At 43.3% G+C, this 144,179-nt stretch overlaps 5 protein-coding genes and 1 pseudogene across 6 annotated transcripts; 1 reads left to right on the forward strand and 5 right to left on the reverse strand.

The window, feature by feature from the left end:
• Positions 1-3,474: 3,474 nt before the first annotated feature.
• ambp (alpha-1-microglobulin/bikunin precursor) lies at positions 3,475-10,063 on the reverse strand. Its single transcript, XM_029708566.1, has 10 exons — positions 9,872-10,063; positions 9,177-9,319; positions 8,966-9,042; positions 8,573-8,689; positions 6,154-6,255; positions 5,928-5,989; positions 5,590-5,677; positions 5,073-5,240; positions 4,263-4,436; positions 3,475-3,669 (listed from the first exon to the last, which is right to left on the reverse strand). Exons 1-10 carry the CDS (start codon positions 9,983-9,985, stop codon positions 3,641-3,643), a joined length of 1,074 nt encoding a protein of 357 aa, XP_029564426.1. The 5' UTR covers positions 9,986-10,063; the 3' UTR covers positions 3,475-3,640.
• Positions 10,064-10,955: 892 nt separating this feature from the next.
• ptgdsa (prostaglandin D2 synthase a) lies at positions 10,956-16,107 on the reverse strand. 2 transcript variants are annotated; one of them, XM_029708567.1, is made up of 7 exons: positions 15,906-16,107; positions 13,106-13,248; positions 12,874-12,950; positions 12,529-12,639; positions 11,590-11,703; positions 11,450-11,475; positions 10,956-11,338 (listed from the first exon to the last, which is right to left on the reverse strand). In XM_029708567.1, the coding sequence occupies exons 1-6, from the start codon at positions 15,999-16,001 to the stop codon at positions 11,450-11,452; spliced, it is 567 nt and encodes a 188-aa protein (XP_029564427.1). In that variant the 5' UTR covers positions 16,002-16,107; the 3' UTR covers positions 10,956-11,338. The 2 variants fall into 2 exon arrangements, with proteins under 2 accessions (XP_029564427.1, XP_029564428.1); XM_029708568.1 differs by having other exon boundaries at positions 11,602-11,703; positions 15,906-16,105.
• Positions 16,108-29,895: 13,788 nt separating this feature from the next.
• LOC115159134 (long-chain fatty acid transport protein 4-like) lies at positions 29,896-61,515 on the reverse strand. The gene is made up of 13 exons (XM_029708570.1): positions 61,085-61,515; positions 58,075-58,236; positions 51,019-51,413; positions 46,465-46,623; positions 46,084-46,153; positions 44,191-44,282; positions 43,625-43,734; positions 38,642-38,851; positions 37,971-38,097; positions 37,493-37,630; positions 37,046-37,210; positions 34,247-34,393; positions 29,896-33,974 (listed from the first exon to the last, which is right to left on the reverse strand). The coding sequence occupies exons 2-13, from the start codon at positions 58,233-58,235 to the stop codon at positions 33,817-33,819; spliced, it is 1,932 nt and encodes a 643-aa protein (XP_029564430.1). The 5' UTR covers position 58,236; positions 61,085-61,515; the 3' UTR covers positions 29,896-33,816.
• Positions 61,516-63,476: 1,961 nt separating this feature from the next.
• Positions 63,477-66,273, reverse strand: swi5 (SWI5 homologous recombination repair protein). Its single transcript, XM_029708571.1, has 5 exons — positions 65,997-66,273; positions 65,289-65,337; positions 65,098-65,201; positions 64,742-64,836; positions 63,477-64,269 (listed from the first exon to the last, which is right to left on the reverse strand). The coding sequence occupies exons 1-5, from the start codon at positions 66,098-66,100 to the stop codon at positions 64,205-64,207; spliced, it is 417 nt and encodes a 138-aa protein (XP_029564431.1). The 5' UTR covers positions 66,101-66,273; the 3' UTR covers positions 63,477-64,204.
• A 24,495-nt stretch (positions 66,274-90,768) lies between these two features.
• On the reverse strand, positions 90,769-130,712 carry LOC115159136 (protein FAM163B). The gene is made up of 3 exons (XM_029708572.1): positions 129,958-130,712; positions 93,848-93,963; positions 90,769-92,428 (listed from the first exon to the last, which is right to left on the reverse strand). Exons 2-3 carry the CDS (start codon positions 93,938-93,940, stop codon positions 92,027-92,029), a joined length of 495 nt encoding a protein of 164 aa, XP_029564432.1. The 5' UTR covers positions 93,941-93,963; positions 129,958-130,712; the 3' UTR covers positions 90,769-92,026.
• A 1,477-nt stretch (positions 130,713-132,189) lies between these two features.
• The window catches only part of LOC115160247 (dopamine beta-hydroxylase-like), a 19,547-nt pseudogene continuing 7,557 nt past the window's right edge, over positions 132,190-144,179 (forward strand).

Below are 144,179 nucleotides of genomic sequence, written 5' to 3' on the forward strand. Positions count from 1 at the left end.
GTCAAACGGGGCGCAGCCCGGCAACCCTAATGCCTATCCAACACGTACTAAAAATCAACTACGTACATAAATTCTAACCCCTATCACACGTAACATAAAACAATCCCGCACGAATCCTAACTAAACACAGACAAACTAAATACCCCCCCACTAATGACAAACAAGAAACAGGTGCAAACTAAAACAGACATAACTAACAGACACTGAAACATGGATCGGTGGCAGCTAGTAGGCCGGCGACGACGACCGCCGAGCACCGCCCGACCGGGGAGAGGCGCCACCTTCTGTGGACGTTGTTACAATTTGAGCCAGTAAAGGGGGCTTTATTGTCACGCCCTGATCTGTTTCACCTGTCCTTGTTATTGTCTCTACCCCCTCCAGGTGTCGCTTATTTTCCCCAGTGTATTTATCCCTGTGTTTCCTGTCTCTCTGTGCCAGTTTGTCTTGTATGTTAGTCAAGTTTTGACCACTGCCTGACTCTGGACTACTTTCCCGCCTGCCTGATCATCCTGCCTGCCCTGAACTTGGTTCTGCCTGCCCTTCGGTACCGTTTGGACTCTGAACTGGTTTTGACCGTTTTGCCTGTCCATGATTATTCTCTTGCCTTACGCTATTGGATTAATAAATATTGTAAGACTCCAACCATCTGCCTCCTGTGTCTGCAGCTGGGTCTCGTCTTGTGTCATGATATTTACTGTTATTGGGTAGCGGAATGACTTTAGCTTCTCTCCAGGCCTGAGGACACACATTCTCTCGTAGGCTTAAATTGAAGATATGGCAATATCGTCTGCTATTATCCTCAGTAATTTTCCATCCAGATTGTCAGACGCCGGTGGCTTGTCATTGTTGATAGACAACAATTTTTTTCACCTCTTCCACACTGACTTTACGGAATTCAAAAGTACAATTCTTGTCTTTCATAATTTGGTCCGATATACTTGGATGTGTAGTGTCAGCATTTGTTGCTGGCATGTCATGCCTAAGTTTGCTTATCTTGCCAACAAAAAAGTCATTAAAGTAGTTTGCATTATCAGTGGGCTTTGTGATGAATGAGCCACCTGATTCAATTAATGAAGGAGCCGAGTTGTCTTTTTTAACCGAAATTTAATTTAAGGTGCCCCAAAGCTTTTACCTATCATTCTTTATATAATTTATCTTTGTTTCATAGTGTAGTTTATTTTTACTTAGTTTAGTCACATTTCTTAATTTGCAGCACGTTTGCCAATCAGTTGGGCTGACAGACTTAATTTCCATACCCTTAACCTCATCCCTCTCAACCATACAATTTTTCAATTCCTCATCAATCCAAGGGGATTTAACAGTTTTTACAGTCATATTCTTAATGAGTCTGTGCTTATTAGTAACTGGAATAAGTAGTTTCATAAATGTGTCAAGTGCAGTGTCTGGTTGCTCATTACACACCACAGACCAGCAAATATTCCTTACATCAACATATGAATCACTATCTTATACACTATATTAGGCCCAGCCTCTGGAACTTTGGTTTTCATAGATATGGCTATTACAGTATATTGTGATCACTACATCCTATGGATTTGGATACGGCTTTAAAGCAAATATTTGCAGCGTTAGTAAAGATGTGATCGATACATGTTGATGATTTAATTCCTGTGCTGTTTGTAACTACCCTGGTAGGTTGACCGACAATCTGATCCAGGTTGCAGGCACTGGTTACAGTTTGACGTTTTTTCCAGAGTGGGCAGCTTGATGATAGCCAGTCAATATTTAAATCACCCAGAAAATATACTTCTCTGTTGATATCACATAGATTATCAAGCATTTCACACATATTATCCAGATACTGACTGTTAGCACTTGGTGGTCTATAGCAGCTTCCCACCAGAATGGGCTTTAGATGAGGCAGATGAACCTGTAGCCATTTTACTTCAACAGTATTTAACATTAGATCGTCTCTAAACTTTACAGGAATGTGGTTCTTTATATAGACCGCAACACCGCCTCCGTTGGCGTTTCTGTGTTTTCAGTAGATGTTATAACCATGTATTGCTACCACTGTATCATCAACGGTATTATCTAAGTGAGTTTCAGAGATAGTCAGAATATGAATGTCATCTGTTACAAGCAAGTTATTGACTTCATGGACCTCGTTTCTTAGGCTACATATGTTACAGTACGCGTAGGTGTTTTGTAGCACATGTCTCTTTCCATTCATCAAATTGCTGGTGCACAGTGCACTGTTGGGGTTTGGATGCTGAAATGATTTTGTGAGTGGACGAATGTGCGACAGGAGCGCCTTTGTTAAGTGATTGTTTGGTTGTGTTTATGCCACATTAAAAGGCATAGGCGGCGTGTCCATAAGGCTAGCGGAAGCTTTTGAATCAAATATTCCAAAACTATATAGCCTAATTAGCTTACTCATGTCTATACAGAAATAAATATAACTATTCATAATAGGCTACAACACCAGAACGCAAAATTTGGCCACAGAGGATCGTTAGCTTTTTTTTTTTAAAAGCTGTGGAATGTTTTACATCTCATCGCCTACAGTCGGAAGGGCCCCCCATTTGGGTAGCGAGTGCTGCAAATACCAAATAGATGATTGTTGAGTTGCGACTGTCAGGGATAAGCAGAGAGACCCAGCCAGGCATATCGCAATCATTTTAAAATGCAATCACGGAAAAACTGTTAGGAAAGCAAAGGGCTATTGCTGCAAAGAGATGACAGTGAAAAGACTCCAATCTGTCATTTAGTTATCAAAATTCTTAACTCAATTGAGCGAACAGTAGCCTTATCGGCACCAGCGTAGAACATCGGCCATATCCCTGGTGAGTGTGCATATTCACTGTCTTTGTCATTGGATCAGTACCACGTCTGTTTGTTTTTGGACAACATTTCCTCCTTCTAGGTAGATAGACATCATATTGTATTTGTGTTTCCCCTTTCGTAATAAGAAAACATCGTTTTTATTGATCTGTTTGTCAGTGTCAGCAGAGTAGCCTACCCTGTCATTTTTGTTCTATATAAAAACATTGTGTGCGCCCATTTGGGTGTCCTGTACCTGTAAGAAATTAAATCTATTTGCACCCCTGGATGTAATATACACCTCAATTAGGCTTCTAGAAATCCTCATTATTTAGTTTAATGATTTTATATTTGAGCATCATTATTTCTATGTAGCATACACTTTCTCGCTCGGAACGTCTAATGCGAGTGGGATGGGTGTGGCTTCGTGACAATGATCACAAGAGCAGCCAGCTGATCACTGATTTGACAGCTCTAGTGCAATTCCACCACAGACACAGCCAAAACATCAGCCATGCAGCGCTTCAGTGCTACAGATTGAATTGAGCACTTGGCGTTCCAAGCAAGAGAAGCAAAATGTTGGTTAACCACATATAAACTCAATCAAATGTATTCATGAAGACTTTGTTAATGTAAAGCACTTTATGACAACTATTGATGTAAAAAAGACAAAGCTCACATAAGACATGAAGCCAAGCAGCTTAATCCATCATTTTATTGCGTTGTGTTCTGTTCTGTATTGAATGATATAGGTAGTCTGTCAGACGGCTAACCCAGACAGTGATCTGTGCTGTGTGTTTGTGTTGTGTGTTAGGATGTGTTAGGATGTATTCTTCCTTATGACCTCTAATCTCCTTCAGTTTGCTTTCAGGAACTCAGTTTCTCCTGTAACACAAATACACAGTCATAAGATAAAATATATTGGCATATTTTAATGTTTACCTGTATATTTATTTTAAAATATTTTATTTAATCTTTATTTAACAAGGCAAATTCTTATTTACAATGACGGCCTACCAAAAGGCAAAAGGCCTCCTGCGGGGATGGGGGCTGGGATTAAAAATACAAATGTATTAAATAAAAATGTAGGACAAAACACACATCACGACAAGAGAGACAACACTACATAAAGAGAGACCTAAGACAACAACATAGCATGGCAGCAACACATGACAACACAGCATGGCAGCAACACATGACAACACAGCATGGTAGCAACAAAACATGACAACAACATGGTAGCAGCACAAAACAGGGTACAAACATTATTGGGCACAGACAACAGCACAAAGGGCAAGAAGGTAGAGACAATAATACATCACGCAAAGCAGCCCCAACTGTTAGTACGAGCGTCCATGAATAAGTCTTTGAATGAAGAGATTGAGATAAAACTGTCCAGTTTGAGTGTTTGTTGCTGCTCGTTCCAGTCGCTAGCTGATGTATGTATGCGTGTGAGCATGTATATAGATCTCTCTTACCATCCTTCATCACCCCACAGTACTCCTCACACTCCCCCTTGGAGTAGAACTTGTTACTGTTGCCCTGGCAGTAGTCCTTTTTATATTCCAGACAGAGTCCAGAGTTGGGATCGAAGGCCCATATCTTGGGCTGCCCAGTGCAGGGTTGAGCGTCCATGGGCATTCTGCAGGCAGCTGTAGAGAGACACACCTCACCAGACAGGAGGATAACGCATGAGAGACCATCTAGTCTTACATATAGCCAATGGGATACTGTCACGAGCATCATAATGCATCTCAAAGTGGGTTGAGCGTTGCCACATTACCAACTAGGTTATCAAATCAAACTTTTTTTCCACATGCGCCGAATACAACAAGTGTACACTTTACCGTGAAATGCTTACTTACAAGCTCTGAACCAACAGGGCAGTTCAAGAAAAAGAAAATATTCACCAAGTAGACTAAAATAAAAAGTAATACTAAAAAGTAACACAATAAGAATAACAATACTGAGGCTATATACAGGGGGCACCGGTACCGAGTCAGTGTGCAGGGGTACAGGCTAGTTGAGGTAATCTATACATGTAGGTGGGGGCGAAGTGACTATGCATAGGTAACAAACAAACAGCGAGTAGTAAATTGTAAATTGTCCGGTGGAAGTCAAGCCTGCGTCTCCTACGCACCACAAGACTGTATTAGCCCACAGAGCTAAAGTCAAGGCATTAGCTCTGGGGAGCTAACGGAAGTCTTGAGGTCTTACACAAGATTACCCATCACATGAGTGTGGTTCACCTACAGAATAGCCACCTCTGTTACACTCTATTCCCTCACCCTCAGTGCGACAGCTCTGCAGACACTCCCTCTCAGTTACAAAGTTGTTCTGGTTGCCCATACAGCCTCCATAGGTGAACAGCTGACAGCCCATACTGGTGGAGTTGTAGAAGTAGCGCTGCACCATCCCGAAACAGGGACCTGCGTCTGGCTCCACCTTACAGGACTCTGAGGAGAGATGCACAGTAGCAGTGTGGCACTGTTAGTCAGACAGTCTGGTAAGTGCAGTGCATTGTTGGTGCTAACCATAGACACAGGAATGGACTGGGACAAGAAATCTGGAATTTCTAAAACACCGGATTATTTTCCCCCCCTGAGGACCCTGTTATTAATTATAATTTGCCAGAATTGCCCTATGGCCAGTCCATCCCTGCATAGACATACGTTATGTAAGTCACTGTATGCAATATCAATATCAGCTTCCAGGGATTCACTGACTAGACACACACAAAGCGTAGGCTAAACCTTAAATTTAGAGGTCAATGGCATAGCTAGCAGGCCCATCATGCACTCTCACCTGCACTCCGGAAGATCGTGGTGTCATCACCCATACCGGAGCCTTCCACAGGGGCAGGATCAGGGAGGACTATGTTCCTCTTAGCTCTCTGGAGACAGACAGGTGAGTAGTTAGCAGGGTTGGGGTCAATTCCCTTTCAATTCCAGTCAATTCAGGAAGTTTCCTGAAATTCCAAATCCAATTCAAATTATCGTCAATGCTTTTCAATGAAGAAAATGTGGAATTGGATTAACTTTCTTCAATGCCTTTAACCAAATCCACTTTTTAATGAAATCTCCGTCTCTGATGCGGGGTACAACCTCAACATTGAAACTTGAATTATTGAATATAGAAAGTACCGGTGCCGTAATCTCAGACTGAGACTCTGCTGCTACAGGCTCTGCTCCTGGTATACACTCGCCTGTGGAGAGAGACATCAGGGGTTCAAAGGTCAAAGAATGTTCAGACACATAGTGGATGTCACAGGTGTGTGTGTGTGTGTGTTTGAGCCTGTGTGCACACATGCCTGTGTGTGTACCTGCCTGTGTGTACGTGTGTGTTTTGCTCACGTTTGTGTGCCTGTACCTTTGTTCTGTTTGATGATGACTGTGTCATCAGCCATGCCCTGCTCCCTCACCAGCCTCTTGAAGTCGTCCAAGATAGTGGTCCGCAGTTCCATGGTGCGGCCTGAAGGAGGCAGCATTTTAATTTAGTTCTGCTACAGAATATACAGTACTAACCATAAAAATAAAATCTATTTCTACGATAATAACATTATAGCTATGTCATTGTAGCTGTGAATGGCCTGGTCCCAGATCTTTTTGTGGTCCTGCCAACTCCTATAGTCATTGTCATATTTCTGTTTGTGCTGCTTCAGGTTTGGACACACCTACTCATTCAAGGGTTTTTCTGTATTTTTACTATTTTCTAAATTGTAGAATAATAGCTGATACATATTATTTCTGGGGGTTGGGGGGGACCCCTGGAGGTCGGGGGCCCCCGAGATAGCATATGAACACGTCATAAGCAATGGCAAAATCTGTAGAATTGCAGGAAATTTGCTTTAACGGTCGATTTTGGGCACAAAAAAAAACATTCCTCTTTCTCAATTTTCTAATAGAAATGGGGTGTGCCTTTGGTGCTTCATTGATGTGTCTGTCTGGTCATGTGTCTTTCTGTAGCTACCCAGTAGCTCCTCCAATATTTGTTGACCTCATTTCACAGGATTTGTTTTTGTACGGAAGCTGTAGAGATCGGTAAGAAATGGCACTTCTGTATCCATATATGTTATTCATCACATGATTTTTTTAAGCATTAAGTTACCTGGTATGATGGTGCATTAACAGTTATACAGTTTAAAGCCGTTATCTGTGTGTTTTTGCCCAAAGTTGACCTGTATAGGAACTGTCCAGTGGTTCTAGATCTCTATGAAATATGACCTATAGTTAATTACAATACGAGTAAAAAGGTTTTCCATCCAAAAATTATAATTAAGTATGTTAAAAAGCAACTTTTCTGTTTTGGAATGGTGTGGGCGTACCCTAACAACCGATTGGTGTGGGCTAATACCAGTCATTAAAAATATTTATGCGAGTAGACCACTGATTGTCCAGCTCATCCTCCTCAGCAGGATGACATCAACCTCTATGAGGAAATAGCAAGCATTTTTTAAACGGTCTGCTTGAGGTGTTTTTTTTTTTAAGTGTTTCTATTTCTCCAGTGTATGCTTTGGCCAGAAATATGAGTTTAGGATGAGTCAACAACATTATTTGGGTTTGAGTTAACAGAATATGAACTTTTAAAAGTTGTATTATTACTGGACATTTACAACATTTTCTCTCATCCTCATGGCAAAATGTGAAGAATAGCATGAGATGAGCTATAAAACAGCACATTTTCTCTCTGCCCCATGGCAAAATGTGTAGAATTGCAGGAAAGTTGCGGTTTTCTCTCAGAATCATGACAAAATGTGTAGAATATCATTAAAAAACAGACCACTTTTCTCTCTGCCCCAAGGCAAAATGTGTTGTAATGCAGGAGTTGAAATATAAGAAGTTAGCTGCTCCCCCTCCCCCTCAAAATCTTTTTTTTTTGGGGGGGGGGGGCCTTCCACTTATACTTCCACTTTGTTTTCAAAATACCCCTCATAATAAGTCATGCCAAACTGTGTAGAATTGCAGGAAAGGCATTTTAAAATGTCAGAAAAAAAAACCTGGACCCACCGTCTACTGTTAGATTCATCCAATATCTACAACACAATTTCGCCCTTGCGCAAAACATGACAACGACCACCATAGCTGGAACCAGGCTAATAAAAGGCTTTGATTCATCTCACCCAGGCGCATGTGTAGGCGTGTCGGCTGAAAGTTGATTGCATTAGATTTTGAACCAGGCTACCTTCCCTGTTCAAAGGCCACGTTGAAGTTGGCTCAAAACAAAAGTATTGTAATTAACCATGTGTAGTAATTAGTAGGATTCTGTGATTTCACATGCAAAAGTGATTGCTTTTGATAAAAAACACTATCTGCCTCCCCAATGAAAAATTCTAACATTTACATAGGGAAAAGAGATGTTGCATATGTTTCTGGACAATGCTGGACGATGCCTTATTGAAAAAAAATGACATTGCAGCGCAGATTATGATTTGATTTGAGAAGGGAGCACCTCCCTCCCCGCTTTTGCTGGATGACGTGACAGGCCTTTGCCCGGGGCCCTGCGGCTCAGCATAATCAAATCCGCCCATTGTCTCAGTGGTGTTGTGTTATACAGGTGCATTAGTAAAATCCTTTTTTAAATAAAGGTTTTGTCAGAAACACCGGATAGATGCAGTTAATTGTGTCGTTTCACAGGGCCAACCATAGTAGCCCGTCACCCCTGGAGCAAGTTAGGGTTAGGTCAAGGGAACATCGATAGATTTGTACAAATATTTGTACCAGCAACCTTTCGGCTACTGGCCAAACACTAACCGCTAGGCTATCTGCTCCATATTAGTAGTGACACTCACTGTATAGCTTGGCGGACTTGGTCTTCTCGCCACCTGTCTTCTGTTTACTCATCATGACGATGGCATACTCGTCGTAGTTAGTGTGAACGACATAGGCGTCGACATCAGCCCCCCACTCTGCATGGAGGAGAACACAAACATACAGTACATACTGTCAATGACCTGCCATCTTTGACTTCATAAAGATGGTTGGTGAGACGGTGGCATACATTTGTTTTATCCCTGGCCCTTACCTCCCATTCTGAGAGTATTAGAACAGTGTAAGCCACATGGCTGCAATTCTATCTGGCCTATCAGAGGGGACACATTTTTTTTAAGATCTACAAGTGCCCAGGAGGTAAGGGATATGACTTGATTTGGGATTCAGGGTATGGACAGACATTAAAGACTCACTGGCAACGTGGTAGGTGAATCTCCCAGGTGTGTCTGTTAGCTCATAATCACCAGAGATCTGCTTACATGTCCCGTGCCTACACACACACACACACACGCACACGCACACGTACGCACATAATATATTTAGTTAAGCTATGGTGAATCCAGTAGCAATATTAGAGGCAGTTCAGAGACACACGCATATGTGTGTGTTTGTGTGTAACCTCACTTTTTCATGCTACGTTTCATGCTGACTTTGCCTTCAGTGTCCCCGGCCTGCAGCTCCAGTATGCCGATAGCTGCGTCTCCTCTGTGGCGCTGTATCCAGGGACAGGTGGAAGCTACCGCAATATCATGCCACTTCCCCATGAACTGACCCATGAAGAGAGAGAGAGAGAGAGAGAGAGAGAGAGAATTAAGACAGACAGAGAATATGTATGCACTACTAGGCTCACATGACCTGGATTTGAACCTTTATTTAAAGCTTTTTCATCAAACTGTCCCCATTTCTTGTTATCCTCAGACAAATTATTGCTTTCATTTTTGGTCTAATTCTCCTTTCTGGAAAAGGCTTAAAATAAAAGTTCAAATCCAGGTCATGTGGCATGATTAACCAAAACATAATTTGGTTCTGGGTTCCAAGATGGAGTTTTTTTTACAGACCAACAATGCAGTATTTACAGATGTTAACAGGCACCCATAGAAACACTTCAGACCGTACAAGCTGATCAAAAGACATTTTGACCTCTCAGCTGAATCAGACTATTACCCATCCAGTACACACCATTTTTAAACCCGCAACTGGTCATGGCTATGCAATTGAAGAATATTTGAGAGAAAGCAAGAGAGACAGAGCAAACTCCTTGGGAAGGCTCCGAGAAAGGGAGAAAGAGCAACCACGATGACTAAGAGACTAACTCTTACCTTGCTCAGGTCAAAGTTCTCCTGTGTGGGGAAGAGAGGTTCGGCAAGCACTGGCACCCCATGGAGGGGGTCCACCAGGACCAAAAGGACCACAAGTATGACACTCTGCTGCATTCTGTCTGTGTGTCTCTGATACGAACCTCCAACTGAGTTTCCTCTGAGGTCCTGGATCTGTTGGGAGAGCACACCCACCCCTCCAACCCTCCACCTCTAAACCCTCCATCCCTCCACTGGACTATTCTAGCAAACCAGAGAGCATTGACCCATATGTATTTACCCCTTTCTGTACCCCCTCAAACTCCAGCAGAAAACAAACAGCAAATAGAGCAAAGTTCTCCTTATCTGACTGTTTGTCCCTTTTTCTGAAACATTGGACATCAAAGTGGAATTTAACAGGGGGGAAAAAATCATTACCTTTCAGCACCACAGAGTTGTAGCATGTATAGCGAAATCAATTATTGCTCAAGGACTGAACCCTGTGGGACCCCGTAGTTACCTTAGTGTTCTGAAAGTTCTTCATCACAAAAACATGTCACCTGTTATGTATGTGGTATGAACATGAGTTGCTCAGATAAACATATGGAACTAAACCCACATCAAACACACCTACGCACACGCACTACCATACCAACGCACACACACACACACACACACACACACACACACACACACACACACACACACACGCACACACAATCTCCATGCGTAACAATATTGATGATTGGGTTCTGGATCCTGATTGGCCCGCTCTGATTGATCGATGTCCCAAGCAGCAGTAGAGCATGACAGAAATTTAAGTCAGGGTCTACTCTGTGTTGAACAATGCTCTAAATATATGTCGCCCAAACTTGAAAGAGACCGACGTTTCTTCTGTATTCCGTCTCTATCTCACATTCTCTCCAATTATATCTCTCTCTCTCAGTATCTCCTTTTCAATCAGTGTCGCTCTCCCCAATTTGATATTTGTCTGTCTCTCCAATTCTATCTCTCTCTCTCTCTGTCTTTAATCGCTCTAACACTCGTATGCGCTGAGGGCTGCGATCCAACAGGCAGGGAACAAGACAAAGAGGTCACAGACACCACGTAGCACGAGAGGAACACTAGCATTTATTCAGCCATAGCAGTGTTATACAAGACAATGACGTCCCTTGTTTTATCGGATTCAGAAAGGAAAAAAAGAATTCAACAGTCCGTTGTACTGAGGGGACGAGACAGACAAACATCAGAGAGGATGTTGGTAATAAAATAAGACGGGCTGTCTAAAAGTGCATCCGTCATTAGCAGTTATACTATTTCACCCTGGTGAGGTAAAACGTGTTGAGGTTCTGTTGTTGCCCAGTGAAACGTGTGGTGTAAAGGTGAAACCAATCCTGATGCTGTGCTCCAATGGAGAGACAAATGTCTAATAAGTGCTGGGAAACTGGTGCGGCGAAGCAAATCAATGAGTAATCATGATGTTGCTCTGATCTGAAGGAGGAGCACAAAAACAAAACCTGCAGTTTATTCAAATATCAAGTGTTCCAGTAGTCAGTCGACAACAACACAGACTGTCCGTAGAAAGGATGTCCAGTGACTCACCTAGCGTCCAGAGGGAGGGCAGTTCTCTGCAAACAACGAAGAGCACGACAATGTTGTGTTACACACTGTCTGCTTTCAGTCGTACAGCTTAGAGACGAGAAATGTAGGGACTGTGTGTGTGTCTGTGTGTGTGTCCATACTTAGGCTACTACCTGCAGGTGGTGGGGTCAGAATGGCATCCTTGGGAAATCCATGAGATGTGGCAAAGTCTCTAAATTTCTGAATCACTTCGGGCTTTACCTTCTGAGAACGACCTGCAGGCATACAGACGAATGGCAACGTTTAATGCAAGCTAATATGCATTTCAACAAATACAATGTACAGTCTCACTCCAGAATTAGACATTTATCCATGTTTTTCCAAATGTCAAATTTCAAAGTTGCTACAAACGTTACATCTCCATGTGTTTTTGACATTGAATTTACTCCTCGTGCTCAGCATTGTTTCATTTCTGCAAACGTCAAATTTTTAAGTTGCTCCAATTTTTGAGGTATAGGGTTAAGGTTAAGGGTTAAGGTTTTGGATAGGGTTAAAACAATATGTTTAGGCACTCATTCAGAATGATTAAGGTAAGGGTTAAGGTTTGGAATAGGAAACGTTTTGTAATAAATACGAGAGTCCACTACTGGAATTGAACACCTGACCTTCTGATCTGGAGCCATGAGACTACATCTATCTGAAGTTATGGGATTACGCTCGTCCACCACCCTGGTCCACAATGCCCTAGCAAAACCCAAGCCTACTTGATGGTAATAGCACTCACTGTTGCCAAAAGTTTTAAAGGTTTTAAAGGCATTCTCCTCAGGACATGGCTAGACGTCCAATTTCGAATGTGCCTGATTTATGAGCATATTGCCCCATTCTAAGCCTATGTAACAGAGATGGTTAGGTGAACCTTGCCCTCCAGTCTTTGCGATAAGCTAACAATAAGCTAACTTAAATTATCTTCAAACTTCACATAGAGACATACAAAAGAGTTCTTCTGACACTGGGTAAGTAGAATTTTTTTTTCTTTTGGCGCATGAGAGACCCTGGTTTAAACCTGGTCAGTTACACCTCTACCTGAAGAGCAGACTTACCATAGAGGGCCACCTGTGTGTACTCTCTGTCCATCTTCTTGTGCTTCAGGACCAGTGCATACTCATTATAGTTGGTCTCCACTACTGTGATGTCCTTTACTTTGTTATGGCCTTGAAAAACACAAATACATATTTCTCATTATTTTCAACAACAAAAAAAGAAGACTTTACAATGCCAACGCAAAGATCACCGACTCTGTACAGCAGGGGTCCCCAACTACATTCAGCCATGGGACGATTTTGTCTGGAGCGGATGGTCGGGGGGGGGGGGGGGGGGGGGGGGGGCATAATTACTGGTTTGTTATTGAGATGCACAGCATTAGTGCTGGCAGGCAGACGACTCACGGGTGCTGAAATAGGTGAAGGCGCCAGGTATCGCTGTCTTCTCATACGTGTAAAGCTTACTGCGGCAACCTGATGATCTTCACACAAGCAAAAGAGAACATGTGATATGAATGTGCATGCCCCTTTTTAGTACATCTTCAATGCCCTGACCAGGATGTCAGTCCTGTAGTTATTTTTGCCAGAATGCCAATGTCCATTCTAGTGTTGTATTTAATGATGTGTTCCTGCCCACCTCTGGGTCCACATGGTGAGGTTGACGTTGCCGTTGGTCTGTGGATTCAGGATGCCCATGGACACTCTCAGCTTGTCTCTGTATAGGGCAGTAAACCCTGGGGAGTCATACGCCAGGCCCACACGGTACCACTTCCCTGCAAACTGAACACACAGAGAGAGAGAGAGAGAGAGTAGAAACCATAGAGAAACCTAGATATAGAGATAATACAGACTGACAGAGAAGGTAGAACGGTTACTATATATGTAGGAAGTGAAGCCTGGGGAGTCATACGCCAGGCCCACACAGTACCACTTCCCTGCAAACTGAACACATAGACAGAGTCAAACCCACAAGTCAGCCTATCAGAGTGGCTGTACCAGAGCCCTACCTATGCCTGGGGAGTCATACACCAGGCCAACGCGCAGACAGTACTCTTTGTATTGTTTGCTGATTTTGTGATCAAGGGCTCCCTTACAAAAGAGACATCGGTCTCAATGGGACTTCCCTGCCTAAATACAGGTTCAATAGATAAAAAAACACACAGGGGGAGTCAAACCCACTGGAGTTGCTCTATCAGAGCTACTCTATAAGAGTAACCCTACCCAGTCATACGGCATTTAGTGCAAACTGAACATAACATACAGACAGTAGGCTACACATAGGGAGTCAAACCTGTCTGAAGAATACGTGGATGGAATAGTATATGTACAGCAGTAGTTGAATAGGATGGCCTTGACTAGAATACAGTATATAAATACGAAATGGGCAAAACAATATGTAAACATTCTTAAAGTGACCAGTATCGCATTATTAAAGTGACCAGTGTTCCATGTCTATGTATATAGGCCAGCAGCAATTTTACCTACTCTGCGTCTCACAAGACCATCGGACAGATCTCTACCGGTCTAATGTTTTAAAGTAATGATGGACTGTTGTTTCCCTTTGTTTATTTGAGCTGTTCTTGCCATAATATTGACTTGGTCTTTTACCAAATAGGGCTATAATCTGTATACCACCCCTACCTTGTCACAACACAACTGATTGGCTGGAATGCATTAAGAAGGAAAGAAATTCCACAAATTAACTTTTAACAAGGCACACCTGTTAATTGAAATGCATTCCAGGTGACTACCTCATGAAGCTGGTTGAGGGAATGCCAAGAGTGTGCAAAGCTGTCATCAAAGAAAAGGGTGGCTACTTTGAAGAATCTCAGATATAAAATCTATTTTGAGTTGTTTAACACTTTTTTGGTTACTACATTATTCCATATGTGTTAATATTTTAATTTTGATGTCTTCACTATTATTCTACAATGTAGAAAATAGTAAAAATAAAGAAAACCCCTTCAATGAGTAGGTGAGTCCAAACTTTTGACTAGTACTGTAGATAATTATCTAATAAGGAAGTTAGTTCTATATCTGTCTGTCCGTGGGCCATGGGCTGAGGGAACTTGGCGTGCATTGCTAGTCATTCTATCTATTTTGCAACCCTGCTGTCTGCCTGACCTTTGACCCTGGCACTGTTTGCTTTGGGTTCAGCCTCAGCCTCTGTCCTAATGCGGTCCCGTCCCGACCACACAGATATAACGTTCCGTTCCCTATCAGACAGCCAATGAGTACTGAACATGTGGGGTCGGGGAACATGTCTATGACTTATTTAAATAACAGACTCACGGACTAGAGGTCGAGGTTAAAGAGAAACTGCCCCTAAAAAACAACTTCTCATTTAGAAAACAGCCTATGTGGCATTGATATGAGTCAAACATTTATTCCACTGTCAAAATTGAGTATAACGTGTAAATAGGATAATTTTGGTCATAAATTCAGTGTTGTCAAAAACAGTTTTGTGAGATTTGTGGTCGGGGTTGAATCACAACATAAATGAAGGTTGGGTTTGTTTCAATCCTGCCCACAAGCCCACAGCTGGCAGCACACAAGTAATCATCAATTCGGAGTGCAGCTGCACACAACCAGACTGTAATGCCTGTGGAACAATATGTAAATAATCCAATAGCTCCAAATTTCAATGACTTAAAACCTCAAACCAATTATAAATTGTAGAAATTAATATACACATTTTGAAAGCATTTAATGAGAAAACTCAAAGCTGTGCATCATGAAAATATTGACACATTTATATTTTGTAATTTATTGACGGCACCTAACAAGCCCCGTATATAGGCTATCCAAAGTCAAACCAATTTTGCCACGCTCGCACACCAGCCGGCTGAAGCTAATTGGCTAAATAATTTGGAAAACTCTTCCCACCTGCGAACACACACGAGACACCACATCAAACCACACCCTGAAAGCAACTCATGTTTGAATTCAGTCATGACCGCTAGCATTTCTTAATGAACCAAATCTAAAACAATGCCAAATCAGGAAGTGCAGTTGCCCATTAAAGTTATGCGTCACCTTATGAAAAACCAATACAAGAGTATACCTAGACGGTTTACTATTGCCCTCTAAAAATGTGCTTAATTATTTCCCACAAAGATTAGATTACCCAGCTAGTGTGATGTGAAATGTCTTGCGGAAGCAGAGCAGGCCCTTCACTGATGCACCCTGGGTAATTAAAGCAAGCAGTTGAAAGAAGGAAGCAGCATGGACTCTGACATTGCTCCTTCTGATATTGCTCCTTCTGATATTTCTTGTTTCTTTTTGTTGCTGTTGATTATTTGTGTATTAGTATTGTACTGTTAGATATTTACTGCACTGCTGGAGATAGAAACACCGGTGTTTCGCTGCACCTGCTTTAACATTGTGCTCTGTGTATGCAATAAATAAACTTTGATTTGATTTGAGTCTGGTCTCACCCTCTGCAGGTCAAAGTCTCTCTGAGGCTGCACATCTCCATGGACACCCATCAAACACACCATCGCCGTGGCCATTGTCACAAAGGTGATCCTCATGGTTGGTTGCAGAGGAAGAGAAGGAAAGAGAGAGAGGAGGAGAGAAAGACAAGTACCCTGTTCTGGAACCAAACTGAACTGTAAATGTGTGAAAAGCTGGACTGGAGCTGGACTACAGTGGCAATGCCAATTTTTTTTCCTTAAGTCCGCCCATTATTTGCCCAGCCAATCATTGATCAGAAGCTGAAGACACTGCTCAGCTGCAGCAGGCAGAGAGGGAATGATGCCGCGTTCACGTGCTAGTCGGAACTAGACAACTCAGACATTTCAGACTTGCTAACCGGTTGTAGTTATAAACGTGTCGCATTCAACCAGTTAGCAAGTTGGACATTTATGAGTTGCCTAGTTCCGACTAGCACGTGAACGCGGAATGACAGACAAGTTGGCTCCTGAATCCTTGGTGAGCATTCCTGAAGGCCATTGAATTCCTGAATTCCTGGCAGGACAGAGGAGTGCTTCAAATACCATCCTTCAAATACATCAGTTAAAGTATTCAGACAAGGGGCATTTGTGCTTTTTTAAGCAATTATTCAATTCACTGTTTGTCCTTTTACCAACCAAGAAGCCTTTGTTTTTGACTCATACATTGAGTCATACATTGGGAAACACTCAGAAGAGCAAAATGTAATTTTATAATATTAAAGAAAAACAAAAAAGACAACAATTTAAAGGTCCAAAGCAACCATTTTTTATCTCAATATCAAATAATTTCTGGGTGACAATTAAGTACCTTACTGTGATTGTTTTCAAATAAAATGGTCACAAAGAAACAAAAGTAGCTTCTTAGCAAAGACACATTTCTCAAGCTAGGACTGTCTGGGGGTGTTCTGAGGGGGGATGAAAAAACTGAAAACTAGCTGCTATTGGCAGAGAGGTTTGGAACTCTCTTTTTTATTGGTCTATTAACTCATTTACCACCTGGTAATATCACCAGGCAGGTCAAAACTCCATCTCACCAAAACAGGCAGAAATCTTTTCAAACAGCTCTTACACTATCAGGGCATTATCCGAATTTTCACAATTTCACTGTATTATTCCAACCTCATAGTGTAGATATATACAGTATATAACACACAGGACAATCACTTTTTTGACTGCACTGGGCCTTTAAATAATTTGTATTATTATTGATTCACCATTGACAATGTTTTTGTTTGCATGCTTTACAGCCAGACAGTACTACATACAGTGGCAAGAAAAAGTATGTGAGCCCTTTGGAATTACCTGGATTTCTGCATTAATTGGTTATCAAATTTGATCTAATCTTCATCTAAGTCACAACAATAGACAAACACAGTCTGCTTAAACTAATAACACACAAACAATTATACCTTTTCATGTCTGTATTGAACACACCGTGTAAACATTTACAGTGTAGGGTGGAAAAGTATGTGGATTTAATTGGATTTAATAACTGGTTGACCCTCCTCTGGCAGCAATACACTCAACCAAACGTTTTCTGTAGTTGCGGATCAGACCTGCACAACGGTCAGGAGGAATTTTGGACCATTCATCTTTACAAAACTGTTTCAGTTAAGCAATATCCTTAGGATGTCTGGTGTGAACCGCTCCCGAGGTCATGCCACAGCATCTCAATCGGATTAAGTTCAGGACTCTGACTGGGCCACTCCAGAAGGCATATTTTCTTCTGTTGAAGCCATTCTGTTGTTGATTTACTTCTGTGTTTTGGGTCGTTGTCTTGTTGCATCACCCAACTTCTGTTGAGCTTCAATTGGCGGACATTCTCCAGCAAAATGTCTCGATAAACTTGGGAATTTTTCATTTTTCTGTCGATGACAGCAAAGCAGCCTCAAACCATGATGCTCCCTCCACCATACTTTACAGTTGGGATGAGGTTTTGATATTGGTGTGCTGTGCTTTTTTTTCTCCACACATAGTTCCTTCCAAACAACTTTAATCTGTCCACAGAATATTTTGCCAGAAGTTCTGTGGAACATCCAGGTGCTCTTTTGCGAACTTCAGACATTTAGCAATGTTTTTTTTAAATGTTTTTTCTTCTTCCGTGGTGTCCTCCCATGAACACCATTATTGTTTAGTGTTTTACGTATCGTAGACTCGTCAACAGAGATGTTAGCATGTTCCAGAGATTTCTGTAAGTCTTTAGCTGACACTTTAGGATTCCTCTTAAACTCCTTGAGCATTCTGCACTGTGCTCTTGCAGTCATCTTTGCAGGACGGCCATTCCTAGGTAGAGTAGCAACAGTGTTGAACTTTCTCTATTTATAGACAATTTGTCTTACTGTGGACTGATGAACATCAAGGCTTTTAGAGATATTTTGTAACCCTTTCTAGCTTTATGCAAGTCAACAATTCTTAATATTAGGTCTTCTGAGATCTCTTTTGTTTGAGGCATGGTTCACTTCAGGCAATGCTTCTTGTGAATAGCAAACTCAAAAACTTTGTGAGTGTTTTTTATAGGGCAAGGCACCTCTAACCAACATCTCCAATCTCATGTCATTGATTGGACTCCAGGTTAGCTGACTCCTGACTCCAATTATCTTTTGGAAAAGGCATTAGCCTAGGGGTTCACATACTTTTTCCAACCTACACTGTGAATGTTTAAATTATGTATTCAATATAGACAAGACAAATACAATAATTTGTGTGTTATTAGTTTAAGCACACTGTGTTTGTCTATTGTTGTGACTAAGATGAAGATCAGATCAAATTTGATGACCAATTTATGCAGAAATCCAGGTAATTTCAAAGGGTTCACATACTTTTTCTTGCCACTGTAAGTCGTTTTTTGGGGTATCTGTACTTTACTATTTATATTTTTGACCACTTTTACTTCACTACATTCCTAAAGAAAATATTGTACTTTTTACTCCATACATTTTCCCTGACAACCCAAAGTACTCCTTACATTTTGAATGCTTAGCAGGACAGGAAAATTGTTAAATTCACACACTTATCAAGAGAACACGTGGTCATCCCTACTGCCTATGCTCTGGGGGACTCACTAAACACAAAAGCATCTTTTGTAAATAATGTTGAAGTGTGCCCCTGGCTATCCGTACATTTTAAAAAGAAGAACATGGTGCCGTCCGCTTTGCTTAATATAAGGAATTTGTGATGATCGTCGAAAGGAGGAGACCAAGGTGCAGCGTGGTAAGTGCTCATGTTCAGTATTTATTATAACACAGAACACTAAATCAAAATAATAAACCACGGAAAACGAACGTCACGTTCTGCAGGCTTACTGAGCTGCACAAAAATAAGATCCCACACTGAAGGAGGGAAAAAGGGCTGCCAAAGTATGATTCCCAATCATAAACAACGATAGATTGGAAACCATACTCAGCCAAAACAAAGAAATACAACACATAGAATGCCCACCCCACACCCTGACCTAACAAAATAGAGAAATAAAATGCTCAGCTCAGGTCAGGGCGTGACAGTACCCCCCCAAAGGTGCAGACTCCCGGTCGCAAACCTGAACCTATAGGGGAGGGTCCGGGTGGGCATCTACCCATGGTGGCGGCTCCGGTTCGGGGCGTAGCCCCCGCTCCACCCACTGATCCCTCCGCTTTTGTGTCACCGGACCGTGGATCGTCGTCAGAGGAACCGGACGTGGATCGTCGTCAGAGGAACCGGACCGTAGATCATCGCTGGAGGCTCTGGACCGCTGGAGGCTCTGGACCGCAGGTCGCCGCTGGAGGCTCTGGACCGCAGGTCGCCACTGGAGGCTCTGGACCGCAAGTCGCCGCTGGAGGCTCTGGACCGCAGGCCACCGCTGGAGGCTCTGGACCGCAGGTCGCCGCTGGAGACTCTGGACCGCAGGCCACCGCTGGAGACTCTGGACCGCAGACTGTCGCTGGAGACTCTGGACCGCAGACCGTCGCTGAAGACTCTGGACTGCAGGCCGTCGATGAAGGTTCCGGACTGGGGAACGTCGTTGGAGGTTCCGGACTGTGGAACGTCTCAGGAGATTCCGGACTGTAGGCCGTCTCAGGAGGTTCCGGACTGGGGACCGTCGCTGCAGGCTCCATGCCATGGATCATCACTACAGGCTCCGCACCATGGATCACCAATGGAGGCTTTGTGCCATGGATCATCACTGGAGGCTCCGGGCCATGGATTATCACTGAAGGCTTCGTGCCATGGATCATCCCTACAGGCTCCGGGCCATGGATCATCCCTACAGGCTTCTTGCCATGGATTATCACTGGAGGCTTCGTGCCATGGATCATCACTACAGGCTCCGGGCCATGGATCATCACTGGAGGCTTCGTGCCATGGATTATCACTGGAGGCTTCGGACCATGGATCATCACTGGAGGCTTCTTATGTGGAGCCGGAACAGGTCTCACCGGACTGGGGAACGTCACTGGAGGCTCCGGACTGGGGGACGTCACCGGAAGCTCTGGACTGGGAACTGTCGTCGGAAGCTCTGGACTGGGAAGGCCCACTGGAGGACTGATGCGTGGGGCTGGCACAGGTGGCGCCAGACTGGTGACACACACCTCAGGGCAAGTGCGAGGGGCAGGCACAGGGCGTACCAGACTGGAGAGACTCACTGGAGGCCGGATGCGTGGAGAAGGCACAGGATATACTGGGCCGTGGAGGCGCACTGGTGACACAGTGCGCGGAGCCGACGCAGGATATCCTGGACCGAGGAGGCGAACTGGAGACTAGGAGCGCTGAGCTGGCACCACCCTTCCTGGCTGAATGCTAACTCTAGCCCTGCAAATGCGGGGCGCTGGCACAGAGCGCACCGGGCTGTGAATGCGCACTGGCGACACCATGCGCATCACCTCATAACACGGTGCTTGCTCAGTCACTCGCTTCCGTCGTTGCCGTGCTAGTTCCTCATCTCGTCGCCGCTCTGCTCTCGCTGCCTCCACCTGTTCCCATGGGAGGCGATGCCATCCAACCTGGATCTCCTCCCACGTCCAGGATCCCTTTCCGTCCAGGCTGCTTGGTCTTTTTGTGGTGGGATCTTCTGTGATGATCGTCGAAAGGAGGAGACCAAGGTGCAGCGTGGTAAGTGCTCATGTTCAGTATTTATTATAACACAGAACACTAAATCAAAATAATAAACCATGGAAAACTAACGTCACGTTCTGCAGGCTTACTGAGCTGCACAAAAACAAGATCCCACACTGAAGGAGGGAAAAAGGGCTGCCTAAGTATGATTCCCAATCAGAGACAACGATAGACAGCTGCCTCTGATTGGAAACCATACTCAGCCAAAACAAAGAAATACAACACATAGAATTCCCACCCCACACCCTGATCTAACAAAATAGAGAAATAAAACGTCTCGCTCAGGTCAGGGCATGACAGAATTTGAAATGACTTATACTTTTACTTTTACTTTTGATACTTAAGTATATTTTAGCAATTAAATGTACTTTTGATACTTAAGTATATTTAAAACCAAATACTTTTAGACTTTTACTCTAGTATTTTACTGGGTGACTTTCACTTTTCCTTGAGTAACTTTCTATTAAGGTATCTATACTTTTACTTAAGTGTGACAATTGGGGAGTTTTTTCACCACTGCTTCTCTGCCGCACCACCTTCTCTGCCACACCACCTTCTCTGCCATTGCTTAATGTTGTTCCTAAATGCCACAACAGAACAGAAAAACAGAAGACAAATAATCTAATCAAATGTTTTTTGTCACATGCTTCATACAGCGGCTTGCGAAAGTATTCACCCCCTTCGCATTTTTCCTATTTTGCTGCCTTACAACCTGGAATTAAAATTTATTTTTGGGGGTTTGTATCATTTGATTTACACAACATGCCTACCACTTTGAAGATGCAAAACATTTTTTATTGTGAAACAAACAAGAAATAACAAAAAAACGGAAAACTTGACCGTGCATAACTATTCCATCCCCCAAAGTCAATATTTTATAGAGCCAACTTTTGCAGCAATTACAGCTGCAAATCTCTTGGAGTATGTCTCTATAAGCTTGGCACATCTAGCCACTGGGATTTTTGCCCATTCTTCAAGGCAAAACTGCTCCAGCTCCTTCAAGTTGGATGGGTTCCGCTGGTCTACTGCAATCTTTAAGTCATACCACAGATTCTCAATTGGATTGAGGTCTGGGCTTTGACTAGGCCATTCCAAGAAATTTAAATGTTTCCCCTTAAACCACTCGAGTGTTGCTTTAGCAGTATCCTTAGGGTCATTGTCCTACTGGAAGGTGAACCTCCATCCCCATCTCAAATCTCTGGAAGACTGAAACAGGTTTCCCTCAAGAATTTCCCTGTATTTAGCGCCATCCACCATTCCTTCAATTCTTACCAGTTTCCCAGTCCCTGCCGATGAAATATATCCCCACAGCATGATGCTGCCACCACCATGCTTCACTGTGGGGATGCTGTTCTCGGGGTGATGAGAGGTGTTGGGTTTGCACCAGACAGCGTTTTCCCTGATGGCCAAAAAGCTATATTTTTGTCTCATCTGACCAGAGTACCTTCTTCCATATGTTTGGGGAGTCTCCCAAAAATGCCTTTTGGCAAACACCAAACGCGTTGGCTTATTTTTTTCTTTAAGCAATGGCTTTTTTTCTGGTCACTCTTCCGTAAAGCCCAGCTCTGTGGAGTGTATGGCTTAAAGTGGTCCTATGGACAGATACTCCAATCTCCGCTGTGGAGCTTTGCAGCTCCTTCAGGGTTATCTTGGGTCTCTTTGATTAATGCCCTCCTTACCTGGTCTGTGAGTTTTGGTGTATGTTCTCTCTTGGCGGGTTTGTTGTGGTGCCATATTCTTTCAATTTTTTTAATAATGGATTTAATGGTGCTCCGTGGGATGTTCAAAGTTTCTGATATTTTTTTTTAACCCAACCCTGATCTGTACTTCTCCACAACTTTGTCCCTGACCTGTTTGGAGAGCTCCTTGGTCTTCATGGTGCCGCTTGCTTGGTGGTGCCCCTTGCTTAGTGGTGTTGCAGACTCTGGGGCCTTTCAGAACAGGTGTATGTATACTGAGATCATGTGACAGATCATGTGACACTTAGATTGCACACAGGTGGACTTTATTTAACAAATGATGACTTCTGAAGGTAATTGGTTGCACCAAATCTTATTTAGGGGCTTCATAGCAAAGGGGTAAATACATATGTAAGCACCACTTTTCCGTTTTACATTTTTTGAGGATTTTTTTAAACAAGTTTTTTTCGTTACACTTCACCAATTTGGACTATTTTGTGTATGTCCATTACATGAAATAAAAATAAAAATATATTTAAATTACAGGTTGTAATGCAACAAAATAGGAAAAACGCCAAAGAGGATGAATACTTTTGCAAGTCACTGTAAACAACAGGTGTAGACTAACAGTGAAATGTTTATTTACAGGTCCTTTTCCAACAATGCAGAGTTAAAAAAGTAAAATAGAAACAGTGACACGAGGAATAAATGCACAGTAAATAACTAATAACAAAAACAAGTTTTAAAAAGCACAGCTCTATAAAGGGAGTACCAGTACCGAGTCGATGTGCAGAGGTACTAGGTATTTGAGGTAGCTATGTACATGTAGGTAAGGGTAAAGTAACTAGGCAACAGGATAGATAATAGACTGAGCAGTAGCAGCAGCGTTTGTGGTGAGTTTGAAAGTGTGTGTGTGTGGCATCAGTGTGAATGTGAGCGCATGTTATATGTGTGGGGCGTATGCAGTGTGTCTGTGTGTGTGTGTGTGTTGGTGTTTTAGTGTAAGTACAGTACCAGTCAAAAGTTTGAACACACCTACTCATTCAATTTTTACTATTTTCTACATTGTAGAATAATAGTGATTACATCAGAACTATGAAATAACCCACATGGAACCATGTAGTAACCAAAAAAGTGTTAAACCAATCAAAATATATTTTATATTTGAGATTCTTCAAAGTAGCCACCCTTTCCCTTGGTGACAGTTTGGCACATTCTTGGCATTCTCTCAACTAGCTTCACCTGGAATGCTTTTCCAACAGTCTTGAAGGAGTTCCCACATACAGAACCAGTCAAAAGACTGGACACACCTACTCATTCCAGGGTTTTTCTTTATTCTTACTATTTTCTACATTCTAGAATAATAGTGAAGACATCAAAACTATGAAATAGCAAATATGGAATCATGTAGTAATACAAAAAATATATTTGGGATTTGAGGTTCTTCAAAGTATCCACCTTTTGCCAGCTTTGCATACTCTTGGCAATCTCTCAACCAGCTTCATGAGGTAGTCACCTAGACTGCATTACAATTAACAGGTGTGCCTTGTTAAAAGTTAATTTGTGGAATTTCTTTCCTTCTTAATGCATTTGAGACAATCAGTTGTGTTGTGACAAGGTAGGGGTAGTATACAGAAGATAGCCCTATTTGGTAAAAGACCAAGTCAATATTATGGCAAGAACAGCTCAAATACGCAAAGAGAAACGACAGTGGAAAATGGCAAGAACTTTGAAAGTTCCTTCAAGTGCAGTCACAAAAACCATCAAGCACTATGATGAAACTGGCTCTCATGAGGACCGCCACAGGAAAGGAAGACCCAGAGGTACCTCTGCTCCAGAGGATAAGTTCATTAGAGTTACCAGCCTCAGAAATTGCACCCCAAATAAATGCTTCACAGAGTTCAAGTAACAGACACATTTCAACATCAACTGTTCAGAGGAGACTGTTTGAATCAGGCCTTCATGGTTAAATTACTGCAAAGAAACCACTACTAAAGGACACCAATAAGAAGAAGAGACTTGCTTGGACCAAGAAACATGAGCAATGGACATTAGACCGGTGGAAATCTGTCCTTTGGTCTGAAGAGTCCAAATTTGAGATTGTTGGTTCCAACCGCAGTGTGTGTTTGTGAGATGCAGAGTAGGTGAACGGATGATCTCCGCATGTGTGGTTCCCACCGTGAAGCATGGAGGAGGAGGTGTGATGGTGTGGGGGTGCTTTGCTTGTGACACTGCTTTGCTGGTGACACTTAACCAGCATGGCTATCACAGGATTCTGCAACGATACACCATCACGTATGGTTTGAGTTTAGTAAGACTATTATTTGTTTTTCAACAGGACAATGACTCAACACACATCCAGGCTGTGTAAGGGCTTTTTGACCAAGAAGGAGAGTGATGTAGTGCTGCATCAGATGACCTGGCCTCCACAATCACCCGACCTCAACCCAATTGAGATGGTTTGGGATGAGTTGGACCGCAGAGCGAAGGAAAAGCAGCCAACATTGTCCTGTTGAAAAACAAGTCTCAAACAAGTGTTTAACCTCTCTGGCGCATGTGGGACGAACTCGTCCCACCTACGTAACAGCCACTGAAATCCAGTGGTGCGATTTTTGAATCGTTAGAAATACTATTACTTAAATTTCTCAAACATATGACTATTTTACAGCTATTTAAAGACAAGAATCTCGTTAATCTAACCCCACTGTCCGATTTCAAAAAGGCTTTACAACGAAAGCAAAACATTAGATTATGTCAGCAGAGTGCCCAGCCAGAAATAATCAGACACCCATTTTTCAAGCTAGCATATCATGTCACATAAACCCAAACCACAGCTAAATGCAGCACTAACCTTTTATGATCTTCATCAGATGACACACCTAGGACATTGTGTTATACAATACATGCATGTCTGTTCAATCAAGTTCATATTTATATCAAAAAACAGCTTTTTACATTAGCATGTGACGTTCAGAAAAAGCATAACCCCCGCAAACTTCCGGGGAATTTACTAACAGTTTGCTAAATTACTCACGATAAACGTTCACAAAAAGCATAACAATTATTTTAAGAATTATAGATACATTACTCCTCTATGCACTCGATATGTCCGATTTTAAAATAGCTTTTCGGATGAAGCACATTTTGCAATAATCTAAGTACATAGCCCGGCATCACAGGGCTAGCTATTTAGACACCCACCCAGGTCAGCCTCCACCAAAATCACATTTCCTATAAGAAAAATGTTCTTACCTTGCTTGTTCTTCGTCAGAATACACTGCCAGGACTTCTACTTCAATAACAAATGTTGGTTTGGTCCCAAATAATCCATCGTTATATCCAAACAGCGACGTTTTGTTCGTGAGTTCTAGACACTATCAGAATGCTACATCACGGTCTCGCGCATGGCGCATTGGCGTGACAAAAAATGTCTAAATATTCCATTACCGTACTTCGAAGCATGTCAACCGCTGTTTAAAACCAATTTTTATGCCATTTATCTCGTAGAAAAGTGATAATATTCCGACCGGGAATATGCATTGAGCCTAAACAGCCGAATAAAATTTCTCCTCAGGAGCGAATCGTGCACGCGCCTCATTCAAAGGTCCTCTGAGCCGCCACTTACCAAAGGCGATAATGTGTTTCAGCCTGAGGCTGCCTCGTCACCCTTCAGGTATTTCCCGGGTTCTGAGAGCCTATCGGAGCCCTGGGAATTGTCACGTTACAGCTAAGATCCTTACTTTTCAATAAACAGATGCAAGACGCACGACTCCTTGTCAGACAGGGTACTTCCTGCTTGAAACCTTGTCAGGTTTTTGCCTGCCATAGGAGTTCTGTTATACTCACAGACACCATTCAAACAGTTTTAGAAAATTCAGAGTGTTTTCTATCCAAACCTGAACAATAATATGCATATTCTAGCTTCTGAGTTGGTGTAGGAGGCAGTTAAAAATGGGCACATATTTTTTCCAAAATTCTCAATACTGCCCCCTATCCCAAACAGGTTAACACTTTTTTGGTTACTACATGATTCCATATGTGTTATTTCCTAGTTTTGATGTCTTTACTATTATTCTACAATGTAGAAAATAGAAAAATTAAGAAAAACCCTTGAATGAGTAGGTTTGTCCAATCTTTTGACTGGTGCTGTATGTGTGGGTGTGTGGGTAGAGTCCAGTGTGTGTAAATAGAGTCAGTGCAAAAAAGGGTCAATGCAGGTACTCTGGGTAGCCATTTGACTAGCTATTTAACGGTCTTGTTTAGCAGTCTTGTGGCTTGTTCAGGGTCCTGTTGGTTCCAGACCTGGTGCACTGGTACCGCTTGCCGTGTGGTAGCAGAGAGAACAGTCAATGGCTTGGGTGGCTGCAGTCTTTGACAATCTTTTGTGCTTTCCTCTGACCCCTGGCATAGAGAGTCCTGGATAGCAGGGAGCTCGACCCCAGTGATGTACTGGGCCGTACTCACCACCCTCTGTAAGCGCCTTGCAATCGAGTGGTTTCAGTTTTAGTACCAAGCGATGATGCGAACAGTCAAGATGCGCTCAATGGTGCAGCTGTAGAACTTTTTGAAGATCTGAAGGCCCATGCCAAATCTTTTCAGCCCCCTGAGGGGGAAGAGGAGCTACTGTGCCCTCTTCACAACTGTGTGGGTGTGTGTGGTGGACCATGTTAATTCCTTGGTGATGTGGACACAGAGGAACTTGAAGCTCTCGACCTGCTACGCTGCAGCCCCATCGATGTGGATGGGGGCGTGCTCGCCCCTCCATTTCCTGTAGCCCACGACCAGCTCCTTTGTCTTGCTGACGTTGAGGAAGAGGTTGTTGTCCTGGCAACACACTGCCAGGTCTCTGAACTCCTCCCTGTAGGCTACCTCATCGTCGTTGGTAATCAGTCCTAACACCGTTGTGTCGTCAGCTAACTTGGATAATGATAAATAAAAAGTGCATCATGTGGCTAGGTCGGTGAGAAGAAGAAGGGGTTATTATTATTACTTATACCATGGCATTGTTGAATACTCGTTTCTGATTGGCTTGAAGGGAATTCTAGAGCATGCATTATTTCCCTATAACGCACAGTATATTTGCACAGTAGAATTCAGTGGCTATAGTTCTTGCATGTTCTATGTTTGAGCTGCAGTTGAAAGCAAAAGTCAAATTGAAAACATTATTGGCATTGTTGAATTTGATTTTCATAATAGCATGCTAGGACTGATGGTTTGGTTAGATTAACTAGCAAGTCTGTTTGTTTGGTTACTGTCACTATGCAGCAAGCTTGTTAGCTACTTCAGTGGATGTTTAACACATTTCTACCTACAAATGAACACATTTCTAGCTGTAAATTTGTTAAATTATAGCCATGGTATAAAAGGGACACTCAGCTCGGGGCTCTATGTGTTCCTTGGAAAATAATGCAACTCCGTGGAAGGTCAGTTCCACTCCAATAGCGCGTCGTGGAACAAATCTTCCACGTCGTTCATTATTTTCCAGAGAACGCATAGCCCCTCGTTGATTATCCCTTCCTAAACTGGAGTGATCCTTTCTGTGACCAGAGACATACAGAATTATGCCCCAATCAATCATCAGATTGGAGAGAGGTGTTTTGCTCTCCACACACAATACACATTACCCCATAATAGGTTTAGATGTCTGACGCAATTCTCTTGACAGATCAATGGCTAGAGTACATTGAGAAAACAAGGAGACATAGAGAGAATCTCAATTGCATACTCCTAGCATCCGCTCTCCTCGCCTCCTTCTCAAAACCCGTTGGATGAGAAAGCCAGAGGTTCCGCCCCTCTGACCTTCTCCTCCAATGGGTTTTGAGAATGAGGCAAGTAGAGAGGATGCGAGGAGTATGCAATTGAGATTCTCCCAGAAATCACAGCATATTCATTGCAGGTTTCTAGTTCTACATTCTACTTCCTTTTCTCGGTAGCATCGGGGTTTCATGATTGGCTTATGCATACCATATAACATGGTATAGACCATTATTTACTGGCTATTTGAGACTCTTCACTTCATTGAGCATACGCTGAGGACAGTGCTCAGCTGCAGCAGGTAGAGAAGGAACGATAGACAAGTTGGTTCCTGAATCCTTGTGGAGCATTCCTGAAGGACATGGAGTTCCTGAAAATTATTTATTACAATTCTGAGAGGAGAGCAAAGAAGACCAAACTTCAAATACATCAGTCGTAGGATTCAGACCGATAAAGGGACATTTGTGCTTTTTTAAACAATTATTCAATTCACTGTTTGTCCTTTTACCAACCAAGAAGCCTTTGTTTTTGACTGAGTCATACACTGGGCAACACTGTCAGAAGAGCAAAATGTAATTTTACAATATTAAAGAAAAACAAAAAAGACAATTTAATAGAGATGGGTGTAACATCAGTGGATGGATCAATAGAGATGGGTGTAACATCAGTGGATGGATCAATAGAGATGGGTGTAACATCAGTGGATGGATCAATAGAGATGGGTGTAACATCAGTGGATGGATCAATAGAGATGGGTGTAACATCAGTGGATGGATCAATAGAGATGGGTGTAACATCAGTGGATGGATCAATAGAGATGGGTGTAACATCAGTGGATGGATCAATAGAGATGGGTGTAACATCAGTGGATGGATCAATAGCGATGGGTGTAACATCAGCACTCCATTATTGGTTCGACCAGCCATAGCCAGGTGTACCGCGGGTCAGCTTACATTGCAGGTTAAGAGAACTAACGTAGCAGGTCAGGATAATGAGGTTAAGGTTAGGAAAAGGTTTAGGGTTAGCTAAAATGCATAGCAGGTTAGGATAATTAACGTGACCGGTTCGGAGAATTAACGTGTCAGGTTAGGAGAATGAGGTTAAGGTTAAGAAACGGATTAGGCTTAGCTAAAATGCTACAGTTGTCAACAATCGAGTCGTTGTGAGGCCAAATCAGCCCCGCAAAACAGCATTGAGTGGCAACAAACCTGCCCAATTAGCTGATTCACTTTCCATATACCCACTTCTGTTGATCCTCCCACTTCTGTTTACACGCCCATTTTCAGACACACTCCGTCTATGCAGTTACCCATGACTCCAAAAATCACCTAACCTATTCAATGCAGGCTTCTAGTTCTACATCCTACTTCCTGTTTGTCAGTATCATCGGGTCTCATGATTGGCTCAAGCATACCATACAACTGATATGAACCAATCATAAAAAAGCAAGGTATAGAGCATTATTTATTTACCATTTGAGACTCTTCACTTCAACACAATATACAACCATGGTAAACAAAGTAAGTTTCCATTCATCAATCTGTTTTATTCATTATCCATCATCCCAGTAACCCAGTACTATAGAAGAGCAATGCATTGATATTTCAACAATATATTTTATAAATAAATGAGACATTCTTTGATACAGTTTGTTAGTAGGACATAATAATAATGTTTACTCCTATGGAATGAGGGTTCACTGGTATGGTAGGTGGCAGCCAGGATGATTTTGCTGGGAAACAGCGCCTCCCTCTGGTTAAAGACCTGACCAACAACCCTGTTCCTCACACATTACAATACCTCCCATTGGTTTGTGACACATTTGCCCTGTCCAGAAACAACTCCAAGCCTCTTACCCCTCAGTGTGTAAGTTCTACACAACTTCCTAGGAGCTAGGGAGTTGTTGCTGGATATCACCAAACAGAGTAAACTGATAACCTCAGGTTATCAGTATGTCTCTCTATTCAGTGTGACAGGAATAAGATAGCAGTACTAAAGATAACACTGAAATTGGGATGCGTGGGTACTAGGTAGGCCTGTTCTCTGTACATGCCTGCCCACAAGGCTTTAGAAACAGCGGCATTAAAGCAACAGTATTGATGTAATGGCTTATAAAGTAAGCACGTGGCCATTATTCATACTAATCTCAAGTTTCCACATATTTTATTCTGCTGGGAACAGAGTAGTCTCGCTCGCCAGACTCAGGCAACTCTGCACAGTTGTGAGATGAGACTGCTTGCTGTTTGGGGTTTTAGGCTGGGTTTCTCTACATCACTTTGTGACATCTGCTGATGTAAGAAGGGCTTTATAAATACATTTGATTGATTGACTGGGGACAGATTGACAAGAGACATATTGGAATGGAATGTAGTTCTAGTGGAATGTAGGACTAAACCTGTATCTTAAGCGGTTGTACCGTAGCTATCCAAACAATGCACTCTGATATTGTCATACTCTCCTTCGACTTTCATCTCTGTGTGTGTGTCACATTGTGACCAATGCAGGACAGGTATAAAAACAGAGAGAGCCTCCGCACAGCAGACTGTATAGAAGGGCTGGAGTTTGGCGCCCTCTAGTGGTCAGGGGCTGTCATAGGCGTGGGTGCTGGTCAACGGTCTAACAGGCAGGCAGACAAACTCGCAGAGCCTATTCACTCACTTCCAGAATACTGATACATTAAAGCTTTGATTTCACACACAGAAAATAACAGACAAACAAAAGCAACGCATAGCTCTGACACAGTCAATGCACATTCAAATAAGGAATAATTCATACTTAAAAAAATGTCAATTTAAATTCCCCAAAAAAGGAATTGGGAAACACATGTGGGGCAGACAGGAGGTGCATCTCAATAGTCTAAAATAGATCCCGCTCCTTGTCTCCTCTCCTTTAACACAACAACACAACAGGTTAGGTGAAAGCAATACGGCTATGGCTGTTTTTCACTTGTCTCCACTCCTTTCATATCAGTGCAGATGAAGGAAAGAAGACAAGGAAGGAAACCACTTCAGACTATTGCCCAATGCACATCCAGATTCCTCTGGGGCTGCCCAGTCATGCGCCACCTTGTGGTCATACTATCCTATGACACCCCAGGATCAAAAACATCAAAGCAGCATTCTCATATATAACCCCCAAAATGTATATATTCCTCTTTACAATATAATTATTGGTCTAATTGTTTTCTTCTTCAAACATTTTTCCTCTTTAAACATTGTGAGCAACAAAACGATCATCACTAATAATAAATACACAAAATGATGGATAGAACTGGAGAGCAATGTCATCACTTCCTCATCATCCCGGTGTGCACGTGTAAGACGACAGAGACCCGCCAGACAGGAGACAAAGGGGAGGAACCTGGGATAGATAGCAAACTACGCTACCCATGATCCTCAGCTTTGTAGGAGAATCATTCTCCCCCCGGTCTCCACCGTCGATTTCACACAGACAGGATATTTGGCTTGCCAAACTGGCTCGTGATGTGTTTGCTTGTTTTGAGAGGACACGGAGACAGAGCGTACACCGACACTCGGAGTGGAGACAGTAGTAGTGCATTATGTGCGCTGAGAAAATAACAGCGTGACAGAAAACGTCATAGCCATAAGAGAAGCAAGGATCAAAACAGAAGTGTCTGGGTGGGGTGAGAGTGTGAGGTACTTGGTGGGAGACATGCCTGACGGGAGTGAGGGGCTGGGAATAACATGACGGAGAGTTGAATGAATAAGTAAGGATAGAGATTGAGGGAATAGGGTGCTACGGGACAGTAGGGAGAGAGGGAAGAGACTGAGGGGAGAGACTATGGGACAGAAGGGAGTAAGGGGTGAAGGAGTAGGGCGTTATGGGACAGGGCCTGTGAATCTGAGTTGGTAAACTCACAGTGAAGGCACAGTGCTCTGTTTGTGTTGATCATTCATGCTGCTAAGAAGATGAAACAAGAAAGAAGAAGAACAAGCAACGATGAGGACGAGAATGATCTTGACCTTTTCCTCTCAACTCTTTTCGATCGTTTGGTTCGCTGCACCAGAGTCTGAGAGAGCACCAGAATATTACACTGCTCATATTAAATCCTCAACAACACCTCAACAGAGACAGACAGAAGTTGGTGCTTTTCAATTCAGCTCTCTCTTTGTCCGGCTTTAAAATATCCACTATGCCATAGCATTTAGGCCCAACCTGCACAATACTGACAGAAACCCTGCCCATCTAATCAGAATCAGAACATTCAGAAACAGAATCTTCTACCCCAGAATCAGAACCTTTCAGAATCAGAATCTTCTACCCCAGAATCAGAACCTTTCAGAATCTTCTATCCCAGATTCAGAACTTTCAGAATCCTGTTTGAAACTGTGAGAGTTATGTGTTCTAGAGGCTGGTGGTTGGTTGAAGAAGGGGAGGAGAAGTGGGGGGAGGTCAGGAGAAAGCCGAGCGCAGCCGTGGACATAGCATAACATGATTAGCATTTTGATCCGCATTTTATTAGGAACTTGATGTTAAACATCATCGTTTATTTTTAAATATGTATAGACTACTCTACAAATTAAATATATTTGGTGTAATGCAGACATATTTCAATATTATAGACAGCTTCTTCTCAGATCACCTTATGGCTGGCTGATTATTGATCTGCCAATGCCGGATCCCAGTTTCAACCACATGTGAATCTCCCTCCACTGACATACAGCCTCTAGGCTTGCTGTACCGTATGTCTAACATGGATGGGTAGACCCCGCTCCACTAAAACCAATCTGTCATTTTGTGTCACAACAGAAGCCACTGGTCACTGACTGGGCATTGTGCAGGCTGGGCCTCAGATGGAGTGACCTCATCAACATTAGAAAGACAAACTGACAGACCAATAGGAGTGCTTCCTTTGTTCAATTCACGTTCCTTCATTGTGCCATGTTCCTCTAACTAGGTATTTTTTTTTCGATTTGGAGTAAGTTATTATGTTTTTGCATTCTGGAGACATGCCACATGCCCCTCTCAGCGAACAAGTTGTGTCCTTCCAGCGAGCGCTCCTCTTGGTCCAGGTCAGGTGAAGCTCTGGGGTGGGGGGGTGAAGGGTCGGGGGAAGTGCCTCAGGGGTCAAAGGGAAAAGATCGCTCTAGGTGTATCATGGGATATGGTGTCAGATTGGCTTGTCATGTGTTCCAGATGAGACCCAGCTGCCTCTTTCTGGTTGCTGAGGTAACGAGGGGCGTGGGCTTAGAGAGAGCAGAGAGGGGGGTTGTGGGAGTTAGAGTTTTTCTGGGGGGGAGGGAGAGTGACTTCAGGTATAGGGGTGTTTCTGTGTGTGGTGGGGCGGGGGGGGAATGGGGTGGTTTAGGGATATTAGCTGGGGGGTGGCAAAGAGTGACCAGATCTCACATTTACAGTTTCTGCTTCCCTGAGATGATGCTGCTGTAGAGCTCCTGGTGCAGCTCCACATAGCGCCCCCTGCTGGGGTTAAGGAAGTACAGTTTGTTTGACGTCATGCTTGGGTCAAAACCCTCCCGCCGCATCTCTGTCTTCTGGAACTTATAGGTGCCTGGAGGAGAAGAGTGAGGGAGAAGAGGAGAGATGGTAGTGCGGTAGAGAGGTGAATTAGAGACCAGTGGATGCTGCAGAAAGGAGGACGGCTCATCTCCTGAAGTGTGCACTCGTTCACTACGTCCCACAAATCTAAAAGCATTGGATTTCTGGAGGCATGGGCTAGTGGGAGTTTCCACCACATTTCTTATACCAGTAATTTCATTTCAAAGTGAACAAATGCACACTTTGGGAGGAAGGAGAGATCATTGGGACACAGACTGAACCCACCTGTCTTGTTGACCTCGTTGAGGAAGCGTAGGAAGACGGGTCGTGCGTATGGCGGCAGGGCTTTCTCCAGATCCTTCCCAAACTTTTCCAGGTCTGTAGACCTCTCTGGATCTGCTACGGCAGCCATCCCAGCCTTCCCCTCGGCTCCTGAGACAACGTAAAAACCCCAAAGCTTTTATTTTTTTATGGTACGGTCATTTAACTAACCTTGATTTAACCAGGAAAGACCACTGAGGTCATACAACTCTTTTGAAAGGGCGACCTGTACATACAATTAGTGAAAGATCAAGTCATTCACAGCTGTTGCAACAGCCAAGAGACAGCTGGAATTGCCTTAGAGGAAAACATGCTTTAGTGATGACATGGGTCAAACATTCCAAACCCCGTCTGCTGCTGCTCAGTGCTCACCGCCACCACATTACCGCCAGTAGGCTACACGGTCGGTCGGCGAAACTCACCCAAGCGGACAGACGTGACTAACAACATCCTTGAAAGCGCAAAGCAAAGCACACACCCTTGACCCGCCATTGGCAGCCACAGCACTGTAGTTCTTCCTCTTCTCCTCTCCTCCCGTCACCAGAACTGGGGAGAGTTTCACATAAGCTTTGAAGCTAACGCGGTGCTTTATTTCACATGACGACTCAGTCCGACGCCACTCGTGGAACAGCAAAGTGCTTCATTTGACACATTTTGTTTGGCCACATACAGAAGAAACATCGACTGGCTGTGTGGCTGGGTTGTCCACAGAAAGCAAAAAAGTGCCAGGGTAGCTACGAACCTTTCTGTGGGGAAACTATAATGCTCAAGAGGTGGGGGGAGGGTATGGGTTTTATGCAGTTGTACGATGGGTTTTGATAACATGGATTTAAAAAAGAGCTGTGTTGACCTAGGGTGGTCTAGCATCCTTAGGTCACATATAGTAGCGGGCTCAAGAGGGTGGGGTTTCCACGTCACCCAGTTCAATAGCCAAACACGCACACAAAGCACAACTAGAATACAAAATGGGGAATTTATTAGGGAGATTTGCATACTGTGGGAAAGTGGGGGAATTCAGCGACCAGTTCAGAGTCCACAATCCGTTCCGTTCTCCAGGGGTAATCCTAAATCTCGGGTCCTCAGCCAAACCGGTTCGGTACACAGTGGGGGGTAATCAGACAGTCCAGGTCACAACGGTAATATAGATCACACGCACACCTCTCCCTGTTTGTGCAGCCCGCTTCCTCTTTTATCCCCAAGCACTCCACGGCTTAATGATCCACAGGCTATACATTCCCCTCTCTCCCTGCCGCCTGCCACAGTATATATACTGTTTGGTTCTGAAAAAACGAAATATACTTATTCATGTCACTGAGGGATTTAGATTAGATTTTAGTCATTTAGCAGACACTCTTATCCAGGGCGACTTACAGTAGTGAATACATACATTTCATTTCATGCATTTCAAAAATGTATATATTTGTACTGGCCCCCCGTGGGAATCGAACCCACAACCCTGGCGTTGCACACACCATGCTGGCATTGCAAACACCATGCTCTACCAACTGAGCCACAGGGAAGACCGGAGGGAGAGAGGGGAATGTATAACGTTTACATTTTGTACGGATATGTTATTGTTAGCCATCAGGGATCCTATGGGCGGAGAAGAGACAGTCTGGTACAAGTCAACATGACAGCCCTGAATTGGGGAGGAGTGAGCACTTTGGGGTGAGAGGTCAGGTCAAATGAAGTGAGGAAGAACAGATATCGCTACGGTTCTGTCTAGCAACAGAGATGCATTGGCTGTTCAGATGTGTAGTAGGGGACTCAGCATAGGAGAAAGGGTTAAATATCAGCGCTTGTGTGAATATGTATTTTGTCTTATGCAGCTGTATCGACCCAATGTGTGAATAAACTTGGTTTGAGCTTTATTAAGCGTCCGTGTGTTTTAATAGGTTAATTTAGAACCTAACAATACTGAACAAAAATAGAAACGCAACATGTAAAGTGCTGGTCTCATGATTCATGAGCTGAAATAAAAGATCCCAGAAATGTTCCATAAACACAAAAAGCTAATTTCTCTCACAAATTTGTTTACATCCCTGTTAGTGAGCATTTTATCCTTTGTCAAGATAATCCATCGACCTGACAGGTGTGGCGTATCAAGAAGCTGATTAAACAGCATGATCATTACACAGGTGCACCTGTGTAGAATAAAAAGCCGCTCTAAAATGTGCCGTTTTGTAACACAACACAATGCAACAGACGTTTCAAGATTTGACGGAGAGTGCAATTGGCATGCTGAATGCAGGAATGTCCACCACAGCCGTTTCCAGATAATGTAATGTTAATTTCTCTACCATAAGCTGACTCCAACGTCGTTTTACAGAATTTGGCAGTAGGTCCAACCAGACTAACAACCGTAGAGCACGTGTAACCACGCCAGCCCAGAACCTCAACATCCGGCTTCTTCATCTGCAGGATCGTCAGAGGGGGAGGGTGGGTGCTGAGGAGTATTTATGTCTGTAACAAAGCCCTTTTGTGGGGAACAACTCATTCTGATTGGCTGGGCCTGGCTCTACAGTGGGTGGGTCTGACTCCCAAGTCTGTGGTCCTACGCCCTCCCAGGCCCACCCCATGGCTGTGCCGCTGCCCAGTCATGTGAAACCCATAGATAAAGGCCTAATGAATTTATTTCAATTGACTGATTTCCTTATATGACCTGTAGCTCAGCAAAATCTTAGAAATTGTTGCATGTTGTGTTTATATTTTTGTTCAATATATATATATATATATATATATATATGATCTGTGTTACTGTACCTGGGACCTCGACTCCATAGACCACCACGTCCTTCATGTCCAATAGACGACTCAAGGTCCCCTCCACTTCCGTGGTTGACACGTTCTCTCCCTTCCAGCGGAACGTGTCCCCAGTACGGTCCTTAAAGTACATGTAACCATACTGGTCCATGATGAGGACATCGCCTGGAGGGAGACAGGGGTAATAAGCATAAGAATGTGTGTGCGTTTGTAAAGTACAAGTAACCATACTGGTCCATGATGCCTCAACACCAGAATGTGAGTGTGAGTGTGAGTGAGCGAGAAAAAGAGAGCGAGCGGGAGAGAGAGAGACGTAGATAAAAAAAAAGGGGAACATGAGAAAGAGGGAGAAAAGGAGACAGAGCGAGAGAGAGAGAAAGAGAGAGCAAGAGATTGATTGATAGATAGAGACAGGGGGATCTATGATAAAGTTTAGTAGCCTTTTACCTGACAGATAGGCACTGTCTCCCTTCTTGAAGACGTTGTTAGCGATCTTCTTGGTGGTGGCTCCTTCGTTCACGTAGCCATCAAACCTTCTCAGGGGATCATTCTGAATTATCCTACCCACCAACTGGCCGGGCTCACCTAGACAGACAGAGAGAGAGACGGAGACAGAGACAGAGAGTCTATTACATAAAGCAACAGGCCTGGCCAACTCAACTACTGCAAACATAACAAATACAACATTTTAGTCACATCGACCTTTTGTGCAACCTTGCTGCTTTTGTTAACAAACGTTTACTTAGTTTACTTACCCAAGTAAACACAGTGTGCGGTTGTCCATTCCACCAGTTTGCTTTGGGTTTTGCTTCTCCTAATATACATTGGTGAACTAAAATGTGACTTTAGGTGGGAAAAACTAAATATTCAACCACTGTAAAACAGGTATAAATAGGTATAGAATGGGTATAGGGCAGTGACATACCAGGCTTGCATGGGATGCAGACTCCATCGGGCCCTCTAATGAGCTCCATAGTCTCTTCGTCCACCTTCACCAGTCTGATGGGGTAGATGAAGGGGAGGATCTGGCTGTTGAATCCGCACGCTCCCGTCTGGTGGATAGATAACATTACTACAACATTACTAAACTGTAACATCAACCCAACTAACAACTAGTGGGTAGTCTACAGGGTTGTGCGGTAGACGAAGGGGAGGATCTGGCTGTTCAACCCGCTACGCTACCGTCTGACAATAGAGGCAACATTACCGCAAACAACTACTGGTCAACTCAATTCAACTACTGTTACAGAAAAACAGTGCACTGAAACTCTGTTAACCTTACAGCAAATAGCTACATAGGTCAAGGCAAATTAATGGGAAAATGGAGATACTCAGCATGCAGTCCAAATTCAATAAAGAGTGACAACTAATACACGACGATTAAATAACATATAATAAACTACAAGACTGGTGAGTTCTTTGAGCCCTGTGACAACATAATTAAGACCAGGCAGCGTTACAAAGTGGATGTTGATCCCCATGGACTAGATACTACAGTAAAGACAACATGCCCTGTGAGAGCCAAAAGGTCAAGCTACACCATGTCATTTGAGATATAGGTTTTGCTAGAACCAAAATGTCCGCCTAACGCCTCACCATGTTGCCGAAGTTGCCTAGGCTGCAGTTGCACTCTGTGGCTCCATAGAACTCTGCTATCTGTGGCACGTTGAAGCGAGAGGTAAACTCCTCCCAGATGGACTGGCGCAGGCCGTTACCCAGCGCCATGCGGACCCGGTGTTGCCGCTCTATGTCCTTTACTGGCTGGTTCAACAGGTACCGGCAGATCTCCCCGATGTACTGGACAATCTGGGGAACAGAGTCAATCAGTCAGTCAATCCATCAATCAATCACCAGCACAGCGAGACGAGGGGGTATGAGTGAGGAACTACAACACCTGGCCACACACCACTCTTAACACCCTTCCTTTATTATTCACCCAAATCTTCTTGAGCTACACTACCGTTCAAAAGTTTGGGTTCACTTAGAAATGTCCTGGTTTTTGAAAGAAAATCAACTTTTTTGTCTCTTAAAAGAACATAAAATTGATCAGAAATACAGTGTAGACATTGTTAATGTTGTAAATGACTATTGTAGCTGGAAACGGCAGACTTTTTATGGAATATCTACATAGGCGTACAGAGGCCCATTATCAGCAACCCTCACTCCTGTGTTCCAATGGCACGTTGTGTTAGCTAACAGCGCAAACTGGCTCTAACCAGAATAGAAAGAGGAATGGGAGGCCCCGGTGCACAACTGAGCAAGGGGACAAGTACATTAGTGTACTAAGTTTGAGCCTATTCCTGGAAACATTGAACCACTGTAGTTTACATCAATAATAATTTCTAAGTGGAAGTTGGAATAGTTATATTTGAGTGTTTCAGCGAATGGTTAGTGAGGGAGGCCCTGCTCTCTCGCTTCCCCAGTTGTTTAGTTAATTTTCTTTCCAATCTCCTTTGCATTAGCGTAGCCTCTCCTGTAGCCTGTCAACTATGTGTCTGTCTATCCTTGTTCTCTCCTCTCTGCACAGGCCACACAAACGCTTCACACCGCATGGCCGCTGCCACTCTAACCTGGTGGTCCCAGCGCGCACAACCCACGTGGAGTTCCAGGTCTCCGGCAGCCTCTGGAACTGCCGGTCTGCGGCCAACAAGGCAGAGTTAATCTCAGCCTATGCTACCCTCCAGTCCCTCGACTTCTTGGCGCTGACGGAAACATGGATTACCACAGAAAACACTGCTACTCCTACTGCTCTCTCCTCGTCTGACCACGTGTCCTCGCATACCCCGAGAGCATCTGGTCAGCGGGGTGGCGGGACTGGAATCCTCATCTCTCCCAAGTGGACATTCTCTCTATCTCCTCCTTTGAATTCCATGCTGTCACAATCACTAGCCCATTCAAGCTTAACATCCTTATCATTTATCGCCCTCCAGGTTCCCTTGGAGAGTTCATCAATGAGCTTGACGCCTTGATAAGTTCCTTTCCTGAGGATGGCTCACCCCTCACAATTCTGGGTGACTTTAACCTCCCTACGTCTACCTTTGACTCATTTCTCTCTGCCTCCTTCTTTCCACTCCTCTCCTCTTTTGACCTCACCCTCTCACCGTCCCCCCTACTCACAAGGCAGGCAATACGCTTGACCTCATCTTTACTAGATGCTGTTCTTCTACCAATCTCACTGCAACTCCCCTCCAAGTCTCCGACCACTACCTTGTATCCTTTTCCCTCTCGCTCTCCTCCAACACTACTCACTCTGCCCCTACTCAGATGGTATTGCGCCGTCGCAACCTTCGCTCTCTCTCTCCTGCTACTCTCTCCTCTTCCATCCTATCATCTCTTCCCTCTGCTCAATCCTTCTCCAACCAATCTCCTGATTCTGCCTCCTCAACCCTCCTCTCCTCCCTTTCTGCATCCTTTGACTCTCTATGTCCCCTATCCTCCCGGCCGGCTCGGTCCTCCCCTCCTGCTCCGTGGCTTGACGACTCATTGCGAGCTCACAGAACAGGGCTCCGGGCAGCCGAGCGGAAATGGAGGAAAACTAGCCTCTCTGCGGACCTGGCATCTTTTCACTCCCTCCTCTCCACATTTTCTTCCTCTGTTTCTGCTGCTAAAGCCACTTTCTACCACTCTAAATTCCAAGCATCTGCCTCTAACCCTAGGAAGCTCTTTGCCACCTTCTCCTCCCTCCTGAATCCTCCCCCCCCCTCCTCCCTCTCTGCGGACGACTTTGTCAACCATTTTGAAAAGAAGGTTGACGACATTCGATCCTCGTTTGTTAAGTCAAACGACACCGCTGGTCCTGCTCACATTGCCCTACCCTATGCTTTGACCTCTTTCTCCCCTCTCTCTCCAGATGAAATCTTGCGACTTGTGACGGCCGGCCACCCAACAACCTGCCTGCTTGACCCTATCCCCTCCTCTCTTCTCCAGACCATTTCCGGAGACCTTCTCCCTTACCTCACCTCGCTCATCAACTCATACTTGACCGCTGGCTACGTCCCTTCCGTCTTCAAGAGAGTGAGAGTTGCACCCCTTCTCAAAAAACCTACACTCGATCCCTCCGATGTCAACAACTACAGACCAGTATCCCTTCTTTCTTTCCTCTCCAAAACTCTTGAGCGTGCTGTCCTTGGCCAGCTCTCTTGCTATCTTTCTCAGAATGACCTTCTTGATCCAAATCAGTCAGGTTTCAAGACTGGTCATTCAACTGAGACTGCTCTTCTCTGTGTCACGGAGGCTCTCCGCACTGCTAAAGCTAACTCTCTCTCCTCTGCTCTCATCCTTCTAGACCTATCTGCTGCCTTTGATACTGTGAACCATTAGATCCTCTTCTCCACCCTCTCCGAGTTGGGAATCTCCGGCGCGGCTCACTCTTGGATTGCGTCCTACCTGACAGGTCGCTCCTACCAGGTGGCATGGCGAGAATCCGTCTCCGCACCACATGCTCTCACCACTGGTGTCCCCCAGGGCTCAGTTCTAGGCCCTCTCCTATTCTCACTATACACCAAGTCACTTGGCTCTGTCATATCCTCACATGGTCTCTCCTATCATTGCTACGCAGACGACACACAATTAATCTTCTCCTTTCCCCCTTCTGATAACCAGGTGGCGAATCGCATCTCTGCATGTCTGGCAGACATATCAGTGTGGATGACGGATCACCACCTCAAGCTGAACCTCGGCAAGATGGAGCTGCTCTTCCTCCCGGGGAAGGACTGCCCGATCCATGATCTCGCCATCACGGTTGACAACTCCATTGTGTCCTCCTCCCAGAGTGCTAAGAGCCTTGGCGTGACCCTGGACAACACCCTGTCGTTCTCCGCTAACATCAAGGCGGTGACCGATCCTGTAGGTTCATGCTCTACAACATTCGCAGAGTACGACCCTGCCTCACACAGGAAGCGGCGCAGGTCCTAATCCAGGCACTTGTCATCTCCCGTCTGGATTACTGCAACTCGCTGTTGGCGGGGCTCCCTGCCTGTGCCATCAAACCCCTACAACTCATCCAGAACGCCGCAGCCTGTCTGGTGTTCAACCTTCCCAAGTTCTCTCACGTCACCCTGCTCCTCCGCACACTCCACTGGCTTCCAGTTGAAGCTCACATCTGCTACAAGACCATGGTGCTTGCCTACGGAGCTGTGAGGGGAACAGCACCACCGTACCTTCAGGCTCTGATCAGTCCCTACACCCAAAGAAGGGCACTGCGTTCATCCACCTCTGGCCTGCTCGCCTCCCTACCTCTGCGGAAGCACAGTTCCCGCTCAGCCCAGTCCAAACTGTTCGCTGCTCTGGCACCCCAATGGTGGAACAAGCTCCCTCACGACGCCAGGACAGCGGAGTCAATCACCACCTTCCGGAGACACCTGAAACCCCACCTCTTTAAGGAATACCTGGGATAGGATTAAGTAATCCTTCTAACCCCCCCCCCCCAAAAAAAGATGTAGATGTACTATTGTAAAGTGGTTGTTCCACTGGATATCATAAGGTGAATGCACCAATTTGTAAGTCACTCTGGATAAGAGCGTCTGCTAAATGACGTAAATGTAAATGTGTCTAGTTTGAGAAACAGACACCTCACAAGACCTCAACTGGCAGCTTCATTAAATAGTACCCGCAAAACACCAGTCTCAACGTCAACAGTGAAGAGGCAACTCCGGGATGCTGGTCTCCCAGGCAGAGTTGCAAAGAAAAAGCCTTCTGTGAAGGGAGTAGTACACAACGATGTATGAGATATTCAGTTTTGGCAATTTCTAGCATGGAATAGCCTTCATTTCTCAGAACAAGAATAGACTGATGAGTTTCAGAAGAAACTGGCAATTTTGAGCCTGTAATCGAACCCACAAATGCTGATGCTCCAGATACTCAACTAGTCTTTAATCAGCACACCAGTTTTCAGCTGTGCAAAAGGGTTTTCTAATGATCAATTAGCCTTTTAAAATTATAAACTTGGATTAGCTAACACAACATTGGAACACAGGAGTGATGGTTGCTGATAATGGGCCTCTGTATGCCTATGTAGATATTCCATAAAAAGTATGCCGTTTCCAGCAACTATAGTCATTTACAACAATAACAATGTCTACTGTATTTCTGATCAATTTGATGTTATTTTAATGGACAAAAAGGTTGCTTTTCTTTCCAAAGCAAGGGCATTTCTATGTGACCCCGAACTTTTGAACGGTAGTGTATCTTTGGGTACTTCTGTAGAAAAATAGACAACAACCCGCTTTTATAATGCTGTCTACAACCCTTTGCAGAGCCCTTACCCAAAACATTACTGCAGATTTCACTACTTAGACATCCTGAACAGATTTCTCCCAGACCCCTAATCCTAAAACCAAATCTCCCTGAGCTATCGTTGAGCTTTTCTGTAGATAAACATCAGCCCAGTGGAACAATAAACTAACACTACCTTCTAACCCAAACTAACCCAAAACATGTCTAGTATCTCCTCTCAGTCTCAACTGATCCCCGCTTACCTTTTCTGTACAGATTTATCCTCCAGTCTCTGAGCTACTCTGTACTCATTCGGCTACTGAGTTAGATAGCTCACCATGCGGAGTGTGTGTGTGTGTGGCTCACCGTGCAGTTGTACTTGGCACAGTCATCCCAGAACCGGGAGGCAGAGAACTTCTTCTTGATGACCACTGTCATGCCATGGATCAGGCACTGCCCCACTCCGACTATGTTACCTGGGCAACATACGTATACGTTCAGCGTTTCAGAGGTAACACACACACTGACACCATAGCCACGGAAAGTAGTTTGCAGGGTGGGCGATGCTGAATTTGTTTTTATTTTGCCTGCGCTATTCATTAAAAAAAAAGAGTTCTGAGTATTTGTTTTTAGTCTGATTTTTCAGGCGGTGCTGCAGCAACCTCAGCGCCCCTACTTTCCGCGGCTATGACTGACACGCACACACACACACGCGTGTGCACGCACACACACACACACACACACAAATTTAGCTTCACCCTCTCAAGCACACACTCGCACCTACGCATGTACGTACACAGACACACACAGGCATGTGCAGACACACACACCACGTGCAGACACACACACCACGTGCAGACACACACACCACGTGCAGACACACACACCACACCACACCCGCAGCCACACACACACACACGCAGCACTGTTACCTGCAGAGTGGTAGAGTGGAAGGCAATCGTACATCACATCATCAGACGTCATCCCGAAGCCGTAGTATACCAACGCTGCCATACGGTAGTACCTGTCAAGCACAGGTGGGAGAGAGAGAGGTAAAGTTAGAAGAGAGGGGGAAGGAATGGTGGAGTGAAAGAGAGAGATCCAGTGCCCTCAGAAAGTATTTGCACCTTTTGACTTTTTCCACATTTTGTTGTGTTACAGTCTGAATTGAAAATGGATTCAATTGAGATTTGTTGTCACTGGCCTAAACACAATACCCCATAATGTCAAAGTGGATTTATGTTTTCCCGAAAGTTTTACAAATTAATTAAAAATGAAAAGCTGAAATGTCTTGGGTCAATAAGTATTCAACCCCTTTGTTATCGCAAAACTAAATAAGTTCAGAAGTTAAAATGTGCTTAACAATTCACATAATATGTTGCATGGACTCTGTGTGCAATAACTGTGTTTAACACGATTTTAGAATGACGTCCTCATCTCTGTACCCCACACAGATAATTGTAAGCTCCCTCAGTCGAGCAGTGAATTTCAAACACAGATTCAACCACAAAGACTAGGGAGGTTTTCCAATGACTCACAAAGAAGAGCTCCTATTGGCAGATGGGTACACATTTAAAAAGCATACATTGAATATCCCTTTGAGCATGGTGAAGTTATTTATTACACTTTGGATGGAGTATCAATACACACAGTCACGACAAAGAAACAGGCATCCTTCCTAACTCAGTTGCCAGAGAGGAAGGAAACCGCTCAGGGATTTCATCATGAGGCCAGTGGTGACTTTAAAACAGTTACAGAGTTTAATGGCTGTGATAAGAGGAAACTGAGGATGGATCAACAACATTGTAGTTACTCCACAATACTAACCTAATTGACAGAGTGAAAAGAAGGAAACCTGTACAAAATGTTAAAAAAGTCCTAAACAAAGCACTAAAGTAACACTGCATGGGCAAAGCAATTCCCTTTTTGTCCTGAATACAAATAGTTGAAAATGTGGAAAGTGGTACTCAAGCAAAGTGGTGGCTGCATCATGTTATGGGTATGCTTGTAATCATTAAGGACTGGGGAGTTTTTCAGGATAAAAAAGAAACAGAATGGAGCTAAGCACAGGCAAAATCCTAGAGGAAAACTGGTTCAGTCTGCTTTCCACCAGACACTGGCAGATTAATTCACCTTTCAGCAGGACAATAACCTAAAACACAAATCTACACTGGAGGCGCTTACCAAGAAGACAGTGAATGTTCCTGAGTGGGCGAGTTATAGTTTTGACTTAAATCTACTTGAAAATCTATAGCAAGACCTGAAAATGTCTGTCTAGCAATGATAAACAACCAATTTGACAGAGCTTGAAGAATTTTGAAAATAATAGGCAAATGTTGCACAATCCAGGTGTGGAAAGCTCTTAGAGACTTACCCAGAAAGACTCAGCTGTAATCACTGCCAAAGGTGCTTCTACAAAGTATTGACTCAGGGGTGTGAATACTTATGTAAATTATATATTACTGTATTTAATTTTCAATAAATGTGCTAAAATCTATAAAAACATGTTTTCACTTTGTCATTATGGGGTATTGTGTTTAGATGGGTGAGAAAATAAATCTATAAAAAAAAAAATTCAACTCGGGCTGTAACACAACAAAATGTGCAATAAGTCGTAATAGTAGTAATACTTCCTGAAGTCACGATAGATCGATAGAGCAAGAGAGCGAGAGAGCGAGAGCACCCGCACTCCTCTTTCTACAAACACTCCTCTTTGAAAAGGAGCTCCTGAGAGATAGTGTAGAGAAAGACAAGAAAGAGAGTGAGTGAGAGAGTGAGAGAGTGAGTGAGTGAGTGAGTAAGTAGAGGAGCTACTTAGTGCCTACCTGCTGTGAACCACGATGGCAGCTTTGGGCATCCCAGTGGTCCCAGATGTGTAGATGTAGAACAGACGATCTGTAAGACAGAGACAAGAAATCAATAAACACATACAAAAACAAATAAGGGAAAAAAAAAAACTGTCAAAATAACAGAAATACAATAGAAAACAGTGGACAAACCAGTACAACTATGGGCTTGATTGATCTTGCCTGGCTAGCGCAACGGAAGCAATGGAATAGTCCCAAAAGTGAAAACACTGCACTTCAGACAGGTTCAATCAAATTCTCAAAATATTTGTAAGAATAAACTATTTGAGCCCAGGTCTGGCTCCTTATACAGTGTCTGAGTGTGACTGGATGGATTTTTTGAGTGACAGATTGACTGACCTGTGAAGCAGCGGTCTGGGCGGCTGGGCAGGTGGGTGGGGGCAGCGTCCAGAAGAGGCTCCAGGCACTCTGTCCCCACAGGAACATGTTTGGGGTCCCAGTCCCCTGAACATAGCATCTGCACTGTCTTCCCCATGGAACTGTGTATCTCACACATGGCTGGAGGACGGAGGGAGAGGAGGGAGGGAGGGATGGGGAGGGACGCAGAGGGACAGAGGGAGGGAGTGGGAGAGAGAGAGAGAGAAATGACAAGAGAGAGTGAGTCAAAAGTTAATTTCACAGAAACAGAGACACAAATAAAAAACCCTACTCAGTCTGCATTCTCTCGGCAGGAAAATGTGCTGATTGCATTTGGCATGTTTAAACGCAGAGGGATGCAGGGTTTCCAATGACTTAAAGATATAAACCAAAGGATAAAGAGAGACTTGATATATACTGTATGCTTTATCATTACTCTGAACAGGACCCCACATCTCTACATAGTCAATAGTCATGTGTCCTTCCTCTTCTTACTATAGAATAAACATCTCTCTCCTTTCTCTGTCATCCCCCATCTGTTGAGGCTCCACGTCTGTGTATTCCAGTTCAAATAAATAAGGCTGGCCTGCAAATTAGAACACTTCCTCCTTGTATTCGTAGTCAGACATGTTGGATGCGTAACATGTTGGAAGCGTAGTAGTTTGAAAGGAAAAATCTATTAGTTAGCTAGTGGACACGTTGTTGTGGACTGGCTAGACTGCTTCTGAACCAAATGAAATCAAATTGCAGTTGTCACACGCGCCGAATACAAAAGGGTATAGACTTTACCATGAAATGCTTGAAATAATAAGTGGTGGCTGCATCATGTTATGGGTATGCTTGTAATGGTTAAGGACTGGGGAGTTTTCATAGGATAAAAAAAATAAACAGAATGGAGCTAAGCACAGGCAAAATCCTAGAGGAAAACATGGTTCAGTCTGCTTTCCACCAGATACTGGGAGATGAATTCACCTTTCAGAAGGACAATAAACTAAAGTGACTAGGTATCAGGATAGATAATAATAAGAGTAAAATACGGAACAGAGTAACTTTAGCATATAATGACTTTAAAAGTGTGTACAGTGTGTGTGTGTGTGTGTGTGTGTGTGTGTGTGTGTGTGTGTGTGTGTGTAGTGCAGTAGTGAGAGGAACGAGGAAGTACACTCATACAAGGCAATATGCTTGCGCCAGAAATTATAGCTTGAGTTCAACAAAATGGATTATAACGTTGCGGATATAGTAATGTGTGACACAATTTTATGCATACAACATCTAAGGACCTGCACCACGATATTGAGAGCTTTTCTGTTTGTAAAAGGACGCGTTTGGTTGGTTTATGAGTCTTTGTTCATGTTTTTGGATGCCCTGAGACTCCAGAATGAGGCTAAGGTAGTCAACTGCTGGTGGGGTAAGTTTCTCAAAAACAAGTGGAATTGCAACAACAACAAACAAAAAACTGTCTGGAGCCTTCTATATTATAACATTCCATTTACATATAAAATACAGATTAGGGTCCTAAAGAATGAAGGTGGAAACTATCACTGCATTATTCACAAACATTCTGTGCCAGTTTCCCAGACCCAGATCAAGCCTACTCTTAGACTAAAAAGCACTTTCAATGGAGAATATTTATTGAACATGCTTTTTAGTCCAGGGACTAGGCGTAATCAACAGTGCATTCGGAAAGTATTCAGACCCCTTGACTTTTTCAAAATGTTGTTACATTACAGCGTTATTCTAAAATGGATTAAATTGTTGTTTTCCCTCATCAATGTACACACAATACCCCATAATGACAAAGCAAAAACTGGTTTTTAGAAATGTTTTGCTAATTTATGGGGTGTCCCTAAACCGGGAAGGTTTTTGCTAACGTGCTAACATCGCTAATGTGACTAGAATGGTGTTGTATACAACAACCAACTTTCCAGGACATAGACATGTCTTATATGGGCAGAAAACTTAAATTATTATTAATCTAACTGCAGTGTCCAATTAACAGTAGCTATTACAGTGAACAAATACCATGCTATTGTTTGAGGAGAGTGCACAACAACAAAAAACATGTATCATTTATAACTGGTTTGATACATTCACCTCTGAAGGTAAATACATTCAGAAATCTTGCTCTGATTTGTCATCCTGAGGGTCCCAGAGATAAAATGTAGCATAATCTTGTTTGATCAAATACATTTTTATGTTCAAATGTAGGAGCTGGGGTCTACAGTTTGACCGCACTGCTGTCTCTGGCTCCACACCCACCCTGCCCGGCCATCTAGATGTGTGAAAGTTAGTGTATAAGCTAATGATCCATAATGCATGACATTCCTGGGAGTGTGTAAACTTATTTTTTATTTTATTACCATAGTATTTTTGTATGTTCTCTATAGTTTTGTACTTGAAAATGTATCAATTGACCAATATGGCACATTTGGGCAGACTCCTGGCAGACTTGATACAAAATATTGTGCAGTAATGTAATTCTTCACTGGATCAGTCTGAAACTTTGCACACACACTGCTGCCATCTGGTAGCCAAAATCTAAATTACACCTAGACCTAGCCTTTATCTTGCATTTCAAACACGAAAAAAACATAACGCATGTTTTTTTGTTTGTCTTATCTTATCAGATCTGTGTTATGTTCTCCTACATTAATTTCACATTTCCACAAAAAAAAAAAAAAAAAGGGTACGATTCTTAAGAGTTAAATATTTAAAACTAAAATATCACATTTACATAAGTATTCAGACCCTTTTTTACTGTCTTGGTATGACGCTGCAAGCTTGGCACACCTGTATTTGGGGAGCTTCTCACATTCTTCTCTGCAGATCCTCTCAAGCTGTCAGGTTGGATGGGGAGTGTCACTGCACAGCTATTTTCAGGTCTCTCCAGAGATGTTTGATCGGGTTTAAGTCTGGGCTCTGGCTGGAACACTCAAGGACATTCCGAGATTTGTCCCGAAGCCACTCCTGTGTTGTCTTGGCTGTTTGCTTAGGGTCATTGTTCTGTCAGACCGTCGCCCCAGTCTGAGGTCCTGAGTGCTCTGGAGCAGGTTTTCATCAAAGATCTCTCTGTACTTTGCTCCATTCATCTTTCCCTCGATCCTGACTCCCAGTCCCTGCCGCTGAAAAACACCCCCACAGCATAAAGCTGGCACCACCATGCTTCACAGTAGGGATGGTGACAGGTTTTCTCCAGATGTGACGCTTGGCATTCAGGCCAAAGAATTAAATCTTAGTGTTTAGTCTTTAGGTGTCTTTTGGCAAACTCCAAGCAGGCTGTCATGTGCCTTTTACTAAGGAGTGACTTCCGTCTGGCCACTCTACCATAAAGGCCTGATTGGTGGAGTGCTGCAGAGATGGTTGTCCTTGTGGAAGGTTCTCCCATCTCCACAGTGGGTTCGTAGTCCCCTCCCTGATCAAGGCCCTTCTCTCCCGATTGCTCAGTTTGGCCAGGAACCCACTGTGGCCAGGAAGAGTCTTGATGGTTCCAAACTTCTTCCATTTAGGAATGATGGAGGACACTGTGTTCTCGGGGACTTTCAATGCTGCAGATTTTTTTTGGTACCCTTCCCCAGATCTGTGCCTTGACACAATCCTGTCCCGGAGCTCTACAGACAATTCCTTCAACCTCATGGCTTGGTTTTTGCTCTGACATGCACTGTCAACTGTGGGACCTTATATAAAAAGGTGTGTGCCTTCCAAACCATGTCCAATCAATTGAATTTACCTTAGGTGGACTCCAATCAAGTTGTAGAAACATCTCAAGGATGATCAATGGAAACAGGATGCCTCTGATATCAATTTCGAGCGTCTGCAGGTTTGCATCATGTAGTCCTGCCCTATGCAACTGTAGGTCTAATAAAATATGAACTCAGAGTTTTTGCTTGTGTCTGTTGGGAGCACAGGCGGCTAGTGGCACCTTAATTGGGGAGAACGGGCTCATAGAAATGTCTGCAACAACCTTAATGGAATGGTTTCCATGTGTTTGATACCATTCCATTCACTCCATTCCAACTATTATTATGAGCTGTCCTCCCCTCGCCTGCCTCCTGTGGTCGTGAGTGATGGGTTATCAGGCTTGCTAAATAAATACTGGCGGAAAGTGGAGAGCGCCCCTTGAGCTTTGTGCGTTGTGCCCGGCCCGCGCTACCTGCAACTTCCGTTAATCTGATTGGTCATGGCATGCAAAGAGCCTGCAGCAACACTCCGATGTGAAGGACAGAGAAATTGTGCGTGAGTCGAAGAATCATGAGTCAAATCAGTTTAAAAAAGCCGTACTTTGCCCCTCTTTTATACGCTTTGCGGCGATATATTATATTAAATAAAATAAAAAGTGGAGTGATAAATGCCGCCTCACCAACACGTTTTCTGGCGGCCCTGCTTCCAGCAACCTGTCACTCAACCAATCACTCCTTCCGTCCACTCATCTATCCCATCCCATCCCCCACCCACTCCTCCATCCATCCACTCCCTCCATCCCCCCACTTCCACACCTAGTCCTCCATCCTCTCCTCCCTCCACCCCCCCTCTCCTCACCCTCGGTCAGCTCGCTGCCGAACACCACAGCCTTGGCGTTGGAAATGGTGACACAGTGCACCAGGGCCTCCAGCCTCAGGTTGAAGTTGATCAGGGCGCCCTCCACACCAATCTTGGCCATGCCCAGCCAGAGGCCCACGTACTGGGACCGGCTCTCCATGAAGAGAGCCACCACATCCCCTTCCACGAAGCCCCTCTGGAGCAGCAGGTTGGCCACGCGGTTGGAGTACTCGTCCAGCTGCCGGAAGGACCACTTCTCGCCGGTGCCTTCAAAGATGAGCGCTGTCTTGTCCCCATGGCGACGCACGGTCTCTGCGAAGATCTTCGGGAGGGTATTTCGTTCCCGCAGGTGACGCTTGACGTTCCATTTCACCTTGATGAGGACGCCCGCTGCACTGTGGGGGAGAAGGAGGTGAAGGATAGGGTGAGAATACGACGACAACAACAACAGCTCAAAGGTGCTAAGAGTCTAAAGAGAACAACAATGTTAGTCTGAATGTTGAGACATGGTAGTAAACTGGGCCGTGTTCACTAGGCACCAAACAGAAAGAAACAGTTTCAAACAGGGAGGGACTACCTGAACTTAAGTGCCCTAATGAACACGACCCAGATGTAGTTCTGCATGTTATTTCCTGACTATTTAGCAGTGGACGTGATGTACATAGTGATAAAGCAATAACATCTATCTCTGTTTTGCATCTGGTATCAAAGTTCAAATTGAGAAATTTCTATTATTCTATGCTGTATTCTTAAAGGTCCAATGCAGCCATTTTTATATCAATATCAAATAATTTATGGGTAACAATTGAGTATGTTACTGTGATTGTTTTCAATTAACTGCTCCCGAGTGGCACAGCCATCTATGGCACTGCATCTCAGTGCTACACTACAGACCCTGGTTCGATCCCGGGCTGTATCACAACCGACCGAGTCCCATAGGGCGCCGCACAATTGGCCCAGCGTCGTCCGGGTTAGGGGAAGGTTTGGCCGAGGTAATCCGTCATTGTAAAATAAAAAAAGTGTTCTTAACGGACTTGCCTAGTTAAACAAAAAGTAAACATTCAAACTAAACCAAAGCATGGATTGCTGTCATACCTTGTTGATAGACTGCTTACATTCTAAGGAAAATAATTTGTCATTTTGTAATTTGGGTGAACGATCCCTTTAATGTTCAGCTCAAACTCCTTATAGAAAACAAGGAAGAGTATTTTTTATTCGTGAATTTACATTCATGAATATGACATTTTGGCATTAGCAAATTTAAGAGGTACATTTTTTTTCTTTATCCTTATTATAGTTAAGGAAATCCCGAGCAGTACATTCTCCCATCAACAAACAAACAAACAAACGTCATCAAGAATATCATCAATTGAGTATCTACAAATATCTTGCCTTAATCTCTTGACATGTAGACCATGAAAAAAATAAATGCAAAACTGTTTCTGGATGCTCATCACAACAAGTACAGTTAATGTTAATATGTCTTTTGTTTGTTTCTTCAGGTAATTATTCGCAGGGTAATACTTAAATATAATTCTGAAAGAGACCTCTTTGATCTTGTTAACAAGCAGGTATTTGTGTGGTAATAACCAAACCTTTTTTCCAACAGATATTATTGACAAATGTATTCCAGTAAGTTGTGACATCATGAATAGATACAACATTCCATTGAAATAAAGCACGTATAGATCTGTTCTTGTTCTGAGGTAGCAAGTATTTTCTATACAAAATATCCTTATTGTTCCAAATGAAATACCTATGCAGGGAAAAAGTATGGTTATATATTAATGACCACGCTAAGAACACTTGTCTATGAAAAGTAGATCATTTTTTGTAGGAATCTCATCAATGTTGTAGTTACAAAGCAAAATAAAATTGAAGTCACCAAAACGGGAGAAGAAATGAGGGATGAAATTCCAAGTTGAAGTTGTATTATTTAAGGAATGTCCAATTTATCTTAAAAGTATTATTCAAGTATTATTTCAAGGATGAATGGGTCAATGGGTCAACTTCTTTTAGTTTTTTTTGCAATAATAGGCTTGAAGTTTAATGAGCATCTTTCCTGTTGATCCTAAACTTTGGTAATCCCAAGGTATGTTACTTTTCCTTGACTGGAATATCGCAGATAGAAGCTAACAATTCACACTTCAGATTTAGGCAATCTGTAGGCACAAATCTGCACGTAAACCATGCGAGGGATCATTTCCACACATATCAACAAAGTACTGAGTAAAGGGTCTGAATGCTTGTAATAAATGTCAAATTGACGGTTTTTAATTTTTTATATATTTGCCTCTTTTTTTTTTGCTTTGTCATTATGTGGTATTGGCTGTAACGTAAGAAAACGTGGAAGAAGTCAAGGGTTCTGAATACTTTCCAGATGCACAGTATATGTTGGTATGTCATGGCTGAGCTGTGCTGTGCTGATCTGCCGCAGTCTAATGTCAGCTCTTCTCTCTGCACGGTGTTATCTGTTCCTATAACCATGTTGTCACACCCTGATCAGTTTCACCTGTCCTTGTGCTTGTCTCCACCCCCCTCCAGGTGTCGCCCATCTTCCCCATTATCCCGTGTATTTATACCTGTGTTTTCTGTCTGTCTGTGCCAGTTCGTCTTGTTTGCCGAGTCAACCAGCTCCTGTTTTTTCCCAGTCTCTCTTTTTCCTCGTCATCCTGGTTTTGACCTTTGCCTGCCCTGACACTGAGCCCGCCTGCCTGACCACTCTGCCTGCCCCTGACCTCGAGCCTGCCTGCCGCCCTGTACCCTTTTGGACTCTGCCCTGGCTATGAACCCTTTTGCCTGTCGACGACCTGCCCTTTGTCTATCCCTTGGACTATAATACATAGAGCTCAAACCATCTGCTTCCTGTGTCTGCATCTGGTTCTCGCCTTGTGTCGTTATACATGTGTGCTTTCCTTTTAGAAATCTCATTCAGGCGAATGCCTGCCTTCCTTATCAATGGTCCGATAGCAGGGTTTCAGTTGATTTTAGGTGTCAGGACCCTTCCGCGTGTAGTCTGCTCGGGAATGAATCTGACCACCTACTCTTCATGGCCTACGAAGAAGCGACCGACGTGCATATCAAAGAGTATTTCTCCTCTCTCATTAGCACAAGTTTGACTTTGACGTTAAAGCAATGGTGTTGGGTTTACACTGACGCTTTTCCAGAGGTGGTCTGTGTGATGGCTTTTATGGGTTCTTCATTCCGAAGGACACAAAATGTTCCATCCCTTTAAACCTTGTATGATCTCTCAAGTTCTGACTGTTTATGACCACTCCCATGTTAATACACTTCCACTAATACACCACTCCCACTAACATCAAGGCGGTGACCCGATCCTGTAGGTTCATGCTCTACAACATTCGCAGAGTACGACCCTGCCTCACAGAGGAAGCGACGCAGGTCCTAATCCAGGCACTTGTCATCTCCCGTCTGGATTACTGCAACTCGCTGTTGGCTGGGCTCCCTGCCTGTGCCATTAAACCCCTACAACTCATCCAGAACGCCGCAGCCCGTCTGGTGTTCAACCTTCCCAAGTTCTCTCACGTCACCCGGCTCCTCCGCTCTCTCCACTGGCTTCCAGTTGAAGCTCGCATCCGCTACAAGACCATGGTGCTTGCCTACGGAGCTGTGAGGGGAACGGCACCTCCATACCTTCAGGCTCTGATCAGGCCCTACACCCAAACAAGGGCACTGCGTTCATCCACCTCTGGCCTGCTGGCCCCCCTACCTCTGAGGAAGCACGGTTCCCGCTCAGCCCAGTCCAAACTGTTCGCTGCTCTGGCACCCCAATGGTGGAACAAGCTCCCTCACGACACCAGGACAGCGGAGTCAATCACCACCTTCCGGAGACACCTGAAACCCCACCTCTTTAAGGAATACCTGGGATAGGATAAAGTAATCCTTCTAACCCCCCCCCCCCCCTTAAAAGATTTAGATGCACTATTGTAAAGTGGTTGTTCCACTGGATATCATAAGGTGAATGCACCAATTTGTAAGTCGCTCTGGATAAGAGCGTCTGCTAAATGACTTAAATGTAATGTAAATGTAATGTAAATTGTATTCTCATACACTCCAAGAATTTATGACTAGCAATGGAACATCCAGTTGTCATCACTAGAATTAACACTGCCTTTGTCCTCTCTTTCATGTTATGCTAACTGCATGCTGACCACGGGCTGCACCTGGCGAACCTCTGTCGAACAATAATCCTAGCAAAAAATGACAAGATACTGCAACTCATCATGGCTCCGGTTCCTTCGCCAGCGTTGCGGGCGAGCTCTGAGCAACAGACAACCCTCTCCAGCATGGACGCTGCTACTGCTTCTCAATGGGTCCCAGCTTACCCTCAAGATCATTGGCCTCTGCTGCTTACGAACAGAGATTGTGGAAGCCTAGATGACTTACTGCAGTAATTGCTAATCGTGTCATTACTCTAAGGTTCAAATAACTACATCGCTTCTCTTTTGCTGCATTGCAATACTACTATATGCAGTACCAGTCAAAAGTTTGGACACATCTACTCATTCCAGGGTTTTTCTTGATTTTTACTATTTTCTACATTGTAGAATAATAGTGAAGACATCAAAACCAGGGTATAACACATATGGAATCACGTAGTAACCAAAAAAATTGTTAAACAGATCAAAATACATTCTAGATTCTTCAAAGTAGCCACCCTTTGGCTTGACGACAGCTTTGCACACTCTTGGCAATTCTCTCAACCAGCATTACTGCTACTGCAAATGAAGCAATAAGGCCCGAGGGGGGTGTGGTATATGTCCAACAAGCCGACTCGTGGTTTTCTGAGAAGCTATCTCGGTATGATATGCCTGCTGTAGCTTACACATAGTTTATCCTTCACGTCACACATATGCAGTATCAATCATATTATATAGATTACGTAGGTGATCTTAAAGCTCTTAATGGCGTGCGTCTGCCATACAAAGTTCATTGTCTGTTTTGGGGATTGGTATAGCATACCTTTATCTGCCTGTTATTATTATATCTTACACGAGGATCTCACATGTATGCTCTTGCAGTGAGCTGCCCTGAAGGAGCAGAGGTGATCGCCACTGCTAATGTCGCTGCATGTATTGTCATCTTCTAATAAATGGTTTCCTGTCTGAAATAAAGCGTAAAAGGTTCATACAGGAAACACGAGTGTTGCATAAGCTAATATTGCACCAATTGGATTCATCACCCTTCCTTAATATAGCTGTGAAGACACACACACAAACACACACACAGTCTAACACACACACAGTCTAACACACACACACACACACACACACTCATTGCAATGATAATGATGGAGCATTGTAAATTTGTATAGTGCACAATGTATTGTGTGATGTTTTGTTGTATTTATGATGTAGATTATTGTTGTGGTGTGTTTCTTGTTTCATTCCTGTTTGGACCACAGGAAGAGTAGCGCCTTGGCATCAGCTAATGGGGATCCTAATAAAAACTAAATGGTGGTCTATTAGTCAACCAGGTTTACACACACATACTCTGATGGCTGCCGTGCACAAGCTATGCGCTGGCGTTCACGGTGACATGCTAATGCTGTAACACGGTTACTATGCATGTCTGTTTTCTGCTTTCCCACCGCCCACCCCAGCCTCCACCTGTTTGGGCTCTGCTTTTGTTTCGATCAGGGGGATTGGTATAGCATACCTTGTTTTCTGCCTGAATTGTTATATCTTACGTGACGCATGATCTGGCAGTGAGCTACCCCGAAGGAGCAAAGCCTAACGCCAAGACTAACGTACAGTACTGCATGTATTGTAATCTTCGAATTAATGGCTAAACTAATACGCGACGTTTCCTGTCTGAACCATGGTGGACGCGCAACCAGGCTAGAGTAGTACAACTCAGCTTGGCCCGGTTTGGCTCAGCAGTGTGACAAAAACGGGTAAAAATGGATTCCCCTTCCCCTTCAATGTTTGCAGATCTGTAAGGTCAACACCACTACACCATTCCAGACCGTTCAGATCTGCAAACATTGAAAGGTTACTTGGGGGCGAGGGGTAGTGGCTGTACCTGTCACCATGGTTTTGTCTGAAACGTTGTTCCCCCTGCTGCTATTGGACCAGGTCTCTCTTGGAAAAGAGATGTTATCTCAATGAGAAAAACCTGTACAAATAAAAGGTACAAAAGAAAAAGAAATGGTGAACAGCTTCTAACGCAGAGAAACCTCAGCACCTGTCTCTCTCGTTTGTCTGCGCTAGGTCTCTGTTCTCTCTGAAATATTCCTCCATACCTGACCTGATTAACTCCTCAACTCTTCGCTCTGTCACACACTTTAGCTTGTCTTACAGGAATATGCTCATTTTCTTGTAGGAGACATTTGCACTCCTAGTCACATTTGTTGTTTTAAAAAATCTGTTCTGCAAAGCTGTAAACTTGTTTAAGGAGCAATGACTTCCTGATTTCGTTTCGCTCCACTTTTTGCTTTGCTTCCTGTCTTTAAGTTTGGTTTTAATTTTGTTTGCTTGTTCTCGGGCAAATTTAGTGGCCGTTCATGGTGGGTTTCTTTTAGGTCCCAGTTGCTGTTGCTAGTCAGCTTTCAGTTGACACCCAGATGTGTGTCTTTCAGAACCCCTCTTAAAACCCCAACTGTTTAGTTTTGGTTGGTGTCAGTGACTCTTTGTTAGTTCTCCTTACTTTTTCAGCGTCAATTTTTGGTTTTCTTGCTGGGGAACGTAACACACACATACACACACCCCTAACCCCCTACTCACTCCAGGTGTCTGCCAATGGTCTTGTCGAGCTAGCTGTGAAGTCACAACACAGAGAAACCTCAGGAATCCTCAACACTCCCCCGTCACACACTTTAGCTTGTCTTACAGGAATATGCTGCTTTTTTGTTGTTGGAGACAATTACACAACTATTTAGCCATGGTCAAATGATCTGTTGTTTGAAAGGTCTTAAAACCGAGCAGGACTGACTCACGTTTCCATAAAACATGCTTCTGAGTGACTTGAAAAACAAACCCATTTACTTGGAGACATGTAAACACACACCACAGCCCACACTATACTCCCACTCACTGTACGTCTCTGCCGATGGTCTTGGCAAAAATGTATATGAACTTCCAACCTCCAGAGCCCAGGTAGAAGATGAGGATGGAGGGGAGGACTTGGAACCAGGGCAGGCCCACCAGGAGACGGAACACGAAGAGCAGGACAGTGCAGCAGGCCAGGCGCATCATCCTGGAGAGTAGGAAACGCAAGTCACAATGTCACCACATTCTATCAATTTTCTAGAATATTTTCTAAGGGCTTAAATCAATGGTCCCATGTTCTGAATACAAGTTCCTGTACAGTCGGTGATCTGACGAGAGGGCATTTGCCTATCATGTTGCAAAGGACACCTTGATTTTTTTTGAAAGGCTGTGAGGGAAAAAAAACGTTATAAAGCTTAAACTAGACCTTTACTTTCATTTAATTATACTTCATTTTATTCTAGCACAGAGGTTGCACTTTCAATGACCCTGTGGTGTGTGGTTGTGGTAGTCTTGCCTTCCTTAGCTGAATGCACTTTTTTGTAAGTCTCTCTGGATAGGAGCGTCTACTGAATTACATTTACACGTTTTAGTCATTTAGCAGACGCTCTTATCCAGAGCGACTTACAGTAGTGATTGCATACATTTCATTTCATGCATTTTGTTTTTTGTACTGGCCCCCCATGGGAATCGAACCCACAACCCTGGCGTTGCACACACCATGCTGGCATTGCAAACACCATGCTCTACCAACTGAGCCACAGGGAAGCCTGTGGATATGTCAAATATAACCATGCATAGGCCTACACCCTGCCTACACTCTTGCCTTTGGCATTAGGTGAGTGTTGTCAGGTAGGACTATCTAGATAAGGAAGGCGACTAAAAACACGACCTTCAGGGGGCTGAAAAGATTTGACATGGGCCCTCAGATCTTCAAAAAGTTCTACAGCTGCACCATTGAGAGTATCTTGACTGTCTGCATCCCCGCTTAGTATGGCAACTGCTTGGCATCCGACCACAAGGAGCTACAGAGGTTAGTGCGTACGGCCCAGTACATCACTGGGGCAGAACTCCCTGCCATTCAGGACCTCTATACCAGGCGGTGTCAAGGAAGGCCCTAAAAATTGTCTAAGACTCCAGCCACCCAAATCATAGACTGTTCTCTCTGCTACCGCATGGCAAGCGATACCCGGAACACCAAGTCTGTGACTAAAAGGCACCTGAACAGTTTCTACCCCCAAGCCATAAGACTGCTGAACAAATGGCTATTTACATTGACCCCTCTATTCTTTTATTATCTTCATTGTTTTGCACTGACTCTCTTGCACTCGCTCTTTGCACACTCACTAGACTCTACGCACACACTCACAAATACTACACTACAACACACACACTACATACTCTCTCTCACACACAAAACACACACACACACACACATGCATATTGACGCCACACACACTCACACACGCTGCTGCTACTCTGTTTATTATATATCCTGGTTGCCTAGTCACTTTTACCTCTACTTACATGTACATACTGTATTACCTCAATGACCTCGTACCCCTGCACATTGACTCGGTACTGGTACTCCTTGTATATAGCCTTGTTATTGTTTTTATTGTGTTCCTTTTTTATTTCAATATTTGTCTTTCTTTTTAACTCTGCACTGTTGGTAATGGGCTCATAAGTAAACACTTCACCTGTTGTATTCTGGCGCATGTGACCAATAAAATGTGATTTTGATTTGTTTTTGCAAGGTCCAGTTTGGGAATGTCCTGACCACAAGGGCTCTCCAGGCCAGCGCCATATTGATGTAAAAACAAAGCCAAAGGTGTCTCTGCCTATGACATATTTTGGTATCAAAGAATTATACAATTGGCTACGGGCCATTACTGTCATGTTAGTATGCAGTAGGCTACAGGTGAGCAATGTTGTTGGTTATAATTTTATCTGTCAATTTACAGCACAAGCTGGGGCTCACAGATTACATAAAAATGTATTATTTACTGTTGGACATACAGATCAGAACCAGCACAGAGCCATAGGGCAGAGGACGTGGGCCCGTCTCAATGCTACCTGATACGGCCGGTGCCTTTTGTTAATGAGATAGGAACCTTTATCTGACGCTAATATCTATGCGTCGGTGTCAACAAGAACACACGATTCTTATTTCTAATATTTTCTGTTATGAGGCGGCAGCATGAGAATGATAACAAATGATTGCTTGCGTCAAAGTGCTCATCATCAGCGGATATTACACCCTCTGGCCAGCATGGTAATAGGCTACATACATTTATAATGTAGCCTAGGCTATGGCCCACAGAAGAGAATTAAACATAGCTGAGATGAAATAATATGACTATTTAGGCTCTAAATCATCATCCAACATCACAACATAGGCAGGGACTTGGAAAATGAGAATGTTTGGCAACCTGCGCATCTATAGATAGCTGTAGCCTACATCCCGGAAATTTAACGCGGGCACGGTAGCATCACAGCAGCAGTACTGCGGTAGTAGGGAGAGAGAGAGAGAGGCAGGCTCACTGCTGATTGGAAATTTAAAAAAGACTCGACCAACACCAGCAGCTATGCCATGTGCGCGACCAAATATAATCAGAACCGTTACATCTCTAAAAGGTTTCAATCGTGTACATCCGATCGAACGTCCATGGTGTCGATCGATGTGTGTTAAGGTGATAGCAACATCAGCAAGGTTGCATGAGTCGCTATAGTGCGCAACGAAATTACACACTAGAATGGAGTGGCGGTGGCTATTCTGTAGCCTCTCAATTTAGTGTGTCAACGCTGCCCGATTTTCGGCCACACGCCCTCTTGGCACTGACAATATATAATATTAGGGCATTCTACATAACGGAATAGAATCGTCCAACAGATTCGAACATGGTCCATTCAAACACAGGCAAGGTTGTTAAAGGACAGTTGGTGAAGCCTACGCTATCCGGACCTCACTAGGCGACTAAATAATCATGGAGCCGGAAACCAGACCATTGAGGGAAATAGAAATGTGAGTGTGTGAGTGTTCTTTTTTGACATACCTTGTTTCACGTCCCCCACAATCACAATAATGTGCGTATTACACCGGACGTGGAACCCGTTTTGTAGTCTACAATTCCGCCTTGATCGGCTTAGCAAAGCCTTCCACCGCTCTCTGGCTGTTACTTGTGCGTTGGCGCACACACAGCACACGCACCAGGGTTTCAGCGAACTGCCCTTCCTCCTGTAGGATTATATCAAATTCGCCTGCCTCCTTGGTTCGACTTTTCCCCCCATCTAAATCATCAGATAATTCATATCGCCAGTATCATTTTTCCCCCAGCTTCATCGTAGCCATGAGCTCTCTCGCTACAGTAATTCAAATGACTTTATCGTTTTCTTAGTAGAGCCCGCCCCCTCCGTATACACCGTTAAGTGTAAACGATGAGTGACATGACCTACGCCCAATCACAGCGCCCATAGTTTATATATGACTCCGATAGAGGTGGAGCTTGCCGCAGAAATTCAGTCAAGGAAATGCGGCCCCGCAGACGAGTGGGCGCACGGCCGTTTCCACCCGGTAGTGACATAGGCCTGATGCGGGTCTATGAGACGCGCGTAAAACCCTCACAGCTTCAAATCGTAGGGGTAGGGGAGATCACCGTGTACAGTCATACTGTGGGAGCCGCTCACTGTACCAGACCTGCGCATAACGGTAGTTCTATTCTGCCCATAATAAACCCAGGCCTCCACTAGAGCGCAGCACTGGTACAGTTCGGATGCTCGGATATGGACCGAGGTTGGTGCAGGGTTCAATAAGGCATTAGTTTCACACCATAACCACATTCTTCTATGGCAGTATAGTCAGTGAGGCACCGTGCAGGCAATTGTTCTTAGGCTGCTAAAATTATCACAGGATAATACTTAATCATTTACAGAAAGCCTCTTTTTTTTAGCTATATTTAGCTATTACGATAACATTATGATTTAATGAGGGTGCCTTGCGGTTGCTTGCTATTTTGCAGGCTATTTCTAAAGCAGGAAGTGTGAATAAAAAGTTGGCCAGGACAGTAGACTATAGAGAAACTAACCACTGGGCACACCACATCAATTCAACATGGAAATTCGGGTCATTTTTGGTTGAGATGTTGATGAATGGAATTTCAACCTTTATTCAACCACTCAAAAAAGCACAGTAAAGTTGAAATGGGAATACAATGTAAGATATGTTGTATTTATACAACAACTTAATGTTATCACTGTGCTTCAACTAATAGCACAACCAAATGACCTGTATTGTAGTTGAGATTACATTAAAAACACATAGTGCAAGTGATCAATGCTGTTCGAGGTTCTGCACAAATATTTATATTGGGAAGAGCTCCACAGACCAGAAACCTTTGCACGCTATCTTGAACATGCACACTTTCTATGATTACATAATAAGACTTTTATAGTTACATTAACCTCAAAATGTGACCATGGATGTGTTACCTCATTTTAAGGTTGAATAAAAACATTTACATTCGTTTTTAAGATAACTTTAGGCTAAGGCTATTTACAAAAGTCATATAGAATTGTGTCAGGTTGACAACTCAACCAACATTTAAAGGACATGCATCTAAGGCTTGGATAGTTTAATCTGAGCCACTGGCTTAATCCTATTCTTTAACTTGGATTTTTAGTTTAGTTGGAGATGTGTTCATTGACCGTAGTTTATGCCTACCCATACCATAACCTCACCGCCACCAAACCGCTCACCCACATGAACGCCATACACGCTGTCTGTCATCTGCTCGGTACAATTGAAACCGGCATTCATCCGTACTGCCAAAGTCTCCAAATGTATGGCATTGTTGTGTGCGACCAATCTGCACATTTTAGAGTGGCCTTTTATTGTCCACAGCACAAGGTGCACCTGTGTAATGATCATGCTGTTAATCAGCTTCTTGATATGCCACACCTACCAGGTGGATTGATTATCTCAGCAAAGGAGAGACCAAATGCATAGCTGTAGACTGATCAATTCTCCAGTAGGAGGTGCTGCCTAGCCTTTCGTTTTTTCCGATAGTGGATAGAACGTTGAAGATCTGATGTCGTTTCAAAGGCACAAATGGAATATATTTTATACAAGGTTTGTCCATGTTGAAAATCGGTTACCATGACAATTCTGTGGCTGAAATTTCACCCTCAAAACAAGTTTACATTGATGACTTTTTTGCAAATCCAATGTACTTTCCACGACACAATACATTGAAATATTAAGTTGAAACAACTAGCTTGCGCCCATTGGGTATGCTCATTGGCTCATGAAAAAGAGGAGATAAAACACACACACAAAGCCTACCACACTAATCATTGGATCATCTGTGCAGTGCGGCAGCACTTCTTACAGCGACTATCAGCTCAAGACAAAACATTATCAGTGGTTTCCACATAGATTATGACAAGGCACCTCTTTTACATTTTTTATTTTTTTTTAATCAATCAATCAATCAGTGACAATCATTCTCCTCAGTGATCTTCAACAGAACGTTCTCCTCCAATAAACAAGCCCAACAAAACCTCTGAAGACACTGGGGGGACAATTCACTTGATCTCTGAACATGCATTCAAGGCATCATTTGCAGTCAAAAACAAAACATACTGCACAAATAGTTATTTTGTTGGAACTTGCCAGAAATATAATACATTTATGAAGTAAAACATTTGTTTTACTCATAAACTTGCCAGCACTACATTTGGAAATAGAGCAGACGTTAGTTTGAAAGCCAGTTTTCCCTTGCACTTCCGAAGCAGAGTGTGCACCAGCACCAATACTGTTAATGGAAATAAATGCATTACCTTCTTATGAGTGCAATGTAGGAGAGCAAGTAGATTCCGTTTTGAAGTTAAGATTCTTCCATTTTCTTAGTTCTTTGTCAACACTCAAGACCCATAAAACAGGGGGGGGGGGGTTAGGTGAAGAGAACGATGTGCAACAATTAATTCTACAGACTCTGTACTGTTCTGAATTTCCACTTTTGTTATTAGCCCAGAGGGCAATTGTGTACGGTGTGCTGCCTACACACATGGTTATACCTATATAGATTAGGCCAAACACCCATCAAAGAAAAGACTGTTGAAGAACTCAACTTGTTCTGGAGGGGCAGAGCATAGGATGGGCACCCACTCTCTCTCCCTTAGTCATCCAGCTCAAGCCCAAATTGGCCGTACAGCTCTCGTGTGGTCACGCCTCTCAGGGCAGCTGCAACACACACACACACACACACACACACACACACACATTCAAAAAACAGTTTGAAATCATTTCCAACACTACCTGTGCTTGCCTGACAATGTAACCAATGGAACGTTCAGAAAAGTAGAATAGAGTTGAAATGACTTGAATAACTAAAGTAGACAAGTTTAAATTATATTATGGTCAGTCCGTGAGATGTCCTTCATTAATGTAACCAATGGAACGTTCAGAAAAGTAGAATAGAGTTGAAATGACTTGAATAACTAAAGTAGACAAGTTTAAATTATATTATGGTCAGTCCGTGAGATGTCCTTCACTATGGCTATTCTACTGAATGGAAGACAAATATTTTACTACCACCAAAGCTGATTAGATTGTGGCAGAGTAGTTAGTGAATGTGAAAATATGTGTGCGTTTGTATACTGTGAAAATCTGTGTGTGTGTTTGTATACTGTGTACACCTGTGTGTAGGCCTCACCTATCCGGCCTACTAGTGACTGCCCGATGTCTTTGATGTCGTTGTACTCATGTAGCAAGTCAATGTGCTGCTCCAACTCATCAACTCTGATCCCACTGTAGAAATCCACACACATTGGTTAGTCACTCAACACACATGGTTTCCTCTATACTGCCAATGTATTGTTTGTGAATTAATAACAGCATGAAAACAAAGTGTTAATGATATTACAAATATTGGACAACACTATCAGATGACACACACAACCTAATCAACAAGTCAAATATTTGCATTCCATTCAGTAGAATAACCACAGTGAAGCACATCTTAATGAATGACATTTAAACGACTCTACTATTCAACTCTATTGTACGCACTCTTTCTCCAACAGTGTAATCTCTGAGTCTAACTTTGCCCGTCTCTTCTTCAGTTCCTCTATCTCTTCTTCAGGCTTGGCAGGGCTAGTACTGGAGGTCTGGACCTGGGGAAAGACAAGGACTATGATGATGATGCCAAAACGTGTTGTGGTGCGTGATATGCAAAAGCGATTCTACATCAGAAGACTTACAGGTGATTTGAAGCTGGAATGGACTTTTGTGTGTCCCGAGTATGGGGTCCTAAGGGGGGGGGGGGGGGGGGGGGGGGAGAGACAAGTATTCAATGAAATCACTAACCTATAACCTAGACAGGTTATCAGGGATCTAGGCCTAAAGATAAGGTAGGTAGATTACGTTCAAGATCCTGTCACGAAGTTATCAAGTTGTGTTCAAGAGGGAATGGTATGATAAATGTGAAATAAACCTAGATTATTCAACCTACATATTGAATGGTGCCACACTATGGAATTTGCTTTGCCACAAACTTAATTGGTTAATGAAAATGCAACAGTTACTCTCTGCCAGTTTGATGGAAGTGCAGTTAGTTTGTGGCAAAGTCCATTGTGTGGCACCGTTCAATATATTGGTTTATTACTCTAGGTGTACTTGATCATAGCATCTTAAAAGTAATCTGCCTGCCTTGTCTGAGTACGTTGTATAGAGTTTTCAAACGTGTAACATTTTTGCTGAGGCAAGCGCAACATTCAGTAACGGTACACTACCGCCACCTAGCGGCAAAGATGAAGTATCACAACAACCTTTCAGCTAACTACGATACCATGAAAGAAAAGTACCTTGAACGTGGAGCAATTACAATAGTGTCACCCCGCCCTATAAAGGTAGCTATAACCCTATCCAGTTAACACGACTTGTGACTTTGTGGAACACTATTTTCGTACCTTTTATGAGCCCCTTTAGGTGTAGAGAAGACCTTCCCCTTTGGTGTTGACAATGTTACATCCGGGACATTCCCACATATTTCAGTACTCCGTTCTGTATCCATACCACTTCGAAGGATATTAGCCAGATAAAATGACAAACTGTGCGAAAACGACGTCTCAAAACTGGCTTTCGCGGGGTGTGCGTCTCGCCTTTTCCCAGTAGTTTACTTATGTAGTTGTCTACACATCATTCTTTCCCGCGCTAAGAAAACGTACAGCATTTTCATTGGTCCTCAGCATTAAATGGGTCGATGTGTGACGTTACTATTTGACCGCTAGGCGGCGGCATTAACCAAACTATTTCACCAGGAGACAGCCCAACAGCAAGTCAGGTCTCAAGGACAATCAAATACAAATAAAACGTTTATTTATTTATTTATTTTTTATTTATTTTTTTAGGTTTGCACAAATCTTTATTTAACTTGTTGTAAATAACAGTAACATGCAAAACATAAACATAACATAACATAACAGCCAGAGGGAATCCAAAGAAATTAGAGAAAAAAAAAAAAACTATTATATCAAATCAAATACAGACATATATCGAATACATTTTTTTGACATATTGTTTTGTATACGTTTTAAAGATTCTACGTACTGTTCCAAATCAGATAAAAAAATTAAGAAAAGGGGCTTTTTCTTCATAAATTATAAAACATACCCATGTTGAATTATGAAAAATTCATATTGATATTGAATTCGATTTTTGACATATATATTTTTTCATTTTTGCACTGTATATATAGGCCAAGCAAGTGTTTTCCCTCACAGCACAAATTCCTTGGCACCCATGGTGATTATGTTGAATATAATGCTGTCGATGAACTATTTAACTATTTAGCAGTATTATAGCGTGGGGGTAGAAGCTGTATCATTATTCAATATCTACCCGGACTATCTGCATTGACCCTTTTGCAGTAACCAATTTATCCTTGATCTGAAAATGTGGTCGGAGGATTCGTATGGAGGGCGTGACGTGTAAATACGGAGCCTCTGGATGCACTCAGAGGCCAAATCGAGCTCTGTACCGCATCGATTGTTTGGCTCTCAAATGCGGTAACATGTGGATGGCAACGTATAGCTCGCTCCACATTGACATGATTGGTTGACGGTAGATGAGGGCGGGACGTCCTGTAGAAACACAAGCTCACTTCCTTGACAACTTCCTTCACAACAGCTTTGCGCTGGTTCGGCGGAAGTGCAAGACGTGTGAATGCCTTGACTTCTGCGGAGGCCTATTTTTGACTCATCACATACACTGCTGTTACTGTTTATTATCTATCCTGTTGCCTAGTCCCTTTATCCCTACCCATGTACACTACATATCTACCTCACTTGTCTCGTACCCTTGCACATCGACACGGTGCTGGTAACCCATGTATATAGCCAAGTTATCGTTGCTCATTGTGTATTTATTCCTCGTGTTAACGTTTTTCTGTTATTTGTCTTTTTTTCTCTTTGCATTGTTGGGAAGGGCCGATAAGTAAGCATTTCACTGTTAGTCTACACCAGTTATTTACGACGCATGAGACAAATAACAATTGATTTGATTTTGATCATCACGTAGAGTTGGTACTCTTGTAGCTATCTCAGGAAAGAGCGGCCACACATTGGATAATCCAGATAGTCCATCTGGGAATGTTCTACTGATGGTCATACTATCAACAAAGTATCTTTTGATAAGCAACTGCTTGCTAAGGTTAGAGTTATGTTTAGAATAATGGTTAAAGGTTAGGGTAAGGGTTAAGTTTAGGTTCAGGGTTAGGGTTAGTAAATGTTACTAATAGTCTGTATAACATCTACAGACTATCCAAATAAAGCGTCATGAACAAGCTGTCTTCTTACCTCAAGGTTCACTAGGAAAATATCAAAGGAGAAAACGAGTTTACATTTTTCATAAAAATAAAGAAATAAAAAAGCCGCCCATTCTGCGAGCCCTCTGGAGTTATGCTTTATTTATCAGTAGTTACAGAAAGAAGAGTGCGCAGAATGAAAAATTCAGAGAGGCACATAGCCTCTTTCTCCTTTTAGAAACCAGGGGATCAAAAACATGTGGTAATGGTCCTGTGGTGGCGACTAAGGGTCTGAAACTGATAATTATGCAACAGGTACGTGTGTGTCGGAAGGTGTGTGTGTGCGTATGTCAAGTTTGTGTGTGAGCTTGCCATGCATGCGTGTGCGTGCAGTACATATGTGTGTGTGTGTTCTCACTAGCTACTCTCTCTCTGGTGCTGTGGAATATTCTAGCAGTACTGTACACTGAGTGTACAAACCATTAAGAACATGGACTGACCAGGTGAAAGCTATGATCCCTTATTGATGTCACTTTTTTATTTTATTTTTTCTTATTTTTATTTCAACTTTATTTAACTAGGCAAGTCAGTTAAGAACCAATTCTTATTTACAATGACGGCCTACACCGTCCAAGCCCGGACGACGCTGGGCCAATTGTGCACCGCCCTGTGGGACTTCCAATCACGGCCGGTTGTGATACAGCCTGGATAAATCCACTTCAATCAGTGTAGATGAAGGGGAGGCGACAGGTTAAAGAAGGAAGTTTAGGCCTTGAAACAATTGAGACATGAATTGTGTATGTGTTCCATTCAGAGGGTGAATGGGCAAGACAAAGATTTAAGAGCCTTTGAACAGTAGGTGCCAGGCGCACCGGGTTTGTGTCAAGAACTGCAACGCTGCTGGGTTTTTCAAGCTCAACAGTTTCCTGAATGGTCCACCACCCAAGGACATCCAGCCAGCTTGACACAACTGTGGGAAGCATTGGAGTTAACATGGGTCAGCATTCACTGTGGAACACTTTTGACACCTTGCCAGACAAATTGAGGCTGTTCTCAGGGCAAAACTGGTAGGTGCTACTCAATGTTAGAAAGGTGTTCCTAATGTTTTGTATACTCAGTGCCTTCAGAAAGTATTCACACCCCTTGAAATGTTTCACATTTTGTTGTGTTACAAAGTGAATAAAAAAAGTATAGATTTATTTTCTCACCCGTCTACACACAATACCCCATAATGACAAAATGGAAACATGTGTTTATAGATTTTAGCACATTTATTGAAAATGAAATACAGTAATATGTAATTTAAATAAGTATTCACACCCCTGAGTCAATACTTTGTAGAAGCACCTTTGGCAGTGATTACAGCTGAGTCTTTCTGGGTAAGTCTAAGAGCTTTCCACACCTGGATTGTGCAACATTTGCCTATTATTATTTTCAAAATTCTTCAAGCTCTGTCAAATTGGTTGTTTATCATTGCTAGACAGACATTTTCAAGTAGATCTAAGTCAAACTGTAACTCGCCCACTCAGGAACATTCATTGTCTTCTTGGTAAGCAACTCCAGTGTAAATTTGCCTTGTGTTTCTGGTTATTGTCCTGCTGAAAGGTGAATTAATCTTCCAGTGTCTGGTGGAAAGCAGACTGAACCAGGTTTTCCTATAGGATTTTGCCTGTGCTTAGCTCCATTCTGTTTATTTTTTTACCTGAAAAACTCCCCAGTCCTTAACTATTACAAGCATACCCATAACATAATACAGCCACCACTATACTTAAATATACGGAGAGTGGTACTCAGTAATGTGTTGTATTAGATTTGCCCCAGCATAACACTTTGTATTCAGGACAAAAAGTTAATTGCTTTGCCACATTTTTTGCAGTATTACTTTAGTGCCTTGTTGCAAACAGGATGGATGTTTTGGAATATTTTTTATTCTGTACAGGCTTCCTTCTTTCACACTTGTTGTTGATCCATCCTTCGTTTTCTCCTATCACAGCCATTAAACTCTGTAACGGTTTTAAAGTCACCATTGGCCTCATCGTGAAATCCCTGAGCTGTTTCCTCCCTCCCTAGCAAATGAGTTAGGAAGGACGCCTGCATCTTTGTAGAGGCTGGATGTATTGATACAACATCCAAAGTGTAATTAATAACTTTACCACGCTCAAAGGAATATTCAATGTCTGCTTTTTTTTACCCCTCTACCAACAGGTGCTCTTTTTTGAGAGGCATTGGAAAACCTCCCTGGTCTTTGTGGTTGAATCTGTGTTTGAAATTCACTGCTCGTCTGAGTGACATTATTTTGTAGATACTTGTAAGTGTGGGGAATGAGAGATGAGGTAGTCATTCAAAAATGATGTTAAGCTCTATTATTGCACAGAGTGAGTCCATGCAACTTATTATGTGACTTGTTAAGCACATTTTTATTCCTGAACTTATTTAGGCTTCAAAAACAAAGGGGTTGAATACCTATTGACTCAAAACATTTCAGCTTTTCATGTTTAATTCATTTGTAAATATCTTGAAAAACATAATTCCACTTTGACATTATCGGGTATTGTGTGTATGCCAGTGAGGAAAAATCAATTTAATCAATTTTAAATTCAGGCTGTAACACAACAAAGTGTGGAAAAAGTCAAGGGTTGTGAATACTTCCTGAAAGGCCAGTGTGTCTATATACAGTGTGCGGATGACTCAACACTCTACACGTCAAGCTACTACAGCGAGTGAAATCACTGCAACACTTAACAAAGAGCTGCAGTTAGTTTCAGAATGGGTGGCAAGGAATAAGTTAGTCATAAATATTTTGAAAAATTAAAAACATTGTATTTGGGACAAATCATTCATTAAACCCTTAACCTCAACTAAATCTTGTAATAAATAATGTGGAAATTGAGCAAGCTTAGGTGACTAAACTGCTTGGAGAAACTCTGGATTGTAAAACTGTCACAGTCAACACATGTTGATACAACAGTAGCTAAGATGGGGAGAAGTCTGTCCATGATAAAGCGCTGCTCTGCCTTCTTAACAACATTATCAACAAGCAGGTCTTACACTCACGTTTTGTTGCACCTGGACCGCTGTTCAGCCTTGTGGTCAGGTGCCACAAAGAGGAACCTCGGAAAATTACAATTAGCTCAGAACAGGGCAGCATGTCTGGCCCTTAATGTACACGAATACCTAACATGAATCATTTGCATGTACATCTCTTATGGCTCAAAGTGGAGAAGAGATTGACTTGATCACTACTTGTTTTTGTAAGAAGTGTTGACATGCTGAATGCACCAAGCTGTCTGTTTAAACTACTAGCACACAGCTCAGACACCCATGCATACCCCACAAGACATGCCACCAGAGGTCTCTTCACAGTCCCCAAGTCAAGAACAGACTATGGTAGGCGCACAGCACTACGTAGAGCCATGATTTCACCGAACTCTATTCCACATCAGGTGTCTGATGCAAGTAGTAGAATCAGATTTTAAAAACAGATAAAAATATACCTTATGGAACAGCGGGTACTGTGAAGAGATACACACATACACAGGAACAGACACGCATATACACACACATGCTAGCACACGCACTGTACACACACGTACATTGTAATATTGTTGTATGGTGGTATTCTACATTTGGCACTGTAGATATGTAGTGGTGTAATAATGTTAGATGATGTACTGTTGTATCTTTTGTTTTATTGGGGATGTAAGTGCCTTAATGTGTTTGGACCCAAGGAAAATGGGAATCCTTAATATATACGAATACAAATACACTGTGAGATCCCTTCATGGTTTCCCTGCTATCTTATGCTGCTACCACTGGGTGTTTCTACCACTCTACATGTTCTGAGTGGTTCTGTATACCTGTTTAGCCTGAGGTGGAAATAGACAGAATGAAGTTGAGCAATCAATACGCCTTTATAAACCCACATACCTCCCCCAGCTCAACCACAGAAGAGGAGGATGAAGTTTGTTGGCTTTGTAAAGAAAGGTCATGTCACATCTGAACTCTGTTTGGGTGTTTTAAAGCTTCTGGCATCTGGTATCCATTTTGTAACAGATAGGCTTAAAAGGTGATAGGAGAAGTATCTTACAGTTGAATTGGAGTTTATATTCTTTCAGGTACATTGGATTTTTGACAGAAATATATTTAGTACCAGTCAAAAGTTTGGACACACCTACTCGTTCAAGGGTTTTTCTTTATTTTTACTATTTTCTACATTGTAGAATAATAGCGATGACATAAAAACTATGAAATAACACATATGGAATCATGTAGTGACCAAAAAAGTATTAAACAAATCAAAATAGATTTTAGATTTTAGATTCTTCAAAGTAGCCACCCATTCCCTTGATGACAGTTTTGCACACTTTTGGCATTCTCTCAACCAGCTTCACCTAGAATGCTTTTCCAACAGTCTTGAAGGAGTTCCCACATATGCTGAGCACATGTTGGCTGCTTTTCCTTCACTCTGCGGTCCAACTCATTCCAAACGATCTCAATTGGGTTGAGGTCGGGTGATTGTGGAGGCCAGGTCATCTGATGCAGCACTCCATCACTCTCCTTCTTGGTCAAATAGCCCTTAAACAGCCTGGAGGTGTGTTGGGTCATTGTCCTGTTGAAAAACAAATAATTTCCCCACTAAGCGCAAACCAGATGGGATGGCGTATCATTGCAGAATGCTGTGGTAGCCATGCTGATTAAGTGTGCCTTGAATTCTAAATAAATCACTGACAGTTTCATCACGAAAGCACCCCCATACCATTACACCTTCTCCTCCATGCTTCACTGTGGGAACCACACACGTGGAGATCATCCGTTCACCTTCCACAAATCAGCTTTTAATAAGGCACACCTTTTAATTGAAATGCATTCCAGGTGACTAACTCATTAAGCTGCTTGAGAGAATGCCAAGAGTGTGCAAAGCTGTCATCATGTTTAACACTTTTTTGGTTACTACATGATTCCATATGTAATATTTCATAGTTTTGATGTCTTCACTATTATTCTACAATGTAGAAAAAGGTAAAAATAAAGAAAAACCCTGGAATGAGTAGGTGTGTCCAAACTTTTGACTGGTACTGTATATACAGTATCTACCATTTTTATTGAAATACAAAGAAATACCAGAGCCAGAACTAAGATCAATGGACCAAACACTGACTAGCATATATACACACACACACACACAAACTTAGCAACTAAGGGTCAGATCGCAATGTACTGAGGTGGAGAGGTGGTCCAAAAAAGGGGAGGGTTGTCAAACATTTTGTTTTTACTTTGGGGAGGGTTGTGTGGTTTTTTGGGGGGCACAGGGGAGGGTAGTGTGTTTTGTCCCTAGTTTACATTTGCTCTTCTGCTCTTATTTTCCCTAGAAACAATGGCTTGACTTAATTTTGATATTACCCTAATAAAATTTAGAAACGTTTGTGAAGGTTTGGCATGGTGTGACGATTATTAAGCTTTACCTACTGCAGGCCTATGATATGAAGGCAGTTGAACTTGAGGTGAGGAAGACTGTTTCAGGCCTACCAGAGTTACTCCTATAATAAAAAAAATAATGATTATCTTCATACAAAATATTGTTATCATTTTTTGCTGTTGAATTAACCTCCTTCTGTACGTCTATATATGCATAGCAGACGCAGTATCCATCTGACATAAATAAATGCATGTGGGTGTCGTAGCATGCCACCAGCATATCTCTCTCTATCTCTGGGGTTAGGCCTAAGCTTCTCCTCCTTTATATAGGCTGCTATAACAGCCTCCACACTTCTGGGAAGGCTTTCCATTAGATGCTGGAACATTGCTGTGGGGACTTGCTTCCATTCAGCCACAACAGTATTAGTGAGGTCGGGCACTGATGTTGGGCGATTAGACCTGGCTTTGCAGTCGGCGTTCCAATTCATCCCAAAGGTGATAGATGGGGTTGAGGTCAGGGCTCTGTGCAGGCCAGCCAAGTTCTTCCACACTGATCTCGACAAATCATTTCTGTATGGACCTCGCTTTATGCACGGGGGCATTGTCATGCTGAAACAGGAAAGGGCCTTCCCCAAACTGTTGCCACAAAGTTGGAAACACAGAATTGTCTAGAACATCATTGTATGCTGTAGCGTTAAGATCTACCTTCAATGGAACTAAGGGGACTAGACTGAACCATGAAAAACAGCCCCAGACCATTATTTCTCCTCCACCAAACTTTACAGTTGGTACTATGCATTGGGGCAGGTAGCGTTCTCCTGGCATCCGCCAAACCCAGATTCGTCTGTCTGACTGCCAGATGGTGAAGCGTGATTCATCACTCCAGAGTCCAAAGGCGGCGAGCTTTGCACCACTCCAGCCGACGCTTGGCATTGCACATGGGGGGCTTAGGCCTGTGTGTGGCTGCTCAGCCACAGAAATTCATTTCATGATGCTCCCAAAGAACAGTTTTTTGTGCTGACGTGGCTTCCAGAGGGAGTTCGAAACTTCCAGAGGGAGTTTGGAACTTGGTAGTGAGTGTTGCAACCAAGGACAGACGATTTTTACGCACTATGCACTTCAGCACTCGGAGGTCCTGTTCTGTTAGCTTGTGTGGCCTACCACTTTGCGGCTGAGCCTTTGTTGCTCCTAGACGTTTCCACTTCACAATAACAGCACTTGCAGTTGACCGGGGCAGCTCTAGCAGGACATACATTTTATGAACTGACTTGTTGGAAAGGTGGCATTTTATGATGCTGACACTTTGAAAGTTACTGAGCTCTTCAGTACGGGCCATTCTACTGACAATGTTTGTCTATGGGGTTGCATGGCTGTGTTCTCGATTTTATACACCTGTCAGAAACGGGTGTAGCTGAAATAGCCAAATTCATTAATTTGAAGGGTTGTCCACATACTTTTGGCCATATAGTGTATTTCTGTTTGTCGAGATGGACATAGTGAAACCTTGATATTGAAGTGATCGAACTCGGTATTCTTTGTTTATTGTTTGTGTGTGTTGCATTGGCACAGAAACCTGTTGGTGGAAAATTTGTTGCATATATTGTATATAATTATAAATATGGCATCAAAATGTGGAAAATCTGATTTCCCCCTAGCTGATCATTGTCTGCAGCTGTCTCTGATCGTAGTGTAATGAAACAGGCAGAGAGAGTGAGCTTGTCTGTGGTTTCGGTGAATCCTCAACCTTCTGGCCAGTAGCCCTGTGTGGCATCCACTGTGCCACAAGAGCATGTTGAAGTGGATATCCACGTTTATAAACACAGGGTCGCTACAGTTATTGTTATTTGTGGTTTTGGAAACATTATTTTGAGTTAACTCTATGAGGGTGTTTAATTTATTTTAGAGTACAAGGGGAGGGTCATGTGAAAATATGTTTTACTTTGGGGAGGGGGGTTCAAGATAGAGGACAGATGGAGGAGTGGATAGAAGGTTAAGAGGAGAGAGACACAGAGGATGGAAGAGAGGAGAGGGGAGGAAAGAATAGAGGAGTGGAGGCATTGGCTTTCATCATGTTTATAATTCATGATGGCCTCCCCCCCTGCACTGCATCTAAACAACACTTCACTGGTATTACTGCTAAAGATTATAAATCACATTGCAGACAGCTCCCTGCTCTCCACTGGGATGGAGAGAGAGAGGGGGCGTAGGAGCGACTCTGACATTGAGGGGGGACACATTCCGCTACGGGGGTTCGGGGGCATGCCGGTTTCAATTCTAGTGACTTTTGAGGAAAGGATATAGACAAATCTTAGCTTACAAATGTGCAATTTTACAAGGCTAATGGGGGCCTTGCAGAGGGGCACTTACTCTGGTACATTCCAATCAGTCTTAGGGCCATGGCCATTCATACTGTACTGAATACCACTGTGACTGTTAATGTGGATATATTCAATTAAACCACCATTTTGTACACTATCTTACCTGTTGGTTTGTAGCCTCTCTCTCTCTCTCTCTCTCTCTCTCTCTCTCTCTCTCTCTCTCTCTCTCTCTCTCATACTCTCTCTCTCTCTCCTCTCTCTCTCTCTCTCCTCTCTCTCTCTCTCTATCTCTCTATCTCTCTCTCTCCTCTCTCCCTCTCTCTCTTCTCTATTCTCTCTCTTCTCTCTGCAATACACCCTCTAGACTTAAGATGCTATCATTTCATCAGAGATCATATATGATTATTTAGATTGATTCACAATATGACATATCACCAGTCTATGAACTCTACGGGCTTGGAGAGGCACTTCTGACTTACCTGCTGGTTTGTGGCCTCTCTCTCTCTCCCTCTCCCTCTCTGCTTGTCTGTCTGTTCATGGCTGTCACTCTCCTGCTATGATCCTGATAGCGCCAAACAAAGTTTTAAAACATGGAACATACATTCATGACCCATGATCACTGTGATTAAGTTAAAGACATCTAAGCTGAAAGCTCTCAAATGTGCCAGCTAGTTTGCCAGGGGGGGTGTGCAGGCATTTGAGAACCTTACTTACAGTCCTTTGCCCTTCCTTTGAAAAAATATATTGTTTTTCTCTTCTTGACTGGTGGTACATCCAAAGCCAACTTGCTGACCCTATGATGAAAACTAAGACAGTGATTGTGGAAGCAATTATGTAGCTTGCAAGTATTATTGGCTTCAAAACATTCACCATCAGTTTTTCACATAGCCAGAACTACCCAGCATTAGCTAGTTAGATAAATAGCCAGGTCCTTCAAGATTGACGTTGAAATTGGACGTCTATCCATATCCTGAGGACGTCAGGAAATACCTTCAATACCAGCCACTAGGGGCAATAGTGAGCACTTAAAATAAATTACGTTTGGATTTTCATAGGGTGCTGTGGAAACGGGTGGTGGGTAGGGGTAATCTCATGACTCTGGATCAGAAGGTTGTGTGTTTGATCACAGTCGTGGACTCTAGTTTTTTTATTTGAAGCCTATCCCAAACCTTAACCCTTACCTTAACCTTTAACCTAAAAATTTGACATTTGGAGAAATGGAATGATACAGAGCATCAATTACTTCGGTGAGTAATGATGGTGGTGCTGCACAGTGCTTTTTCTCACACTCACTGCCACACTGCTTGTAACAACCAAGAGTGAGAATGAAGCAGTCAGTGGGGTCAGGGGGAAGTAACTTATGTTTCAGCAGCGGAGGCCTTTTCATAATAAAAGTTCCTCATCAAATCTGGTGACTCGTGTTTTAGGGCAGCCTTAAAGTTAAGGTAACAAAAATGTAACCACATGTTTTGGAAATACATAACGAATGTTATATGAAGTTATTTTAGCCAGCAAGCTAGCCAGGCAGCTAATGTTAGCTATTTTAGCCTGCTAGCTAGCATAGCCATCTAACTAACCTAGCTAACCAACCACCACAGTCTGCATAGAGCTCAACATTGTTAACAACTAAAGACCAAATAGCACAGGCAGGAACCCACAGAACACAACTTAAACAACACCAGCAGATCAAAAGCAAAGAGAGAGCAGAGAATAACAGATTGACGGCGGGGGCCCATCCGATTGTGGCTGAGTTACTAAGCGAGAGGCAGGGAGAGAGGCTCTTCAGAGGGCGAGGCCATTTCACCGGGCCCAAGGAGCCAGTGAGGCGGGTAATCCAATATCTATATATGGAGGGAAATCCAAAGTAGATCGATTCCAGGGGCAATACTCCAGAGGTGGCAGAGGGCACAGGAGACAAGTCAACAAGCCGGCAATCGGAGGAAGGCTCCAGGCAGGTGTAAATAATCACACAACAGCACAGTCCCAAAAGGTTAACAGGAACGTTCCTCTGTGGAGATGGGATAACCTTCCAGAAGGACAGCCATCTCTGCAGCACTCCACCAATCAGGCCTTTATGACTCTCTCCGGAATATACTGTCACCGTCCATACAGCCAGCTGGGTTCTGTCATTGATTTATTCTAACCAAAGGAGAGACTTTTAGATTTCCTCAAAACCATCAAACTTTATTAATAATTATTGCAATAATAGAGCATTAACAGTCACCTAAGGGTGATTGTCAATAGCCCAAATAAGCAGGGTTATAGTCCTCCTGAGTTGCCGTGACAAATAACAGATATGTACAATTCTACAAGGGTGCATTGTACTCTCACGCAACAGACAGCAAGATTTACATGGTGCCAAATGTCTGTCTCTAGGTCATTTACTACTTGTTTATACATAAAAACTAATGTTTTTTCTTCTGAGGCTAAGCAGGGTTGGTCCTGGTCTGTCCCTGGATGGGAGACCAGATGCTGCTGGAAGTGGTATTTGAGGGCCAGTCGGAGGCACCCTTTCCACTGGTCTAAAAAAATCAAATGTCCCAATGCCCCAGGGCAGTGATTGGGGACATTTCCCTGTGTAGGGTGCTGTCTTTCAGATGGGATGTTAAATAGGTGTCCTGACTCTCTGTGGTCACCGAAGGTCCCATGGCATTTACTGTAAGAGTAGGGCTGTTAACCCTCGCGTCCTGGCAAAATTCCCAATCTGGCCCTCATACCGTCCTGGTCACCTAATCATCCCCAGCTTACAATTGGCTCATTCATCCCCCCTCCTCTCCTCTGTAACTATTCCCCAGGTTGTTGCTGTAAATGAGAATGTGTTCTCAGTCAACTTACCTGGTAAAATAAGGGTTAAATAAAAAACATAGGACACTAGGTCCTTCCCACAAATGATGAAGTGCAGTATTCATCTGCGATGTGGGAGAAATAAACTGGAGGGAGGGTTTGCCTGGCCAACATTTCACACAGACACTAATAATGGAATGCAGTTTTCAGGTTTTATCACCAAGGCATCGTAAATCAAGTGTCAGCGTTAAGCCTCAGAGGCTCCTCTCAGAAGAACAGACAGAGTGTGAAAGTACTAATAGAAAAATAATGTGAATAACATAATGTTGTTGTTTCCACCACAGTTCTCAGTACATTGCACAGACAGGAATGAAGAAGAAGCGTGGTGGTTGATGTGTCATGATTAACCTCCCATGGTGTGATTGTGAAAACGTACAGAAACTCAAGTCCTTTTGTTCACCCGACCTAGAATACCTCACAATCCAATGCGGACCTTATTACTTCCCAACATAATTCTCTTTGGTTATAGTCAGAGTCGTCTATATTCCCCTTCAAGCAGATACCACGACTGCCTTCAAGGAACTACACTGGACTTTATGCAAACTGGAAACCATATATCCTGACGCCGCATTTATAGTAGCTGGGGATTTTAACAAAGCAAATTTGACGAAAACACTACCGAAGTTCTATCAACACATTGCCTGTAGTACTCGCGCTGGGAAAACACTCGACCACTGCTATTTTCTCTTCCGGGATGCCTACAAGGCTCTCCTCCACCTCACTTCGGCAAATCAGATCACGACTCTATTTTGCGCCTCCCTTCCTATAGGCAGAAACTGAAACATGAAGTACCCGTGCTATGGTTTATTCAACGCTGGTCTGACCAATCGGAATCCATGCTTCGAGATTGTTTTAATCAGCCGGACTGGGATATGTTCCGGGTAGCCTCGGAGAATAACATTGATGTATACACGGACACAGTGACTGAGTACACCAGGAAGTGTATAGGGGATGTTGTTCCCACTGTGACTATTAAAACCTACCCAAACCAGAAACTGTGGATAGATGGCAGCATTCGTGCTAAATTGAAAGCGTGAACCACCACATTTAACCATAGCAAGGTCACTGGGAGTATGGCCGAATAGAAACAGTGTAATTATTCCCTCCGTAAGGCAATCAAACAAGCAAAACATCAGTACAGAGACAAAGTGGAGTCACAATTCAATGGCTCAGACACGAGACGTATGTGGCAGGGTCTACAGGCAATCATGGATTACAAAGGGAAAACCAGCCACGTCGCAGACACCAATGTCTTGCTCCCGGAAAAGCTAAACACCTTCTTCACCCGCTATGAGGATAACACAGTGCCATCGACGCAGCTGGCTCCCAAGGACTGTGGGCTCTTGTTCTCCTTGGCCGACGTGAGTAAATCATTTATGCGTGTTAACACTTGCTAGGCTGCCGGCCCAGACAGTCCTAGCCATGTCCTGAGAGCATGTGCAGACAAACTGGAGTGTTAACGGACATATTCAATCTCTCCCTATCCCAGTCTGCTGTCCCCACTTGCTTCAAGTCCACCATTGTTCCTGTACCCAAGAAAGCAAAGGTACCTGAACTAAATGACTATCGCCCCGTAGCACTCACTTCTCTCATCATGAAGTGCTTTGAGAGGCTAGTTAAAGGTCATTTCACCTTTACCTTACCTGACACCCTAGACCGCAATTTGCTTACCGCCCCAATAGATCCACAGACGATGCAATCGCCATTGCACTGCACACTGCCCTATCCCATCTGGACAAGAGGAATACTTATTTAAGAATGCTGTTCATTGACTATAGCTCAGCCTTCAACAACATAGTACCCTTCAAATCAAATCAAATTGTATTAGTCACACGCTTACTTACGAGCCCCTAACCAACAATTAAGTTTCCAAAAATATGGATAAGAATAACAGATAAAAGTAGCAAGTAATTAAAGAGCAGCAGTAAAAAATAACAATATATACAGGGTGCCGGTACAGAGTCAATGTGCGGGGGCACCGGTTAGTTGAGGTAGTATGTACATGTAGGTAGAGTTAATTAATTTAAGTGACTATGCATAGATGACAACAGAGAGTGGCAGTGGTGTGGAGGGGGGGGGGGGGGGGCAATGCAAATAGTCTGGGTAGCCATTTGACTAGATGTTCAGGAGTCTTATAGCTTGGGGGTAGAAGCTGTTTAGAAGCCTCTTGGACCTAGACTTGGTGTTCTGGTACCGCTTGTCTTGTGGTAGCAGAGAGAACAGTCTATAACTAGGTTGGCTGGAGTCTTTGACAATTTTTAGGGCCTTCCTCTGACACCGCCTGGTATAGAGGTCCAGGATGGCAGGAAGCTTGGCCCCAGTGATGTACTGGGCCGTTCACACTACCCTCTGTACTGCCTTGTGGTCGGAGGCCAAGCAGTTGCCATACCAGGCAGTGATGCAACCAGTCAGGATGCTCTCGATGGTGCAGCTGTAGAACCTTTTGAGGATCTGAGGACCCATGCCAAATCTTTTCAGTCTCCTGAGGGGGAATAGGCTTTGTTGTGCCTGCTTCACGACTGTCTTGGTGTGCTTGGACCATGTTAATTTGTTGGTGATGTGGACACCAAGGAACTTGAAGCTCTCAATCAGCTCCACTGCAGCCCCATCGATGAGAATGGGGGCATGTTCGGTCCTCTTTTTCCTGTAGTCCACAATCATCTCCTTTGTCTTGATCACGTTGAGGGAGAGGTTATTGTCCTGGCATCACACGGCCAGGTCTCTGACCTCCTCCCTATAGGCTGTCTCATTGTTGTCAATGATCAGGCCAACCATCAATCAATCAAATTTATTTATAAAGCCCTTCTTACATCACCTGATGTCACAAAGTGCTGTACAGAAATCCAGCCTAAAACCACAAACAGCAAACAATGCAGGTGTAGAAGCATGGTGGCTAGGAAAAACTCCCTAGAAAGGCCAGAACCTAGGATGAAACCTAGAGAGGAACCAGGCTATGAGGAGTGGCCAGCCCTCTTCTGGCTGTGTCGGTTGGAGATTATAACAGAACATGGCCAAGATGTTCAAATGTTCATAGATGACCAGCAGGGTCAAATAATAATAATCACAGTGGTTGTAGAGGGTGCAACATGTCAGCACCTCAGGAGAAAATGTCAATTGGCTTTTCATAGCCGATCATTCAGAGTATCTCTACCGCTCCTGCTGTCTCTAGAGAGTTGAAAACAGCAGGTCTGGGACAGGTAGCACGTCCGGTGAACAGGTCAGGGTTCCATAGCCGCAGGCAGAACAGTTGAAACTGGAGCAGCAGCACGACCAGGTGGACTGGGGACAGCAAGAAGTCATCAGGCCAGGTAGTCCTGAGGCATGGTCCTAGGGCTCAGGTCCTCCGAGAGAGAGAGAGAAAGAAAGAAAGAAAGAAAGAAAGAAAGAAAGAGAGCGAAAGAGAGAAAAAGTGAGAGCATACTTAAATTCACACAGGACACCGGATAAGACAGGAGAAATACTCCAGATATAACAGACTGACCCTAGCCCCCTGACACATAAACTATTGCAGCATAAATACTGGAGGCTGAGACAGGAGGGGTCGGGAGACACTGTGGCCCCATCCGACGATACCGATACAGGGCCAAACAGATATAACCCCACCCACTTTGCAAAGCACAGCCCCCACACCACTAGAGGGATATCTCCAACCACCAACTTACCATCCTGAGACAAGGTCAAGTATAGCCCACAAAGATCTCCCCCACGGCACAACCACTGTTGTGTCATCGGCAAATTTTATGACGGTGTTGGAGTTGTGCCCTGCCGTGCAGTCATGAGTGAACAGGGAGTACAGGAGGGGGCTGAGCACGCACCCCTGAGGGGCCCCCATGTTGTGGATCAGGGTAGCGGATGTGTTGTTACCTAACCTTACCACCTGGGGGCAGCCCGTCAGGAAGTCCAGGATCCAGTTGCAGAGGGAGGTTTTTAGTCCCAGGTTCCTTAGCTTTTTGATAAGCTTTGAGGGCACTATGGTGTTGAATGCTGAGCTGTAGTCAATGAATAGCATTCTCACATAGGTGTTCCTTTTGTCCAGGTGGGAAAGGGCAGTGTGGAGTGCAATAGAGACTGCATAATCTGTGGATCTGTTGGGGCGGTATGCAAATTGGAGTGGGTCTAGGGTTTCTGGGATGATGGTGTTGATGTGAGCCATGACCAGCCTTTCAAAGCACTTCATGGCTACAGATGTGAGTGCCTCGGGTCGGTAGTCATTTAGGCAGGTTACCTTAGTGTTCTTGGGCACAGGCACTATGGTGGTCTGCTTAAAACATGTTGGTATTATAGACTCGGACAGGGAGAGGTTGAAAATGTCAGTGAAGACACTTGCTAGTTGGTCAGCGCATGCTCACAGTACACGTCCTGGTAGGGCATAGCGGGATATCTTATAAGCTTCCAGTGTAGAGTCCCGCTCTCTGAAAGTGGCAGCTCTAGCCTTTAGCTCAGTGCGGATGCTGCCTGTAATCCATGGCTTGTAGTTGGGGTATGTACGTACGGTCACTGTGGGAACGACGTCATCGGTGCACTTATTGATGAAGCCAATGACAGATGTGGTGTACTCCTCAATGCCATTGGAGGAATCCCGGAACATATTCCAGTCTGTGCTAGTAAAACAGTCCTGTAGCTTAGCATCTGCTTCATCTGACCACCTTTTTATTGATCTAGTCACTGGTGCTTCCTGCTTTAATTTTTGCTTGTAAGCAGGAATCAGGAGGATGGTCAGATTTGCCAAATGGAGGGCAAGGGAGAGCTTTGTATGCATCTCTGTGTGTGGAGTATAGATGGTCCAGAGTTCTTTTCCCTCTGGTGGCACATTTAACATGCTGTTCGAAATCTGGTTAAACTGATTTAAGTTTCCCTGCATTAAAGTCCCGGCTACTAGGAGCGCCCCCTCTGGTGAGTGTTTTCTTGTTTGCTTATGGCGGAATACAGCTCATTCAATGCTATCTTAGTGCCAGCCTCTGACTGTGGTGGTATGTAAACAGCAACCAAGAATATAGATGAAAACTCTCTCAGTAGGTAACGTGGTCTACAGCTTATCATGAGAAACTTTACCTCAGGCGAGCAATGGCTTGAGACTTCCTTAGATATTGTGCACAAGCGCATCATTAAGCTCGGGGTCCTGGGTCTGAACTCCACCCTGTGCAACCTGGTCCTGGACTTCCTGACTAGCCGCCCCCAGGTGGTGAAGGTAGGAAACAATACCTCCACTTCACTGGTCCTCAACACAGAGGCCCAACAAGGATGCGTGTTCACCCACTCCTGTACTCCCTGTTCACCCATGACTGCGTGGCCACACACACCCCCAACTCAATCGTCAAGTTTGCAGATGACACAACAATAGTATGCCTGATTGCTAACAATGACGAGGCAGCCTGCATGGAGGAGGCGAGAGCCCTGGCAGAGTGGTGCCAGGAAAATTATCCTCAACGTCAACAAAACGAAAGAGCTGATCGTGGACTTCAGGAAAAAGCAGAGGGAGGTCGCCCCTATCCACATTGACGGAACCGCAGTGGAGAAGGTGGAAAGCTTCAAGTTCCTCGGCTGATGATCTGAAATGGTCCACCTACACAAACAACGTGGTGAAGATGGCTCAACAGCGCCTCTTCAACATCAGGAGGCTGAAGAAATTTGGCTTGGCCCCTAAGACCCTCAAACTTTCACAGATGCACAATTGAGAGCATCCTGTCGGGCTGTATCATCGCCTGGTACGGCAACTGCACAGCCTGCAACCGCAGAGCTCTCGACAGGGTGGTCTGCACAAAGCATTCCCTGGGGCACACTGCCTGTCCTCCAGGACACCTACAGCGCCCGATGTCACAGGAAGGCCAAAAAGATCATCAAGGACATCAACCACCCGAGCCATGGCCTGTTCACCCCACTATCATCCAGAAGGCAAGGTCAGTACAGGTGCATCAAAGCTGGGGCCGAGAGACTGTAAAACAGCTTCTATCTGAAGACCATCAGACTGTTAAATAGCCATCACTAGCCGGCTACCACTTTGTTACTCAACTCTGAACCTTAGAGGCTTCTGCCCTATATACATAGACAAGGAATCACTGGTCACTTTATTAATAATGGAACACTAGTCACTTTAGTAATGTTTAAATACCGCTTTAGTCATGTCATGTGTATATAATGTATTCTATTCTATTGTATTTTAGTCAATGCCACTCCTATCAAGTTATAAGGTAAGACCCAGATGCAAACTGTAACAATGTTTATTACAAAAGGGGCAGGCAAACGACAGGTCAAGGCAGGCAGGGGTCAATAGTCCAGAGAGGGTGTAAAGGTACAGGACAGCAGGCAGGCTCAGGCTCAGGGTCAGGTCAGGCAGAGGTCGGTAATCCAGAGTAGTGGGGCAAAGGTACAGGACGATAGGCAGGCTCAGGGTAGGCAGAATGGTTAGAACTGGGAAACTAGAAAACAGGAGCAAGCATTAGGCGGGAGCATGGAAACAAAACGCTGGTAGGTTCTACGAACAAAACAAACTGGCAACAGACAAACAAAGAACACAGGTATAAATACACAGGGGATAATGGGAGACACCAGGAGTGGGGTGGAGACAGGAAGGACAGGGGAAACAGATCAGGGCGTGACGCCACCTCTAGGGACGCCACCTCGCGTCCTACTGGGCGCATAGCTGGTTGAGCGGGGTGCCGGCGCTGGAACTCAGAGATGAGGCCTGGGTCCAGGATGTCCCTAGCAGAGACCCAGCACCTCTCCTCTGGGCAATAACCCTCCCAGTCAACCAGGTACTGGAATCTCCTGCCCCTAGTTGAACCTTCAGGAGTCAAAGGGCTGTGAGACATGGTTTTAATTCTAGACACAGGAAAGGTAGGAAGTATACGGAGGGTACAGGGCAACAGAGGACGAACAGCAGAGGGGTTAATGATCTTGGAGCGGGGGGGAAAGGTCTCGGCTTCCGGGAGTGTAGCTGCGGGACTATAGCGACAAGCACAAAGATAGGTGAAACAGATCAAGGCATGACAACTCCGACAATGCTCGTCCTAATATTTATATGTTTCTTAATTCCATTATTTTACTTTTAGATTTGTGTGTATTGTTGTGAATTGTTAGATATTACTGCATTGTTGGAGCTAGGAACACAAAAATTTCACAACACCCACAATAACATCTGCTAAATATGTGTATGTGACCAATAAAATTTGATTTGATTTGATTTAGAGTGGCCAGACGTAAGCCACACCTCAGTAAAAGGCACATGACAGCCTGCTTGGATTTTGCCAAAAGCCACCCATGAGAAACAGATCATGAGAAACAAGAATCTCTGGTCCGATTGAACCTGAATGGCATGAATGCCAAGCGTCTGGAGGAAACCTGGCACAGCTAATCACCTGGTCAATACCATCCCTACGGTGAAGCATGGTGATGGCAGCATCATGCTGTGGGGATCTTTTCAGAGTCAGGGACCGGGAGACTAGTCAGGCTTGAGGGAAAGATGAACGGAGTCTCTGAATGTCCTTGAGTGGCCAAGCCAGAGCCCGGACTTGAACCCGATCAAACATATTTGGAGAGACCTGAAAATAGCTACACTCCCTGTCCAACCTGACAGAGCTTGAGGATCTGCAGAAAAGAATGGGAGAAACTCCCCAAATACAGATGTGTCAAGCTTGTAGCGTTATACCCAAGACGACTCGAGGCTGTAATCACTGACAAAGGTGCTTCAACAAAGTACTAAGTTAAGGGTCTGAATACTTATGTAAATGTGATATTTAAGTTTTTGTATATATATACACATTTGCAAACATTTCTAAAAACCTGTTTTTGCTCTCATTATGGAGTATTGTGTGTAGATTGATGACGATTTAAAAAATAGATTTTTTAGAAGAACAAAAGTGAAGGGGTCTGAATGCTTTTCCGAATGCACTGTATACAATGGTGGTTTACATTTACATTGTTAACAAACAGAGTAAATAAAACAAGCTTATATTTTGGGTTGTGATGGGGTACGACAGTTGAACTAAGTTCCTGAGGAAATATAAGTTATATTCTTCAAGAAAATTATTTTTTAAAATTATTATTGAAACATTATCTTAGGATGGAATATTGTTTTCAAAGAAAAAAACTAAAATGTAGCTGGCTCGCTTGCTAACGTTATGTGTATGATCTTATTATTCGTATCTCAAAGCCATTTTCTTGGCTAGTTATAGCCTAATGTTAGCTATTTAACGTTGAACCTGGTTGGTTAGTTACCTGCAGATTCATACAGGGTAGTAACGTAATGAGTTGGGATTATGGTTCATGGTTTACCTAGCTACATGTCTTAACAAAAGACTCCACTATGCAAGTAATCATTTCGGCTGCGTTCGTAAATTCAGTCTGGCCATCTACTCCGATTTCAGAGCACTCTCGTCTGAGTGTGCCAGAGCGCAGAATAACTGATGAATTTACGAACACTCAACACCCGTTGAATATGGCCAATGTCAGTAAACGTTGGCAAAAAAAGTAATTAAATTGTTCCCAGCAGCACAGTTACAGTCACCAACGCTCTGGATAACATGAAAACAGCCTAACCAGCTCTGCTAGGACGAATAAAATGGTCAGAGTTTGGGTGGCGGCTAAAGTTTAAGAGGGTGTGAACGATGCTCAACAGGTGTAGACAAAGAAGAGCTCTCCAGTAGGTACCAAAACATTCAAAGGTCGTTTTCTCAAAAATGAGGTTACAAGTTTATCAACTTTCAAAGCAGAATTACTTTCCCATTGTTCCTCAAATGATGTACCATTTTATAACCCTGTGTCTGCTTTTATCCAATGTAAAAAACACCATTTCAAATGTTGCTACATAAGCCTGAATCAAGGCGGGTCGGTCACAAATGTGTGCAGTAGAGGGTTCATTTACAACTAAAGAATCTAGCTTTAAGTTACAGTGAATAATGTCTTTATAACAGTCTCAGTGACAAAATCTGATTACAGTCGTTTGAATATGTCAAATTATTGGTCATAGCAGAACAATGTGGATGCATTATAAGGTACTTTTTTACCTCTATGTAACAAAAAGACAAAAAGGAGACAATGACATAATTGGTGTCCTGTCTGTCCATTGTGGTAGGTCTATTTCATTCTTACATGAACCAGGGTCGAGTCATCCTATGAGTAATTGCAGTTCCCTCTGAAATCGCATCATCCGTTTTACTGTGTGAAACACCCCACACTATCCTGACTCAATGCTTTATCGGCAAAATATGTCTCGGGATTCATTCTCACGTCAGTGTCATTTCCAGAAAAAAAAAACATTTTATTTTCATCACTATCATCTCAAAGAGGTGTGACTATAGCACTGGAAATAGACTTTATAGCTGTGGTCTTTACAGAGTACACCCTGAGTTTTTAGGAGATTTCTCCATCACACTTGTAGCAGCATGAGGCCATGTTTCCCATCACTGGTATTCAACTATGTTAGGAAGTGACTTGTTTTATATGCATTTATATATCCATCCAATGTCTGTCATCTTTGATGTCACTTACAGTAACTGTTTACTCCATATTTCATAACTCAATGGACATTATACTTGATGCTGATGAATATGTGATGTTGTATAACTCTGAGTAAATAAGATTTGGGGAGGTCTTTAGGGGGAGGTCCTTAGCCATGTCCATAGTAAATTGCCGTCATTGTAAATAAAAATGGGTTCTTAACTGGCTTGCCTAGTTAAATAAAGGTTAAAGGTTAAAAAATAAAATACAAAAATGAAATTGTAAGAAAATGTATATTTGCTTTCGTTGTAACAACTACTGTAGAGATGTACATAAAATACTAGAGATTTTCACAGACTTTTATTCGTAACCATGTGTTCCTTAGTCATACAGTTGAAACAATGACAGAAACATGTTTTACCATAGAGAGCTGGAAACAACGAAAGTGTATCATAAAATGCAAATACTGAAAAAAAGCAATACTGTAGTTCAGCAAAGAACACCAATACTGTAAAAATAATAATAATAATAAAAAATAAATGTAATATAATCATGTACTTAAACCTGGAATCCTTAATGGTGAAACAACCACGTCCTTTTGCGATATTACAACAACAAAGAGGTTACTGTAAACAACAAACAGTCCTTTCCCCTCGGATATCATTGCACGTGTGATAGAAGAGCACAATATGTACTGAAATTTTCTTAGCATGCTGTGCGAAGCTCCTCAACTCCGCAACAAAAACAATAACAGTGGTGGTGGGGCGGCCAGTGGCGCTGATTCCATCTTTAATATCTGTCTCTCACATACAATTCCTTATGACACTACATTTCCGGTGGGGCTCAGTTTTTAAAAGGAAGAGAAAATATTGAAAGATAATATGTATGCATACATTTATGTATGTACAGTGCATTCGGAAAGTATTCAGACCCCTTGACTTTTTCCACACTTTGTTACATTACAGCCTTATTCTAATATTGATTCAATTGTTTTCTCCCTCATCAATCTACACTCAATACCACATAATGACAAAAACACGTTTTTAGAAATTTTTGCAAATTTATTACAAACAAAAACTGAAACATCACATTTACATAAGTATTCAGACCCTTTACCTACTACATTGTTGAAGCACCTCTCCCTGACGATTACAGCCTCAAGTATTTTGGGGAATGACGCTACAAGTTTGGCACACCTGTATTTGGGGTGTTTCTCCCATTTTTCTCTGCAGATCCTCTCAAGCTCTGTCAGATTGGATGGGGAGCGCCGCTGCACAGCTATTTTCAGTTCTCTCCAGAGATGTTAGATCGGGATCAAGTCTGGGCTGTGGCCGGGCCACTCAAGGACATTCAGAGCTCTGGAGAAGGTTTTCATCAAGGATCTCTCTGTACTTTGCTCCGTTCATCTTTCCCTCGATCCTGACGATTCTCCCAGTCCCTGCTGCTGAAAAACATCCTCCAGCCACCACTCTTTTTCACCGTAAGGATGGTGCCAGGTTTCCTCCAGACGTGATACTTGGCATTCAGGCCAAAGAGTTCAATCTTCGTTTCATCAGACCAGAGAATCTTGTTTCTCATGGTCTGAGAGTCTTTAGCTGCCTTTAGACAAACTCCAAGCGGGCTGTGTTGTGCCTTTTACTGAGGAGTGGCTTCTGTCTGGCACTCTACCATAAATGCCTGATTGGTGAAGTGCTGCTGAGATGGTTGTCCTTCTTGAAGGTTCTCCCATCTACACAGAGGAACTCTGGAGCTCTGTCAGCGTGACCATCGGGTTCTAGGCCACCTCCCTGACCAAGGCCCTTCTCTACCGATTGCTCCAAACTGAGCTGGGGACCAGCTCTAGGAAGAGTCTTGGTGGTTCCAAACTTCTTCCATTTAAGAATAATGGAGGCCACTGTGTTCTTGGGGACCTTCAATGCTGCAGCCATTTTTTGGTACCCTTTCCCAGATCTGTGCTTCGACACAATCCTGTCCCGGAGCTCTACGGACAATTATTTCCACCTCATGACTTGGTTTTTGCTCTGACATGCACTGTCAACTGTGGGACCTTATATAAACAGGTGTGTGCCTTTCCAATCAATTGAATTTATCACAGGTGGACTCCAATCAAGTTGTAGAAACATCTCAAGGATGATCAATAGAAACAGGAAGCACCTGAGCTCTATTTCGAGTCTCATAGCAAAGGATCTGAATACTTACGGAAATAAGGTATTTCTGTTCAAAAGAAAATTATATATTTGCAAAAATGTCTCAAAACCTGTTTTCGCTTCATCATTATGGGGTATTTTGTGTAGATTTGTGTGTAAAAATAATATTTAAGCCATTTTAGAATAAGGCTGTAACGTAACAAAATATGGGAAAGTGAAGGGGTCTGAATACTTTCCGAATGCACTGTATGCGTGACTGTGTGTTTGTTTGCTTGAATGCTCATGACGCAAGAATAGATCAACTAAATATAAAGGCCCATACCGTTCGGACAAATTGTTTAATTTGCTGGGATAAGCAAACAAAAGAACAACCGTGTTCGCTAGTCAACTGGTGGTGGTAAAAGGAAGAAGAAGAAAGAGGCAAAGCATCCAATACCACTGAATGTACAGATGGAGTGAGAGGACAACAACATAAGGGAGCCAATCAGATTCCAGCCCCCACCCCACATTCACTCTGATTTAATCTCTGCAGTAAATAATCTGATAGAAAGAGTGGCCCGTGGGCATAAAAACACAACCGCAGTCTCTCCATCCCCATCCTGACTATACTGTGCACAGAGCACAGTGCTTCCTTCAGTCCTGCTTGCAGAGCTCAGAGAGAACGATCATACTCTCCCAGGCCTCTAAATCGAGTGCAGAGTTCATCCTTCTAGTCCAACAAGGCGAGTGGAGAGGGAGCTAAACCAAGTCCAATCCAATCGAATGAAGATAAACCACAAAACGTTGTTTCGATTTATTAGCCTGTGGATCTCAGATTTTAGACAACACAAGGAATCCGGTGAAAATACCACGATTTGAAACTCCAGTGAACAAGATAACCATAAATGACATAATAAAGTGTATAAAATATCTTTTTTTTTCTCGTCTGTATGGTTTCTCAGCACTCATCAGACATAAATAGTATAGATGCTGTTTCACAATATTCAGTAATGATAACGACTGAAGTAAAACTTAAAAAAAAGGACAACTATTTTCAAAACCCACTTAGCTTGTTTATCCCCACGGGTTAAGCCAACCCTGGACACATTCTGTTTGGTAAATCACATTAATAAATAACTTAACTTAAACGCCCCCCCCTTTAATGTCCTTTTAATGTTATTGCAACCCAATTAGAGTCTACAAAAGTAGGATACCGTGTTGTGTACAGTGCTGGCTAGGATTATTTCCATATATCACTTCCTTGGTATGTAAAACACACACCTCTCATCCTAACTGAATCCACATTAAGATTAAGAACAGAATCCCAATCTCCTGCTTTATGTACAAGAAAAGATCAAGCCATCACCACTGGTTGGTCTTCCATGAGAAGCAGCAAGTCTCTAATGCTCTCGTAGCAACACGGCTCTCTCTCTCCCCCCAAAAAGCTGCATGTAGAAAACAGAGCAGAGGACTCCTTCCCCTACTTTCCAACGCAAGCCTTTTATCTCCTACATTTTTATGGTCTTTGACATGTTGTTCCTCCTCTCTTCCTCCATTTCCAAACCATGATGCGATGGATGAATAATCCATAACTTGGGATGTGATCTGCTCCGGCCCCTTTCTGGTGATCAGGCTGGAGATTGGTGGAGAGACACACTAGTGCGAGTAGCCTCCATAACCCTCCTCCTTATCACCATGGTTTCTTGGTTTCTTTAGCAGCAACTACACAAAGTCTGTTTTTTTTGGTTATTTAAAGGTAGAGTTGATTTGGTGGATTTAAACCAGAAGGTGGTTTAGGTTTAGGGTAATCCAACAGTATGAGTCCAGACAGTGTAGAAACTCTATGGTATTTCAGGGTCAACCTCCTACTGTACCACAGACCAAGCAGAATGAGGAGAGGACAAACTCGCAGATTTATCTTTTCACCAGTTAATGTGTGGTTATAACTGAGCGTAAGAGCGAGGTTCATGGGAGAATCACAGTCCCACTATCTGTCCCCATTGTATTATCCATCGATTTCCATGAGTCCTCAATGCCACCGGGTGGCGCTAATGGCGCTAAACGTCAGTGCTGATGCTGCAGCTGCGGTTGAACATGTCCTTCATAGTGACCGACCGGGTCAGGTTGAGTTTGTGGTAGCTGGGCATTTCTAAGGGCAGGTCCAGGTCGTGCTGCTGGACACTGCGGTAGCTGATGCGGTCGCCGCCGTTCCGCAGTCCGTCCGGGTGCTGCAGGTAGAAGGGCAGCTCATGGTGCGTGCACGACGGGCAGAATGTCTGCGAGCGCGTCAGTTTACGCGCCAACGGCGGTGTGAAGAGGGCGGGGCCGTTGGGGTTGGAGGCGGCGGCCGACGCCGCCACGATGTTGTGATTGGAGTGTACAGGCGGGAGGCGGGACGTCACAGCGAAGTCGGGCTCCTCCTCCTCCGACTCAGACTCCTCCTTCTTACAGCAATAATACTGTCAGGGAGACAAAAAACGAGGAGAACTTCAATATTCACTGCATATCCTTGAGAATAAGAAATCTTCTCCTTCCTACAGCATTAATAAGGTCAGAGAGAGGGAAAGAGGGGAGACTGAGGAGATAAGAACATTAATAATCGCAGCATGTCTATCACTAGGAATAAAAAAAAGTTTTAGGTCTATTTGATCTGTGACCAACCTGGGTCAAACAAGAGCGTCAAATACTTTAAGACTTAAGTCTCTTTTGGAAAGTCCATTACCAACATGAAGAGAAACAATAATTGAAGAGAAACAAAACATTCAGGAGATGATACAAAGAGCAATCCATTAAAATGTACAGCTATAGTACTTGAATGAGATGGCAGGCCTGTTTTAAATCTATGCTGCCTTTATGAAACTGTCTCATGTGGCACACATTGAAGTTTGGTAAGCTGTTACCAAACATTACATTGAGCTATTACACAGCATTACACTGAGAGGGAGTCTGGAAAAGAGAGTAAGCATGCATGAGAGAGAGATGGGAGATTAACCAAGTATTTATACAATTACACTAACATAACTCTGAGAAAAGGAGCTGGATGTCTATCTTTTAGCTGAATGGAATAGGAATGGATGGTTAGTTAATTAAATGTCATCTCTTTCTGACCCACTTACTGTCTTATGGTAATACATTGTAATGGAGAAAAAAATGTCCCAACACACCCCACACTCCCCTACCAGGTTTTACACTATAATTGAAATAAGGTTCCAAACATACCCCCACTCTCCCCTACCCAGTTAAACACACTAAGCCTTTATACCTTATAATGTAAAAAGTGGCCAAATGTATCCCACTCTCCCCTACCCAGTTCTATCTACACACTGAAGGTTTGATGATCACAAAACATCAGATATTCCAGAACCAAAGAACCCTTCTGCATCAAAACATGTAGTCTAGTGAGAGAGTTCTGAACGCTCTGAGAAACAGTCATCCAGCAAGCTGTGTGAGGGGGAACATATCCAAGCCTGTGTGTGCAGCTTGAACATACAAAGGGTGTGTGATGTTGTGATGTCTAACTGCTTACGGAGTGTGTGGCGATTGTGACGTGGAGCTTCCTGTACCACATAGTCTGACCTCGGAGAAGAGGGGAACAGTCCAGAGGGGCACATCTTGATGAAGACATGTTTGCTGAAGCGCGTCAGTGCTAAAGGAAAACTAAATAAAGGCTTTTCAAGTTTAGATTGAATTACATGGTGTGCCATGCCTTTTTGTTTTTGGCTTTCAGTTTTACTGAAGCAGATTATTAAGCACCCAGTCAGAGGTCTCAATCAGAGGTATAGAGTGACCTGATGCTTATTGGGACAGTAACGGTTCAGTGACAGCACATGGTCTGACCACAATGAAGAGAGGACTAGAGGGTTGTAGGAGGGGCTTACCTGCAGCCTACAGTAACACAGTACTGCGATGATGCACAGTAAGATAACTGTAGCTAAAATACCGCCTGTGATGACCACTGTCCCGGCTGTCATTCGAAATCCTCTCCATCAACAGCCTACAGAAAAGAAAGAATGAAAGAGGAGGGGGGGGATAATTGAGTGAGAGAAGAGAGAGAGAGAGAGAGAGAGAAAGGGTGAAGAGATAGATAACGAGGTAGAGCAAGAGAGAGAGAGAGAGAGTGCATTGTGTTCATTAAGTGGATTAACTCTGTGTCATCCCCAGTAACGCTCATTGAATTATCCTTCCTATACATAATCTAGACTTTGTCTCACTGCTTGAAACACAGATAGAGGAGATAAAGAAACAGGAGAATGAGTCGTGGAGGGACAGATAGAGAGAAGGATGAAAGAAATGGGATGAAAGGGGAGGGAGGGAGAGATGGGGAGATTGAAGGGAGATGAATAGAGTGAGACGGAGGGCAAAGAGGTATAAGTGGAAAGACAGAGCGTAGAGCGATTGAGAGGAGTGATAGAGAGGGAAGGGAGGAGAGATGGGAAGACAGCGTGATAGAAAGAAAGAAGGTCAATATAAGCTGTGCGGTGAGGTTGGTTGGTAGGACGGAAAGATGGAAAGATAAAAGGAGAGGGAGAGGATGGGTGGAAAGGTTTTGAGGAGAGAGATGCAGAGATGAGAGTAGAGGGACCGGTTCATAAAAGAGATAGGAAAGGGAAAGGGGGATACCTAGTCAGTTGTACAACTGAATGCATTCAACTGAAATGTGTCTTCTGCATTTAACCCAACCCCTCTGAATCAGAGAGGTGCGGCGGGCTGCCATAATCGACATCCACGTCTTTGGCGCCCGGGGAAATGAGATGGAGAGAAAGAGGTAGAGGTTTCAGGAGAGATGGATGGAGAGCCAGATGGAACTGAGGGATGGAGAGCGAGAGAGAGCAAGAGAGAGAGGTTTGAGGATAGATGGATGAAGAGATGGAGCAGCAAAGTGATGTGTTCTTAACAGAGAGGATGAGAGGGAGCTGTGTGGGAGTAAGGTCACAACCTCTATGACATAATATATTATATGAGTGTGACGAGGACTAAGTCAGGGTCCACTGGGCAGTCAGGGATGGATGACCCCTGAACCCCGAACCTTACATAGAGGTCAATACAGAGACAAATGAAAACAGAAGCGCTGACAAGTATTTTAATCAAAACTGAGAGCCTCTTTGGCAGTGACCTTTGTCCGGGCCATTCAGAAGATTCTAAACTCAGCTTGGGGGGGGGGGGGGTCCACCAGATGCATTAAGTACTGCAGTGCATCTCCTCCTCATGGACTGCACCAGATTTGCCAGTTCTTGCTTTGAGATGTTACCCCACTCTTCCACCAATGCACCTGCCAGTTCCCGGACATTTCTGGGGGGAATGGCCCTAGCCCTCACCCTCCAATCCAACAGGTCCCAGACATGCTCAATGGGATTGAGATCCGGGCTCTTCGCTGGCCATGGCAGAACACTGACATTCCTGTCTTGCAGGAAATCACACACAGAACGAGCAGTATGGCTGGTGGCATTGTCATGCTGGAGGACCATGTCAGGATGAGCCTGCAGGAAGGGTACCACATGAGGGAGGAGGTGGTCTTCCCTGGAACGCACAGCGTTGAGATTGCCTGGAATGACAACAAGCTCAGTCCGATGATGCTGTGACACACCGCCCCAGACCATGACGGACCCTCCACCTCCAAATCGATCCCGCTCCAGAGTACAGGCCTTGGTGTAACGCTCATTCCTTCAACGATAAGTGCGAATCTTACCATCACCCCTGGTGAGACAAAACCGCGACTCGTCAGTGAAGAGCACTTTTTGCTAGTCCTGTCTGGTCCAGCAACGGTGGGTTTGTGCCCATAGGCAACATTGTTGCCGGTGATGTCTGGTGAGGACCTGCCTTACAACAGGCCTACAAGCCCTCAGTCCAGCCTCTCTCAGCCTATTGCGGACAGTCTGAGCACTGATGGAGGGATTGTGCGTTCCTGGTGTATCTTGGGCAGTTGTTGTTCCATCCTGTACCTGTCCCGCAGGTGTGATGTTCGGATGTACCGATCCTGTGCAGGTGTTGTTACACGTGGTCTGCCACTGCGAAGATGATCAGCTATCCGTCCTGTCTCCCTGTAGCGCCGTCTTAGGCGTCTCACAGTACAGATATTGCAATTTATTGCCCTGGCCACATCTGCAGTCCTCTTGCCTCCTTGCAGCATGCCTAAGGCACGTTCACGCAGATGAGCATGGACCCTGGGCATTTTTCTTTTGGTGTTTTTCAGAGTCAGTAGAAAGGCCTCTTTAGTGTCCTAAGTTTTCATAACTGTGACCTTAATTGCCTACCGTCTGTAAGCTGTTAGTGTCTTAACGACCGTTCCACAGGTGCATGTTCATTAATTGTTTATGGTTCATTAAACAAGCATGGGAAACAGTGTTTAAACCATTTACAATGAAGATCTGTGAAGTTATTTGGATTTTTACGAATTATCTTTGAAAGACAGGGTCCTGAAAAAGGGAGGTTTAATTTTTTGCTGAGTTTATAATGGCAACGGTGGTAGTCCAGATATCACATCATAACAACTGAGTTAACAGCTAAAGTAACAACTTAACCAACATACCTTAGCACTGACTGACACACCAATCTGAGACTGCACTCACTGACCTTCCAACCAACCTAACCTCTTTTCTTCTCCTGTCCAGCTACAGTGTGTCTGAGGTCCAATGAGAGAAACCAAGAACCTGTCTTTGCCAAAGGCCCTCTACCTTGTTTGGCCCGACGGATCTGATAAAGTCAATCTAGCAAGCTGTCTACAAACAGCACATACCTACCGGATGGACTCTAATTTGACAAATCTAATTTACAGGTCAAGTCCTCAAATGAAATCAATAGATCTGTGCTAAGAATTGGAAAGAGAAGAAACAGAAGAACAGAAAAGAGAATTTAAAAACAACAGAATAAAAGTTTCATACAGAAAGGACAGAGGGTAGTGTTAAAAAAACATCATAAAAATAGTATTGTACTACAAAATATGACAAATATCTTTGGGTAATATGTCTGTGTGTGTCTCTGGGAGCATTGACCATAGACATAAAACCACTCTATTCTAGTTCTAGTTATATCATTCAATTTATATGGTACTGACTTGGTTGTGCTGACCAGCTAGTTTTGGGTCAATGCGCTTTAACCCAATGAATCCCACCGTAACGTCGGCAGGCTTTCGACTTCTAACCCCTTTTAAACATTTTGTGTTTGGGCTACAGACTTCTGGGTTGTACCATTGGATTAATCTATTTCTTCCATATCCGTTAGTCTGTGTGATTAACGGGGGCTGAGCTAGAGCGGCATTTGTGAGACAAGGGCGGATCCCAAAGGGGCCCGGGGCTTGATCTTTTTACAAAAATGTCTGTTGAGTCTGAATGGTTTGACTGCAAACTATTAAAAGCTATATATGGAAGCTGAGACTCTCACGATGTGTAACATCTTTTGCTCTGATGCTCACAAGCTACACAAGAGTCGTTAGAATTTGAGGGGTTCTTCAACGTGGACAATCATAGGAAATCCGAGGACATAGCGTCTATAATACTGTAATAAGCTAACACAAGTGATTGGGAGATTTTAATACGGTTTTAAATACCTCTATGGACCGTAAAGGAAATCACACTACAAACTATCACCCTCAGGCACTTAGGGAAATCATGAATGTCATGGATATATTGGAATTAGTGGATATATGGAGACTTAATTACCCAGACCTAGTGAGATATACATGGCGGAGGCTCAATCAAGCTAGTCGTCTTGATTACTTTCTTATGTCATTCTCTCTGGCACCAAAAGTTTTAAAAGTGATGAGAGGGGACAGAATGCGGTATATAATTGGTATATATATTACTCTTACAGAATTTCCACGTGGGTGAGGGTACAGTACAGATAGATAGCAATAAAAACTGTACCATAGAGGTTCAGAGTAAGTTAGAGGAAAAACAAAAAGAAAGGGAGGAACTTATTCAAGAAAGATCCAGTGTAATGTATTATAAAAATAAAGCTAACTGGATGGAATATTGGGAAAAATGCAGACCAATTATTTTTCAATCTTCAACATAGAAATGCTACCAAAAACTTTTCACTGAAACTTGTTACAAATGATGGAGTCACTCATGATTCACCGAATTATAATTTGAAAGAGGAAGTAAAGTACTTTAAGGATCCTCTTAAGGATGCGCCCATTTATTTCCATTTTCGCATTAAAATACCCAAATCTAACTGCCTGTAGCTCAGGCCCTTAAGCAAGGATATGCATATTCTTGGTACCATTTGAAAGGAAACACTTTGAAGTTTGTGGAAATGTGAAAGGCATGTAGGAGAATATAACACAATAGATCTGGTAAAGATAATACATAGAAAAACCCAACCGTTCTTTTGTATTTTTTTTTTTACCATAATCTTTGAAATGCAAGAGAAAGGCCATAATGTATTATTCCAGCCCAGGTGCAATTTAGATTTTGGCCACTAGATGGCAGCAGTGTATGTGCAATGTTTTAGACTGATCCAATGAACCATTGCATTTCTGTTCAAAATTTTGTATCAAGACTGCCCAAATGTACCTAATTTGTTTATTAATAACTTTTCATGTTCAAAATTGTGCACTCTCCTCAAACAATAGCATGGTATTCTTTCACTGTAATAGCTACTGTAAATTGGACAGTGCAGTTAGAATAATAAGAATTTAAGCTATCTGCCAATATTAGATATGTCTATGTCCTGGGAAATGTTCTTGTTACTTACAACTTCATGCTAATCACATTAGCCTACGTTAGCTCAACCGTCCTCTGGATGGGACACCGATCCCAAAGCAGTTAATGTTTTCCCTTCAGTCTCCTCCATCTCCACTAACCGAAGCTAATTGTATGGATTATTTTCCTATTAACAATGTAAAATTAACATCTGTACAGAAAGACTCATGTGAAGGCCAAATTATAGAGGAGGAACTTCATGATGCAATTAAAGTCCGGGAAAACTCCAGGGCTGGATGGCATACCAGTGGAAGTATACCAAACGTTTTTTTGATATACTCAGAGGACCATTATTAGCATGTTTTAACCACTCCTATATTAACAGAAGATTATCAGACACGCAACAAGAAGGTCGGATTTAATTATTATTGAAACAGGATCCAAGTGGTGTATATAAAGATCCAGTCCATTTAAAAAATTGGAGGCCTCTTACACTTCAGTGTTGTGATGCAGAAATTCTAGCTAAATGCTTAGCGCATACAATTGAAAAGGTTTTGTCTGATATTATTCATTCTAATCAGACAGGTTTTTTACATGGACGATACATTGGAGATAATATAGGACAAGTACTGGAAACAATAGAATACTATGAAATATCGGGGAATCCAGGCCTGGTTTTCATAGCTGACTTTGAAAAGGCTTTTGATAAAGTACGGCTGGAGTTCATATATAAATGCCTGGAATGTTTCAATTTTTGAGAATCACTTATAAAATGGGTTAAAGTTATGTATAGTAAAGCTAGATGTAAAATAGTAAATAATGGCTACATCTCAGAAAGTTTTCAACTGTTAAGAGGAGTAAAACAAGGTTGTCCACTATCAGCATATCTATTTATTATTGCCATTGAAATGTTAGCTGTTAAAATTAGATCCAACAATAATATTAAGGGATTAGAAATCCATGGTTTAAAAACAATTAGAATCCCTCCACAGCCCCATAGAGGATCTAGATAATTTTTCTAACCTCTCTGGATTTAAACCAAAGTGTACTATATTACATGTTGGATCACAAAAAAACGCAACTTTTACATTACTGTGTAATTTACCAATAAAATGGTCTGATGGGTATGTGGACATATTCAGTATACATATCCCGAAAGAAAGAAATGATCTCACTCTAATAAATTTTAATAAAAAGTTTGCAAAAATAGATAAGATCTTGCTACCATGGAAAGGAAAATACCTGTCTATTTTTGGAAAAATCACCCTGATTAACTTTTTAGTCATATCACGGTTTACCTATTTGCTTATGGTTTTGCCTACACCTAGCGACCTGCTTTTTAAATTATATGAGCAAAAGATATTCCATTTTGTTTGGAATGGCAAGCCAGACAAAATTAAAAGGGCCTATTTATATAATAAATATGAATTTGTAGGGCAGAAATTATTAAATATTAAAGCATTAGACCTCTCACTAAAGGCATCAGTCATACAAATGTTATACTTAAATCCAAAATGGTTCTCTAGTAAATTAGTAAGAATGTATCACCCCATGTTCAAGAATGGCATTTTTCCTCTTTATTCAGATTACAACCGGTCACTTTCGGTTATTTGAAAACTAAATAATCTCCAAAATATTGTTAATTTTTAAACAAGCCATAGGTTGCAATTTCAGTTTAATCCAAATGAAAAGACAGAACAAATAATACAACAAATATTGTAGTTAAACTCAAATATACTAATTAATAAAAAATAAGTATTTTTCGATAAAAAAGGTATAATCTTTGTAAATGATATCATAAATAGGACTGGTAGAATTATGTCACACATGCAGCTAGCACAGACTTGTGGAAATGTCTGCTCTACCCAAAATTACAACCAACTAATGGCAGCATTAGCACAAAAATAGAAGAGGCAAGTGGAAGGGGGAAAAGTAAGGAACTTGTCTGTCGGCCCTGCATTAAAGACCAAAAATGGTTCAAGAAAGTTGTGATAAATAAAAATACATACTAGTTTCATTTAAGGACCAAAACAATGACAGCTGTGTCATATAAATTGCAAAATAGTTCAGAAGAGATTTTCGATGTACCGATTCCATGGCACATGGTCTATGAATGGTTTATGAATGGTTTATGATAAAACGCCTGATTCAAAACACAAAAATAAATTTTTATTCTATTTTTTATGCATTTTTTATTTAACCTTTTTTTAACTAGGCAAGTCAGTTAAGAACAAATTATTATTTTCAATGACAGCCAAACCCGGACGACGCTGGGCCAATTGTGCACCGCACTATGGGATTCCCAATCATGGCCGGATGTGATGCAACCTGGATTTACATTTAAATTATTATAAAAAATTATTGCAACCAATAGAATGTTATATATATGTTGGATACAATCTTCCCAGCTCTGCAGATTTTTCTGCGAGGAGGCAGGGTCATTAGATCATTTATTTTGGTACTGCCCATAGGTAGTTCGTTTTTGGTCACAGGTCCAGGAATGGCTGAAGAATTGCAACATTTGCCTAGAACTAACACTGCAGATAGCAATACTGGGTGATTTAAAAAGTCAGTCAATCTATCAATAATGTAATATTATTTTAGCAAAGATGTTTATCTTTAATTTACAATCTGTAGAAACTATGAGAATAGAAAGGTTCAGCACTTTTGTGAAGCATCACAGCACAGTTGAAAAATATATGGCAAATGGGCCGAAACAACACCCGTGCCAATATTTTCTCCAAACACTGGCTTCTCGGGCATATCCCTTAACTCCAAACTCCACACAGTTATCACATTTCCCAGTGAGCAAACAATTTCTATACTTACAGCATTCATATAAATTCATTTTTATCAGGTTTTTGTTTTGGCAGACCTTATTTTTGTTAGTGAAATTTGTCAATAAAACTCATGAATGCAACTATTTATGTCAAATTGTTTTGTGTTCTACTTATAGTCCTGGTTGTCCTGAAAAGAAGATGGTAAAACACTACATTGTGAGGCTAAATATAAGGGCTGGACATGCAGATAAATTAAAGTCCTGGGGTCTCAGGACTGATAGGTTTAACCTCTGTGTCACACCCTGATCTGTTTCACCTGTCCTTGTGCTTGTCACCCATTTTCCCCATTATCCCCTGGGTATTTATACCTGTGTTTTCTGTCTGTATGTGCCAGTTCGTCTTGTTTTGTCAAGTCAACTAGCACGTTACTCCGTGCGCCTGCTTTTTCATTTTCGCCGGTTTTTTTCTAGTCCTCCCGGTTTTGACCCTTGCCTGCCTTCACTCTGAACCCGCCTGCCTGACCATACTACCTGCCCTGACCTCGAGCCTGCCTGCCACTCTGTACCTCCTGGACTCTGACCTTGTTATGATCTTTTGCCTGTCCACGACCATTCTCTTGCCTGCCCCTTGGATACTAATAAACATCAGAGACTCGAACCATCTGCCTCCCGTGTCTGCATCTGGGTCTCACCCTGTGCCCTTATACTCTGACCTGTGGCTAATTATGTTGCGGGTGCTAAATTACCCAAACCTTACACAGACCAGGAAAATCTGATCAGACTCCCACTCACAGAAGATTGAGGAAGCTACCAATGCAAATACCTTTTCCCTCAGTCTTCTGTGAGTAGGGGGTCTGATCAAATTTTCCTGGTCCGTGGGGGTTTGGGGTAATTTAGCACATGTACAGTATGTGCCATAATCACACAAACCACGTGCACGCGCAAGGAGAGCCACAGCGCTGTGGAGGCCGAACCCCTAGTGTCCCCTAGGGATGACCTAATGATAGTGTGCGAGAGATGTGTTGCCGTAACACGACGTGCCGCGTTCATTATTTACCACAGACACACTGGAAGGCGTGTCAGCAGAAAAACATAAGGAGTGTCCCGCCACAAACTACAGGAGACACACCATTGTTCAACAATGGAGAAATCTTGTTGGCTCAGCTCCTGTGTGTCTTATGGAATAACAGATGTTAGGGGTGGTGTTGTGTACAGTACACACACACACACAATGCAGACATGCTCGCAGGTACACACAGTGGTACAGAGACAGAGACACACTCAAAAACAGACAATAGACACACACACACCTCTCTCTCCCCCTCCTTCTCCTCCCCCTCTCTATCCCTCTTTCTCACTCTCTTCTACACCCAAACTGACATACAGTAGTTCTAGCTCTAACGCACACAGACAGTGGGTCGGAAGGAATAAGTTGGTACGTTAATGAAACATGGCACAAACCACAATAGGAGTCTTGCCAATTACTTTCGACCATCATAAAGTTGAAAAGGGAGAGAGAGAGAGAATACACGGGGGGGTGAAAGACACGCACCGGGAAATAGGGATACTACCACAGAGGCTGATTCAACAAGCTAGCTCAGAGAAGTCAAATAATTAACTACAAGTGTTCTCACTCCTATAACGTTCTTTATTTTTAACGGTGACAACCTAATCTCGTCCAACGGCCGTCTCTCTCTCTCTCTCTCTCTGATGAACCGTCTGGTTTCACGGCGCCTCAGAACGGGACTTGACTGGAAGTCTCTAGCTAGCCTATGCGGATTCGCCAGAAAACGCTAGCATTCGGCTTTCCCCTGGAAAAACTGAAGTGGGAACTCCGCTCAGGCATCTTTCTACGGCTGCTACGTTAGGTTAGTCTATTTTCCTGGCTACCCATGAAAACTCATTTTATTCATCATTAGCTTTGATACTCTGATTGGTTAGAGATGATCCAATCGCTGATGATTTTGCTCTGTACAACACCCCTCATTTTGACATCGCCACAATCCACTTCAACGATTGTAGTCTGACTGAATTATGTAGCCAACGATAGAGCAGTGGAAGAATTCAGTTAGTCTATAGCGTCGGGCAATTAGTCTATAGCAGGAGCATACGAAACAATCGCTGGTTTTAATTGGCTGATCTCTCAGTCCATCGCCATCTAGAATTTGAGATCAAACCAGATGTGATGTGTTCAAGAAACATGGCTTAGACCACATCTTGATTTTATTATTCCTGGTTATTGCTCAATCAGATCTGATAGATCAATTGGACAGGGTGGGTGGTTGTGCTACATTCATAAGGGAAGGTCTTGTATATCATAATATACCTGTCCCATCTGAATATGAATGTGTGATGGTGGAAATCTACAGTCCAAGTAGTAATATTAAGTTAAAAAAAAAATTACAACCCAACTATCTGTAGCAATGTTTGGGGAAATATCAAGAGACATGGTGCGGCGGCTTTAATGCACAGAATAGTTTATGGGGAAGCACACATACAGATGCTAATGATACTATTGTGGAAGATAGGATGGAAACAAGAGCATCAGTATGTCTTAACGATGGATGTGGTACAAGAGTTGATGTTGTTAGAGGGGTTACATACTGCCTGGACCTCACAATGGCTTCTAACTCTATAGCATCTATGTGTGAATGGAATGTAATGAATGATTCTGTTGGATCATTTCCTGATTTTGTGTACCGTGAACCTTGATGTTACTATTCCAGATAGGGTACCGTTCAGAAGATAGTGCTTTCATAAAGCAGACTGGGAAAAGTTTGGTGATCATTACTTAAAAGTCTGTTGGAGAGTTGTCTTTAGAGAGGCCGGTTGATGTTTGTGCTGCCTCTGGGATCTCTCTGATTTTGAGTGCTGCGAATTCATATGTACCAGTGAGTGAAGTGGGTGAGAAAAAGAAGATGGTTCCTTGTTGGACTGAAGAGTGCACTGCGGCTATTCGAGAAAGATATAGGGCTTACAGAAGAATATGACTCCGAAAAATCTAGTTGATTTTGAAAGGAAGAGAGCTTTAGTACATAGGGTCATTACGTCTGTCAAGAGCAATGCATGGAGACAGTTCTGCTCTACAATAGGCAGGGGTACTGAGCTGTGGGATGTATGGTCTATATTGAAGAAGATTACTGGAAGAAACAAGTCCCCTTGAATTACAGTTTTGGTTGTGGGTCAAAAAAGACCCTAACTGATGAAGAAAAAGCTGACTTGTTGGGAAGACATTTGCTAGGGTACATAGCGGTGTTATTTTGGATGCAGTACATAAGCAATGCAGGTGTGCGATTTGGAATGTTCATGTCTATAAGAAAAGGGATACTGTTGACTCTTCTTTGGAGTCTGGTTTCACTATACATGAGATGCAATCAGCCTTAATAGGCTGTGGATATACAGCCTCAGGTCATAATCAGTTGTGCTAAGTAATGTTTAAGCATCTTTTTTTAATTGTTTTATTTTTTTAACTAGGAAAGTCAGTTAAGAACAAATTCTTATTTACAACAACGGCCTAGGAACTGCCTTGTTCAGGGGGCAGAACAACAGATCTTTACCTTGTCAGCTCAGAGGATTCGATCTAGCAACCTTTCGGTTATTGGCCCAACGCTCTAACCACCAGGCTACCTGCCACCCCGCTCATCTACCTGATGAGGTCATACATGTTCTCTTGAGATTATTTAATACGTTTTGTAGTGAGGGGGTTATAGCTTCTGGTTGGAAACGTCCGGTAATATTACCTTTTGTAAAGCCTGGTAAGGACCCTCCATGTGCTGATAGTTACAGACCAATAGCACTGACCTCTAACTTGTGTAAACTGATGGAAAAGATTGTCATATTTCCTGGAACATTAAGGTTTATTGAGTCAATGTCAACGTGGATAGCGTAAAGATAGATCTACTTTGGATGCATTAGTAAAGGTGAGCAATGAAGTTGAAAAAAAACTCTGAAAGAAGTGATGGCTACTGTCTTTTTTTACATTGAAAATGCTCATGACACTGTGTGGAGAGAAGGCCTACTGATTAAGATGGAAATACTTGGTATTGGTGGGAGATTATATAACTGGGTTTGGCCTTCTTATTTAATCTAGGGTTGCTACCCAAGCCGGCTGGTCAATCTTTCTATCCATTTCATCTGATGCCTATGGAGTAGACACTGGAAGTCCTCAAGGCAGTGCTATCAGTCCTATTTTGTTCAACATTATGATTAACAATGTGTTTTCAATGTAGGTAGGGGTATTGGGGCTTCCCTATATGCTGATGGAGATATTTGGAAGAGGGGAAGGAATGTCTCTCATGTGATCAAATCTATTCAACAAGCTATAGTGGATGTTGAAAGATGTATGTTCATCTTGAAGAATAAAGTCGCTGATAATATACAGTTGTTTCTGTATGGACAGCCTATGGGGAGGGTTTCTAAGTACACATAATTGGGTCTATGATTCAATGAGTGATATACTGTATATGGAAAGATCATGTCATACATTTTGAAACAAAGTGTAAGAAAGTGGTGAATCTTATGCGCTCGGTCTCTGGATATGAATGGGGTGTTGATAGATAATCGTTGATGGATATTTATAGAGCTCTGATCAGGACAATTTATTACGGGTGTATAGTTTATGGAACACTGAAGTGAATGGTCATTGAGGTTGGACAGGGTTTGGAAGGGATTTTGGGGATGGGGAGGGTATATTAGAAGTTAGTAGGACTCTTTTTATTTTCTCAGAAGTACTGAGTTAGGTAGGAGGATTTAGAAATGTTGTAAACTGTGATTGACCACACACTCCAGCACAGTAGGTGGTGGCATGCACCTTTAACGTTTGTTTGCGGACCGCCATTATCAGTGGCGGTTCTAGACCATTTCAACTGGGGGGGCCAAGCTGGGGCCAGTTGTACTGTTAGAGGGGCCAGTTACATTAGGCGTTATTGTTGTCATATCGTTTTCTTCACTGCATTGCAGGCATTAGTTATGTAAAAATTATTTCATACTCTACATTTAGGGGGGCCACAAGGGTGTCCAAAATCGTTGTCACAGGGGCACTGGCCCCCCCAGAACCGCTAGTGGCCATTATATCATAGAAGAAGAAGATTTGAACAAGGAAGTGAGTTCAGAAAATTTGAAAGTACGCATCCTAGAAATAGTTTTCCCATATTAATTTTATACGCCCAAACTCAGAATCCTTTCAGCTTTCCAAAAATAATATGGTCAATTTGATATAAGATTGATTTTGATTGCAGATTTTCAACATTTTTCTAAGTCCCATCTAATACAGCTGTAGCGGACTCACTCCCTCTCCTGCCTCAATTTAAACCACACCCCTTTCAAGTTCCACTTTGCTGCACAGTGTCACTAGGCTATATGAGCCCGCAATTCGAGTTTGGGGACGAGGTTAGTGACAACCCAACAACTTGAATGTTCTTGGCTTGGCTGTCTCTTCATTCTGTAAGGACAATGTGCATAGAAAGTACACAATTCAGCCTCACCGTACAAACCTCCCTGAGCTCTATCTTACCAAGAACCCACCTAATGTACCATAAAGTGCCAGAAGAAATGGTGCTATAACCAAACAGGTTTTCAATGGCTTGGTTCACCCTCAAAAAGGTCATATAGGACCGCAAAGTACTCTTATTTTTAGCAGTGCACACCTAAGCATAAGAGACCATTCGTTAGCCTTACAGAGTCACCTCCAGTCCATGTCAATAGTAAATAAATCCAATCATAACAGTAGAGATGTACTGTAAAACCTTTCGTTGTACTGTACGGATTTTAATTGATGCAACTCCTTATTTTTCCCTCCACTGAATCGGCTCAAATAAGAGAATAATTCTAAAGTTATTTGTAGGACAGAGAGATACACTAATTTCCTGAACACATGAATGACAATGGAGGGGGAAAGGAATGGATTGGACATCCTTGCCTGCATCCCAAATGGCACCCTATTCCTAAAGGGCTCTGGTCAAAAGTATTGCACTATATAGAGAATAGGGTCCCATTTGGGACACAACCTTATGTTGGACCGACCTATACTGCACTGCATAACCCTTCTCTAGGCACCATCTAACCAAATAGCATTAGTAAATGATAGATAGGCTTTGTCGTTATGCCTTTAAATGTAGAAACATTAAGACATTTCAAAATGGATGGAACATATTCTTGATTTTTTTTTCACCTGTTTTTTCACCTGTTCAGACCTTCAAGTAGATTTATTCCGGGATATTAGGCAGCCTTTTTGCGTTACGCTTTCAGTTTTTATTACAGAGAGAAATTGAGTTACTTGAGGATGGTGATATCTAAAAAGTAATCGCAGCTGAGCACATGACTGACCAGGTAAAAAACCCTTGGATCAGCGGCACACAGAAACTGAGATTTCCTGATTGCATGAAAAATAAATGCTGTCGCTACTTCGCCTCCAAACCAAGTTGCATGAACCGTGGAGCCGACTGAAGTTGGAAATAAAAATTAACCAACACTTTTTACTTTAAAGATCAATCTTTACATTATGCTGGCCTTTGAAATATTTCAATAAGTCCCAGTATATAGGCCTACTGACCTAGGTAAGGAATCACAAAGCAGCCAGCGTCCTTGTTGTACCGTATGACTAAAATCAATAAAAAGCTTTTCCCTGAAATATTCAGACTCTAAACGGACACTTCTTAGAGTCTGGGCATGGAGATGTTCTAATAAAAGCCTGTCAATGCAATCTATTATAAACTACCCACTTTCCCTCCTTCAAAGACACTTCTCCCATCTTTTGTCTTTTTTTTCTTAACCCCCTTCATTTTCTTCTTCAAGGACACCATGCCATCTCCCTGACACCTGTCCCTCTGCTCTGACAGACTACAATTAGAACATATTTTCAATGCTTTGAACCTCAGCGCTTTCATGAGCATTAGTCCACATTGTGTCTCTCCTTTCATCTACGTCTCTCTCTCTCTCTCCCCCTCTCTTTCTAGCCCTCTCTCCTCTCTTTCACCGTTTCTCTCTCCACACCCTCTGTGGTTTCTGATGGATACAATGTCTCCATGGCAACCAGCAGATACAGTACCTGAAACAATTCACAAGCTTATTTGAGCATACAGGTGCAGCGTGTGTGTGTGTGTGTGTGTGTGTGTGTGTGTGTGTGTGTGTGTGTGTGTGTGTGTGTGTGTGTGTGTGTGTGTGTGTGTGTGTGTGTGTGTGTGTTGACTAGATGTATGGGGGTGGAGGAGAAGAGTGGAGGATAGGAGAGAGGACAAATGCAACATGAAATTCATCAAGATAAACAAAATGTACCTGAGCGGAGCGAGCGTCTGCTAGCCCCAGGATATTGTTCATTATGCTTCCTGCTCTTCATTTCTCTCCCTTTCACACGAAACATGTTACATCCTTGTCTCATGGGTTTCACCTCTATCCATGATAACAGCCAGTAAACTAACACCTTGTCTCTTCCACCATGGCCTTTACATTTCAATGTGGTGACGGAACACTCTTCTGAGTCAACACACTAACAGCAGCAACAGACTCAAGGTTAATTTGTGACTGTGACTGTATCCATAAAGTTCTAGGACGGGACATGAGTGACTGAGTTCACCAACTTAACATGAATACATTGTGAAATGGACTGTTATATAAGACCACTGCTACGTCCCAAATGGAACCGTACTCTCTACATAATGCACTACTTTAGAAGTAGTGCACTATATAGGGAATAGGATGCAACCCATATAACCATTCCACCCATGTCTAGCTAATTCATCTATGATATGATTGCACTGTATGTATAGGCTATATACAGTCAGGTCCATAATTATTGGCACCCTTGATAAAGATGAGCAAAAAAAGACTATCAAATAAAATATTCAATGAAATATTATTTTATACTAATGAAATTGCTCCCCAAAGAATATACTGTTAATCAACGCCCAACCCACCACTGGTGTGCGTGGCCAAAGACCTCTATTTTCATGTCATCTGACCATAGCACCGCCTGGAGTTTGATAAAACATCATTGGCACTTGGATTGGAACCGGTGCTATGGTCATTTGGCATGAAAATAGAGCTCTTTGGCCACGCACACCAGCGGTGGGTTTGGCGTTGAAAAACACAAGCATATGCAGAAAAGTACCTCATACCTACAGTAAAATATGGTGGTGGATCTTTGTTGTGGGGCTATTTTGCATTGTTGTGGGGCTATTTTGCATGGCTGGCCTGACTGTCATAGCCGCTATATGAGTCAGCGGCAGATCTTGCCTCCATGGGGGTTGAGATGAGATGGGAGTGCTGGGTGGGTGGGATAGCGTTAGTCGGTAACAGAGCCATTTTGTGCCGTTGATGTTTGCATTAGTTATGTCAGATGCTTGCCGTGTGTGTGTGTGTGTGTGTGTGTGTCTGTGTGTGTGTGTGTGTGTGTGTGTGTGTATCCTTATATTCTAACACCACACTCTCAGAAAAAAAGATGCTATGCAGAACCTAAAAGGGTTCTTCGGCTGTCCCCATATAACTCCTTGAAGAACCGTTTTTGGTTCCATGTAGAACCCTTTCCACAGAGGGTTCTACATGGAACCCAAAATGGTTCTACCTTAAACCAAACTGGGTTCTTCTATCTGGAACCAAAAAGGATTCTCTTATGTGGACATCCAAAGAACCCTTTGAAACCCTTTTTTTAAAGAGTGTATAGGTTGCTCAGTTGCTGAGTAAAATAACAAACAGCAACATCCTCTGAGAGAGAGAACTTGGCAGAGATTTCAGAGGTTTCCTGACTTCTTACGTGGCTCATGTGAACATTTTGACAGGAGAAGCAAGAAGCTGTGTCTGTCCGTCATCCATCACACTAACCAGGTTTCCATTCACAGTTTTTATGCGAGTAAAGTCATGATGTATTAAAAAAAAGTGTGATGGAAACAGGAAGTGTCGGTACAATTTTAGAAATGTTAACGGACCATTTGTGCGTTCGACATGGTGGGATCTATTTGTGTCGATTAAATGTATTATGTGATGAATTTTGTTGTGGTCCTCCCACTGAGATTTGGAAAATAATGCATAGTTTAGGCTATAGGGTGGTGAAAGTGCACGGTGATGAGCTTGATGCTCCTTTGCAATAAATATAGATAAATATTTGTATGCTAGTGGCATGATGATTGGTGCTTAGCTACCAATTAACAAATAAAAATGATATTGCTTTTATCCATCTCATCATATAACCTAAGCTGTCCAGTGTCCACTTTTTCAGCCAGCTGCTGTCTAGAGCAGGGGTTCCCAAACCTTTTCACTCAGGGCCCTCCTTCCAGCATTGGGGAACATCCCTTGCACACGCACACACACCACATCTATTTCTATGGGAACAGGCATTGTTCATGACACAAACTGTTCACACCAACCTCTTGTTGGTGGAGATAATTTTGTAATTTTCAAGCTTCTTTCTTGCAATTGTAAACATTTTGTCATGTGGTGCAAACATTGTAAAAAATAATATATCATTGAGTTAATAAAGCCGCATACAAACATGGTCTCTTTTTTGTTTTCTTGAGTAAGACAGCTCCAAAATACACGTGTTTCAGCCTAGTTCAGTGCTTTCTGTGGTGGTGGGGCAAGCCAGCAGAAAATATGGAGCATTTCACCGTGATTGGCTCAGTGTTCTGTCACTCATGGGGACACTATGTCACCGCCAAGTCTAAAGGTAGAGTTAAAAGATTCTAGCTATATGGGTGGTGCCATAGAGTTATATTAGAAGTGCTCATCCAAGAAGGCTCAAGGTCATTGGCCCCAGATAAAATGACATCAAATCACATTATATGTACAGTAGCTTTGATTGGACTGATCATGTCAACATCATACTTTCAACATCTTAGCTATCAATCAATCTTCTGGCAAATCCTTTTTAATCTTTGTCAAATGAAGAGAAATAATGAAGAGAAATTACAGATAAAACGTATCGGTGCTCATTGGCCATTGGACATAAACGTTACACAACAAGCAAATTACACAGCAAATTCAACAATGAGTGGTTTGGAAGGAATCAGTGACAGTGGCTAACTGCAAGCATTGCAAAGCAATCACTTGCCTGCTATTCAGTGGAGTGGCTGTGTGGTCCCTTATCTCGGATGATCTTTTCCAAGTTTAAAATGATAAAACATTCAACATTGGCCATGCTGTCAATGAAGCATGATTTGTGCCACTGTCACGACTTTACTTTACCAGATAAGTCGTTTCCTCTCCTTGTTCGGGCGGTGTTCGGCGGTCGGCGTCACCGGTCTTCTAGCCATCGTCGATCCACTTTTCATTTTCCATTTGTTTTGGCTTGTTTTCCTACACACCTGGTTTCCATTTCCCTCATTAAGTGTTGTGTATTTAACCCTCTGTTCCCCCCATGTCCTTGTGTGGAATTGTTTGTTTGTAAGTGCTTGTACTCTATGTTACTGGTGCGCGTCGGGTTTTGTACCCATGTAGGTTCTTTTTTATTTGCCGTTGGTTTTGAAATTAAACTGCTCCGGCTATAACCTATTTCTGCTCTCCTGCGTCTGACTTCACTGCCACCAGTTCCGCAACCCTTACAGCCGCACTCAAAACAACTTAACTTGACTTCAGTGAGTTCAAGACAACTGGGAAGTAGGGAATAAATGAGCTCCGACTGGGAAAATACGTTTTGAATGGTCATCAACACCGGAGTTGTAAATCTGGCCTCTTTCTAGAGCTATGACATGAAGATCAATGACGTTATCATGATTGACCACTGCGCGTCCCGGGTGGCGCAGTGGTCTAAGGCACTGCATCGCAGTGGTCTAAGGCACTGTGCCGCCAGAGATTCTGGGTTCAAGGCCAGGCTCTGTCGCAGCCAACTGTGACCGGGAGGTCCATGGGGCGACGCACAATTGGCCCAGCGTCGTCCGGGTTAGGAAGAGTTTGGCCGGCAGGGATATCCTTGTCTCATCGCGCACTAGCGACTCCTGTGGAGGGCCGGGCACAGTGCACGCTGACCAGGCCAGGTGTACCAGGTGACCAGGCCAGGTGTTCCTCCGACACATTGGTGCGGTTGGCTTCCGGGTTGGATATGCGTTGTGTCAAGAAGCAGTGCGGCTTGGTTGGGTTATGTTTCGGAGGACGCATTGCTCTCGACCTTCGCCTCTCCCGAGTCCGTACGGGAGTTGCAGTGATGAGACAAGACTGTAACTACTACCAATTGGATACCATGAAATTGGGGAGAAAAAAGGGAGAAAAAATATATATATAAAATACAAAATTTTTTTTTAAAAAAAATCTAAAATAAATAAATAAAAATTAGTGGACCTAATCACCTTCCTGTTCAAGTTCCCAGTTGTTTTGAAAGCACCATAAAATCAGAGAATGCACACGAAGGACCACCGCGCCACCTTCCTGTTCAAGTGAGCACAGCACAACAAGGTGAGTCCAAAAATGTATTGTATGCTGCTGTTTTTTTCCCCAAGTTCCCAGTTGTTTTGAGAGCACCATAAAATCAGAGAATGCCAGACTTTGATGACAAAATTGCACACGAAGGACCACCGCGCCACCTTCCTGTTCAAGTGAGCACAGCACAACAAGGTGAGTCCAAAAATGTATTGTATGCTGCTGCATAAATTATGTAATATGCCAGGGAGATATGTATACTGTAGCTTCAAAAAGTAATACTAAGTGTATGTTGTGTAGTAAGATAGTATGTTGTGTAGTAGCCCATGTGCCTCACCCTAATAATTTGGTATATTTACCCCTCTTCATTTCGCCTACTGTTCTGACTTGGTGGTGCATATGTAGCCTATAACCTGTTTTAGAGAAATGTAATCATCAAATATTGTAAGAGCTTTTATTATCTGGTTATATGCCGCCTTTATTTATCCTACGGTTCTGACTTGGTGTACAGGGAGAGCACTGTAAGAACGGCTCATGTTCTGAATTCTGTCGCTGTACATTTCAAAAGTGCTGAACAAAGAGTTATTTTGACTACGTCCGTCCTAGCTCACTCATTAATGTCTTAATCGAAATTACGGATTGCCTCTTATCCGCTTGTCGTCCCCTTATGCCATAGTTTGTAATCTCAATTGTCATTAGAAACCACATTTGTTTAAGCAAGTCAGCCATATCAGCTATGTTTTTTAAAAAGGCAGTAAATGAGGCTGAATGAACTGTTTCGCTGCCAGACAAGGCTCCGCTGACAGCCAGGTGTAGCAGTGGTAAGATGTTAGGACTGCTGTTGGGACAGCTTTATGTAGGCCCTAACAGTTTGTGGGCACCATTTGTCACCGGTATAGTGCAATTAATGTATTGTTTAGTGTTATGTTGTGTAGTGCTAAAATCGCCACTGAATTCTGTACATTTTGCCATGTCTAATGTGTATTCATGCAATATTTGAGTGACTAAAAAATTACAAAAATATCTATGGGCTAAAAAAAACGAAATAAAAAAACATTAGCTGACGTGGGCTAGTTGATCTGGACATTTCGGACAAGTTCTAAATAGCTCTCTAAGGTATGCAATGACTGACATGACAAGAGGAACTGATGATGCACTACCCAATTTCAAAATCTCACCTTATGCATTCTACTATTACAACTTTCAAGAGTAAGTTTAAAGCCTGAGTTCCTTTGAAAAAAAAAACTACACTGCAATGCAGGAAATGTTCAACTTGTAGTGAATTTGAGGTTGAAAAAAGCTTCTGAAGTTTGTAATTTGCACTTTTTTCCCCCAAAAATGTCCATTAATTATATTCAACATAATATTTTGCATTTCCTGTTGCTGCAGGATTATTTTCCTGCTGTAGCAAACTGTCTCAAATTAAGATCCCATATCTGTTCAGACTTTTATCCGCAACAAAGTCAGTTTGATGGAAACACCTCTGGTGGTAAAATGTCAATTTTTTTATACAGATTCTATAATATTCACATGAAAATCTGTCACAAATTGGATGGAAATCTAGCTAAAGATTGAGACATGAACACAACAGTTCCCTCTTTCTTCCTCCTATCATCCCGTCATCTCCCTCCTCCAGCGTCTGTGAGGCATGGCGCAGTGGTGAGGCAGGTGGCGGAATAGAGAGATAGAGAAAGACAGAGCGCGCACCCGAGAGAAAAAAGAGAGAGAGAGATCCATCAATCCCCACCGCGACTGGACAAATGAGGCACACAAGGGGTGACGAATGAGTGAGATGGAGAGAAGGGGGGGAGGATGAGTTTATCAGAGAGACAGAGACACCACAGGGCCAGATGAACATGTGACACGGTGACACAGCTAAAATATGCCCAACTGACCCTGACAGTGTGAACCAACTGTTATACAGGCTTGGGAGTTCATCAAGTTCCATATTTTTTTATGTGGTGGTGCCGCACCATGAATTATTGCAATGCACCTGAACATTTCTCAGAACTATGGCACACAGTTTTTCCTGGGTCATATCACATGGTGAGAAAAAAATCCGGGCAAAACATAACGCAAAAATATATTTCCATTATACATGTTTTTTGTGTGAGCTACTTCAGTAAAATATAGACTGATGGTGGATACCCAACCCTATACTTCCAATGGGGCCAAAAAGACTGAGCCATATACTTACTGTGAAAGCCAATTTATGCTTGATCCAAAGATGTGGTCGGAGGCTTCGTATGGAGGGTGTGACGTAACTGCGGAGCCTCCGGAGGCATGCAGAGGCCAAATCAAATGTTGTAACAATGCGGATGGCTCCGTATAGCTCCGCATTGACATGATTGGTTGACGGTAGATGAGGGCGGGATGTCCTGTATAAACACAAACTCACTTCCTTGACAACCTCCTTCACAATAGCTCTGCTCTGCTCCGCTAAGCACAAGAAGTATGAAAGCCCTGAAGTTTGCGGAGAGCGCCATCGCAGTAAATGGTGTACAGCCAATTCCGACATCGGATTGACCATGCAACGCCTTTAAGTCAGATCTGTATCTGAGAATCCTTTTGACAAAGACAAACTTGTTTTGCCTGTGGCCCCCCTGTCTGGGGACATATACGACATGATGTCTTATATGACATATGCCAGCTAGTCTATGTATACAGAACGTACACACCTCGAGACGCCAACACATTCAGTACATCAGGATTATGCTATGCCCATTCAACCGTCCCCAACCTTGCCCTCTGACAGGTCAACATGACATCCTTACTATAACAGACACATCAGTTCACACCCCTTGGAGCACAACATGTCAGCCTGTAGTCATGGCAACAGCATATTAACATGCACCCTTGGCTTCTGGTGTTGAGAGGCTGAGGCGAGTCGTTACAACCCACGCATTCCATAGTGCTGTGATGCACCTAGTTTGTGTTTGTGTGAAAGACAGGGCCAAGAAGGTACCCACCAATTCACACATAATTGAGACAGGCAATTCAATTAAGCCTGAATTGCAGTTTTGTGATCTTGTGATTCATCAGCATTGTTCCAAGATGACACACAGTAAGAAACACTGACTGAGAGGCAGACACGTACAGCTCAAACACACGACTGACAGTGGTCACCATCTAGCTACCACCAACCAATCTATGGTGTGATGTCTGGCACCACACGACTACATGGTGAATAACTCAGCTGAAGGAACACACAGATAAAACAGGAAATAGATCAGACATCAGACACAGCTGACCAAAGCTTTGTCCTGACCTGGAGCAAATTGTGTTCCCACATAGCGTATGCCTCCAGGACGGAAGACGATTGATGGAAAAATGAATAGAGAGCAAATTGTGAGCAGAGTCCAAAGGTTATCTATTTACTGTGCCTAGCACTAATTAAACTTCGAGCAGAGGAGTTTCCATCTAAAACCAAGAAGACCTCATACACTACCGTTCAAAAGTTTGGGGTCACTTAGAAATTTCCTTGTTTTTGAAAGAAAAGCAAAAGAATGTGTCCATTAAAATGACATCAAATTGATCAGAAATACAGTGTAGACGTTGTTAATGTTGTACATGACTATTGTAGCTGGAAACGGCAGATTTTTTATGGAATATCTAGATAGGCGTACAGACGCCCATTATCAGCAACCATCACTCCTGTGTTCCAACGACACGTTGTGTTAGCTAACCCAAGTTTATCATTTTCAAAGGCTAATTGATCATTAGAAAACCCTTTGGAAATTAAGTTAGCACAGCTGAAAACTGTTGTCTTGCTTAAGCAATACAACTGGCCTTAGACTAGTTGAGTATCTGGAGCATCAGCATTTGTGGGTTCGATTACAGGCTCAAAATGGCCAGAAACAAAGTACCTTATTCTGAAACTTGTCAGTCTATTCTTGTTCTGAGAAATGAAGGCTATTCCATGCAAGAAATTGCCAAGAAACTGAAGATCTCGTACAACGCTTTGTACTACTCTGTTCACAGGACAGCGAAAACTGGCTCTAACCAGAATAGAAAGAGGAGTGGGAGGCCCCGGTGCACAACTGAGCAAGGGGACAAGTACATTAGAGTGTCTAGTTTGAGAAACAGACGCCTCACAAGTCCTCAACTGGCAGCTTCATTAAATAGTACCCGCAAAACACCAGTCTCAACGTCAACAGTGAAGAGGCGACTCCGGGATGCTGGCCTTCTAGGCAGAGTTCCTCTGTCCAGTGTCTGTGTTCTTTTGCCCATCTTGGGGCAGTCTGAGATATGGCTTTTTCTTTACAACTCTGCCTAGTTGAGGACGTGTGAGGCGTCTGTTTCTCAAACTAGACACTCTAATGTACTTGTCCTCTTGCTCAGTTGTGCACCGGGGCCTCCCACTCCTCTTTATATTCTGGTTAGAGCCAGTTTTCGCTGTTCTGTGAAGGGAGTAGTCCACAGCGTTGTACGAGATCTTCAGTTCTTGGCAATTTCTCGCATGGAATAGCCTTCATTTCTCAGAACAAGAACAGACTGATGAGTTTCAGAAGAAGGTACTTTGTTTCTGGCCATTTTGAGCCTGTAATCGAACCCACAAATGCTAATGCTCCAGATACTCAACTAGTCTAAGGCCAGTTTCATTGCTTCTTTAATCAGGACAACAGTTTTCAGCTGTGCTAACTTAATTGCAAAAGGGTTTTCTAATGATCAATTAGCCTTGAAAATGATAAATTTGGATTAGCTAACATAACGTGCCATTGGAACACAGGAGTGATGGTTGCTGATAATTGGCCTCTGTACGCCTATGTAGATATTCCATTAAAAATCTGCCGTTTCCAGCTACAATAGTCATTTACAACGTTAACAATGTCTACACTGTATTTCTGATCAATTTGATGTTATTTTAAATGGAGAGAAAATGTGCTTTTCTTTCAAAAACAAGGGCATTTCTAAGTGACCCCAAACGTTTGAATGGTAGTGTATATTGAGGCCATTTATTTCATATGATGCAAGAGACATAGGATTTTCGGACACATGCATTTTCACTATAAACTGATAATTACAACGCTATAACTAACAGCTCTATATTAGAATGGGATCTAGAATCATCAACAGTTTATATAATATGAAGACTAGAATCATCAACAGTATAACATGACTAGAATCATCAACAGTTTATATAATATAAAGACTAGAATCATCAACAGTATAACATGATGACTAGAATCATCAACAGTTTATATAATATGAAGACTAGAATCATCAACAGTTTATATAATATGAAGACTAGAATCATCAACAGTATAATATGACTAGAATCATCAACAGTATTGTCACGTCCTGGCCAGTATAAGGGTTAATTGTTATTGTAGTTTGGTCAGGACGTGGCAGAGGGTATTTGTTTTATGTGGTTCGGGGTGGTGTTTTGGTAAAAGGGAGTTTGATTTAGTATTTCCGGGTTTTTGGTTTATGGTCTATGTTTATGTATTTCTATGTGTAGTCTAGTGAGTGTGTTTCTATGATTGGTTAATTGGGGTTGGGACTCTCAATTGAAGGCAGGTGTTTTCCCTTTGCCTTTGGGAAAACGCACCTCCAGGCTAGTGCGGGGAGCGGGAATAGGACGAGTCGGACTTTCAGAACTGAAAGTGATTAACTGTTTAATTAATGAGTCTGCCCATGATCCGGAACAGGGGGAGTCTGCCTACGGTCCGAGGTTGATTGGGGTCGGCACTCTGGGAGACAATAGGCCGGAGCCTGAACCACCACCTGCATAGGTGGGTTGGGGAGGGGGGGTGTAGCACAAGTGCCGTCGGTGACGGCAGCCACCCTCCCTTCCCTCCCTTTAGTTTAGGGGGATTTTTTGTTGTTGTTTGGGGTTTTTTGTTTTTCTTGAGGTGCTTCCGGGGTTAGCACCTTTAGGGGGGGGGGGGGGTACTGTCACGTCCTGGCCAGTATAAGGGTTAATTGTTATTGTAGTTTGGTCAGGACGTGGCAGAGGGTATTTGTTTTATGTGGTTCGGGGTGGTGTTTTGGTAAAAGGGAGTTTGATTTAGTATTTCCGGGTTTTTGGTCTATGTTTATGTATTTCTATGTGTAGTCTAGTGAGTGTGTTTCTATGATTGGTTAATTGGGGTTGGGACTCTCAATTGAAGGCAGGTGTTTTCCCTTTGCCTTTGATTGAGAGTCCCATATATTAGGGTGTGTTTGTGTCTGTCATTTGTGGGAGATTGTTTCTTGTCTAGCATGTATGAGCCTGAGAAGACTGTCGGTATTTCGTGAGTTCGTTTTGTTGTTTTTTGTGTTCATTTTGATTTAATAAATGTTCAAAATGAACAAACACAGTCCTGCTGCATTTTCGTCCTCCTTCACCGACGATAACCGTGACAAGTATAATATGACTAGAATCATCAACAGTTTATATAATATGAAGACTAGAATCATCAACAGTATAATATGACTAGAATCATCAACAGTATAACATGACTAGAATCATCAACAGTTTATATAATATAAAGACTAGAATCATCAACAGTATAACATGATGACTAGAATCATCAACAGTTTATATAATATGAAGACTAGAATCATCAACAGTTTATATAATATGAAGACTAGAATCATCAACAGTATAATATGATTAGAATCATCAACAGTATAATATGACTAGAATCATCAACAGTATAACATGACTAGAATCATCAACAGTTTATATAATATGAAGACTAGAATCATCAACAGTATAACATGACTAGAATCATCAACAGTTTATATAATATGAAGACTCAAATCATCAACAGTATAACATGACGACTAGAATCATCAGTTTATATAATATGAAGACTAGAATCATCAACAGTATAATAAGGAGACTAGAATCATCAACAGTATAATATGACTACAATCATCAACAGTGTAATGACAGTAGAATCATCAACAGTATAATGACAGTAGAATCATCAACAGTATAATGACAGTAGAATCATCAACAGTATAATATGATTAGAATCATCAACAGTATAATATGATTAGAATCATCAACAGTATAATATGACTACAATCATCAACAGTATAATATGATTAGAATCATCAACAGTATAATATGACTACAATCATCAACAGTATAATAAGAAGACTAGAATCATCAACAGTATAATAAGAAGACTAGAATCATCAACTGTATAATAAGAAGACTAGAATCATCAGCAGTATAATATGATTAGAATCATCAACAGTATAATATGACTAGAATCATCAACAGTATAATAAGAAGACTAGAATCATCAACTGTATAATAAGAAGACTAGAATCATCAGCAGTATAATATGACTAGAATCATCAACAGTATAATATGATTAGAATCATCAACAGTATAATATGACTAGAATCATCAACAGTATAATATGACTAGAATCATCAGCAGTGGCCACAAGGAATTCTTCTAATCATATCTAGCAGCCTCATACTGGATATAATGACAGTAGTTGGAGGGATTATGAAGGGAGACTATTGGAAAAACACACACAAGAGGCAAGCAACAGGGCCTGACAATCCTAACTATGCAAACAAGCTTTCAGTCTAGCATTACATTACGTGTGTGTGTGTCTACTTCCATCAACAATACTGTCAACTGAGCTCTCTGTCTGTCTCTCTCTAACACATCTTACAAACAGCCATGCCACTCCTGGACCAGAACGCTGAGAATATAATAACTCACTGCCGTGGAACAAATTTAATTCACCTTGTTTTTTTTTTATTCTCAGGAGTCTCAGTAAAATTAAAAACAATTAAATTACACTAGCTCCCCGATGCCATACAATCAGAGAATCCTAATGATTTTCCCTCAATCTTTTTCGTCTCAACACAGGACCAATCAAATCAGACCCAATCAGAGAGACTGATGGTTATTGGTTGGTTTCAGCTTGGAGGGCGGGGTCAGGTCAGTTGATACCCCAGGCAGAGTAGGAAATGGGTTTGTACAGACAGACAACAGACATTTAGATGCACAAATACACATACATATTGTAAAACAGAGACATAGAAGCATGCACACAGACACCCACAGACCTACAGTACCTGTACCCAGCCAAACCTTATAATACGCAAGAGGCAGGCAACAAAGATGACATGAGTGGGTAGGTTTCTGAGAAAAGATCCAAGACCCATATTACATCATGATAACCTTGTTAGCTAGTCTTCACTTCCAAATGACCCCGACAGTGGGCTAAGGCCTTTCTCTTCGAGCAGGAGGGGAACATCGAACAGTAAGTAGCACATTGTCAGCAGACAGACGGACCCCCCGCACACACACACACACACACCACACACACTTTGCCTAGAAGGCAGACAGCTTAATGTCAACGTAAAGATCCTGGCAAGCACACAGACAGACACTCCATAAGAAGAGCTCAGCTTGCCAAACTGTCATCCGTCACATATACAATACCATACCCAGAATACCACATTGCATTGAATCACATGATCTGTACTAAAATGAGAACATTACAAAAGAACACTATCGATCACCATCCCCATCAGACAGACACGGCTGTTGTTGTATACTGAATATCTGTGTAAAGAACGTACACAAAGCAGGATTACTCCATGTCTGGAATTCAATGATCTAATCGCCCGTGAACCTTTGAAGAATTGGTCTGTGCGGTGTGAAACTTCACTGTCTTGTTAGTGTTGATTATTCACTGCTATACGTCATTGTTGGTTCTAAACATGGGGTACTAGTACCCACAGACCATATATAGGTGCTATATAATATCAGCCTATCTAGTGTTGTATATCTATGCTAGTACCCCTGAGGATAAATGGACTAAGCCTTGTTAAACCAGCCTGATCAAACCAGCCTGATCTCGAGAGCAGCTCAAAGGAAAGTGAAACTTAACGTGAGCAAAGCAGTCAGCCTAACCTGGCCTATTCACAGAGTGTACAAAGTGGGAAAAAAGCATAAGAGAAGGGCTGCGAACCAAATTATTATTATAAATTGTGTGGTTAACTGTATAGATATAAGGCAACATTGTGCTGCCCTCTTCATTGACCTGTCAAAGGCTGTCAATACTGTTGATCACTCGTTTCTAATTCAGAGGCTTTCCTCAATTGGCCTAGACCAGGCTGCATGTAACTGTCTTAACAATGACTTGACAGATAGAACTCAATGCATATCTACTGATGGCGTCAAATCAGGTTTCCTGGATATTATGAAAGGTGTCCCACAGGGCTCGATTCCGGGTCCTATACTTTTTACATTAACAATATTGACGTGTCTGTAAAAAAAATTGTAACCTGCACTTGTATGCCGATGATACTGTTGCGTATGCTATTGCCCCCACGGTTGACCAGGCTCTATCTGAACTACAGTCTGCCTTCATTGTATTACAGAAAAACTTTATTGACCTGAAATTAGTATTGAACGCAGGTAAAATGAAGTATATGTTGCTCTCTAGAGCGCATGAAAATAACTCTGATGATTTAAGAATTTGTGCTTTATATGTCTATATTGATCGTGTCCCTGCTTACAAATATCTGGGCACTTGGATAGATGAAAAGCTGGTTTTTAATAACATTTTACTGCAGTGGCCAGATTAGGGTCACACAGAGTGTTTCTCAGTAGTCTTGAACAAATCTACTTTGAAACAAAAGTATACACCTCACACACATGGTTAAGGGCTTAAAAAATATGACACTTGTAGCATGTCAGATACAGAGTTGAAATGTATAACATTTTAGTTTGCATCCCAATATTACACCACAGAAAACTGAAATATAACAAAACCGTTTAACATAGAAACACCGGAATTTCAGTGGGTTTTCAGAAATAATGTTTATTAATGATGAAATTATGAAAAATATTAATAACATTACACCCATGAGGCCAATAGAGGGCAATTTGACTGCAGGAAAGGGTTTAAAAACCATATCGACGAGTTAGTTAAGAAGCTAAGAATAAAAATGGGCGTCTTCTATAACAACAGGTCCTGCCTCCTGCTAAATAGAAGAAAGCAGATTATTCAGTCAACGTTTCTATGGCGACATCATCTATATGAATGCAGCTGCCGCTTCATTAAATCTGTTAGATGCAGTTTATCATAACGCTTTATTAAGCGCGACAGTTTCAGTACTCATCACTGCATTCTCTACCAGTAAGTTGGTTGACCCACTTTGATGTCACGTAGGTTGATACATTGCTATGTTTTCATTTATAAAGCCCTTTTTACAAAAAGCCCCACTGTATCTAACATCGTTACTAAACTTTAGACATAAGAGTTACCACACCCGGTCTCAGGGACGGCTAACTCTGGGAATTCCTTTGGTCTTTAATGAGTTAAGTAAATCAGCTTTTAGTTTTCTTGCACCTTATTTGTGGAACAATCTTCAAAATGTTCTTTCATTTGATGTTCTGGTCCCTCTAGGGCAATTCAGAAGGCTGTTTGAGGACCGTAATACTGATTAATGTGTTTGTTTTTATGTCCTTGTTTTTCTTTCTGTCTTGCATTTTGTATTTATAGTTTGATGTGTGTATTTTCTGTCATTTATGTAATTCAGGGTTCATCTTTAAAAGAGACCTTGGTCTCAGTATGACTCCCTGATAAAATAAAGGTGAAATACTTTTTTTTTAAATGGCACCCTATTCCCTATATAGTGCACTATTTTTGACCTGGGTCTCGTTTCCCAAAGCCTTCGTAGCATTAAGACCATCGTTAGAACCGAGGTGTTTCCCTGAGCCTTCGTTAGTAACGTGGCTCTTTTGACCTTGGCACGTCTATGATTGATCCAGACCACTCAGAGCAGCCAAAGCGCATCGTTAGACGCTTTTTTTGCCCTTCCTCATCACTTTATTCACAGAAGATCTCAGCTAAACATAGAATCAATATGTTTATGCTATCTGTCTGACTGTGACTACCAATATCTTCAGAACGAATTTGACTACAAATACAAAGTTGCCAAAGTATTGGCAATTGTTACAACAAGTGAAAGATAAAATGAAAACTGAGATGATGGCATGAAAATCTAGGCTAAAATGGGCCTACATAGGCTATTTCAATCCTATTGAAATAAATGTCATGTTCAATCAATTTCGTTTTTGTAACTACGCTACTGTCTTTCATGTTTGCCTCAATCGGTTTCATGATGTTTTAAAACATGTGCACAATGATGTGCCCAATCTGTTATTTAGTGCATTATTATTGGGTAAGCATAACAAGCTGCCTCAATAGCCTATTTACAGCCATAGGTGGTAATTTCTCTCTAGGTCAGGAGCTGATCCGTCATCAGTATTGTGGAATAATTCTAATGTTAAAGTACGTTTTCAATGGAGAAAGCTGATCCGAGAGCAGCGCTGCTTTTCTTTTTATCCGATCAGTATCTAACGACCCACTTAGCGAACGTTCTCTCTACGTGATTCTTGTTTGGGAAACACTTCAAAAGTATTCTCTGGTACTTTTGTATACTTTTTAGTCAGTATTTGTCCCAGAAAATTGCATACTAAGTCACAAATGTGCAGATGTGGGTGGGCATCATATTATTGCTCTCGCTCTCTCTGCTGTGTGTGCCTCATGCTACCTGTCACTCAAATGCAGAGGGGGCTGAAGCTCATTGGCTGAAACTCTAATTGCTAGTTGACTGGCCCACATTGGGGGGGGGGCTAGAAAACAGTTGCTTTCAAACTAGGGATTTCTTGGCTAATTGAGGTAAGACAGTAATTCTGCTCATAGAACTACACATCCAGCCTAAAGTGGGAGGTTTAGAAAACACTTACTAGTCGCCAAAGTACAGGATAATGTCTTTAAGTTACATGCAACTGGGAAATTAGGCCCTGATCCCTATGGGCCCTAGCCAAAAGTAGTGCGCAGGGTGCCATTATGGACGCGGCCTTGGCCTATAATGGCCAGTTGCACATGAGGAGGTACTCTCTGGGCAGAACAACATGTAACCGGGGCCTGGGTTACAGTAACACAAAAAGGTTGAGACTGTTGGCTGAGTGAATATCAACAGAGGTCATTTATTAGAAGCTGAAGGTTAACCTCCAAGCTCTGCTTTCTTTTTGACTGGAAAAGCTGTCTCCTCTAACTTCTGTTTACCAGAATGAAATAAAAAGCCCCTTTGTCAGCTCACGCTGTGTGTGTTTTCATTTTTGTCTCCTCTCCCTCTTCCTCTTTACAGAGTGGCTTCTGTAGGGCAAGCGTGTGCAGTCAGCGGCTGTGCATTGAAACATCGCTAGGAGAAGTGTCTGATATAGACTTAACCACTATGTTCTGACACACAGATGCACTGTTGTAACCTGCTGTGTCTCTCTCCATACACTCAACGACGACAACATGCACATTCAAATTGCTCCCGCTAAACCAGGACATCCTAACAAAAGATACATTTCAATCCTCCAGGAGTCGTCCAACAGCCATCCGAGAAAGGAGTTGAGATGTATCCCGTCTGCCTACTGTGCAAAGAACATATGATGCTGGTGACAACAAGGTTGTTTGTTTGATTCTTACGTGTGCCATATCCTGAATATTTTGCGTGTGTCACAGTTAACTGGCATTTCTGTAAGTCGCTTTGGATAAAAGTGTCTGCTAAATTACCGTACGATCATACCACGCTCAAAGTCACTGAGGTCGCTCGTTTTTGCCCATTCTAACATTCTGTGAACGGGGTGGTGTACCTAATAAACGGGCCGCAATATTGGAGAACCGTCCAAGAAATGACTTGAGAAAGATCCTGTATGTACTTCGTCCTGTATGACGGACATATCACAGAGCATGTGACATTCTGGGTTATAACACAGACTGGGGAACATTACATCCCAGTGCCTTGATATCCATTGAATTCATTTCCGCAGGCCCTTTCTTTAGAGGCTGGTGAGTCTAATGTGGAGACTTTGATGTCGTCCAAAATGGCACCCTATTCTATAGTGCACAACCTTGGACCAGAGCCCAGTCAAAAGTAATGCACTGTATTGGAATAGGGTGCCATTTCAGATGCAGCCTTTCATGTTGTTCGGTCATAGCCCTGCTGGAGGAGGCATGGCAACCAGGTCTCTAAGCACCCTGTGACTGAAGCTGAGGGCTGAGGCCAGGGCTACATGATGATGGTAGTGGAGGAGGGGCCGGAGGAGGAGGGGGGAGGACGTGGGGGGGCGAGAGGAGAGAGGGGACATGTGTAGCATGCTGGGAGGCTGGGAGCATGATGGCTGCTGCTGGGAGACTGTGTGTGTGTGTGTGTGTGTGTGTGTGTGTGTGTGTGTGTGTGTGTGTGTGTGTGTGTGTGTGTGTGTGTGTGTGTGTGTGTGTGTGTGTGTGTGCGTTTCTTCATGCGTGTGCAACTTTCCTCTGAACCCACTCATCAGTAGAATGTTTTTGTAGTTCCCCTGCACGTTTGTGTTCAGTTTGTTCAGTTTTCCAAATAGCCTATATCTGTTACGTAGGCAAGGAGACACATTTTATTTTCCTCACACAGAAAGTTAACGCTTTTTTTTTTTTACATTCATTGCGAATGACAACAATTCCTCCGTCAATTAGAAAAATCTTTCCGACATTCCTCCCCATTGATAACCACCAAGCCTCGGTGTGAAATAGTAAATTGTTCCATATCTCCACACGGTAATGCGAACAGGCGTGCGCGTACTGGATGTGATTTGATTTTAAATCGAAGTTACCTGCTGCAGTATATCTCCGAGTTCTGCGCTCAGCTCTTTTGCTGCCAGCTGCTCTCTGTATATCATTGCACATATAGAGCCCCATAAGCCCACCATTCTAACCCACTAGCCTATAGTGTGCGGTGTATTTTGCAGACGTATAGCAGGCCTAGCCATTCACCTTGACTCAAATGCAACGGTCAAGTGCAGCCTTTTCCCACGATCTAAGGGCGCCCTCTCATTGTTTGAATTTTAGGTTAACCCCATTACAATGATTTTGAGATACAAAAACGAAATGAGAATATTTTATTTATCAAATGAAATAAAAAAAATCTGTATAGATTTTTTTTTCACCAGGCTTTTTGAAATTCTCCCGCGACCCCATTTTCATATCAGGCTACCCCACACGGGGTCACAACCCCTAGTTTGGGAACCGCTGGTATAAGGATAATGAAACTGTAAGACTGACATACTTGTCAACGAAAAATATGGTTTGCAAAAACAAATTCTGCATGTCATGTCCAAATACTGTATGGATATTATTTATCATCTACTATTCCTTCTAATCAACACTTCAAAATGCATTTTTTTGCTGTTAGAATAAATGGTTAGTTAAAATGACTAAATGGTGTATCTGATGTATTGGTGACTAAAAAAAAAAATTCTCATGGTATTTCGCAGAAAACTTTGATTTTGCATGAATGACTCAGGGGTGAAAGATGTGTTTAACTCCAATGAACGCAAAATCAAATGTTCTGCGTAAAAGACAGGGGGCATTACACGTGTTATTAGTCTAGAGTTTTTAAAATATACCACTTACATCTGAAACAAATGCACCAAAGTGATTGAAAACAACTGTAATGGTGTAGCTCATGGAGTTACTGCTGTGCTCTTCTCTCTCAATCTGTGTGTGTGTGTGTTTACATGTGTGTGTGTGTTTCTCCTGTGTTTGTGTTTACGTGTGTGTATGTGTTTCTCCTGTGTTTGTATGTGTGTGTGTATGTGTTTCTCCTGTGTTTGTGTTTACATGTGTGTGTGTGTATATGTGTTTCTCCTGTGTGTGTGTGTGTGTTTATGTGTGTGTGTTTCTTCTTTCCCCAACTGTGGGGATTGGGTGGAGGGTGTCGTGGTGGCAGGGGACTTGTGAAAATGGGATTGGGGATGTAATATAGGGTAGTGGGTATCACATGTGTGTGTGTGTGTGTGTGTGTGTGTGTGTGTGTGTGTGTGTGTGTGTGTGTGTGTGTGTGTGTGTGTGTGTGTGTGTGTGTGTGGTGCTCTGCTCTCTCAACCTACTGGGCTTAGATGTGAGTCAAAGACAGAGTTAAGAGGACGTGACAATGGAGCAGAGAGTAAAAGCACGGTTCCCACTAGGGAGAGCAAAGGGTGACACCACACATGTCACATGACATGGACTGGGCTGGTACAACAGAGTTAATAACCTTGTCACTCAGAATCAAATCTCACTTGCTGTGCATGCTGGTGAAGTTTGTCACAAGAGACTCTAGAGGCAATGGTTCTGTGCTGCCCAATCTTGATTATTCCCTTGATGAACATGCATGTACAGGCCTTGTCAGGTAGATTCAGCCTACTATAGCCCTGTATGGAATTTACTGTATGTGGTGTAAGAATATAGGCAGCCCCAGCCTACAAGTAATATGTATGGTGTAAGAATATGTGAAAATCCCAATGGACTGTCTTGTCACCACATGGACAGCATAACTACAGATATGAGTAGTCTTTGGGGAGGAATGAAAACACCGATCTGGACTGTTTCTTCCTCAGTGTCCTCCTCCTCCTCCTCCTCCTGCTGCTGCTTCTCCTCCTCCTCCCCCCTTGCTGGGATGACCCTTTGGAATGGGCTTGTATTTATCGCAATCACTCTTGCGATGAAGACGGCTCTGTCCATTAGTGTGTGTGTGCAATGTGTAAAGGTGTCACTATACGAGGGGGATGGGAGATGGAGACAATAGGGACAGGGAAGAGGGGAACTGTTTAACATTATCATTGAGAATATGCCCTTCCCCCAATTCAGTCAGCCTTCCCAATCAGTAGTAAGGGAGTACGAGACCAGAAGGCAGGCAGGCAAGGAGGGAGGGATGGATGGAGGGGGGCAGGCAGTGAGGGAAGCAGGCAGTGAGGGACATAGGCAGGCAGGGACATAGGCAGGCAGGCAGGGAGACAGGCAGGCAGGCAGGGAGACAGGCAGGCAGGCAGGGAGACAGGCAGGGAGGGAGGCAGTGAGGCAGGAAAACAGTCACTCATTGCTGTGTTTCCAGGGGGCCAAGAGTGTTGGAAGGGTCACAGAACGAGTCACCACTGGGGATAACAGATTCCGCCCCTCCTCCCTCTCCTCTCAGAGAGACACAGCATCAGGGATGACATATGACATCACTGCTGGTGACTGTTGCAGACCCGGCCTAATCGCCCCCTGCCTGCTGTCCTTCACAGACATTGTGACCATGCTGGGGCTCTCATGACAGACTGTTACACACATACACTCAACAGGGTTCTGGGTTCAAGGTATAATGCAGACACTGCCTCCATAACCTTCATCAGACTTCCCCTGCCTGATGTAACATGGAAACCCTTCTGGTGCAGGCCCGGCCTGTCACCATTATAGAAGCCAGTCCAAGCATCACTGAACGTCAACTTGTTAGGGAATGTCAGTTCTAGTGATATTATTTATATGGCCTCCACAGCTTTAGGCCCCATGCCTGCTTTAGCCTGCTTTAGCATGGTGTCCATGCTGGCACAGACCCTGCTTCCAACATAGAAATCCAATGGGAACGTCCATTCCAGCCACTCTCTTGTCTATGGCTTCCCTAGCCCAGCTTGCTGTAGTCTTGTCTCCATAGCCTTCCTCCCCTGCCTGCTGTAGACTTGTGTTAGCATCATGGTGACCAATGACCATGCAGACCTCTCTGCAGGCGGTTCCACTGTCACATAAGGGCTGCATCATAACGCAGCATCAGATACAGACTATTTTATGGAGAGGAGAGCAGCAGTGAGACAGAGACAAGCACACAAGGAGGAGGAGGACATTTGAGTCTGGTTTGATCATACTACTTAAGTTTTGTCAGTAGCCAGCCCTAAACAGTTGGGTACATTCTGCAAAACCTCTTCAACTCTGAACTCTCCCTGCTTAACTAGCGTGTACACACACACACACACACACACACACACACAGAGAGTAGGGAGCTAGACGCTAGATTCAAGTTTGTGCACTTCAGCACCATGGACAGCAGCCTAAATGCTTCTGTAGAGAGAGGAAACTCGAAAACCCAAGACTTCAATTATTCCACGTTGTGATTGTTTGATCGTAGGCCTGTGGCATGATTCGTTTTATGAAATGTGTAACAACAGTGCCTTTCGGGAGATCATCAATAGCCAACAATTACTCTAAATGTCAACCCAAGAACAACAAAGCATGGGTACACCTGATTATAGCGTCATCCAATAAACACAAAACCACACTGCATTTTTTAGCTTGATTCGAGAAAGAGAAAGTTTAGTAATGCTAAATGTCGAGAAATTATACGACTAACAACATCTACTTCAGGAGGAAACAATCAGGACACACGTTCTAGGCAAACGCATGCTGCTGGAGCTATGGTTAGGCTAACACCTTACCTTCGCAGATATTTGAAATGCACCGGGTCGCATCTGAGTTGTTGATGGCTCGTGAGAGCTCTATTCCGACCATCAGTGAGGCTGGCACATGAAACCCCGAATGGTCTCGGGGCAGCCTCGGGTGATAGCTTCTTGCCACTGCTTCAGTGGAACCAAAACAGTTATGGTGACCTCTTTCCTTTCAGCAAAGTGACCAGTCCACAAAACCGTTACACGAAGAACTATGTCATACGAACTCTGTAAAGGATTTAAGAAGTAAAAAGGTGAGTTCACCAATGTCTACCAAAAATCACAACGAAATAAAAACTCAACAAAAACCCTAACACCTCAAAAGAAATAGTGTGGAGTCCACACGAGCTACCACGTTTAAATCGCTGTTGTCCTTTTAGTTCTTTTCACGTTGTTTATTTGTTTTGCTTCTCATTCCGATATCCTCCTTCAATTGGCGATAGAAAAGTCCTTAAGGCCAATTCCAGGCTCCTTTCAATGCATATGTAACGCAAAAAAAAAATATCAAAAACGTCTCCAAAGCTGCTTATGCTAATCTCAAAATAACCTACATCAAAAGAGTCGACCAACTGTGTTTTTATAAGGCAGTCATGCACCATCAGCGTCCACTTGGATTAAGTTTGATAGGTTGTAGGCTATTGTGACTGCCTGGTATCTTCAAAATACGGTCCCTACACCGATACCGCATATAAGGACGGCAAGTCCAACGGTCATGTGGGGAAAACACGACAGCTCCATATCACGAAGCAGTTATGCACCATTAAAAGGGGTCAGATTTCCAGTCTTCAGGGCTTCTTTGAGAAATAACAGTCAAGGATGTGAATCTGTTATTTTCCCCCTACAAGTCTTGGCTCAACTGGTAATGTGGTCACGGGCGCTTGTGGCTGCAGTTGGTAAATCCAGGCAGCCAGCTACTGTAGCCCGTATTGCTGACACTCGGTCAGATTCTTCGGCGGGGTAGTCGCTCAGTCATTTTTGATTGTCGTGTACTCCGCGTTGTAGCCTGGCTTTGTAGCCTATTTTCTTGCGCTCGCAGACCAAATTAAGATTAGTAGGCATTAAAATGATCGGCGTTGGGGGTGCTCCAATCGAAGGCGTTGAGATGGAGACAGAACAAACACACGAAACACGAAATCTCACTGCTGAATCCGGTAAACCGCGGATGATCAGAGAGCAGTAGTCGTTAAATCAGCGGTTCTCCTATGCCCAAATGCCCATTTAGAGTATGGAAATGGTAAGACTGTGGCAAGTTGAGTAATTAAGACATCGACTCTTGAGATTCAGCCTTCGGGAAAGATGTCGACGTGGTGAGAGTTAGATTCGCCACCTCTTCTGTCATTCTCATCTTCGTTAGGACGACTACATAAGAAGATCTATTCATCAGTTGAATTGCCCACTTTTCATGAAGCGGTGATGAACCACTGCAATTTAAATAGGCTAGACTAGCCTGGTTGCCAGTCTGTTACCTTTGGCACATGACATGGAGTACAATGAGTGGAATGTTAGCTAAACGGACCGGCAACCAGGCTAAGACTAGGCTACTCGCACGGCAAGTTTCTGTACACTTTGGTAGGTATTAACATGGTCTGTTTCTATATTTCTGACATTTCTCACAGCAGCCCCGTCAACATGTGACACACACACAACTGATTGAAGTTTGTATGTTTCAGCACCATGGACAGCAGCTACACGCATGTATAAGCCTTACAATTCATAATGAATTATAGCCTACAACATTTATAATCATGCATAAAACATGTATATATACTTATAAGCATTTATAATGGCTTATTCATGACAGTTATTATAAAGTGTAACCGAAGAGCAAAGAGTGAGGGGGAGGGCAGAGAGAGAGAGGAGAGAGATTGCAGACAGAGAGAGAGAGAGAGAGAGAGAGGGAGAGAGAGAGAGAGCATAGAGATAGAGAACCCATACAGAAAGAGCTGAGCTAGAGCAGAAGAGTGGAAACAGAGAGAGCAGACTGGAACACAAAGAACACATCCAGCCTAACCAACGAACGTGTCTGGGGGCCAAAACAAGCAGTGGTCCATCTGGTGGTCCTGGCTGCTTCAGGAGTTTCAGCCAGAATGGTAATGATCAGTGACGGGGCTACTTAGCGGGTGCTGAGCCCCACTGGGTAGCTAGGGTATGGCTGGGTACTGCTGAGATGGCAGATCAGATGTACATAACCTATTACAAAGTTTAACGTTGAAAGACCGCAAAATGTCTACTAGGCGGGTGCTGAGCCCCACTGGGAAGCAGGTAGTTAGGAACGCCATTTGTATAAAGGATGGTTGGTGACGGGAAGTTGGGGGGAGGTAGAGAGGGGTATAAGATATTGCTGTCTAATTCCTTACTGTCTGTATTCCCTGATCATTTCAATTGAATCAAATATTGATCACAAAAATAGGGGTTTTCATTGAAAGACAGGAATATGCATTTGTAAAAGATGCATGGATTCTCTAAAATCTCTTCGCCCCACAAATCTGTTTACAGTAATTAGAATTGCTTTAGAATTTGGCTACTTATATGGGGCGGCGGGTATTTTAGTGGTTAAGCGCATTGGGCCAGTAACCAAAAGGTCGCTGGTTCGAATCCCTGAGCCAGCAAGGTGGAAAAATCTGCAGTTCTGCCCTTGAGCAAGGCTGTTAATGGCTAACAACAACTGTTCCGTGGATGTCAATTAAGGCAGCACCCCACATCTCTCTGATTCAGAGGGGTTGGGTTAAATGTGGAAGACACATTTTGGTTGAATGCATTCAGTTGTGCAGCTGACAAGGTATCAGCTTCCCCTTTATAGACATACTGTACAACAAAATGAGACGATTTGGATAGCAAAGAAGGATCGGGACAAATATGGAAAAAGCAAATGAGACAGTGTCTGGTGGAAAACATTAATTAGATTACGATCACAGACCATCTCACCTCACTTCCTCACCCCCAGAGCTCATCTCAGAGGGAAGAAAGTTTTATTGCATTAATTATTCAACTTCCAAATATTACAGGAGGGAGGCTGAGATTGGGCTGTGTTGTAGTGACACGGCTCTGTATTATTCATAGATGGAGGGAGACAGAAGGGAGGTTATTTTATTCTGCTCTGTTCTATTACTCCAGTTCGCCCTTCCACACAGACAACCCACAGGCCCCTCTAGGACTGCTTTATGGTACTGGATGTTAATTAACCTCTATGTATGGGTGTGTGTCTCCCAAATGGCACCCTATTCCCTATGCAGTGCACTACTTTTGACCAGGGCCTATCGGGTATATAGGTCTAAAGTAGTGCACTACATAGTGTAGGGAATAGAGTGCCATTTGGGACACAGCCTGTGGTAATTGTTCACCTCTATGGTCCCAGGCCCCCTACACGTTGCCCAATGAGGGAGCAGAATCACAGCTGGCAGTCACATGAGGTCAATATCTCTATATTGCACTGTGAGTGGGACATAGTGTTTCTTACAGCCACATATACTGTTTATAATTCATGCTACAATATGGCAAAAAATGTATCTATTCTGTACTGAACTATATTCGACTTTAGTTCCTAATATATACTGTGTTATTCTATATTATGTTACTGTCCCATTGTCACGCCCTGATCTGTTTCACCTATCTTTGTGATTGTCTCCACCCCCCTCCAGGTGTCGCCCACCTTCCCCATTATCTCCTGTGTATTTATACCTGTGTTCTCTGTTTGTCCGTTGCCAGTTCGTCTTGTTTGTCAAGCTTACCAGCGTTTTTCCTGTCAGCTCCTGTCTTTCCCCCCCCTCCTGGTTTTTGACCCTTGCTTGTCTTGACCCTGAACTCGCCCGCCTGACCACTCTGCCTGCCGTCCTGCACCGTTGCCTCTGTTGCTGTAATTAACATTGTTACTTCAACATGGTCTGCATCTGGGTCTTACCTTATCCTGATACCCATGTCCAGACCAGTAAGGAAGTGTCCTGTCCCGTCCTGTGCTGATCTGTCATGTCATATCCTGCTTTATCCTCTCCTATGCAGTCCTGTCTGAAAAGAGAACAGTATGCTGGGATGTTCCAGGAGTGACTGGCTTGTACCAGGGAGCGTCTCTCTCTCTTGCCAAAGCAAGTGAAGTGGATAATAAACAAGACTGAAATAAACAATATAAATTAACAGTAAACATTATACTGACTGAAGTTCCAGAAGAATAAAGACATTTAAAATGTCATATTATGTCTATATACAGTGTTGTAACGATGTGCAAATAGTTCTTCACTGGTTGCCCTTTTCTCACTGTGGTATTTCACCCAGTAGGTCTGGGTCTCTCTCTCTCTGGGTCTCTCTCTCTCTCTCTCTCTCTCTCTCTCTCTCTCTCTCTCTCTCTCTCTCTCTCTCTCTCTCCTCTCTCTCTCTCCTCTCTCTCCTCTCTCTCTCTCCTCTCTCTCTCTCTCTCTCCTCTCTCTCTCTCTCTCTCTCCTCCTCTATCTCTCTCTCTCTCATCTCCTCTCTCTCTCTCTCTCTCTCTCTCTCTCTCTCTCTCTCTCTCTCTCTCGCATTTTGTATTGCAGCTGCATCAGTGGAGCATCAGTAAGGGATTAAGAGAATAAATACAGTGTCAGACAGTCAATACAGTGTGTGTGTGTGCCTGGTGTATTGTCACGTGAGAGGGCATCAATCCCAGCAGACCCCCTGGCCTCAGGGGCTCAGGCCCTCATTACATTACTCATGCTGCCTCTCTAGCTGTGTGTGTGTGTGTGGCTCTCAGCTCCACTCATAACCTCCCCCTGCCTCCATTCCTCCCTCCGTCCCTTCATCCCTCCCTTGCTCACACACTCACCCTTCAAACCCTGATGGCCGCGAGGGCTAAGGCTAACCTTTTCAGCAAACAAGAAGGTGTTCGTGTTTCTTGATTTAGAAAAACACATTTGATAGCGTTCTGATTGTTGCTTCCTTCAACCCTGAAGGAATGGGCAGGACAATTGTTGGGGTTAATGGTGTGTTACCTGAGAGAGAGACACACACACACACATATGCACACACAGAAAAGCAGGACAATAGTGGAGTTAATGTTGTTTTACCTCAGAGATATTGTGCATCCTGCTGTTTGAATTAGCTTCCTCCAAAGCCAGGTGAAAGGTGATTGTTCCTAGAAAACTGACACCTGGTGAGATTTCAGCAACTAGGACAAATAGCTGGATGTGTGTGTGTGTACTTCTCTCTCTCTCGCACGCACGCACGCACGCACGCACGCACACACTCTATTCTCATTACAGATCTTTTTTTGTCTTACTCCAGACGAAAATAATGACTCTATCCCCCTACCAGGACTACATCTGGCATGTTCATTAAAAGGTACTCATACATTTACATGCACACTAAGGTTTTGCTATTAAACGGATTATGGCAGTAGGCAGAATATGGCATTAGTCACGTAAACACCTTACTCTGCTTATCTTAATCGGCGTAAGGTCATAATCGAAGTAAGCATACGCCGATTAAAACACCTGGATTTCTAAGCTATCGTTCAAATTATTAGGACATGTAAACGCCTTAAATCGGAGGCGTTTACATGTCATACACAAACTTTCTATGTCCGAACTGGAGTTAACCATTGAGTGTCTGGCTTGCATGGAGAAAGGCACGATTTCATGTCACAACATATTAAAACCAAAACCAAACTAAACAGAATTTTGCGTTTCCTGATATCATAGTCTCAAAGCAGTTGTCATGGCACAAGGTCCCAGAGTTTTTTTCCTGGTCAAGTCATGCGGTCAGGAAGAACTCCTAGCTGGCCCTACAATGGCCCATGTACATGTTGGGATCTGACAGACAGTGACTGAAGGTCAGAGATTCAGTGCCAGACTTGTGCAAAAGCTAAAGAACATACGCACATCCAGGTACCTTTTGGCAGGTGATGGAGTTATACTGTAGGTGAACTCATGAACAATGAAAAGGATAATTCTGCTGTTCGTGCTCCCAGGTGACTGTATTGATACAGCGTTTCAACCCTAAAATCCAGCCAAACGTCTCCAATTGGCCCACAAGGCCAAAACCAGGGGAGATTGAATAGGGAATAAAACTCAGTTTGTCCAACTGGATTGCCATTGATAATGTCCATGGGTCTATTAGGATCAATTACGGACTGGCGGATGTCGAGAATCGTGCTTGACCCGAAGGGCTTAAAGAAAACAAATCACATTTTGGTCCACAAACATAACGTCATTCAGCCAGATAAAGAGTCGGAGGTCACATGGGATTGCCTTTTAAGAGTGGAGAGAGGGGCGAGTCGGGACCCAGAGACAGTCAAATTCCGAAGGAGAAACAACAACCAAGAGGAGACGGGTCAGAGAAGGAAAAAAAACGAGTTGGCGCCCAGTTTTCGATAAAATTCAATCACGAGAAAAAGACTGCTTAGAAAAAGGAACTAAGGAGACAGGATACTGTGAAAGACTTTGAGACTTTGGCATTAGACACCGCCTGGAGATGAAGAGTATAGTGAAGGATGGTAAAATTGTGAAAAAACAGACACCTGTAATGGACTGAAAGTGTAAGAACAACAGAAGACCGACAAGAGGAAGAGGAATACTTCCGCACTGACAGTCCGTATAACAAAGCAGACCATCCTTTGAATCTTTGAATGAGGAGATAAAGGTAGAGAAGAGGAAGTTACCTTAAACAGACCAACCTACTGACCCGCCGGTCAACTGACCGACTAACCAACTCACCAAGCAACCGACTGACCGACCAACCAATACAGAGTATCGTGTGTCCCAGGTTAAGCGTCTCCTCGACAAGGACCTGTGGCTGCAGGACGTGACTCTGATGTACCTGACCGTATTATTAACCACCCTGGTGGTGATCCTGGTAGCCTCCTACCAGGTAGATCCTGCTACCAGCCCCTCCTGGGGAGGATCCACCCCCCTGCTGCTGCCCTACCACATGCCCCTTGACCCCCGTGGACACCTCCACCTGTCCAGGAACATCTCCTACCCCCTCCAGGAACTGTACCTGGAGGTGCGGGGCAGCGAGATGAAACACGGCCTGGTCCTGGGGATGTCCGACTTGCGGGGAACTCAGCAACGCTGACGTAGTGGTCCTGTAGGATGATGGCCACCGGTCCTACTTTGGGGTAAGGAAGGGCACTAGTCCTACTTTGTATCCCAAATCCTATTTCCTATGTGGTGCACTACTTTTCACCAGGTTTCTGGTAGTTAGAGAGTGTGATGCTGACTAAGGTTACGGGTTTGATTTCTGCATAGGCGGCATAAGGTCAATCGTGTTCTGAGTTCAGCTCTGCCCCGAGGGCAGAACAAATGTGACTGGTTGGATGAAAGAAAGCACAGCTCTAACCTTAACCAATTGGGATAACTTGCCTAAACTTAACCCATCCCATTTGTTTCTGCCCACGAGGCAAAGCTGCCCCCAGAACAAGCTTGAACAAGGAAAAAGCAAATCTGCCATATTGTAGCTGGTTCATTCTGATGGTAGAGAGTCAGGCAGGATGTGCCTTCATCATCCTAAAGTGGGGAATTTTTCACAAGATTAGATAGATGCATATGGACAAAGAAAATATGTTGAATGTTGAAACATGAAGATACCAAGTGTGAAAACAAATGACCTGAAATACTGTATACTTAATAAACTATTACAAACATACGATCATCCAAATGTTAGCTATACATCTTGTGACTCATCAGATATGAACACGGAGAAAATCAGATTTCCTGAAAATAAACATTTCATATCAGCTACATTTTGCAATGCTCTCAAAAGAACGTCTCTCACTTTCCACGTGAGGACAGGAGTCTCATTATAGGAATGATCCCAGCCTACTATCTGTCTATGCGGGATCCTCTTTTCCCAGCACTCCTGTCTGTCTGAGAAGCTGGCTTATATGTGCTCGATGAGTTCCATAGCAATAGCCTGACAAAACACTCGCCCACCCAACACTTCTCCCAGCCTCCATCTCCCTCCATCTCTTTTCCCATCCCTCCCTTCATCCCTTACACTTCCCCGTCCGTCCATCTACAGCTCGGTCAGGCTAACATGGCTCTCTTTCTCATTTCCAGACCACCTCGCCACCTCAATCATTCTCTGCACCCTCCCTCCCTCCCTCCCCTTTCCCCTCTCTCTCTCTCTCCTTACTCCTCTCTCCCTCCATCACTCTTTCCACCCCTCCCCCCTCTCTTGGTTGGGAAAAGAAAGGTCACAACGGTGTGCCAGCCCAACCCCCCCTCCTCTCTCTCTCTCTCTCTCTCCATCTTTATCTCAGTGAGTGGATCTGGTGGTTTATTCTAAACCATCGCAGGGCAGCACACATACATTATACATCCCTTTTCACTCCTCCTGCCTCTGCCTGGACCCGTCCCGGGTCTGCCTGTCTGTCTGCCCGCCTCTCTGTGAGGAGCTGCTGCTTAGCTGCCGCCTTCTATCCAAACGAATGTTGAATGGCCCCTCTGATCCCTGTACCGGGGAGGAGGTCCAACAGGGACGGATGAGGGGAGAGAGTGAGGGATGAGAAGGTGAGAGAGAGAGAGAACTCCGAACATCTGTTAAAAGCCTGGGACCACTGTGGTCACAACAGCACAATGAAACCGCTCCAAAATGGAGACCGAGGTGCACAGAGCCTAAGTAACTCTGACACATGGAGCGTCCCTGGTTCATTTGGGCTTTTTACTAAATGTGTGGCTCTTTTTGGAGTCTTTACTCTTGGACCCATCCCAGAGCCATCATGCAAGAAAAGAAACCTGGTCCTGGGTGGAGGGTTCTATTTCGGGGCGTGTTACATGCGGACAACGTGATTGGAGGAGACAGACTCAGCTGTTGCGATTGGCTCCTGGGATATGCATCTTGCCTGCTCACCTGAACGTAGGGTTAGGCATCCACAGAATGATGTCACATATGTTTTGTAAATACTTACTTGGCTATGAGATGTTTCCACTGTGTACATTTTTCTCTGGGGTTCTTGAATTGCAATTGTCCAGCATGTGGGCTGCTGTCCATAGTGCTGAAACATACAAAATGGACCTAGTATCTGACCATCATCTTGTGCGTGTGTTTGTTTGTGTGTGTATGTGTGCGTGCGTGCGCATGTGTGTGTATGCATCTCTCTCACTCTCTGTGTTAATCCAGGATGCGTGGAGTGACAGTCGGGGTCGTGTGAGTCTGGACAGCCAGCAGGACTACCGGCTGATGGCAGCCACTCAGACACCTGAGCGATTCTCCCCGCTGTTCAAGAGGTCCTTCAGCACCTGCGACCCACAAGACTACATCATAGAGGTGAAAGAGAGAGAGAAAGAGAGAGACAGATCAGTGGCAGGTGGTAAGAGCATATTTTTTTTATTTTTGCACCTGTGACCCCAGAGAGCTAACACATAGAGATAACATATTATTATACTGTTCTGTACTGGGAGGGTGGGAGGGAGGGAGAGGAGGGGGGAGAAAGAAAAGGGTTGAGACAAAAAGAAAGAGAGAGAAGGGGGAGAAAGAAAGAGGGGAGATATAAAGAGAGAGAGAGAGAGAGAGAGAAAGAACAGTAGCGGGTAAAGAGAGGCATAATATAGAGACTGATCTTTGTGCTTGCTTGTGATTGGCAGGAGGGCACTGTCCACCTGATCTACGGAGTGTTGGATCGGCCAATCCGCTTGCTCCAGCAGCTCAAACTGTCCCAGATCGAGACGGGGGTGCAGAGAGCCCGCCTGCTCTGCCCTGACACCCCGTCCCCCTCCCTGCTCCAGGACATACAGACCCTGTAGTTCCGGAACACCGACGTCAACATCTCCACCCAGGAGACCAACTACTGGTGTCACATCTTCCAGCTTCCCCCCAACAGGACAAAGAACCACATCATGATGGTTGGTAAACTGCTAAACCTAGTCCTATACATGATGGAACCTTATAATTAGAATAACTTTGAGTAATTCCACAGAATTTGAATTACTCTTATTAATTATATTTCTATGGCTGGGACATCGATGCCCAATCCTAAATCCAACTGTATTTTTATTTATTTTATTTCACCTTTATTTAACCCGGTAAGCTAGTTGAGAACAAGTTCTCATTTGCAACTGCGACCTGGCCAAGATAAATAAAGCAAAGCAGTTAGACACATACAACAACACAGAGTTACACATGGAATAAACAAACATACAATCAAAATAATACAGTAGAAAAATCTATAGACAGCATGTGCAAATGAGGTAGGATAAGAGAGGTAAGGCAATAAATAGGCCGTGGTGGCGAAGTAATTACAATATAGCAATTAAACACTGGAATGGTAGAATGTGCAGAAGATAAATATGCAAGTAGAGATACTGGGGTGCAAAGGAGCAAGATAAGTAAATAAATATAGTATGGGGATGAGGTAGATTGGATGGGCTATTTATAGATGAGCTATGTACAGGTGCAGTGATCTGTGAGCTGCTCTGACAGCTGGTGCTTAAAGCTAGTGAGGGAGGTAAGAGTCTCCAGCTTTAGCGATTTTTGCAGTTCGTTCCAGTCATTGGCAGCAGAGAACTGGAAGTAGAGGCGGCCAAAGGAATAATTAGCTTTGGGGGTGACCAGTGAGATATACCTGCTGGAGCGCATGCTACGGGTGGGTGCTGCTATTGTGACCAGTGAGCTGAGATAAGGTCGGGCTTTACCTAGCAGAGACTTGTAGATGACCTGGAGCCAGTGGGTTTGGCGACGAGTATGAAGCGAGGGCCAGCCAATGAGAGCGTACAGGTCGCAGTGGTGGGTAGTATATGGGGCTTTGGTGAGAAAATGGATGGCACTGTTGTAGACTGCATCCAATTTGTTGAGTAGAGTGTTGGAGGCTATTTTGTAAATTACATCGCCGAAGTCGAGGCTCGGTAGGATAGTCAGTTTTACGAGGGTATGTTTGGCAGCATGAGTGAAGGATGCTTTGTTGCGGAATAGGAAGCCGATTGTAGATTTAATTTTGGATTGGAGATGTTTAATGTGATTCTGGAAGGAGAGTTTACAGTCTAACCAGACACCTAGGTATTTGTAGTTGTCCACATTTTCTAAGTCAGAACCGTCCAGAGTAGTGATGCTGGACGGGCGGACAGGTGCGGGCAGCGATCGGTTGAAGAGCATGCATTTAGTTTTACTAGCGTTTAAGAGCAGTTGGAGGCCACGGAATGAGTGTTGTATGGCATTGAAGCTCATCTGGAGGTTAGTTAACACAGTGTCCAAAGAAGGGCCAGATGTATACAGAATGGTGTCGTCTGCATAGAGGTGGATCAAAGAATCACCAGCAGCAAGAGCGACATCATTGATGTATACAGAGAAGAGAGTCGGCCCGAGAATTGAACCCTGTGGCACCCCCATAGAGACTACCAGAGGTCCGGACAACAGGCCCTCCAATTTAACATACTGAACTCTATCAGAGAAGTAGTTGTGAACCAGGCGAGGCAATCATTTGGGAAACCAAGGCTGTTGAGTCTGCCAATAAGAATGTTGTGATTGACAGAGTCGAAAGCCTTAGCCAGGTCGATGAATACGGCTGCACAGTAATGTCTCTTATCGATGGCGGTTATGATATCTTTAGGACCTTGAGCGTGGCTGAGATGCACCCATGACCAGCTCTGAAACCAGATTGCATAGCGGAGAAGGTACGGTGGGATTTGAGATGGTTGGTAATCTGTTCGTTAACTTGGCTTTCGAAGACCTTAGAAAGGCAGGATAGAATAGATATAGGTCTGTAGCAGTTTGGGTCTAGAGTGTCTCCCCCTTTGAAGAGGGGGATGACCGCGGCAGCTTTCCAATCTATGGGAATCTCAGACGATACGAAAGAGAGGTTGAACAGGCTGGTAATAGGGGTTGCAACAATTTCGGCCGATCATTTTAGAAAGAGAGGGTCCAGATTGTCTCGCCCGGCTGATTTGTAGGGGTCCAGATTCTGCAGCTCTTTCAGAACATCAGCTATCTGGATTTGGGTGAAGGAGAAGTGGGGGAGGTTTGGGGTAGTTGCTGTGGGGAGCGCAGGGCTGTTGACCGGGGTAGGGGTAGCCAGGTGGAAAGCATGGCCAGCCGTAGAGAAATGCTTCTTGAAATTCTCAATAATAGTGGATTTATCAGTGGTAACAGGTATCAGTGCTCTAGCCCCTAGGCATTTGAATAGATTTAAGAAAATTGGATAAGTGGATAAGTGTAATCAATATGACAATACCCCTCCCCAACCTTATTGCGTAGCCCCACCCAATCTTTTGGATAGGTGCCAGGAGTTGATTTGGAATGGGCTAAGGAATGAGTAAAGTCAACACGATGGAGTCCATACCAGAGCATTTTCCCCCTCCTCCTCTTCCTCCTCCTCCTCTTCCTCCCCCTGTCTTCTTTCCATTACAAGTCAGTGGTAACAAGGCCATAGTGCACCACATGGAGGTGTTTGAGTGTTCTCCTGAGATGGATACGGTCCCCCAGTACAGCAGATCCTGTGACTCCAAGATGAAGTCAGCCAGCCTCAACTACTGCCGCCACATCCTGGCTGCCTGGGCCATGGGAGCTGAGGTAACCAAACACTGCAGGGACGGCACCAGTCACACACAAACACGCACACCGCACCTGGGTTCAAATAGTATTTGTTTTCTTTCAAGTACTTTAGCTGTGCTTGACTTGAGCCTGTCCGGTGCAATAGAGCCAATATAATACTCCCAAAAGTGCTATTCCCACCCATCAGCCACTCCAAGTAGGTTCAATCAAATGCTCAAAGTATTAGAAGAAAGAATAAACTATTTGAACTCAGGTCTAACACAAATGAATACATATCAATACTGCCTGGAAAATATTAATTAAAGATCATGCAATTTCCACTTCACAATAGGTGATCTTAATGTTAATTATATAGGCAGATACAGGGAAAGTTTGTGGTGTCCCATGTGACTCAGCTTGCAACACCAGGGTTGTGGGTTCGATTCCCACGGGGGACAAGTACGAAAAAGTATGCACTCAGTACTGTAAGTCGCTCTGGATAAGAGCATCTGCTAAATTACTCACCTGTAAATGTAGGTACACTCTGTCACTTTGGGCTGTAATCGGCTGTAACACAGTAAAATCATCCTGCTCAATTCGTTGATTACCATCAACGATGAGACTGCCTACAGGGAGGAGTTGAGAGCCCTGGTGGAGTGATGCCTGGAAAATAACCTCTCCTTCAACATCAACAAAATTAAGGAGCTGATTGTGGACTACAGGAAACAGCAGAGAGAGCACGCCCCCATTCACATCGACGGGGCCGCAGCGGGGAGGGTCAAAAGCTTGAAGTTCCTCGGTACGCACATCACTGACAATCTCAAATGGTCCCTTCACAGACAGTGTGGTGAAGAAGACGCAACAGCGCCTCTTCAACCTAAGGAAGCTGAAGAAATTCGGCTTGGCCCCTAAGATCCTCACAAACTTCTACAGATGCACCATTGAGAGCATACTGTTGGGCTGTATCACCGCCTGGTGCGGCAATTGCACCGCCCGCAACCGGAGGGCTCTCCAGAGGGCAGGTGCGGTCAGCCCAAAGCATCACTAGGGGCCTTCCCTCCAGGACATCTACAGCAACCGGTGTCACAGGAAGGGCTCATCAAGGACCTCAGCCACCTGAGCCACGGCCTGTTCAACTCGCTGCCATCTAGAATGCGAAGAACGTACAGGTGCATCAAAGTTGAGACTGAGTAACAGCTTTTATCTCCAGGCCATCAGACTGTTAAACTGCCACAACTAGGTAGCCTAGCGGTTAGAGTGTTGGGCCAGTAACCCGAAATGTCGCTGGTTCGAATACCCGAGCTGACAAGGTGAAAGAAGTGGTTGGGGGTGTTAAAAATAATTGTCCCTTCTGACATTTTCTGAATCTACAAGAAGTTGGGGAAACAACCATATAAAACTGGTACACCACCACAACATGCCATAGCGCAAATCTCCCATAAGTAGATGCCTTAGAACAGTGCTTAAGAGGTAGCCATACCTCTGGTGGAACAAGCCTTTCCGGGCTGTAAGGCTTTCCATGACAAAGACTGACCAAGTGAATCCAAGTGAAAGCTATGACCCCTTTTTGATGTCACTTTTTAAATCCACTTCTATCAGTGTAGATGAAGGGGAGGACGGAGGTTAAAGAAGGATTCTGAAGCCTTGGGACATGGATTGTGTATGTGTGCCATTCAGAGGGTGAATGGGCAAGACAAAAGATTTAAGTGCTTTTGAACGGTGTATGGTAGTAGGTTCCAGGCGCACCGGTTTGAGTGTGTCAAGAACTGCAATGCTGCTGGGTT

This window comes from Salmo trutta, chromosome 23 (assembly GCF_901001165.1).
Source record: "Salmo trutta chromosome 23, fSalTru1.1, whole genome shotgun sequence".
NCBI classification, from domain to species: Eukaryota; Metazoa; Chordata; class Actinopteri; order Salmoniformes; family Salmonidae; genus Salmo; species Salmo trutta.

Coding starts and splice junctions, on each gene's coding strand:
- swi5 (XM_029708571.1), bottom strand. CDS start 66,100: ATGGATACAGAACGGAGTACTGAAATATGTGGGAATGTCCCGGATGTA. Junction 64,837..65,097: donor ATTACACTGTTGGAGAAAGA/GTGCGTACAATA, acceptor GGATTTCTACAG/TGGGATCAGAGTTGATGAGT. Junction 64,270..64,741: donor GTCACTAGTAGGCCGGATAG/GTGAGGCCTACA, acceptor TGTGTGTTGCAG/CTGCCCTGAGAGGCGTGACC.
- LOC115159134 (XM_029708570.1), bottom strand. CDS start 58,235: ATGATGCGCCTGGCCTGCTGCACTGTCCTGCTCTTCGTGTTCCGTCTC. Junction 51,414..58,074: donor ACCATCGGCAGAGACGTACA/GTGAGTGGGAGT, acceptor TCTCCCCCACAG/TGCAGCGGGCGTCCTCATCA. Junction 46,624..51,018: donor CGGCAGCGAGCTGACCGAGG/GTGAGGAGAGGG, acceptor TCCGTCCTCCAG/CCATGTGTGAGATACACAGT.
- LOC115159136 (XM_029708572.1), bottom strand. CDS start 93,940: ATGACAGCCGGGACAGTGGTCATCACAGGCGGTATTTTAGCTACAGTT. Junction 92,429..93,847: donor TGTGTTACTGTAGGCTGCAG/GTAAGCCCCTCC, acceptor TCTCCCTGACAG/TATTATTGCTGTAAGAAGGA.
- ambp (XM_029708566.1), bottom strand. CDS start 9,985: ATGCAGCAGAGTGTCATACTTGTGGTCCTTTTGGTCCTGGTGGACCCC. Junction 9,320..9,871: donor AGAACTTTGACCTGAGCAAG/GTAAGAGTTAGT, acceptor TTCATGGGTCAG/TTCATGGGGAAGTGGCATGA. Junction 5,678..5,927: donor AGTCTGAGATTACGGCACCG/GTACTTTCTATA, acceptor GTCTGTCTCCAG/AGAGCTAAGAGGAACATAGT.
- ptgdsa (XM_029708567.1), bottom strand. CDS start 16,001: ATGAGGATCACCTTTGTGACAATGGCCACGGCGATGGTGTGTTTGATG. Junction 11,704..12,528: donor CACACAGGTGGCCCTCTATG/GTAAGTCTGCTC, acceptor GTATGCCTGCAG/GTCGTTCTCAGAAGGTAAAG. Junction 11,476..11,589: donor ACCTGCAGGTAGTAGCCTAA/GTATGGACACAC, acceptor CGTTGTTTGCAG/AGAACTGCCCTCCCTCTGGA.